Raw genomic sequence first — 144179 nt, 5'->3', positions numbered from 1 at the left:
CCAAAATAACCACACAGAAAACTGTATTAATTAAATCACTGCTTGGGCCATTAGCTCTAGTTTCTTATTGGTTAACTTAACTTGCATCTTAACTTAACCCATTTCTATTAATCTCTATATCGCCACATGGCAGTGGCTTACTGGATAAAACTTAGCACATCTCTGACAGCTGATCCATGACATATCTCTGACTCTGCTTTCTTCCTCCCAGAATGCAGTTCCATCTTTCCCTCCTACCTAAGTTCTGCCCTATCAGGCCAAGGCAGTTTCTTTATTCACTAACCAATACAAGCAACACATAGAAAGAAGAACCTCCTACACCAAGGATTCACATTCCAGACCCTAGCTCTGAAGGTGTTTGGGCAAGGAAAAAGGAACAGAAAGACCCAAGCCAAACAAGAGGTGACTGCTGCCCCTCAGAGTTCAGACAAATATCCAGATGGGAGAAAATACTAGGCTGAAGAGAGTAAAGTTGAATATGGAATTAAGGGTACTGTGGTGGTTTGAAAGAAAATGGCGCCCATAGGGAGTGGTACTATTAGGAGGTATGGCCTTGCTGAAAAAAGTGTGTCACTTTGGGAGTAGGGTTTGAGGTCTCCTATGTTCAAGCTACACCCAGTGAAACAGTTCACTTCCTGTTGCCTGCAGATAAAGATGTAGAACACTCAGCTCCTTCTCCAGTATCACGTCTGCCTGTATGCTACCATGTCCTGCCATGATGATAATGGACTAAGCCTCTGAAACTCTTAGACATCCCTAATTAAAGGTTTTCCTTTGTAAGAGTTGCCATGGTCATGGTGTCTCTTCACAGCAATAGAAACCCTAGCTAAGATAGAAATTGGTACCAGGGCCTAGGGTATTCCCATGATAGGCCTGGAGGAATCTGGACTTTGGGAGTTTGAATTAGATCAGTGGAATACTTTAAAGACTGCTTCATGGGCCATACTAGTAGAGGCATGGATGACAATGGTGCTGGGGGTGACTTGGCCTGTGGGGGCCTGGCTCAAGAGAATTCAGAGAAATTTTTAGTATGTTGCATAGAGATCATTTTTATGATAGTTTTGGTGAAGAATGTTGCTGCTTTTTGCCCTTGTCCAAAGAGTCTACCAGAGGCTAAAGTGAAGAGATTTGGATTAATTCTACTGGAAGAAGGAAATCTCAAGACAGACTAGTACAGATTCTGTCCTGTGGTTATTACTGTTAACTCTAATGGATGATTTATAACTGAAAAGGAGCAACCTGAGTAAACAAAAAAAAATGAAATGTACATTTTGAGGAAAGAAGGACTAAGAAGTAGAATGGAATGAAGTCCTGTATTTTTTTTGCAGTCAACTTTAAAGCTTTATTATGCAGGACAGAGGGCCACACTTCTGCATGCCCACCTAACTTTTAAATTGCTATTGCTCTGAGATCCTGGTGACCCCCTTCATGATCACCACTGGAGTCTGAAGAGAGTATAACCGAGAAAGCTCAAAGCTTCCTTCCTTAAACACAGGAAGTATATTATATTACAATTTGTCTTTACATTGAAGACAAAAAACCACATTGGAATTTATCATTAAGCTAAATTTATTTTTCCTTCTTAAATGTCTTTGCTATATATGTTTAGCTATTCTTGTGACTTCTTGTCCTTAATTTTGTGGTGTATACAATGTCTTCATCCTTTTTTGGAACTTTTGCATCTTTCTTGGCACCCCGAGTGACTTTTGGGTTAGATTCACTGACCAAAGTGGCTCCAGTTTTTCTGGATCTCAAAGACCTGGCATCTAAATCTCCAGAGACTCCTTTCTCTTTCTGAGTCTTCAAGATTTCTGCTCCAGTCTCACTTGTTTTCTCCTCTGCTGCACGAGGCTGGGGAACTCACTCTGTCCTCCAGACCTTAAGCTCGTTCTTTTCCCGCTTGCTTTGCCCCTAGATGTAGACTTCTTGGCACCCTCACCTGTGTTCTGCAGCTCTGCCTCCTGGGAGCTCTTCATGGTCTTCTCGTTTGTCTTCCTCCCATCCTTCTCTGCAGATGCACCAACCTTGGGTCTTGGATGCTTTTTTTTTTTTTTTTTTTTTTTTTTGGTATCTGGAGGGAGAGGTGTTTTCTGATCTGGAGGGGTTGAGTTTTCTACTTAAACAGATTAAGACATGGAATAAAAGGAATGATGGCTTCAGAAAAAAGATCCCATCCAGCTAAGTTTCCAAGTTGGGAAAAAGAATTAAGTTTAGAGCTGGGTGTGGTGGTACAAGCCTTTCCTCCCAGCACTCCAGAGGCAGAGGTACACAGCTTTCTGAGTTTGAGGCCAACTGATCTACAGAGCAAATTCCAGAACAGCCAAGCTTAGGTAGTGAAGGAAACTATCAAAACCAAAAAAAAACTGGTAAAGATGTAATTGAAAGATCTCTGAGTTCAAGGACACCCTGGTCTACAGAACCAGTTACGGAGCTGTTGTGAAATTTTGTTTGTGTTCTGACAAATAAATCTACCTGGAGATCAGAAGGCAGAGTTAACCCCTAGTTAACAATAGAGGCCAAATAGTGGAGGCACAGATCTTTAATCCTAGCACCTGGGAGGCTCAAGCCTTTGATCCCAGCACATGGGAAGTACACACCTTTAATCCCAGCACTAGGAAGGTGGAGACAGCCACGTAAGGTGAGTGGGGACAGGATTTGAATCCATTTAGTCTGAGTATTTGACCCTCCCCTTCAGACTGAGGATTTGTAGACAGAATCTCCCCCATTCAGTCTGAGAATTCATAAAGACAGGATCACCCACCATTTGGTCTGAGGTTTCACGGTGGTTGCTCTGTTTCTCTGATCTTTGAGCTTTACCCTAATATGTAATTCTGTGTTTTTATTGATTAAGACTAATTAGGTTAACACTTCACAGGACAGCCAAGCTAACACAATGAAGGACAGAAAGATGGTGAAGATGTAACTGAATGAGGGGGCCATATTTCAGTCCTAGTAAGCAGCAGAACTTGGCAGCTCCAACTACATGGTTCTGGCTCTAGAACCAAGGATAGAACAAAAGAAACATGGAATATTCCTCTACAACTGAGGAAAGCTGCTGAAGCCAGGCTTGTGTCAGGGGTGTCCCTGAATGGAGGCCTAGAGATGCCATTGCATGAAGCCATGAAGGTGAAGCCTGGGTAGCCTTGGAGATCCCAAGACGTTGGAGATGCAAGAGCTTTGGGAGACCTGCTGAGGACAGCTGCTAACAGGAAGTGGAACGGATCAAGAGAATCATGCTGCAATCGACAAAGCTGAAAGGAGTTGATCTGAAGAGCGCTTTGACATCACACATGGAGATGCAGAGTCTGGAATTCGCCCAGTTGTTCTTCAGTCTTGCTTTGGTCCAATATTTCCTTGCTACACTCTGTTTCCCACATTTTGGAACGGTATATCCTGTGACATTATATGTTGGAAGTCTGATCTTTTTTTATTTTTATTCTACAGGGGATTACAGCTAAGAGACTGAATCTCAGAAGAGGCTTTGAATTTTAGACTTTCAAATAAGTTTGGGACTGTTATAAACTATGAGGACTTTTGAAGTTGGACTGAATGCAGTTTTGCATTGTGAAATAGCTCTAACCTTATGAGGGCCAGGAAGTGGAAAGTGTTGGCTTAAAAGAAAATAGCTCCCACAGGTGTGGCAGCTTTGTGGAGTAGCTGTGGCCTTGTTGAAGGAAGTGTGTCACTACAGGGGTGGGCTTTGAGGCCTCCTATGCTCAAACTGCACCCAGAGAAACAGTTCACTTCCTGTTGCCTGCAGATCAAGATATTAAAATCTCAGCTCCTTCTCCAGCACCATTTCTGCCTGCTCGCCGCCATGTGTAGCCATGACGATGATGGACTAAAAAACCTCTGAAAATGTAAACCACCCCAATTTAATGCTTTCCTTTCTAAGAGCTGCCATGGTCATGGTGTCTCTTCGCAGCAATAGAAACCCTAACTAAGGCAGGTACTGATCAGTTTAGTGAGATGGGTGAGTGCCCTGGAAGAGGCAGGCGGATCGAGGAGGTCACATGAGCTGAGAAGGACAGAGTCTGACAAGCACAGCGAAGACCTGGCCACCTTGCTAGCTGTGCAGCTAGAAGCCGGTATCAGTTATCAATGCTGGACTGGCTCTTAGCTTATAGCCAACTGGAATCATCAGTACCTCTTGTTCTATACCTCATGGAAGAGCTGAAATGAATCTCCCTGGAGCTCAAGGAAGGGAGGTGGCAGCACCTCTCAGCCTGGGTTAGTTCTAAAGGACCAGGGTTCCAGGCATCTAGCACTGTTAGATCAAGGATGCCTCTCTTTTAAGCCACTGTACATGAAAGAACTTGTTATAACCACAAGGACAAACCAGGACAGCAGTTAGCATTCATTTCTCACACATTCCAAAACCTAATGTAAAGGTTAAAACTGTACCACTGCCAGGAGGGCAGACAAACATTCACATATAACCGGGAAGGATTTTCTAGCTGATGGTGGAGAATAACCCATCTCAGTGGCGGCAGGGCCAACCTTGCTTCCCCTCCCTTGACATGGAATCATCCAGATACCCCAGTCAGTTCCTGTCAGCTCCTCAGAATATTTCTAGACTTCTTTTCCATTCCTGCATCCTCCCTGTGTGCTGTTTAAGTAGGTCCCTTGTTGTGTCTGGTGACTGGACAGGCCCCCGTTCTTCCTTTTCCATTCCTGCATCCTCCCTGTGTGCTGTTTAAGTAGGTCCCTTGTTGTGTTTGGTGACTGGACAGGCCCCCATTCTTCTGCTTCAGGTTGGTTTTCAGTGCGAGTTTTATTGCCCCACAGATCACCTTCCATTCAGAGGAATCCACCTGGACCTTCCCTTGAAGCATATGAGAAGGCTGTGGTTCCTCTGAAGAGCAGGGCATCCTGGCAGCACAGGGCTCTTTCCATCATCCAAAACTTCGCAATGCAGCATGCATGACATTACATGTATAACAGACTTTATCTTTCCTGCTGCAGTTATCTGTAGCGGTGTGGAGTATGAGCAATGACTGTAGGTGTGTGTGTTGTGTGTTGTGCTGTTACAAGTATGTGAGTCTTCCTGGTCTCATGCAAAAGTTCCAATTGTATCTGAGTTAAGTAGCCGTTCCCCAAGAAGTGTCTTTTTTAAAATGCTGGCTGCCTTGGTTTCCTTGCTCTCTTCAGCCATGGACTCGAGTGGCCTTGCTTTAGCTCAGTGTGTGTCTCAGTGTGGGACCCTGGACTGGAGTCAGAGGAACATCCCCTGCCAAGATGGAAATCTGCCTCCGCTCTGACGTGCTAAGATCGTATTATTTGCTAACACTTCCTCGGCCACTGTCAAGGTGACCGCAGCTATGGTCAGCTGTTGTCCTGGACTTACTGATGCTGAATGCCCTTACCCACGGTGTGGTAATGCATGGCACCCTCTTCAGCGGGTCCTTCTGTAGTTTTTGCTGGAGTTCGCTCTTACCAGAATTTAAATGACTCACACCTGCTTCATAAAGCTAGTCACTGTGTTCTCCCACATTCCTGAGGCCCCAGACATGCATGAATTTATAACTATTTTCTATTTTTAAAAACCATTTTCGTCTAGACCCACAAAGCCGTCTGAGTCCAGTGTCATTTTTGTGGGATGCTCTGTTGCTACAGTTGTAGCTTTTATTGCCTTTATTTTTGGAAGCTCAAGATTTTCAAGATACTTTTTACTGATAGTGAATTGTGAGAATCCATGTTAATAACTCATATGTCTTGTTTTATAGTGATTTTAAAAAATGAAAAAAGCAAAACTGGTACTTTCCAATATGGACAAAAACAAAAACTCACACACATTATGCTTTTTGCTGGTCAGCTTGATGGTTTGCATTGACGTTGGGGGTTACTGCTGGGAGCCCTTCTATTCTGTAGCAGGAGACTGACAGTTCTCTAAAACCATCTGCCAGCACAAAACCTTACTGACGTTGTATGTCTAGACATTCTCATTCAGCGGTGGACCAACTAACACTGCATCTGTGTCAGTAGGGCTCATGTGGTCTTCTCAAGTCCCTATGCCTGGGCATCCCAGCTGACCAGTGGGAGAAGCTGAGCATCCCAGCTACACAGTGAGGGAGCTGGGCATTCCAGCCAGCCAGTGGGGGCAGCTGGGCATCCCAACTGGGCAGTGAGGGCAGCTGGGCATCCCGGTTGGGCCACTGGGAGCAATTGGGCAGTGGAGGCAGTTCTGGTATCAGGCTGTTCTTCTCAGCCATGTTACTCCTTTAACTTCAGGATTTATTAGAGCACTGAGGGGACAGAGGGATTTTTATAGTAGAACTGTTTTTAATTATGTTTGTTTTGGTCAGAATGTTGAAAATATTTTCTTTTTTATATAATTTTTGGTAGAATATATTTTATCTTAATAATTTTATCCATGAAGTTCCCTCTAGATCTAAGACCTCAAATATACATGCCTACAAATACACACAGACACACACACACACACACACACGCGCACACACACCAGGTCTTCTTTATGGTACTGTGGGTTGGCTCAACAATCACCATCCGCCCCATCTCCCACCAGACTGTCAAAGCCTTGCTACGTTGCCTTTCTGATTATAGAGACCCATTTGCATGTGCCCTCCATGTTACCAGTCGGCCTGCTAGACTCAGACTGGTGTGTATCACATTCTCACGGTCAACATCTGTTCTATTCCAATCCATCATTTTATGATTTACCTCTGTTTTCCTTTCAGGAAATAATTTCTTGCATATTGGAGAACACATGCCTTCTCCCTGTACACCTCATACATTTTAGTCAATTTAAACTTTTCATAATAGACCTTAAATAATACTGCTTTGCCTTTCTATGCATTTATCCCATTTATGTTCTCAATTTAGTGGTGGCAGTTTTTTATTTTATTTTATGGTTTGTTTCTTAGATATGGTCTTATGAATAGCAGGCTGGCCTCAAACATTGATCCTTCTGCCTTCCTCCCCCCCTTCCGTTTGCTAGGATTATAGGCATGTGCCACTATGCCCAGTTCAGGTGGTCCTAGGGATCAAACCCAGGGTATGGTGCCTACTAGGCAAGCGATGGAACTACATTCTGTTCCTCTACACACATTCATCAAAAGATAGCTTTGGCAAAAGTCATGTTGTCACTGCAAGACTGTGGGGTTTTCTCTTAGAAGCACCTTTCCCTCCTAGTGCGGTAGTTAGAACATCTTTTGACCATGACAGGAGAAAACCGAGACCCATAATCTGAACATAATCCAAGCCTTGGGCCAGATGTCTCCCAGGCGCTCAGCTCCTGGAACTTCATCTCCCAGAATATACTGGCTTCTCAGTGGATTTTTTACAATTAGTGTGACCTTACTCCCTAATACTAATAGTGATGTATCATTGAAGAAAAGAGAAAATCTCATCCACCCTTCAGAAATCTCCGTCACTGTAGCTTCAGAGAAACTCAGTATGTGTGTGACTACTGACTGTTGTGCGATTAAACTTAGCTTAAACCCAGAGAGGTTGAATGTCTCACAAGGTTTATGACAAAGAAAACGTGAGTTTCTCTGCTAGGCCTGTGGCTGAGGTGTTAAACTTCATGCTTTGGTTGTGGTCGCTCTTGAAACTGAACCAAAAACGTAAGTACTGGAAGCTCACTGAAGTGACTTTGGACTGGAGGCTCCAGTTACCCAGATTATTGGGATGAGAGCTTCCTTTCCTTAGGGACTTTGGGACTGAGTTGCTGCTCAGGACTCTATGGCTACCAGAGTGAGGACTGCAGACCCAAGGAGCTACTGGACTAAGGCCTTCAATTCCCTGTGGTTCATTGGCTGAGGGCCTCGGTCCACTGAGTATTGAGGTGAGGTCTTTAGACCCCTTATGGCTGCTAGACTAAGGTCTTCAATTCCCTATGGTTTGTTAGGGTGAGGGCCCTGTTCCTGTGTGGGCTGTTGGTGTGGGGGCTGAAGACCCTGTTCCTGTGTGGGCTGTTGGTGTGGGGGCTGAGGACCCCGTTCCTGTGTGGGCTGTTGGTGTGGGGGCTGAGGACCCCGTTCCTGTGTGGGCTGTTGGTGTGGGGGCTGAGGAACCCGTTCCTGTGTGGGCTGTTGGTGTGGGGGCTGAGGACCCCGTTCCTGTGTGGGCTGTTGGTGTGGGGGCTGAGGACCCCGTTCCTGTGTGGGCTGTTGGTGTGGAGGCTGAGGACCCCGTTCCTGTGTGGGCTGTTGGTGTGGGGGCTGAGGACCCCGTTCCTGTGTGGGCTGTTGGTGTGGGGGCTGAGGACCCCGTTCCTGTGTGGGCTGTTGGTGTGGGGGCTGAGGACCCCGTTCCTGTGTGGGCTGTTGGTGTGGAGGCTGAGGAACCTGTTCCTGTGTGGGCTGTTGGTGTGGGGGCTGAGGACCCCGTTCCTGTGTGGGCTGTCAATGTGGGGACTTCAGTCACATCTGTGCTGTGTGACTCTCCCCTCAGCAGCGCTATTATGATCTGAATCTGAAATGCCCACTAGCAAACTCTTGTTTCGGTTGCCTGCCTCAACCGAAAGCACTATTTTTAGACGTTCCAGAGACTTCAGGAAGTGGAGTTTAGCTAGCATAGTTACCTCGCTGTAGGTGATAACTAAAACTCCCTGGGTCTTTCCACTGCGCTCTGTTTCCTGGCTGCCATGATGTGAACAGCTGCCTGCTGCCACATACCGCTGCTGCCATGATGCCCCACTCAAGAGACTGGGGCCTGACACCTATGGACTGAACCCTGTGAACATGTAATCCTAAGTAAAGAATTCTTCCCTTAACTTGGTTCTGTCATGTATTTTGGCCATAGCAATGCACAAGCGACTGTTACTACCAACAGTAGCGAAGACATTCTGACTAAACCTGTCTCATTGTTATGCCTTCAGACTGTTTATAAAAGGAAGTCGGAGGAGGGTGGGGACATGAGATAGAGATGTCCTGAAGGCTCACGGGGATAGCTTAATGCGTGCTCAGAGGACCAGGGTGTGGATGCAAAGGACAATAAAGAACTAAGGTCCTGAAGCTTCAGACAGAACCAAGGACAGTGTTGCAAACTGTCCTAGAGACTGATCACATCACATTCTGGCAAAGAACTTGTCTACGTTTTACTCGCAGACAGCAAATTTTGTGAGGCTCAATTCAAAAGTCATGGGCTAATCAATTTGACACAGGAAATTCCACAACAGTGTTTAAGCATTCGGGCTGTGACATGGTTATTACTGGTTGTTTTAAGGCAAGTTTGTCTGTGAGAATCAGGAGCAAAATGCAGAGAAGCAAAATGTGTAAAGCAAGCAGTTTGACCAAAACAGAGAACAGGAGCACTTTAAAAGTTGTGAACAAATAATTGTTAAAGACATTAGTGCCTGGGGCTGGAGAGATGGCTCAGAGGTTAAGAGCACTGACTGCTCTTCCATGGGACCTGGGTTCAATTCCCAGCATCCACATGGCGGCTCATAACTGCCTGTAACTCCAGTTTCAGGGGATTCAACACCTTCACACAGAAGGCAAAACATAAGTGTACATGAAATAAAAACAAATAAATTATTTAAGAAGAGAGAGATTAGTGTGTAGCACCCTGAGTTTGATTCACGGTATATGAAACAAGAGAGCTGACACCAGCAAACTGTCCTCTGATTGGCATCTCCCCAAGCAAAAATGAAATTGTAAACTTAAACACATGTAAATTAAAAAGAGTAGCACATTGCACTAAGACCATAGAAAGAGGTATCTTGAGGGTACTTTAGGAATTGGTGAGACATCATGCATCATAGTCTCCACTGTGTAAAACGGCAAACTCATTTGACAAATTTCCCTTTAAGAAATCCATAATACAAGGCTCACATGGGGTTGTTTAAGGAAGTCATCACAGATTCAGCACTGAGTGGTACTAAGATGCCACCATTGCCACAAATGCCACCATTCATACCCAACACTGCTTGAGCAGGCAGAACTTGGTGTCACTCATATGGCATTTGGTTTAAAGGCATGCAGAATTCAAGAACCTCAGCATCATGCAAATTTCCCCCAGACTCTAAAGAAAGGTCTGTGAGGATGGCTGTGGATAGCAGGTTCAGATTCCCCAGGGGAGTCCCTGAAAAGGCAATGTGTGTGCTGTGTAGATGAACCCTAAGCTGTGCTAGAGATCCAGGCATGCTGTAAACACCAGAAACATGGAAAGCTGTAGGCAGTGAGTGGAGCCAGCCCAGAGGACAGACACCATGAGACTCACAGCAAAGCCATGGTGATACGGCTGCCCAAATATGTTGGAACTCAAGTTGGTTCCACACATCCCTCAGATGGCAAACATGAAGCTATGGGATGACTGTTTGGCCTCTTTTGTTTTGGTCTTGGCTCTGGGTGACTCTTTCCTTGATATCATTCCATTTGTCCCCATTTGGAATGAAAGTATTTCCTCTGTGACCTTTTATATTGGAAATATTAACTTCCCTGTTGATTTTATAGCTGCTGACAACTAGGATATCACCTTAATCCTCAGTAGAGAAACTTTGAGTTTAGACTTGTGGGTAATGCTGGAACTGTTATTATTATGTAGTCTCAAAATTGGGCTAAATGCATTTTGCATTGTAAGAAGGCTATAGGCTTTGGGGGACCAGGGATGAAACTATGGCTTGAATATCAAATGTCCCTCACAAGTTCATGTTTTGAATACTTGATTTCCAGGTATGGGCACTCCTTGGGGAAATTTTAGAAACTTTAGTAAATAAGACCTAGCTGGGAGTATATTGTCCCTGTTACTCTCTACTTCCTGTTTTGACCATGGTATGAATTACTGTTCTTGGCCACAAGATCCCACCTCCACAATGCTCTCCTCAAGCATGTAAGTAAGACAAAATAAGTAATTCTTCACTTATATTGTCTCCGTCGGGCATTTTGGTCACCAAGAATCAGAATTATTAACATCATGACCACAATGTTATAATTTGCTTATAAAACCTTGAAAGTCTGGAGAGAAAGAGAACGAGAGATAGCAAAGAAGACCCAAAGTTGAAAATCTTCCTGTCACAGGTCCGCGCATGAAGTCAGACATATGGAGCTGTAATCTAATGGCTGGCCAGTTCAGACTCAAGAAAGAAACCAGGTCCTTTCACAATCAAAGCCAGAGCTTGGTTTTACTTTTCTTCATGGCCATTAATGTCTATACCTGAAAGTTTGGGTTATTAGAGTGTTTACTAGTTTGATTTTCTAATGCTGGGAATTTCTCTGGCCTCATTTGCATTTGGTGGGGCGGTGTCTGTGGCGGTGTTACTTAAACTTGCTAGCCAGATATTATTTTAAGAGTTTTTCTCTCGAAGTAAGTGATCTTTCTACAGGGTAACTAGAATTGGAATTGCATGAATAAACCTACCACGCTTGTTCTGGGGTGAGCTGACATCTCAACACATAGCAATGCTGATGCCTACACTGACATCTCTGATGGCTGGTACACACATAGCAATGCTGATGCCTACGCTGACATCTCTGATGGCTGGTACACACAGCAATGCTGATGCCTATGCTGACATCTCTGATGGCTGGTACACACATAGCAATGCTGATGCCTACGCTGACATCTCTGATGGCTGGTACACACAGCAATGCTGATGCCTATGCTGACATCTCTGATGGCTGGTACACACATAGAAATGCTTATGCCTACCCATGGAGTGATGCCACCACCCACAGAGTGACACTATCACCCACATAGTGATGCCAACGTGTATGCACAGAGCAATACTGACTCCCACCCACACCGTGGCACCGTCTTACACCTACCTACCAATGCTGACCGGGAGACACATAATGAGCAGTGGTTTCCATATAGCTCCGCTCACACATGGTGACTTTGGTACTCACAGTAAGTTGCTGACTGGTACCCACTAGAGATGCTGACACTCCTGTTTGGGGTTTTATAAACTTGACACAAGGTGGAGTTGTCTGAGAAGAGGAAGATGCCCCCATCCACATTGCCTACAGGTAAGTCTGTATGGCATTTTCCTGATTAGTGATAGATGTGGAAGGGCTTGACCCACCATCGGAGGTGCCATCCCTAGGAAGGTGACCCTGGGGCGTACAAAGCAAACTGAACAAATCAGGCTGAGCAACCCAGTAAGCAGCATCCCTCCATGGTCTCTGCTTAAGTTCCTACCTCCAGATTCCTCCCTTGAGTTCCTGCCATGACTTCCCTCAGTGATGGACTCTGACCTAAGAGTTTAAGAAGAAATAAACGCCTCTCTCCCCAGGTTGCTTTTGGACATGGTGTTTTATCCTAGGAATAGAAACTAAGATGCTGACCAATATAATATTAAAGGTAAGTTTTCACTCACTTATATGCATAGAATCTCAAATGTGGGGGGAAAAGTCCCAAATGTTACTGATACCTATTTTATTTTACTCTGAGGTCAAATATGGTAATCTATGAACTCTCAAACATTTGCTATGATTAAACTATAAAACAGGTTTGTTCAAACTTTAAAAGCTATAGTAGATAGGAATGTAAAAAAAAATTCAAGACTCTTATAGAATAGAGCAAACCCCATTTGAATTAGTAATGACTCCAAGAAACAAGAGCCTTCAACACAACCTATCAGGGCCATACATAGCAACAAGTATCTTGTAAATGGTTGAGTTCCTGGTCCAGGAGTTCCCCCTAGCAGAGCAGGAAAAGACATTGGCAAAGTCCCCATGATGTTCAGAACAGGTGGAGTCAGAGAGAAGCAGAGAGGTTGTGTAGGCATGGCCCAGCTAGAAGCCTGTGGTGCTCAGACCAGAACTCAGGACTGTCCTCAGGAACCTATGCTCCTAGGTCACTATAACATACATGGCAGTGTCAGCATCGTGACTTCCTCAACAGGTCCACAGATATTTGAATAAACATATAAGCCAGATTCCTAATCAAAACTTGAACCAATTAAGCGGATCAATCACCCCTTCCCTTCCCAAAATTCTGGCCTGAAGAGAAAGCTGCTGTCTTACTTTTCTCACCAACCCAAAACATTCACATAGCAGCCTAAGCGGGGAATGGGAAAGACATACCATGCTGTAAATGGGTCTCTGTACAGAGAAGACCTCGTCCCTCATCCCTATGCAGTTTCAGGGGCTTGGCAAGCTGTTAGATGACCAGCCGCTCCTGAGACTGCTGAGGTTAGCAGCCAGCGTCCAGAGCCCAGCGCCCGCTGAGTTACTTCTGGAAAAATCTGGTCTCCGGATGCATTTTCCATGTGGTGAGCAGAGCCTCTCTGTTCCAGAGGAGCAGCCAGCACTTCTCCCCTAGCGGCCTTAAATATTTTACAAAGTGGAAAATATTTTGCTTCTTTGGACTATGCAGGCTGCAGAAAATGGAAGGCTCTGTCCTGTGTTTGGGCTGTACACTCATTTTTCCACATCTGGTGATCTCTTAAGTCCGAGTGAACCGAAAGGGTTTCAGATTTGCAGTCAAACCTTGCAAACCAGAAACGTGTATTGTTAACACTGTAAGTAGAATCTCTTCGTGTTGTTGTAATACTTTGAGTAGCATCTCTTTCCTTATCTTCTGGAAGTTACATTCATTTCTTTGCAGTAGAAGAAGAAAGCATTTAGATTAATGTTTATTCCTACTGAGAATAGAGGGACAGAAGCTTTGAGGCTAAGACAGAGGGTATCTGCCATTCGCAGTTCTTGGACGCAGTGTGAGCACAGAGAATACTTGACCTCAGCCAACACCAAAACCAAAGCTTGCCAGCCATGCCCTCTGAACACGGATGTTTCAGTCATTGTCTCAAGAAGACAAAAAACATACATTATAAGTTCTTAATAAAATGTTGGGTTACATACTCCTGAATAATGACCGGCTAAAAAGCTTAAGATTGAAATGGAACTCTTATCATTTTACTGTAACTTAAATTACTACAATTGTCTTTAAAGACTTCAATTTAGCATTTTAGATTTTTCTTTCTTTAAAAGTGTAACCTGTCTTCCCAGGAGCTACTCACACACTAGCTAAGCCCATCTGACGCAGGAGAGCGCAGTGATATATCCAGACGCTAAACAGAATGAAGATAGGCTATACTAACTCAGGCTTTGATTTACTTCTATTGGGACAAGTCAGCTTTGACTAGGGCAACTAACTTTTCAAAAGACCCGATTTGAGGAATGGCCCTCTGCAAGTGCTTTGCCAGATGACAGGATGCTGCCAGAGCTGGAACAGATGACAGGATGCTAAGAAGAGAAAGTCTACAAAACACAGTCCTTCAGGAGACAAGCCTCAGATGCAGAGTTTATTCTCTAAGAAGTTTTGAGCTAGGTTGAATAATGAGTAGCAAAGAAATGAGAAACTTACATTTCCATCCACCCAACTTTATGACATTTTTCATAAGGATTATTTCTCAAAATACCTTCTGGTAAGAACATTTGTACCCAGATCTTTATAACCAGAAGAATTAATAATTACCTTTTTATGAGAGGCGGGCAAATAACACTAGGGACAATGCAGCCCTAAAATTGAGGGCCTGGGCCTGAACTTGCCAACTTCACCTCTGTTTTCCATACTTGCTAATTAGGTCATTAGTGCCTTTGGACTCAAAAAGCTGATATTTCATTCGGGCAACAGATGGGAACTGGACCTTTAATAATTTGCTACTGAGTAAAATTCAGAAAAAAATATTTGCATTTTTACTTTTTAAATTACTTTAATTCTGAAAGTTAAAGTGAAATACATGAATCACATAAAGTTCTTAATTATAACCCTTAAGCCTATTACCACAACTCATGCCTGTCATCCTAGCCCTGGGAAGGCAGAGGTACAAAAATCACTCCAAATTCAAGGTCACCGTGGGCTACAGAGTGGCACTCTGTCTCAGTCCATTCGTTCACACAAACATCAAACAGTCCACTATAGAGCAGAGTTCATAATGCAGAATGTGTGATTGCTATCTAGGGCAGGGACTTTTTTCACACCCACAAAGGAAACTCCATGTCCTGTATCTTTAGCAACAATCCCCTGTAAGCCCTAACCTGAAATCCACTGTCCCCAGATCCACTTCTGAACATTCCCTACAAATCAAATGAGGCCGCACGTGTGTGTGTGTGTGTGTGTGTGTGTGTGTGTGTATCTGTGTTTAATGATGTGGTATCTGGTTTATTTTATAGTCTTGTTGAGGCTCTTAAATGTTGTAGCGTTTCTGTAATTTTTTCCATTTTTATTATGATTAAAATACAAATAAAATTTAATCCTTAAGTCCACAGTTCAGTGGTTTTAAATATACTTGTGCAATGTGCAGCTACTGCTGTTACACCTCAGGTTCCCTCCCCAACCACGCACTCCCTGTTCCTCTTCATCCCTGGCTCCAGGCACCCACCTTGCAACTTCTGTGCCTTGAAGCTGCTCTGGGGACCTTGGGTAGTGGTGTCTCTCAACACTAACACATTTCAGAGAATAGGCGGAAACCAGACCAGGCCCCTCTTTGCCCATCTATTTATCATTATGGGTACAGTTTACTGTGTATCAGTTTTGTCTGAAACTTCAGTTATTGAAAAACTGGTCACATCTTGGTTGTCCCTGCTGGGGAGAAACACACAGGTGCGCTAGCTGCTAGCCAGTGCTCAGATGAGGAAAGAGTCAAGTGGAGGCCCCGCCCCCGCCCCCGCCCCCACCCAGCCCCCACCCCAGCACCCCTCTGCGCAGGAGTGAGCAGCTCTCTGTCTTTCAAGGAATTGTGTGCTGGGCTAACGTGAAGGAGTTTCTAGCTCTTTCCTCCTGGACATCCAGTCCTCCTCTTCCTCCTTTTCGATATCAGTGGTATTAGACAAGGCCAGCTCACCAAAATGCAACAGACTTCACACGATCCTCTCCAGTTCTGTGCTTTCATGAGGAGTTTGGCTTCTGATGGTCTGTGACTTTCAATCCCAGCTTGTTTTTAAAGGGTGACATATTTAAAGGAACAAGCATGGCACATACTGGTTTGTGGACCATTTTCCTGTCATAATCTATTTTGAAAGGAAGGTAACATCTTGCCTTCCTGTAGGGCATCATCACCTCCACAGATGACTTTTCTGGTTCCAACAGGAAAACCCAGAGTCATTAGCTACCCTTGTACCCCAGAAATGTAATGTAAACAAACCCCAAATATTTAAGATCTGATTTTAATGATTGACTACGGGCTGCAGAGAACTTTCAAGTGTTGGTAGGACTCAGCTGTTCACTAGTGGCACAGGAGGAAGGCAAGGTTTACATTTAAGTAAATGAATCAGTTATTTGAAAAGGCATTAATTAAAACCCTAGGGGATATATATCTATCTATATCTATCTATAGATATAGAGATAGATAGATAGATAGATAGATAGATAGATAGATAGATAGATAGATAGAATTCATATATATCAACATAGTATGTCCATATAAAGTGGGCTATGGTTACTCTTTTCTTTAGTCTTAACTTACAAACTATTTTAGGAAAGGAAAAAGAAATGCAGGGTCTGGGGTCCTGACTCCCCCTACCACCATGAAAGTTTCTACAGGATACCTTTGAGCTCCTTCTGTCCCGACGGGAAGTACTGGCTCAGCTTCAGCCTCTGTGAGAACCACACGCGGGTCTCTGGTTATTTAACACACAGCCCCTTCCAAAGCTTTTACTGAGATCCCTTCCTCCTTCCTATGCTCACCAATACCAAGAGGGCCTCTTGGCTACATGTGGGAGCTGAGGGAAGAAGAGGGCCAGGGAGAAGGGGGTGTGGAAGGGGCCCAGATGTGACTGGACCGGGATGAACGGTTATTGACATACGCGGGATGATGGGTAGTGTTGGCGGTGTCCCTGTGAAATAGCTGAGGAGAGGGAGGACTGCTTCCTGACCTGTCCATCACAGGCAGTATTTCTGGAACCTGTGGCCCTTGTGTTCATGGACGAATTTCCACCCTCTCTCACATCTGGTACACACACTTCCCCAACAAGTCTCGAATGGCAGTTCCTGTCTGGAATACCTTTTGACCCAGACCTGGGTCTTATGGGATAAATGTTTAGAAAAGCAGCACTTAAAATATGTGTTATGACTGCAAAATATTCACAAACACCGCACAAGAGGAACACGTAGAATTAACCGGCCTCGTCCCCTTTGAATTTCTGATTTCACGAGTTTTAGGATTAAAATGTCTGGCAGACACACTGACATGTGGAATCCACATTCTTTCAGGCACACATGCTTTGAGTCATTGGGAAGAAGGCTAGACAGAGGTCCCAAGAATGGTTAACATGCCAGGGCACCCTGACCCTCGTGCAACAGTGCAAGAGTCACGTGGAGGGTGCAGGTCACGGCTCCCTGACCTTCTCTCCTGCTCCTTGGGATGACGGAGGGATCCTCTCACGCCAGGGATGCTTGCACGCTCCCTCAGTGGGCTTGGCAAGCTATGATGGCTCCATGACGCGGACATCCTACTTCTGACCCAGTGCTGGCTTTGAAAGAGTGGGGAGCGCAGGAGTGAGTTCTCATAGCCACATATTCTTGTGTGCACGTGGTCTCCTGACACGTGGTCTCCTGACACGTGCTGTGTAACCTCACCATGTTCTCGAGTTTCTTGTCACGTGTGTTCACATGTATGTGTGCGAGGACAGAGGGACAAGCCATTGGTGAAACCAAGTAGCAGGAAGCTGGAGAGAGTGGGGGGACTCCACAGGCCATGAGAAGGTCTGTAGAACAGTTCTGAAGCCAGCACTCTCTCTCACTTGCAGTCTGTGCAGCAATAGCATTTATACCCTGTCCGTTCAGCTGAGATTTCCCCATCCAAACTCAGCTGGCTCACCGTGGGAAGCAGACCTAAACTCGCTGTTGGTGATCAACACAAGTGAATCTCCTGATAGCACACCTGTGTGAATGCAGAAGCAATGGTTGTCAATCAGCAACAATGCAACACTATCAGCGCAATGAGAGAAAGCCAAAAGGGTGCCTTGGGTGCCCCATGCCACCCACTTATGGGAGCTTTTGTGATATTGCCTTGGGTTTCTTTTTATAAACAAACAAAAAAGCCAAAGATTCCAGGCATACCCCCAATTCTCTCACCTTCCAAAGAGGATCTGAGTGAGGTCCCATTATGAAGGCTGTGAACACACACACACACATTAGTCACAGAGGCACCTCTGTCGAAAGCCTGGAGAGGGACCTGAATCCTAAGGAAAGAACACCTAAAATATGTAGGTGCGAGACTGAGAGAGGTGAACAGGAAGAGACAGGTGTATCTGACTGGCACTGTGTTTAGAAAATAATTATTTTGTTCCCTCTGTTGCCAACTCTAATAAACATTCCCAGCTTGCAGCTTTAAATCACTAACACATCATTTTACCATCATCTGTAAAACGTGTACAGAAGAGTTGGTAAAGTCAATTACAAGGCATGCTTCTTGATATTATAGCCCGGATTATGACAGATCAAACACCATTCTGTCCCAGGAGAACTCTACTTGGACTGGAGCAGGTGCTACCTGAAAAAGGCATGTCACCTCATCATACATAAAATGTCCTGTGGACAATTTCTGAGGAGGAGATGATGAACTAAACCTCAGAATCTGTAAGTCATCACCTTAATTAAATGTTTTCTTGTATAAGAGTTGCTGTGGTCATGGGGACTCTTCACAGCACTAGAAACCTGCTATGGAATATTAGTTTAAGATGTGTTGTTAACAGAGGTTTCTGTCCTGCCCAGTTCTGCAACCCTTCAGTCCCAAAGAAACACACAGAGGTCTACATTAATCATAAACTAAAGAAAATTGAGAATTATGGTCAAGTCCTAACTGGAGTATCTTATGAGTCTTGATCATCTCAGGCAGCATCTTGAATCTGTTCTTGATGTAGAACTCAGACATCTGGGCCATCCGCTCCTATCGGAGATTTCTCAGGATTCTTCCTCGACCAAACCTGATTTTTCTTAACCCAGAATAAGCCCACAGCCTCTCATTTTCTGTGGAAACAAAAGCAAAACTTCTTCTCCAAAGTAACATATCTATTTACTTAAATTTTGAAGTCAAGGTATTTTCAAAATATATATGTTGGATTAATCCAGCAGCATTTATAATCAAATGTCTTTTAGCAGCTGTTGTTCCTTCCCCAGCATTCAAACAAGTCAAAGACAACACAATAACATACAGTATCCAGATTCTCTGTGTATTTTCCATCTTTACGTGGCTCTATTTTAAACTCTATTTCTTTTATTCTTATTTTTAATTTTTGATTTTTTAAGATAGGGTTTATCTGTGTATCCTTTGCTGTCCTGGAACTCCCTCTGCAGATCAGGCTGTCCTTGAACTCACAGAGATCCACCTGCCTCTGCCTCTGCTTCCCAAATGCTGAGATTAAAGCTGTGTACCACTACATCCAACTACTCTCCTTTCTCTTTTTTTAAAAGACTTCATCCTTTTTCTTTTTTCTCTGAAGCCTACATATATTTTTAAACACACTGTAAACAGTTTAGAGGTTTTCTTCGTCTGAATCTATCTTTACTGTATCTGGATATCTCTTTTTTTGACCACATGAGTCTTTACTTTGGTAAGTGATATGGCTAGAATTAATGCCGTGGCTTTGACGGCTGGATCCACTCCATTCCTTAGCTTTCTGAGAATCTAGCTTCATAGTGGAGGTACTGGTGGAAGCCATGTTTATTGTCCAACACTATAGAGTTTCAAGGTCCCTGCCACCACCAAGAAGCATGCTGTTGGTTATTCACAAACACCATTTTTGTTTTGTGGCAGAGCCTCTTAAATGAGCTACAAGGTTTTTTCAGCTAAAGGCAAGTTAGGAAGCCTCTATTTAATGAGATCCATTTGCCTTTAGCAAACAGAGTACACCTGAGAAAATGCTGCTTCCAAGAAGTCACGCTTAAGCGTGTTCTTCTTTATCTAGAATTATTTCCCAAGCTCTCTCACATTTTATGTGGATGTAGTTGTCCACATTGAAGTATTTGTTTAATGATGCAAAGTGTGTTGCATTCTTTTGTTTTGCATTTGTTTAACTCTGTGAAGCTGTGTTACTTTGCTTGTCTAAAACACCTGATTGTCTAATAAAGCGCTAAATGGCCGATAGCCAGGCAGGAGGGAGAGATAAGAGGGGCTGCCAGGTAGAGAGAAGAAATAGGAGGAGAAATCTAGGCACTAGGCTCAAGAGAACAGCAGAAAAAGGAAAAGGAGGATTGAAAAAGGTAAGAGAGGAGGATCCAGGGGCCAGTCAAACAGCCACACAGCCAGCCACGGAGTAATAAGTAAAGAAAGATAAATATTATAAAGAACTGGGTGGCAGCCCCCCCCCAGAGAAAAAAACTACAGAAATACAGAAACCCTAACTAAGACAGTAACCATCAGCTCTCTAATTCAACTAATGACCTAATCAACAAGAGAAAAATCATGCCTGGTACTGGAAACCTGGGACTAGTGAATTCATAGATCTTGGAATAGAGTCTATGACTGCCATTTTACTAAACCGTGGTGGTGGTGGTGGTGGTGGTGGTGGTGGTGGTGGTGGTGGTGGTGGTGGTGGTGGTGGTGGCGGTGGTGGTGGTAAGACTTTAAAAGCCAGAAGACTGGGGAGTTTACTGTGAGATTGTGTCTCCTAGTAATGTCAGAAGTGCACCCATAAAAATCTCACCAGCATGACTTCCTAAACATGAGCTGAAGAAGTACAACAGCAACAGACATGCTCACACGCATGCTCACACGGACAGATAAAACCCACGAGGTCTCAGCCCTACAGGCAAATAAGGAGTACTGAGAGAGAAGAAGACAATCTTCCTTGGGGAAGAGCACGCCAACTAGTTATCCAATACTGAATGATCAGTCCTGAAAACATACATGCAAATAACATTATACAGACCAAGCAGGCTGTACACCTATGTAGTGTGTGTGTGTGTGTGTGTGTGTGTGTGTGTGTGTGTGCGTGCGTGTGTGTGTGTGTGTGTAAGAGGCAAAAAAAAGCAAGGAGGAATATATGGGAGAAATTGGATGGAAGAAAGGGAATGGAAAAATGATGTAACTATATTATACTCTCAAAAAATAATTCAAAAATAAGGGGAAAATATGATAAGTTAAAAATGACAATTGTTTAGTTTTTATTTCTGCAAATGTGTAAACTAAACTAACCAGCTTTTCTGCTCAGTTTATCTTGAAATAAAACTCCCTCCTCAGAGAAAGAAGGAAGAAGCTCTTCCTCTTCCATAAGGAACACAGATTTTTCTGGGAAAATACAAAGGAGAAGATAAGTGTTGACCTTAATTCCCATTCTGTTCTGGTGACTGAGGCGGAAAGGCTGTTGTGAGCTTCCCACACCACCATCCTCGCACAAACTGAGACTTCTCAGTGTCTCAGGCCTTACACGGTGTGATTGTTGAAGCGTAGCTGCACCGTTCCCCGAGAGTCTTAGCAGGCAGGTATTGAAGAGTGTGATCAAGGTACAGAATCACCCCCATGCCCTCCAACACCCACATTTACAGAGTCCAACTGAGAAGCCCACACTGCCACATTCTGTCACAAGAATAAGACCATTGCTCTGGTGGCTGGACCTCCTTTGGCAGATGGCAGCAATGCACCCTCACTCAAGGGCTGGCTGACAGTGACCCTCTGGAATGAAAGGGGACTCTGCAGATGCTGCACAGCTGACAGAAGTTCCTAGGAAACACCACAGAGCCTGGCTGTGTCCAGCTGCGAGTCAGGGATAAGGGCTGGCTGCCTGGAACAACAGAGCTCTGAGATGACTCCAGCCAAGATTTGAATGGCAGATTCAGTCCAAGAAGTGACTGGCTGACACCATCCAGAGAGGAGGGGTAGGGGTCCGAGATTCGCTGAAGAAGACCCAGACTCAAATAGTATGTAAGCACAAACAGCGCCTATTCTGCAGAAATAGTCAGCATGCATGGGTCCATCATCCACACAAAATGGCGATGGCGAGCCTGGACAAAGGCGCCCAGGCTCCTTTAACAAGGAACTTGGGGAATTCTTAGCATGAAGAGCTAATCTTTGCTCTAATTGGTCAGTCAATGAACTGTTACAGGGAGCACATGCTGATTGGCCAGGGCTAGTAACAGCTTTACCCATTGCGGGCTTTTTAGTCATATACGGTTAGTAGCAGCCATATTTTGTAACATTGGGTCCCCCCACACCCGCACACCTAGCTTTATAAGGTCAGGTTTGAAACTGCTTAGCTGATTGGCTAAACTTGGCTGCGGGACTTGCTGGACCCAGGCTTAGGTCATTTTTCTACAATGGAGCTGTTCTGTGTCTAAGATGGAGTCACATTCAGGCCCCTTCAGAGCCTAGAGACAGTGCATTTATTAATCTGGAACCCCACTGAACATGCTTCTAAGTATCTCTTGACTGCACATCATAAACTACACAGTGGGGTCCTTATGAATACCCTCTCCCTGCCCTGTACCTATGAGGACCACTGTACTCCTACACACACACACACGCCCATGTACATGCATGCATGCACATGTGTATGCCCACACAATGCACACACGTGTGCACACATCTACACGCATGCACATGCATGTGCGCACATATGCACACACATGTGCACACATTTGCACATATGCACACATGTGCACACATCTACACACATGCACACGCATGTGCATACACTTACACACATGTACACATGTGCATACACATGCATGCACACCTATGCACACGCGCACATGTACACACATGCACACGCTCACACAATGCACACCCACACACGTGCACACATTTACACACATGCACACGTGCATGCACATGCACGCACGCACACACACACACACACACACACACACACACACACACACACACACACTGGTTCTGGTGACCTTCTGCATAGATGATCCAGCATACATACTCTCTTCCACATTATTGCCATTTCCCAGCTGTATTACACATGAATGAGCCATCGATACTTGGGTTCTCTGCCTGCTCCAGGCTGGATAACTACAGTTCAAACGGCCTCCTTATGTATATACCCATCTGCTTTCCCTCTTGGGTTTCTCCTGCATATCTTTACACCAATCTGCTTCCAATCCCTGTGACAAAAAAAAAAAAAAGACACCTGAAGAAATCAACTTAAAGGAGGAAAAGGAGGGCTGGAGAGATGGCTCAGTGGTTAAGAGCACTGACTGCTCTTCCAGAGGACCTGAGTTCAATTCCCAGCAACCACATGGTGGCTCACAACCATCTGTAATGAGATCTGGTGCCCTATTCTGGCCAGCAGGCACGCATGTAGACAGAACACTGTATACTAAATAAATAAATAAACTTTTTTTTAAAAAAAAAAAAGGAGGAAAGGGAACCCTGGCTCATGTTCTCAGAAGTTTTGGTCCACGGTCCATGGATTCCAGTGATTGGGGGCCTGAGGTCAGGTGGACATCATGGTGAGGAATGTGAAAGACTCATCTCGGAGGTGAGAAAGAAGAGACCTGAGGATGGGGCTGGATTTTGACCATTTGGGACACCTGTGAGGCTAATCCTTCTTAAATGTCACCAACCCATTTCTGCTACACTTGCCACAAGCTATATACATGGCTGTCAGCAGACACTAGCATACAACTTCATGCCAAAAGTTTCTTAACCTTATTCATCATGGTGAGCTTTCTGTGGGTCAATGGTTTTACCCTGTAAAGATTTGTTTCTTGTACTTGTTTAATAAAATGCAGATTGGCCAGTAGCCAGGCAGGAAGTATAGGTTGGGCAATGACAACAGGAGGATTCTGGGAAGAGGAAAGACTCAGTCTGAAGCCATCACCCAGACACGGAGGCAGCAAGACGTGACTGCCTCGCTGAAAAAGGTACCAAGCCACTTGGCTAACACAGACAAGAATTGTGGGCTAATATAAGTTATAAAAGTTAATAAGAAGCCTGAGCTAATAGGCCAATCAGTTTATAATTAATGTAGGCCTTTGTGTGTTTATTTGGGACTAAAAGGATGTGGGACTTGGTGGGACAGAAATCTCAGCCAAAAGTGAGCTGGCATATTACCCCAACTCATGTTATACACTTTCAGAATAATAGTTATAATAGTAAGAGTTCCCCCTGGTATTTAAGAGTATAGCTGTGCTACTGAGCCTATTGCCCTCAGACTTCAAGAGAGTTGGGTACTCTCCCCACCATCCAGCAGGTGCACACTGATTCAGAACATAACAAACATCCCAAGGACATGCACTAGAAGACAAGCCCTATAGCTTCAATGCTTCACAACAGAGAGGCAGCTGCCTCCCACAGAAACCTCCATGATGGCCCAGAATTTGTCCTTGGAGATACAGAGGGAGGTATGTTGTAGAACATTATTTTAAGATATGTTACATTTGTTTATGCTATGAAAATGTGTTTAATGATGCAAAGATGTGTTGCATTCTTTTATGTTGCATTTGTTTAACTCTGTGAAGCTGTGTTATTTTGCCTGTCTGAAACACCTGATTTATCTAGTAAAGAGCAGAACAGCCAATAGCAAGGCAGGAGAAAGGACAGGCAGGACTGGCAGGCAGAGAGAATAAATAGGAGGAGAAATCTGGGGCAAATATAGAGGAGCGAGAAACAGGAGGAGACCAGGACTCCAGGGACAGGCACCCAGCTACACTGCAAGTCACAGAGAAAGAAGTCCAGAAAAGTATACAGAAATAGAGAAAGATAAAAGTCCAGGTGCAAAAGGCAGACAGGATAATTTAAAGTTAAAAAATAAAAAAGCTGGCTAGAAATAAGCCATACTAAGGTCAGGCATTCGCAAGTAAGAATAAGGCTCCATGTGTATTTATTTTGGTAAATGGGTGGCGGGCCCCCAAGAGAGCCAAGAAAAGCAGAGAGTAAATACAACCAATAGCACAGGTGTCCTCAGAGTCTTCCGGCCTTGTAATGTCACATACGGGGTTACACAGGACTCCTGAGGCCTAGCTTCATTACCAGTAAGGATTGGTGATTGTGTGAAATGGGGATTCCTGCCATGGCCATATCCAGAACAGTGCACAGCAATGTGTGCATACACTGCTCCACCACTGGCCCTCCCTGGCTTCTGCCAGAGTTGGAGCTTCAGAGAGTGAGGCTCACAATGAAATGAATGTGTTGAACAAATGTTTAACTGTACAAGAACCTCATGGGCTGCCTTCCTGCTGCCACCTCAGCCTCGTGCATCAATTAATAAGAGTTCTGTGGTGGTTTGACTAAGAATGGTCCCCATAGGCTCAAATAGAATGCTTAATTGCCAGAGAATGCCAGTATTTGAAAGGATTAGAATGATTAGGAGGTATGCCCTTGTTGGAGGAGATGCGTCACTAGGAGTAAACTTTGAGGGTTTCAAAAGCTCACACCAAGCCCAGTGTGTCTGTCTATCTGTCTGTCTGTCTATCTGTGTGTAGGTGTATCAGGAATTAACATACTTAGCTACTGCTCCATCAAGCTTGCCAAAGAGGGTATTTGATAAGTTTGAGTTTGGGGAAAACCTAATGATAGCAAGTACGCAATGGCAGGCTTCACACTCAATATAAATCCTGGCAGCTGCTACCACCACAAATGAGAAATTAAACACAAGAGCAGTCAATGCCATGGGACACTCCCACCGGCCTCGTCTAGAACTCCAGGGTGACACAGACTTGCTAATGTGTGGAGGGGCTTTGTGTCAGTGGGAGTACCTGCCCTTTCTGGGTGTCTCCTCTGGCAGAGACAGACCTGCAGCTGCAGGTGGTCCCATGGAATCTGGCAGCTGAAGATGATGGCTGGAACCCAGATGACCAGAGCACCTTTGGGTGAAAGCGAGGGAGTACTGGACAGGTGAGCAGGAACCCAGCTTCACAGTGAGACTGGCTGTTACTAACAGGATCAAACAGACAAGAGCTCTGGCCTTTCCCTGTGCAAGCAGAGGCACTGTGGGAAGGAAGTTCAGCATGAGTTCCAGCCTAGCAGGGAGCTAGGGACACAGGGAGTCAGGGCCTTGACACCTTTCCAGAGTTCACAGGCTGATGGGAAGCTGGGAAAATCCAGTCACAGACTGACAGGGACCTGCTGCATGCCAGCAGCCTTTGCAGGTGTGTGGGGGTTGAGGTCCTTCTGGGAAGTGTAAGAAGATGAGCTATCAAGCTACAGAAGGGCTTGGGTGTCCAGGGAGTAGAAAGAAGTTCTGTCACTTAGGATTACCGGCAGGCACTAGGGAGAGTCCCATGGCTGAAGATCCCGAGCAGGAGGGAGAGGATCCTGCAGTTCAGGATCAGTTCTCCTGGGGACAGTGATATTTTGTAGGGGGACGGGGTCAAGGCTTGGGTGCACACAGATGCCTCCATATATCACCAGAGAATTAGCACTGTCCATAGGTGCAAGGGGGAAGTTTGTTCTTTTAATTGTTGTGTTCTATACTTGTGGAAGAAAGTAAACCACAAAGTACTGGGAAGATCTCGACATGCTAAACAAGGGTCTTTTTTGGTTTTAAAGGAAGCCTTTAGCCTGTCCATGCAGATAAAATTATTTGACCATGTGCTTCAGACATAATTCGCTGCCAAAATTTCTTAACTATGTATTTTTAGCAGACCCGCTGTTGACCCGCACTAATTACACAGCATTCTCTGTCTGAGAAATTACTACAGACTGCAGAGGAATTGCTAGGCTGACCTCCGACGTCCTGGTGCCATGTTCTACCATTAAAAACAACACTGCAGAAATGATATCCTTAAAAGAGGGGGAGTGATGCAGACCAATGAACCCAACTTCTTTCCTGTCATGGATATAGACAGTAAACATTTCTATAATGGTGCAAAAAGATCTTTATTAGAATTAACTATGGAAAAATCTGTATTTCAAAACTCCCAGAACAACAACTCCGATGGTCCTTTGCTCTTTTTTTTCACAAGGACTTGACTCACAGCACAAACTCTGTGTGCACAGGAAACCAAATGAGTGTTGTTGGAGGCCACTTGTTCATTTCCTGGCCACTCAGACTCCCAAAATAACCACACAGAAACTATATTATTTAAATCACTGCTTGAACTATTAGCTCTAGCTTCTTATTGGCTAACTCTTACATCCTAAACTAACCCATCTCCATTAATCTGTGTATCGCCACGTGGCTGTGGCTTAACAGATAAAGTTCCATCCCCAGCATCTGTCTCTGGCGGGGCTACATGGTGTCTCCTGACTCCACCTTCTTTCTCCCAGCATTCAGTTTAGTTTTCCCCACCTACCTCTACTCTGCCCTATCACTGGCCAAGGCAGATTCTTTATTCATTAACCAATAAAAACAACACATAGACAGAAGGACCTCCCACACCACATGAACTTTTCTGGAGTTGGAATTTACTTAAATTTGCTTCAAATTTACACATTTTGTCTTTACAAGTTAACATGATCCTTGTCATAGCTTGCTTCTCTGTTGCCATGATAAAATACTGGCCAAAAGCAAGAGGGAGGAAAGAGCTTATTCGCGTCATACGTTCTGACGCAATTCATCACTTAGCAGGCACCATGGAGGAACTAATACCTCACTTGCTGCTCAAGGCTTGCTCAGCTTCCTTTCTTACACAACTCAGCCCACCTGCCGAGGAGTAGCCATGGCCACAGTGGGCTGGTCCCTCCCACATCAATCATTCATGAAAATGTTCCTCAGACATGCCCTCACGACAATCTGAGAGAGGTATTCCTCAGTGGAGGTCCCCTTTCTAAGTTTCTGTTGACAAAAACAAACAAGCACAACCCTTAAATTTTACCAGTAAAATGGTATTTCTTGCTGGAGTGTGTTCACCGCTCAGCCTGCTGGATTGGAGGTGTCTTCTTTCATAGACTAGACAGTCTGCTCGGTTGGATGTGTCCTCTTCATGGACTGGACAATCTGCTTGGATGGTGCTATCCTCTGTCACAGACTGAACACTTTGAGGGCTGGATGTGTCTTGTTTTGTATGTGCATCTTTAACATGTCACACAAAGGACATGTTCTATATCCCTCTCTATCCTAACCCAAACATGGAAGTGAGTCCACAAATGTGTGAAGCCTCATAGCTTTGGCAATGAAATGTGTAACCTCAGGACTGGCATCTTAAATTCATCTGTTAGCTCTGTAATCTCCTGGGCCAGCTAGTGTGGTGTACAGAGTAGAAAAAACACCACAGAGACCCCATTTTCAACCAAGTATAAGGTAAGGACTGACACTCAAGGTTTTCATCTGATATTCACACTGTGGCATCTACACACCCAGATTCAAACACATGAATGCACACACACACACACACACACACACACACACACACACACCCCACACACACGTACAGCCATAAGCAAATTCTGATGAACTAGTTTTGATTATATAAGTTACTACAATACTTTTTAAATAAAATGCTTTATCTTTTTGTCCTCAGATATAAATATTGCTTTAAATTTCTTCAAAGACAATAGTTCAATATAAAATTCCACTAAAATTAGACAAGTGGCTAATTAAAAAAAGGCCAAGAAAAGGAAGTGGAGAGGGTAGATGGGAATACCACAGGGAAACTCTACTTTGGAGTACCTGATACAAAAATCAATATTAAATAAAGCCTTTGCTACTATGTTTCATAGTAAAAATTACAAAAATTTAATTCAAATATTAGTTACTTTTATATATTCACACTAAACAATATTTTCTGAATAAGAAATCATGGCTGAAGCTTTTGCCTGGCAGACAGTTCAGTGGGAAGAAGCAAGAGTGTCCAAGGATTGGTTTGATGGTAATGAACAAACAACTCTGGTGTTCAGGTCATATACAGACAGCACCATTTAGATAGTATCAATCATAATTATAACATGAAAGACTAAGAGTGGTTTTCAAAATGAAAAATGTTACTATTATAAATATTTGCAGGCATTAAAACCTACAGCACACCATAACCTCCTGAGTCACTGCAATGAAACTGTCATGTGTGCTTATGGCAGAGACTGGGTGGCATGTGCCACTGCAGGGACTGTGCTCTTAAAATGGGCGGTGCTGGCATACTACTTTAATCCCAGCATTCGGGAGGCAGAGGCAGGTGGATCTTTGTGAGTTCGAGGCCAGCCTGGTCTATAGAGTGAGTTCTAGGAAAGCCAGGGCTGTTAGACAGAGAAGCCCTGTCTTGAAAACCAAATAAATAAATACGTACACACACACACACACACACACACACACACACACACACACTTGTGAGCCAATCCGTATGAAATGGTTTAGGTGACAGACTGGGAATCCTGTAGAGGGTGACACAAACTAAAACGGGCTGCTCACCTCAGGAAGGTGAGGAGGAGCAGTGCCAAGTGCCCTGGAGGTTCTGCGCATAGCTTTGGTTGTGAGTGGGTAACAGATCTGGCTAGAGGGGACAGGTGATGTGCCTAGCATAGAGTATTCACCTGAACTGTCACAAGAGTCTGGCAGTGGGACACTGATGAACAGCCAGGCAAGAGGGGATGAACACCAATGTTGACCTTACTGGCACAGTGTCCTTGAGGGCATTCCTGGGTGCCTTTTACAAACAGCCCCACAGATTTTACTGTAGTCACTGGGGAGAGAGCAGTGTAAGCCTGGGCCAATACTAGCAGCTCAGTTGAACTCACAGCTTGCAAGGTAGTAGGAGAGAAGCCAGAACACAACTAGACATGAAAGATTTCCCCAGAAGCAAACCATGGAGAGCTTATCTAGAGTGGGCTGGGGTATAAGGTCCTCCTTCAGGGGGAATAGAACAACAAACAATCAGGTAAGCTCATGTCCATTTCCCCAAACATCTAGTGTTCCTATTTTCATATAATTTTATAACCCACACCAAAGACCACCTAAGCTTCAGAGGGCAGGAGTGAAGGCATAGGCTGTAGACTTCTGGTCAACCACTAGAGTAGTTTGCCTTTAAAACTTGTATCATATCAAAGCTTCAACTTGTAAGATAGTCGGTTTCATGGCAGTTTGTGCTGAGCGCTGGCAACCCCCATACAGTGCCACAGACACAAAAGACACATCCTGCACAGACCAGACAGATGGCGACCAGCTTCTACAGTTTACAACACTCTGAAGTTCACTCGTCCATTCTAGAGAAGCCTCTTGTTTTCTCTCCTGTTTCCAGTCACACTCGTTGCCTCACACGAAGAATAATATATACAAAGGTTCTGGACACACTCCAGGGAATTCCCGAGAAAGCTCACATTTGAGATTGATGGGGCAAAAGAAAAAGGCTGCAAAAAGCACTATTTTCTGAAATGCAGCCCAGTAAGTGGACATGCCTCCCGAGTAGTGCTTACACCTTGGAACAAGTATTCAAAACATTATCTTGTGGTACTACTTCAGAATCAAACCACAAGATTATCTACATAAAACTACACTGATATTTGAACAAAGTAGAGTGAGAAATAGGTGGCCATCACCTAATTCAAAGGTGAAATGGTGTTTGAGTATCTGGGGTAGAAACTGACTCAGTCATTTAAATTTGCATTTGCATCAATACATTTTATTTCCTCCTAACGCCTTTCTTCCAGACTTTACACTCACCGGCATCTCCTCTTCTGTACTCTTGGAGAAACACCAGAGCAGTAGTCCCTGACATCAGCCTGCAGCAGTGGTCCCTGCAAGAAACCCAGTCCTCACCAAGGCTGGGGAGGGCACAGTCCTAGGCACAGTGCTCTGTGGGAGGAGTGGAGTCCCAGTTGCTGCGGTGCTAGCATGGCATCTCAACCTTCAGTTCCTCTTGTAAACAGCTTCTGTCATAATTCAAAGGGAAACAGGCCTTGTGACTTCAACGGTCCAGATGTTGTAGGAATCACGGCTGCTCCCTGTGGGACACTACAGTCCCATGTGGAGACTCTTGGGTTGTGGCTTGTCATCTTTGACCCCACCTGACAGGCCATGTAAAGGGCAGAAGAGCTGCTTGCCTCTTCAGGAAGATGTTTTCATAAACTGTGGACTAACTGGTGCCTACTTGGGTGGGACTGTCTAGGGCACTCCACAGCTCCAGCACAGGGAATGTCAGACTCCTGCAGTTCATGTTTAGAAAGAGATAAGCTGATCCTCTTTTCCAAGATTCACAGGGAGAATATAACATTTCTATGAATGTAACTGTTATATAAATCAGTGTCAAGAGTCATAAAATAATCAGTGCAAGATGGCTCTCCCCCTCCTCAGACTCTCTGGTCGAGGCCCGGGTACAGCTGTCCTGTCCCTGCCTTCCTCATCAGATCACAGCCTTCTTGCTTTGCTTGTCCCCACGTGAGTGACCATCCTTTCTACCCATGTTCAGACACCCCCTTCGGCAGTTAGCCAAATTTGTATCACTTCTCTTCCGAGCTACCTGTGCTAGGTCCATTCAGCTCTTGTCTTTCTGAAATCTATGATGTCATGATGAAAGGAGAAAGAGGCACTCAACTCTCAATTTTTTTAAACACACTGTTTATGAATTCAAGTGCATGCAGTAAGTAGATTAGTAAGACTTGGGCATCAGTAAGTGGGAGATAACTTGAGGCCTCAGGCGTCAGAGGACTAAGAGCCCCAACAACTACCATAAATGGTCACCTACTCATCTGGGAAAATTTTTTACCAGAAAGAAAATTCCCCATGTATGTGGAGCGTTCTCAATCTCTTTGGTGCCAGCAAATGTCATGAACTCAGCATGCAAGGCACCATGGAGCTATGCCCCAGCAAACTCAGGAATAACAGGAGAACTTTCACAGAAGAAACAAATCAAAGTAAGTTGATCCTAATTAGAATATGAGCAAACTTTGATCGGCAATGAAAAAGGGGAATAAAAGTCATGAGAGAGAAAAGAACAGGGCAGTGAAGACAGTTTTACGCTCACTCTGTTAAGCGAGAGATTTCTGTGGTTAAAATGTGGTCAGACAACCAACATGCCAATGGTTCGGTTTTGCTGTAACACTGACAATGAGCTTCTGAAGGGCCTGTCTCCTGTGGCCTGCATGCTCCTTAGACCCACAGACACCTGTACCTGTATATACACTTCGTCTTTTCCCCACTAGTCCCCTGGTGTATGCACAGCACAGAGAACATTCACAGTAGACAGGAAAGGCCAACTTCCTCCCCAGACAGGCCTGGAATGCAGTGAAGTCTCTTTAAGCTGGAGACAAGAATGGGGCCCACATCTGCAAAGAAAGCCTTGCAAGGGAATGGGGGAAATGAACAAAAATTGCTTATTCCAGAAGGTTTGGGCCAAATCCCTCTGTGGCCAGGCTTGGGACCACGACCACATTCTTGCTTTGATGTCTTCAAACACATGGATGTGCCAATGTTGAGCAAACCCATGACATATTCCCCAGAACATGAATCATTTTATCTTTCAAATACCAAAGGGAATCATAAGAACCTCTCGTTAGAGACTGAGAAGACCAAACTGAGTGTGGTGTCCATCTTCTGTGCCCTAGGCCTTGCTCATCCTGAAGAAACCAAAGAGGGACATCAAGGTGGATAGTATCAGGCCGTGGCATCCTTGCCACCTTGCACCCTCAAGTGCAGCTGCCATGGTGGCATGCATGGACTGAGAAACTACAGAGTACAGAATAAGATGACCCAGTTTCTGTAGAGTCCAGTGCTGTTTCAGGCCCCCACCCTTTCTTCTCTCAAAGGTACCAACAGGAGACAGACACCGACTCATCTTTATTGAAGAATAACTGCACGGATGGACTATGGTTTCTAGGAGAAGGGAAGCTCAAAGGAGGGTGAGTCCTGCAGAAGGGGAATCCAGCAAGGGCCCCCTACAAAAACTGCCCCATCTGCCTCAGTGGCAAGTCATGAATTCTTTCATTTCTTCCTGTAGTCTTGCCATCAGGCCAGCAGTCACTCAGCCACAAATAGCTGAAGTTTCCCATCCAAGGTGGCAGTGGCAAGCTGTAACACAAAGTGGAGCACTACATTAAGACCAAACATTTTTCATTTACTGAGTAACCAGGGATAAAAGTGGCCACAAAGTTTACACATTAGTTGTAATGTTTCAGATCAAAGAGCAAAACTCATTAAATTAGTAAAATCTGTTGCAATAGTGTGATACTTATACTTCATTAGTCCAAGATACATTCCACTGATGCTTTAGAATCTGAAATGCTTTGACCTTAGAATTCTGAGTCTCAGAGCAGCCTGGGTGATAAGATCTTATTTCCACAAAAAGTTAAAATAAAAATGGAGACCACAGGATGCATGGGGCTTTGTCAAGAAGACCAACATGTGCCTGTAGAACTCTCAGGACAAGAAAAGAATCAGGGAGAATATTTAAAGAAATATGAAAAAAAGACATTCTAAAATTGATAAAAGAAATATAAACATCTGTGCTCAATAGGCTCCCAAGATGAGCTAAAATAGCCTCACTCATCCATGATGTAGTAAATCTCAAAAGCCAAAACCAGGCTGAATCCCAGAGGCAGCAGAAGAAAAGTGGCTCACAACCCAGGATACTCTCAGTGGCTGACAGACTAGAGAGTAAAAGAAAGGGTCTCTCTCTGTCAACAGAGAATCCTGTATCTAGTAAACACTCTTGAGTCTTGATGGGGAAAGTGAGGCTTCCCAGATAGGCCAAGGGTCATTACCTCTAGTCCTATCCTGTACGAAATGCTAGAGGGAGCCCACTTTCCGGTGACTGAAGGACTTTAAATATGGACTTAAAGTCACATGAGGATAAAGGTCTTAATAAAGGTAACATGAACAATTACACCAATAGAACTCTATAACTATTGAGACTTTATTTTTATGTGTATGTGTGTTTTCCCTGCATGCATGTCTGTGTACCCCATGCATGCAGTGCCATGGAGGCCAGAGGAGGTGTCAGGTTTTGGGGACTGGGGTTACGGATGGTTGTGCACCATCATGTAGGCGCTGGAAAGTGAATCTAAGTCCTCTGGAAGAGCCCTTTCTCCAGGCCCTTGGTAACTAATTTTAAGAGACAAATACATTATTAAAAAGTTATTAGTGTCAAAGAATTAATGTTGTAACTTGGATTTGCAACTCTACATTTTCCTAAATAATTTAAGAAGCCAGTGAATTTTAAAATTATTATCGGTTTATACTTTGATGAACACACTATATTCATAAAATTGTAACTTTCAATTTTAATAACTGAAAAAAGGTTAGTGAGCTGCCCAAGCTTGACAACCTGAGTTCAATCTCAGGAACCCACAGAAAGGTGGGAGGAGGGAACAAATTCCACAAAGCTGTCCTCTGATCTCTACATGTCTGCTGTGGCATGGATATTCTTCCTCAAAATAATAAAAATTTAAGCTGAAAAAGGCAGGGGTAGCAGTGATAAAAAAAAGGCATAGTTTTGTGTGTTATTGTAGTTAATCTAGTATAAATAAAATTCAAGTGTTTCAACTTTAAAAGGTTAAATGTAATCTCTACAAAGACAGTATCTATAAAATATACACAAAAGAAAAAGGAAATACTTTGAACCATTTTATTACAAGAATTGACTAACAACACAGGAAAAGCATTGCCAGAAAGGAAGGAAAATCTAAACCACACGTGGGGAAAGTACAGAAGTAAGCTCCTTCTTATCCAAAATAACCTTAAATGTAAGCAGATTAGCTCTGCAACAGCAAAAAGGTAAAGGTTGGAAGGATGTACTGAATGATCCACCTATATGCTGTCTACAAGAAACTCATTTTAGATACAGGACACGAATAAATTGAAATAAAAAGAAGATATTCCATGCAAATAACAAAAAAAAGTGAGTGGGGATGGCTCAGAAAACTAGACTTTAAATAAAAGGTTATGAGAAACGAGATAATTTTATTGATAGACATGTCAATGGCCCAAGACACAATGATACAAACATTCACATACATCATAGAGACCACCGAAACACATGAAACAGAAATAGGGGAAATTAAGAGTAAGCTCTTTGACAATAACAGGTTTCGGTGCTCCTGTCTTCTGCCATCTCCATTACCAGGCGACAAGTGTACAAAGAACGTAAACGGTGTAGTACACCAACTAGAGCTAGAAGACACAGAAAATGCCAAACAAGGGGATGTTACGTCTTTGATCCATTAGGAGTTAATTTTTACGCAAAGTGAGACATAGGAGTCTAATTTTATTATTCTGCGTGTAGACGTCCTATTTTCCCAGCAGCAATTGTTGAAAATGCTTTCTTTCTTCCTTTTTTTTTTTTTTTTTTTTTTTTTTTTTGGTTTTTCGAGACAGGGTTTCCCTGTAGTTTCTAGAGCCTGTCCTGGAACTAGCTCTTGTAGACCAGGCTGGCCTTGAACTCAGAGATCCGCCTGCCTCTGCCTCCCGAGTGCTGGGATTAAAGGCGTGCGCCACCACCGCCTGGCTGAAAATGCTTTCTTTTCTCTAGCTTATGTTTTTGTTTTTTCAATTTTTCTTGTTTGCATCCTTCTTAAACATAAAATGGATGACGTTCCATGTGCTCATGCTTGGGTTTTTGGTTTGATCCATTGGTCTAAGTGTATGTTTTTGTGCCGGTACCATTTGTTATTACTGTGACTCTATATCTAAAGAACTGGAATTGCATTCCTTCCTGCATTGTTCTTTGTGCTCAGGGCTGTTTTGGCTATCTGAGGTCTTTTGTGATTTTTTAAATCTGTGAAGAAGGAAATGGGGATTTTGATTGGGATTGCAATAAATCTGTAAATAGCTTTTAGTAAAATGATCATTTTTACAATATTAATTCAGCTAATCTCTGTGGATGGAGTGTTTTTCCATTTCGACTGTCTTTATCTCTTTCTTCAGAGGTTTACTGTTTCCATTGTAGAGGTCCTTTGCCTCCTTGGCTAAGTTCATTTCTTAGAAGCTTTCTTTTCTTTGAGGCTACTGTGAATGGAATTATGTCTTTAACTCTTTCTCTGTAGGTTTGTTGGTGGTGTGTGGAAAAGTTATTGATTTGTACAAGTTGATTCTGTATCCTGCCACATTGCTGAATTTGTTTATTGCTTCTAGAAGTTTTCTGGTAGAATGTTTCGAATCTCTAACGTATAGTATCATGCCATCTGAAAATACGATAGTTTGAGTTCTTCTTTCCCTATTTGTATCCTTTGAATTTTTCCTTGCCTTAGTGCCCCAACTAGTACTTACAAGATTGAAAAGGAGTGGGGATACTGAAAATCCTTGTCTTATTCCTGAATTCAGTGGAATTGCATCAAACTGTTTTAGGATGATGATGGCTAGGGGTTTCTCATATATAGCTTTTTTATGTTGAGGTATGTTTCCTCCAGCCCTACTCTGTCTACAACTTTTATCATGAAGGCATCTTGGATTTTTATCAAAGGTATTTTTTGAGATGATCATGTGATTTTTATCTTTAAGTCCATTTATGTGATATATTACCATTTATTAACTTATGCTGAATCATCCCTACATATAAGTACACAGCCAACCTGTTCATGGTTACATAATCCTTTTGATATATATTCTTTTTGTAAATATTTTATTGAACACTTTTGAGTCTACACTCATAAGGAATATTGCTCTGTAGTTTTCTGTTGTTGTGTCTTTACGTGATTTGGGTATTACTGTGATACTGGCTATGTAAAAGGAGTGTGGGAGAGTCCTTTTGTTTCTAACTTTTTAAAAATGAATTTAAAATGACTGATTGTGGATCTGTGAATGTCTGGTACAATTCTGCTGTGAACCCTTTGACCCTATTCTCAGAGCTTTTTACCACTGCTTCAGTCTCCTCGTTTGTTATGTGTTTGTTTAGGTTCTTTATTTCTTCTTGATTGAATTTTGGTGGTTTGACTGAATCTAGAAATTCATCCATTCCTTTTTGGTTTTCCAGCTTAATGGAATACCTGTTTCTAAAGTATTATCTTACTATATTCTGAATTTCTTTAGTGTCTGTTGTGAAGTTTCCCTATAAGTTTCTGGGTCTGTTAATTTGGATCCTTTCCTTTCTTTTGGATAGTTGGACAAATAGTCTGTTAATCTTGCTCATCTTCTCAAAGAACTAGCACTGAACTCATTGGTTTTATGCACTGCTTTCTTTGTTTCTATCTCATTGATTTCTGCTCTGGCTTTTATTATTTCTTGCCATTGACTGGGTTTGTCCTTATTTTTCCAACTTTTTGAGCTGCATCATTAAGTCATTTATTTGTGCTCTTTATGATTTAGAGCCATAAATTCCCCTCATAGGACTGCTTTCTACATGTCCCAGAAGTTTTGTTGTGTTATATTTTCATTTTTATTTAGTTCCAAGAATTTTTTTTATTTCTTTTTTGATTTTTTCTCTGACTCATCTATCATTCAGTAATGAACTGTTTAATCTCCATGAGTTTTGTATTTACTAAAGATTTGTTTGCTGTCAATTTTATGTTTTATTGCCTTGTGGTCAGATAGGATACAAGGAATTATTTAAATATTTTTGAATTTGTAAATATTTGGTTTTGCCCCAGTATGTGGCCTATTTTAGAAGAGCTTTCACATGCTGATGAGTATAATGTGTATTCTTTGTTGTGTTCATGTTTGGCTGGAATATTCTGTAGATAAATGTTAAGTCCATTTGATGTGTGATATCAATTGATTCTGATATTTCTCTATTCTTGTTCATATGGCCTGTCTATTGAAGGAAGTGGGGGAATGGACTAGCATACTATTAATTGATTGTTAATCTGTGTCTTTCAGTAGTAGACATTTTTTACGAATTTGAGTACCCAGAGTTTGGTGCAAGTATTTTTAGGGTAGTAGTATCTTCTTAATTGACTATTCCCTTGAGTAGAATGAAGTGTCCTTCTTTTTCTCTTCTGGTTGGTTCTATTTTGAAGTCCACTTTGCTGGGTGTTAGAACAGTGACAACTGCTCGCTTCCTGGTCCCATAGGACTGGAGTGTTTCTGCCCATCCTTTACTCTGACACCGTGCCTGTGTGGAAAGATGTGTTTCTTACAGACAACAGATACGTGTGTTCTATTCAGTTAGTCTATCTTTGATTGGAGAATCAAGGCCACTGGTATTTAAAGTTATTATTGAAATATGTGTGTTAATTGTGGCCACCGTGTGGCTAATTTTGGCATTGTTGTATTCTCAGTGTATTTGTGTCTTAATCATTATGGCATCATACTTATTTTCATTCCTCTCTTCAACCTGAAATAATGTTCCTGTATTTTCCTTAGGTTTTGTGTATTGTGTATTTATTGTATTTGTATATATATATATATATATATATATATATATATATATATATATATATATATATGCTGTTTATGTTGTAAATTTTTCTCCTTTAATCATGGCAGATAGTTTTTCTGGGTATACTATTTTAGGTTGGCCATAATAGTCTTTCAGTACTTGGAATGCATTGCTTCATGTTCTGTTATGCAAAGTTTTATTGAGAAATCAGCCATTATTCTGATGTGGTTTTCTTTATTTGTAACTTGAATTTTTCTCTTATGACTTTCAAAATACTTTCTTTGTTACATATACTTAGTGTTTTAACTGTGATATGGATTTTCTTTTCTGGTCTTGTCAGAGAGAGAGAGGGAGGGAGATTGATGGGCACAGAAGCAGAAGTGCACCTGAAAGGAGTTGGGAAAGAAGAGTAAATGCAATCAAAGTGCATTATACAAAATTCTCGAAGAACTAATAATATGCAGAAGAAAGATAACAAAGGGAATAACGGTACAAGGAAGGCCATCAGCGCGGCTAGGTCTCTAGCCTCCCAACATCAGACAGGAGGAAGGGCTGCCTTCCTGTAATGAGCTAATGCAAGTCTAGGAACCACTTCCCAAACTTCATCACCACCACTCACTGCGGACCCTGCTCTGAAAACGTTAGTGTTAGCTTAGACTGCACAGGGATCATGCTGTCGGGAATATGCATGCTCTGAAAACGTTAGTGTTAGCTTAGACTGCACAGGGATCATGTTGTCGGGAATATGTTTCTTGGAATTGAAAATTAACAATAAAATTATCTTTGAGTCATTGTTCTATGGGCATCTTGGGCAAGTTTCCCCACTTTCCGAATCCCTGGCTTGGTTCAGCTCTGGCTATTGTCCCATTTCCACAGCATTACGGGAGCAGAGAAGAGTGTGATTGTGCTGGTAAGTGTGAGCTCCAAGTGACTGCCCTGCTGGCTGAAAAGGAATAAAATAGCAGCAGGGGCCAACTCAACAGGGAGCAGCACAGACAGGTAGGGCTAGTAACACACATAACATGTGTACAGTCGCCAAGACTGCCCTTCGCTGTGTCTGAGTTTTTCACCTAGGGAACATGAAATAAACAAGTGGACTCAGAATACAAGCAGCTATGGGACTCACTGCCTGTCCAGGGAGAGAGATGAACACAGCCCAACTTTTGAAGATGACATCTTGATACAATGTAAAACAATGGACATCCTTGAAGGACCACGCAGTGACCAAGCCATGCTTACCAGGAGTGTGAAGCTAGTGGAGCATCACACTAGCTACTCTCCTGCTACTGTGGTAAAGTGTGAAGCTGGTGGAGCATCACACCAGCTACTTAAGCTGGTGGAGCATCACACCAGCTACTCTCCTGCTGCTGTGGTAAAGTGTGAAGCTGGTGGAGCATCACACCAGCTACTCTCCTGCTGCTGTGGTAAAGTGTGAAGCTGGTGGAGCGTCACACTAGCTACTCTCCTGCTGCTGTGGTAAAGCACCAAGGCCAAAGGAACTCACAAAAGAAAACGTTTAATTAGTGTTCGGTTTTCAGAGGGTTCACGTCCATGATAGAGGAGCAAAGGCATAGCTGAGAACTCATTTCTCAGACTTCAAAAGCAGGAGGCAGAGAAAATCACAATGGGAATGGCATCGCTCCCTTGAAACCTCAAAGCGTGACAGAGACACACCTCCTCTAGCAAACCTACGAGTCTTTCCCAAACAGTTCCACCCACTGGAGACCAAGTATTCAAACACACATGGAGTTGTTCTCCAATCAACACAAATTAGGAAGGAAGGAAGGAAGGAAGGAAGGAAGGAAGGAAGGAAGGAAGGAAGGAAGGAAAAAAGAAGAAAGAAAAGAAGTTCATTTGATGTACTATAAAATTGAGTAAAGCCTGGACCATATGATCATCTCAACAGACAAAAATATTACACAGAAATTAAACACCAAACAGACTAGCAATAATGGGGGCTTCCTGCACGCTACTGCGCCAGGCATGCAAAGCCCACAACTTAATGGCAAAGTCCTGGAAACGTTCACTAAAATTGGGAACACAACAAAGACAGCTGCTCTTATAATTAGAGAGATCAGGAAAAAGAAATGCAACTCATCTGGAGTGGGAAGACTTGAAACTGACGTTTTGGGTGATAGAATCATATGTACACAAAGTAAGAAACGATTAAAAACTGTCACACACAATAAACAAGTCCAGTCAGATCGCAAAGATCATTATATAAAAATTAACTTCACTTTTATATGGTTATACCCCATGCCTATTCTAAAATTAAATTTAAAGATATTGGGTGGAAAGCGAGAGTAATAAATGGTACTGGCAGTTGGATCTCATTTTCTCTCCTGTGGACATGTGTAGGTATAAACACACACACACCTACGCATACTCAGGAAGAAGAAATACCTGAGAGTGTCCACAGTGGCCCCTGGGGGAAGGCTCAGGGCCTCAGAGATGTCATGGTTTCTCCTCCTGTTTGCTCACCCCCTCCCCCTTCCCTTTCTCTCCCATCCATCTGTCTCTCTGTGCACACCCCTCCCCCTTCCCTTTCTCTCCCTTCTGTCTGTCTCTCTGTGCACACCCCTCCCCCTTCCCTTTCTCTCCCTTCTGTCTGTCTCTCTGTGCACACCCCTCCCCCTTCCCTTTCTCTCCCATCGTCTGTCTCTGTGCACACCCCTCCCCCTTCCCTTTCTCTCCTGTCTGTCTCTCTGTGCACACCCCTCCCCCTTCCCTTTCTCTCCCTTCTGTCTGTCTCTCTGTGCACACCCCTCCCCCTTCCCTTTCTCTCCCTTCTGTCTGTCTCTCTGTGCACACCCCTCCCCCTTCCCTTTCTCTCCCTTCTGTCTCTCTGTGCACACCCCTCCCCCTTCCCTTTCTCTCCCTTCTGTCTGTCTCTCTGTGCACACCCCTCCCCCTTCCCTTTCTCTCCCATCGTCTGTCTCTGTGCACACCCCTCCCCCTTCCCTTTCTCTCCTGTCTGTCTCTCTGTGCACACCCCTCCCCCTTCCCTTTCTCTCCCTTCTGTCTGTCTCTCTGTGCACACCCCTCCCCCTTCCCTTTCTCTCCCTTCTGCCTGTCTTTCTGTGCACAACCCTCCCCCTTCCCTTTCTCTCCCTTCTGTCTGTCTCTCTGTGCACACCCCACTCCATGTATTTCTTTCACTGTGATGGGGGTTGAACTCAGACCTTTTCTGCCTCTAAGATACAGCCCTCACTGTCTGGAATTTGCTAACTTGAACTGGCTTCAGTTCCTGCCTCAGCCACCGAGCAGCTGGAATTACGGACTTAATGGCCACACCTGTCGTGCTTACTCTGTTTCCCAAAATAACATGTACTATTTCTTTTTAAAAGGTGGAAAAAATGAAAAAAAATCCAGTAATAGATGTCTCTAGAATTATAAAAATAGTAACCCCACTAATTTTTTTGTATCAGGTAAGAGTTCCATAAAATACCGCATAGTGTGTAATTTCTAAAGATAGATTGTTTCGTCACAGCCAAACTATATCGATTAAGTTGCAGCTCTGATCCTTTTTTTAACCTGTCCTTGACCACAGTCAGCACAAAGGTACCCACACCTGCACAAGTCTGTGCAATGAGTGGTTTATCTGTGGGACACGGTTTCTGCATCTTCTCCCTTCTGAGTCTATTGCTCTCTTGAACCTGCTTGCCATTCTTATCATTCACAAACTTCATTAGCACAGTTCGATGACAGAACTAGATGTGTGACTGGAACCCTATGTGCTGAGAGTAACAGAAACGCTGCGACTCACTTGAGATAAATTTTCAAGCTGGGTTTATAAATCACTTACAAAGAAATTGAGCAGAACTAGAATCCTGGCCCCACTGTCACATTCCTACAGTGTGACCACAGTGTGCTCAGGGCCGGAGGCCACAGCAATGAGTGTTTGCAGACCTGGAAGCTGTGCCAGACCATCAGGGACAAATATCCTCGCCAGCCAGATATTAGATCAACAACCATTAAACATAATCTGAACCATCTTCCGTGGCCAGGGCTCAAGAGCTGAAATCCAAACAGTCGCCCTGCTGCTGACTGTGTCCATGCGCTGCACAGGCCCCTAGAGACCCCTGGGAGAACCCCAGGGCCATGCAGAGGACAGCAGCAGCGCCCAGACCTGCCTGGCATTTATCCCTCTTTCCCACATAACTTGCAAAGCTGTTTGTTCAGGAGGTGCCTCTCCGGGTCCCCCTACTGCTCTGCACCCACATGTGCCACATGCTGCGGGTTTGCAGAGGACCGCGCAGGACCTCGGCTGTACACAGATCTGACTCATGGATCCCTGGATCACTCACGCTGCATAGTTGGCTCCATTGTGTGCAAAAACTGCTAGGGTTTGCTGCTCATCCAGCAGGCTGTTCTAAGATGGGCGATCAGAGGCCTGGGAACTGTGATTGTTCCCTCCCTCCTTCCTTCCCTTTCTCCCTCCCAAGATGTTCCATCTCTCTACCCTGTGGATCAAAGGAAGCAAATTCAAGAGAAGAAATGCTCTGTCACTAAATTTTTCATGTCATAGAAGTGAATTCTATGATTTAAAAATTACATCTCTAAACAGTATTACAGGTTTTCTTGAGCACCACGCCCGCTCACTTACACACACACACATGCTTGTGCACGCAGACACATACCCTCTGCATTGCTGAGGTCAGCAGTGTTTCTGTACCCACAGAGTCTGCATCAGCTTATAGCTCCTGCCCCCCCAGCAGTCACCTCTGCCACAGCACTCAACAGGTCCCTTACTGTTTCTGCTCACACGTCCATGGCTTGTTTCACACTGAGCCTCAGGGAAGCACAGATCCTCCTGTCTTGTTAGTTCCGATTTTCTGCACAGCTAAGTGAGCCCTCTCCACTTTGAACCTTAAGTGGCTTTCTCCTTCGTGACCTTCCTTCTCCTGTACGGTTGTGGAATTCCTGTTTTCTTGGCTTGCTCCCACTGTTAGACTACACTTTTGCATGTAGGTAAAAGCTGGGTAGCAATACAACTCTGTGGAATACAGCTCTGTGGAATACAGCTCTGTGGAATACAGCAAGAGCAACATTCAAGCTTCGTCTTTTTCCTCCTGGAGTCCACCCATAATGGTTCTTTCTGTACACCTTGTCTTGCACAAAAGATCCCTGTGGTGTACACCTGATGTGAAACAGGTTACCAAGCACGCCCTTCCAGAGGGCAGGAACTCATGGACTGAAGAGCAATGCTCACACACTGGGTTTTGCTCTTCTGCTATGGTCTAGAGTTGACATCAAATGAGCTGACAGAAAATCACAACAGGTCTACGTGACATCAGAGACTGTTTTGCACATAACTATCAGTTATGTCTCTCTCTGTGCAGCTGTGTGTCTAGACAGAGCACACATGACCTGTAAAGATTGATCTTAACATTGGTATGCAGATCCCGGACACTGGATTGCAAACTGTTTTTCTTTCCTGTAAAAATATTTAATAAGATGTCTTTAGTCTTAAGAAAACTAAACTATGCCATCTTTATTCAAAGTCAGAACACAATGAAGTAGAAATCATATGCTTTTAATTTTAATAAAAGTGAAAAATTCTAAATAAATGTTTAAAGCATATAAACTTCATTTTTAAATAATATGACCTCTTGAAATTTTGTTTTAATAAAAAATGTTTTCTGTGTTTTCTGTTTTATATAATTATCCTTTATCTGTTAGGGCTTTGGGTAACAGAGAACAGAGATAAGCTGTGCAGAGGGCCCTGGGAGTGCACAGCAGTGACCACTAGTGTCTAACAAGTCAGCCCACCAGATACATGATTCCCTGATGGGGACCCCACCAGCTCTTCCCTGAGAACAGCTTTGGGTGTCTTCCCACTGCCTGTGTGTTTATCTCATGAAAATATTCCATCTCCTGGGCACACACACAGCTGTGGATGGTCAGGAGGAAGACTTCTACTATCTGTATAATTCTGATGAATAGAAATAACACTAGGATATTTTACATTTCTCAGACTGACAGAGGAGTCTCAGACATAAGGACAGCCTGTTGCACAGACAGCTACTTTGGACTCCAGAGCAAATTCAAAGCAGGCTGGTTCCCCATGAGACAAATACCTGGCTGTCCCTAGAGACAAATATGTGAGGTCATTTTTTTCAGGTGTTGTTTTACTGACTCAAGGCTGGAGCCTGAAGTGACTTTAGACATAACCCCCTGCAGCAATGATCCTTTCTGCACGTACTCCCCAGCCTCAAGGTTCAGCCTGTTGTTTTCTGTCTGGGAGCCCTCACCAAATTAGAGCTATGTGCATGGGTCAGTGTGATATTCCTAGCCTAGGAGAAACTACGTGACTTATCTTGGGTTCTGAAAATCTAACATCATTGTCTGGAGTTTGGCCATGAGAGGGGGCAGAGCTAGAGAGCAGAGGGCAGTGATATAGGGAGGCAGAGAACAAAGGGCAGAGTCAGCAGAGCAGCGGTAGGGGTGGAGCGTGAAGGGCAAAGTCAGCAGAGAAGTAGTAGGGGTGGAGCATGAAGGGCAGAGCAGCAGGGCAGCAGTAGGGGTGGAGCATGAAGGGCAGAGGCAGAAGAGCAGCAGCAGGGGTGGAGCATGAAAGGCGGAGTCAGCAGGGCAGCAGTAGGGGTGGAGCGTGAGGGAGCAGATGAAAGGTCAGCAGCAGTGGGGCAGAGAAAAGGAGGGAAAGCAAGAGAGATTTTAGACAGCACTTTTTTTAAGATGAAGGAAAGAAAAGTTACCATCAGAAAGTGTCTGTGCTTCTTTTTCCCCTCAGTTAGAAAATATATAACCTTTAGACGGGTAAGAACTTTTTCTAGCTATCACCTCATTCGTGGACTTTCTTCTTTACCCTGGTTCTGATGGGGGGCTGGCACCCCAAGGTCAGCAACAAAGACAAAACCTGACAGGGAGAAAAACCCACGAATGGGTGATGTAGGCTCCACAGGGACACACACCGGCCAGGAAGCAGCACGCATGGGAGCCCTACCCGAGACCACATGGACACAGCTTTATCAGGGCCGCCATGTGGCCTCCTTCCTCAGTTCACTGCTGCACAGGACGTGCTGTTACAGCTGAGTGGACAGAAGAGGCCTGCGTCACACCTGCGCTTTAGAGGAGACTCGCTGAAGAGTCGGTCCATCCATCCACACGCCGAGCACACAACAGTCACACGAAAGAGTTGGTCCATCCACACACAGGACAGTCACACAGAAGAGTCGGTCCATCCACACACCCCACACATGAAGGTCACTCCATCAGGACACATTCGCTCACCTCAGATAAAGCTCAGTTGTGTGGTTTTACTCTAGACAGGTGCATTCAGTGTGTTTTCTGATACAAGTCTTTCATAACATGTTAGCTGGTGGGTGAATTCCAGTCCTTACTCTGACGAGACCTCAGACTCGGCCACCAATGGTAGACAGACACACCCCAGAGCTGCAGAGGAGTCTGCACAGGAGGGGTGCAGGATTCTGACAGAACTTCTCAGCTAAGGTCTCCATCACATAACACCTATACCTGGGAAGTTTGGAGGAGACAGGAGGAAAAGAAGTGGATGAAGAAGCTGGTCCAGGTCCACTACAAAACTGTCAAGAAGATGGACCCTGCCTAGAGGATAAGCGTAGACATGGGAACTGAAGACTCGGGGGTCATCACAAGCCGGGGGAAGTGTGGGACACAGACACGGCCGAGCAGGTGACTTGTCATAACATCTGGAGTAAGGCATTTTCTTACTCAGTGATTGATGACGGAGGGCCCAGGCCACTATAGATGATGCCATCCCTGGGCTGGTGACCCTGGGCTCTATAAGAAAGCAGGACTAAGAAAGCCATGAGGAGAAAGCCAGTAAGCAGCACCCCTTCATGGCCTCTGCATCAGGTCCTGCCTCCAGGCTCCTGCCCCACTGAGTTCCTCTCCTGACTTTCATTGACAGTGAACTACAATCGGGAAGTGTAGTCCACATAAACCCGTTCCCCCCTCAACTTGCTTTTTGGTCATGGTGTTTCACTGCAGCTATAGAAACCCTAATTAAAACAATGCATTTACCCCAAATCATAGAGACCATGATGACTCCCCAAAGAACCACAAATCTCCTTCTGATAATAATTCTCAGAGGCAAAAGTGTGTGTGCGTGCATGCATGAGTGCACTGCCTAAGTGCCCTGAGTGCACACTCTATAGTACACGGGCGGCAGGAGGAGAACAGGGAAGACCAAACATCCTTGTCTTTGCTCTCATCTGCTTCTCACTGTCTACTATGATGCCAGGTGTGTATTTTGCACAGATCAATTTAATGGGGTTAAGGTCTGCTCCAATTTGTTGATGCTGCTGAAGGTATCAGGGGTAAGTTTTAAATTTTTATCAAATAACTTCTCTGTGTCTACTGAGACATTTTTGTTTTATTGGACTTATATAATGTATTAATTTCCCTTGTTAAAACAGCCCTGCATTCCTATGATAAATCAATTAGCTCAGAGCAATACATAGCAATAATCCTTTACATATATTGCTGAATCTGATGTATTTTAATTGCTTGAGGAGTTTTGTATCCATAGTCATAAAAGATACATTGGTATTGGATTTCTGTTCTTTGGGAGTCCTCTGGTCTGCGATTAGAGTAGCCCCAGTCTCACAGAGTAATACAGCATGCTCTTCCTCTTTGGTAGGCTGGGTGAGTATGGGAATGTAGAAGGAGCTGCGGGCGCTTCCCACCACCCGGCTCCTGGCCACCGGCAAGCTTTACACAAAATAATTACATGGAAACTGTATTCATTTAAACACTGCTTGGCCCATTAGCTCTAGCCTCTTACTGGCTAATTCTCACATCTTGATTAACCCATTTCTAATAATGTGTGTAACACCACGAGGTGGTGGCTTATGGGGAAAGATTCAGCATGTCTGACCTGGCGGCTGGCTTCATGGCATCTGTCTCAGGTCAGAGAATCATGGTGACTGCCTCACTTCCCTTCTTCCCAGCATTCTGTTCTGTCTACTCCACCCACCTATGTTCTGACCTATCAGGCCAAACAGTTTCTTTATTAATTAACCAATGAAATCATCAGATAGATAGAAACACTCCTACATCATGAGAAAAACAAACGTTTATCTCCAGAGCTACGTATTACAACAATCCGAGAAGTTACTCTAGCTAAATGTTTTGTGAGGGAAGATTCTAAATTCCTAATATGACTTCTTTACTTATTGGAAATCTATTAAAATTTCTATTTATTCTTGAGCTGATTCTGGTGACTTGATACTTTTGAGGAATATATCTATCTAAGTTATTTAATTCACTATCACATGCAGCACATACACTCACCGATAATTTCCTTATTTCTGTAGGGTTAGTAGTGATGTCACCTACTTGTTTATAACCTTGGAAACTCTCAGTCTGCTCTCTCTCTCTCATTGTGAGCACTCTATTTTATCTTTCAATTTTCTACTTTGATACTTTCATATCTCCTAACATCTGGATACACAAATTTGTCAAGCAGGTAATATAAGAATTATTTATATTATAATGACATTTTAGCTTAAATATCTTTCCATCTCTCCTCTGGACTATTTAAAGTATCATTTTCTTTAAGAAATGGCTTATCCAGAAGTGACGTAAGGACATTTTCATGGGTACAACAGCAAGCTGAGCTATAGGCTGCTGTGACTGATAAGGCAGGGGCAGTGCCAGCTTAGGCCTGCAAGGGCCTCTGTGGTCTCAGTTCTGAAACGAACAATCTCCAAATGCAATGCGATGATTCAAAGATGTCATATGACCTCCAGGAACTCAAGTGTGAGGTACTAACTGACCATTTCAGGGCTCGCCTTCCCTTGTCACAATTTTCTATAAAACTCGAAAGGTCTATTGCTACATTTTCTTTGGTCTCACAATTAAAAAGCATTGGGTTCATATAAGAACACCAAGAAGTATTTCAAATCCTTAAGGTCAGCAATGGAGGTGGGGAATAGGCTCATCTACCATAAACTCTCCTCCCCCTTCTTCTTTTATGATCTATTATAATCATGGAAAACAAAAGAGAAATGAAAAAGCAATAAAGAATGTGAAGTGGTTCACCTTGTCCAGGGAAACAAGGCTGCACCGCTGCCCAGACGGACTTGACAAGGCTCAGCCCAGCTGCAGCTCAGCCCTAAAGTTCAGTTCAACGACTCTAGCATGTGCTGTTTGCTGGGCTCATGACCACCCACATTTCAGAACTGTCCGGCATTCTCTCAAGTGAGCCTCCTGCAAAGCCTGGAAGGTTAGGGAAGAGCCACAGGGGAGAACAAAGGTAGCTTTGGAAGCGTCTGCGCCAATACACAGATTTATGTTCGTAAATATGAAAGAAATATCTGGTACACTGCTGTGGGAAATGCCAGCATGGAGCCACTGCCCAGATCTTGTCCCCATCATGCCCAAGTAAGCCTTTCCCACGTTCTTTAATTTAGAGGAATTGAGAGCAGTAACTACACACACGACAGGGATCACGTCACAGCAGCATACACAGGAGCTGCAGCATGCCCGTCAGATGTCAGCCCTGGAATATGTTAAGTTCTCTTTGCCAATACAAAAACAATCCTCAAAGGCAGTGAAACCTGACGTTCTGGGATAATCGCTCACATAAAGGGAAACCTTTTGTGGTTTCTAATTATAAAACTTGCTTTCTGAGCAAGGGGGATTTTTAGGAAGGCAGCTGCAGCCTTGCACCAGGGCCAGTATCTCCCATGCAAACTGTACAACACCACTGCGTTTAAAAAACCACTTTTCTTGCCATTTAAATTCCTCTTGATCCAGATTTCCATTTTCACTCTAAGGGATGGAAAGTATCAGTCATTAAATATCTGCAAGAAGATATTTTCCAACTACGTCAATTGCTTTTTATAAATTGATTCTAACTGTGGCCACAATAAATCTATTTGAACATATCTGATGTCTCTGTAGACACATGAGAAATGAATAATGACACTGGCCTTGTTCTGAAACAACTACTTAAAACATTAATATGTTAGAAAACATGGACCTCATGACCCATAAAGATCCCATAAAGATCAAGCACATTCACGCAGAAAGTATACATTGGAATGTTTTTAAGATAAGCAATGTTCTAGGCTCTGAGAGTTTGCAGTTGGGCCATGAAGAGTGGTCATGAGCAAATCAAACACAATCTGAAGTCCCACTGAAGATCAAGGATGCAGCAATACAGATTCTTCATTTCCTTTTATATCTTTGGATAAATGAAGCCAGTGTACATGGCTTAGTTTACATGCTAGGTACCTTAGGTCATGAAACATCCCCACTGAATATGTTATGCGAACACACAACAACAGACTGTGGCTTGTAGATTGGTGAATACAGACTTATTCACCACGTAATCCTAGTCCAGAGACATGATGCTAAACCTAACATACAGATATGAATTCTTGTCACAGAAAACTCCAGCTGCTGGGAAGGAAAAAAGAGGAAGGAAAGCAACAGAGAGAACAGGCAGAGGAATTAGCCCAAAGAATGGCCAACTTGGGTAATGGTGACCTAGAAACGGTATCTATGTACTAACACTAAGCCTGGAGTAGATAAACTGTGTCTTAGTAAAGGTACTGTAACATGGGCCCTCATCTTCTGTCAGCTGTCAATGTTGCTCAATTATTTATAAACAGAATGATGTAATCAGTATTTCTTCAAAATATATAGGGTTTGTAGTTAGAAAAAGATAAACATAAAGCAAGATATGAATTGACACAGTTGAATGCAGGTCTAGTCTCAGGATGCTGAGACAGACAAACTCCATGTCAAACCAACAGATTCATGTCCACAATGTCTCCCAGTAACCGTTCAGTGATCACATAAAGGAAGAAATTTCTGGCGACAGATTGCACTTCTCTCAATTCACTTCCATCACAGAAAGTCCACACTCCAATCCACAGTCCCAGAACTTGTTCAGCATCAAGCTTGGCCACACCCCCTCTACACTGTACCACTCAGAATCACCAGGCTTGGATTGTGCTAATTCATTTGCAGGAAGAGCATATATTTATTTGATATTTCTACTACTTTCTTTCTTCTTTTTTTATTAATTAAATATTTTCTTTGACAATTTCAGATTTCTATAAGATGGATACAGCTCTCCCTTCCCCCTCTCAACTCTGCCCATCCCTATCTACCCAACCCTTTCCTACAAATCTCTTTCACATATTCTTGCCTGTTGTGTTTCATTTTGTGACCCACACCTTTAACCCCAGCACTCAGGAGGCAAAGGCTGGTGGATCTCTGAGTCAATGTCAGCCTGGTCTACAGAGGAATTCCAGTACAACCAAGGTTACATTCTACCTTGAAAAACAAAAAGACAAGGGTTTCAAAAATAGCAATTATTAATATGTTCCAGGACCTTAAAGAGGATATGAATAAACTACTTAATGAGGTCTGTGTAGACACAAAGAGTGGAATGAAATAATGGGAACAGTTTAATACATGGAAGCAGGAACAGAATCACTGAAGGAAAGCCAAACTGAGAAAAAAATGGAAATGAAAGTTTTAAGAAGTCAAGCAGAAACCTTAGAGGTGAGCCTCACCAAGAGATAGACATGAAAGAGAGAGTCTCAGGTATTAAAGACAAGGTAGGTGTAATGGACATCTCAAAGAAAATGTTAAATCTAAGAAAAAGAAAGAAAGAAAGAAAGAAAGGAAGGAAGGAAGGAAGGAAGGAAGGAAGGAAGGAAGGAAGGAAGAAAATACAGGCACAAAACATCCAAGAAATCTTTGACATTAGGAAAAGACTAAATCTATGAATAACAGGAAAAGAAAAAAACTAAATCTATGAATAACAGGAAAAGAAGAAGAAACCCAAGTCAAAGGCAGAGGAAAAAAATATTATTAACAAAATTATGTAAAAACATTTCCCCAGCCTAAAGAAAGGAGTAGTCTATCAAGGTAATTAGAAACATACAGAATACTAAGTAGACAGGAACATAAAAGAAATTCCTCACAACACATAATAATAAAAATACTAAATATACAAACAAGGAAAGAATATTAAATGCTGTGAAGGAAAAAGACCAAGTAACGTTAAGAGCAGGTCATTTAGAATAATACCTGTCTTCTCAGTGAAGATTCCAGAAGCCATAAGGGCCTGGCTGGATGTTCTACAAACTCTGAGACACCACAGATTCCAGGCTAAACTATTATACCCAGCAAAATTATCAATACAATAGCTGTAAAAAGAAAAAAGATTCCACTATAAAACTGGAATTAAGCAATATCTACCTACCAATCCAACTCTATAGAAGGTACAAGAAGGAAAACTTCAGTCTGAAGAGGTTAAAGACACCAAAAAAGACACAAGAAATAAATAACCTGAGAATAGCAAATCAAAAGTGGGAGAAGCACTCATACCTTAACAACAAAATAACAGGATGCTTATTGATAACACTTGATATTAATGATCCAAAAATAGTGATTCTGCCTCCAGGAAACCTCAGAATGAAACTGGGAGTGAGAGCTGTCTGTTTTATAATCCTCTCTAGTGTTGGGATTAAAGGTGTGCACCACTACTGCCTGGTTTCTATGGAAAACAAGTGGGGGCTGGAGAAATGGCTCAGAGGTTAAGAACACTGCCTGCTCTTCCAAAGGTCCTGAGTTCAATTCCCAGCAACCACATGGTGGCTCACAACCATCTGTAATGGGCTCTGGTGCCCTCTTCTGGCCTGCAGGAACACATGTAGACAGAACACTGTATACTAAATAAATTAATATTAAAAAAGAAAGAAAACTAGTGTGGCTGCTGGGATTAAGGGTGAGTGTCACCACTGCCTGTTGCGGGAGCTCCTTCCGCTCCTTCAGCCAATAGCCGCTGAGATGCCAGCCCATTGGGGTGTGGTCTCTCTCTTTAAAAAAATGCGGCCACTTCCCTCTACTCTGGCTTCGGGCTCTGCTTCTGGCGACTAGGCTCCCTTCCTGATTGCGCAGAGGGATGTTGTCTGGAAAGGTGATCTGTAAGTTTTCTCCCCTTATAAACAACCATTCTATTAATCATAATTCCAAACTGGTGTGGGACTGTTTGTGATTTACACCTTCAACTGCCTGGTCTTGTAAGACTGAACAATGAGGCTGTTTTACTCTCTGAGCTTCAGGCAAACTGTATTTATTAAAATACAAATGAAATATCACTACAAACAATAGCCTGAGATGTTTGGGGTTTCCATAGTTTCCCTTCAGCTAATGACTCAACTAGATGTAATCCATTCCTGGCCCCGAATGTTTCAAATGGTGAAAGACATCCATCTGGGGCTCTGTCTTCCCCATTACTAGGTGACTCCATGTAGAGTTCTTTCATAATGTATGTATTTTAGGATGCTCACTGAGTTATACATATATATAAAACATCACACTATTTTATTAAATATCAAAATATCACAGCCAGTAACATCAACAAGGAAAAAAATTATAGCTATCAATTGATGCAGAAAGAGCATTTAGCAAAAACCAAGAAGTATTTGTGATTAACAGTTCCAGTAATTTCAGAAGAATAAACAGTTACTTCAACTTTAGAAAAAGCTTCAACAAAATATTCACACATAGTATCATGCTGGCTGGTATAAGTTCTTGAGAGAAATAAACAAATGTTTATTTCATTTCATAAGAAGTATAGCAGATTAGAAAGGAAAGACACCAGACATACATGGAAATGAGTATACAGGAATCCCTAAGAAGGCTTAAGGAACTAAGGCAAGAAGGGAAAAAAGCTTATAAGTCTAATAAATAAGTCATCAAGTCTGAAACTGTCACCATCACAGGAGGGTCACTCTTGCTTCTGAACACTAGCAAGGATTCTGCCATCACTCTTGAGGAAAGGATAGACTCTGTTACAACTTTTCACAAACCATAGAAGCACATGGCTCCCCAGGCAGACATCTCTCTGCTTCTCTCAGATCACTAAGGAAGAGGGCTGAAATATCCATCCTTCACCTAGACCAGGGCCACAGCCCTTTAATACAGTTCCTCATGCTATGGTGACCCTCAACTGTACAATTATTTTGCTGCTACTTCATACTGTAATTTTGCTACTGCTATGAACTGTAATGTAAATATCTGATATGCAAGATATATGATATGCAACCCTAAAAGAGGCTGCAACCCGCAGGCTGAGAATCGCTGATCTAGACTCTCTAAATGAGAGTTTCACATCAAGCATGGGAAGCAAGGCATATATTTTTCTGCACTCAGACCCTTGATCTTATTAAGAAGGTTCCATACCAAAAGTAAAGCTTACCATGTACCCAACAGGAATCTAAAAAAGAAATTCTGGTAAAACTCTCCATCTCTCTTGCCACGTGTCCAATAACAGCTGTAGAGCCACCAAGCAAGATATGTGCTTTGTTAAATAGGCCTCTGGATCTTCTGAGGTTGTGAAAGGAATCATTGGTTCCCTCAGTGCAAACACTTTGCATAGCTCCAATGACTGAAAGCAACGAGCTCCCAGGACAGCAGCCCTGACCTGAGCCTCAGTCTACAGTGGGCTCCTCAGTCACTGCGCTGGTTTGTGTTTGGATTCTGCACAGAGAGAAAGCTACAGCAGTGCAGAGACCATGTTTTTCCTGGGATGAAGGTCTGGGTGCCAGTTATTCCTGATTACATGCTGGCTTCAATACCAAGGCCACTGTCTACAGAGGGACCTTCTCAAGGTACAGGGCATTTAGCGAATACCAGACACACAGAGTCCTAGTCTGTGATACAGGCCTACAGGGGTTGGCTAGAAGGCAGGCTCAGGGCCTGTGATTCACTGAAACAATCGATTCCAAAAGAAGAAGACAGAGAACCCTTCCCTGCAGTGCACGTATTTCCTAGAGCTGGAGAAAGCAGGTCTCACTGTGGTGTGTGCAGCACACTGTCCTCCACCCCTGCACACTTCCAGGATCCCACCCAAAGTCAACCGAGTTAAACATCAATTGGAAATTAGAAGCTAAATTACCAAAAAGGAAAAAGGAAAAAAGAATGAGCAGGTAGTTGCTCCAAGGTTCAAAAACCCCACTCTTTACATTCAGGGCAACAGAAGTGCCTGCATGGTGCTTTCTAAAGCAACTTTACATATGAAGAAATTAACATGTCATTTCCTTCCAGGCGCTATAAAAACAGCGGCTGGGGGGCTGGCTCCACACCGTCTGTCCCCAGCCTGTTTTCCTTACTATCTCCACAAAGCTGCTGCTAGCCAAGATCTCTGGAAACCGCGGACCAGAGCCCCCATCCACACGGACTCTGTTCCAAGACCTCTAGGGGCTGCCTAAAGCCACAGCTAGCACAAAGCCTTGTAATTCGGGGCACACTTTCCATCTTAACTAAGCTTTTGGCCAGAGTTCTACAGTCTGAGGTACAGCAACAAAACCAGCACAAATTTCTTTTTCCTTCTTCCCAGTCTGATGGAGAGAAAAATCTGTTCTTATATAGATTTTAGCAATGTCAGCAGAAGCTTCGCCTTTGTCCTGTCAAGTCAAGGACTTACCCCACCTTCTCATGGAAAGGGAAATCTCTCTGGTCAGCTGGACTCCCACCATCAGTACTCTGGTACTTTGGGGCCACTATAAAGTCAAACAAGGGTCTCTTGAAACCAAGCACTGTGGAACCTCCACAAACTATATAACCGAAGTATCCAGTGAGTGGGTGGTGAACACAGAGCAGGCTCACTGGACAAAGGGTTGGCTAAGGTCCTGGGTAAAACAGAGTAAGGTGGCAAAGAATATTCAAAATGACAAAGAATTTAAACCTTGTAAATTATTCACTCCCGTAGTTTCCTATCTAATATTTTTGGATCACCAATGGGTAATTGAAGCTATAAATAATGGGTATATAAACTATAACTATGGGTAATAGGACCACACATTATCTACATAGCAGAGAGTGTGTGTGAACTCTGTGATAAATGCTAAATACAGCACATGAGAGCATGCCTCTTGACTCGCTGGGCTCCGAACCTTTCTGAAGCCTGCACACGCCACATGCTGAGGTGCCCAGGTCCTTAGACACAGCAGGGACACCAGTGTCAAGGTGAAGATTAAATACAAAAAGGGCTGTCTTCATCATCTATTAATTCAAAACGAAACCAGAGTTTTGGTGTGTGTCTCTTGGATAATGAACGATTTTTGCACTCTCTCTCTGAGGTACTCCAATATTAGCGGCTAACAAAGAATGTAAGGGAAAGATACAGACGTGAAAAAAGAAAATAATAGATGGTGGGCTTGTACACACGGGGACTTTGCTGGAGAAGGTGGGCGTGGTTGGGGGAGGGGATTGGTAAGCTATGGCGTGTGCCCCAGAACCTGAAGCAGGAGAGTTCGTGTCTGACAGGAGAGAGTGGATCTGGAGCAGAGTGAGGGCAGAGGAGCATAGGTGTCTGAAGACCACAGTGAGAAAGCAAGACGGCAGTGCCAGGAAGCCAAGAGGGCCTCCTAGGGAAGACATGGAAACAGTGTCTGCTACTGCAGGAAGCTTTACTTGGAGACAGAAGGGACACATCTCATGAAGCCATCAGGCAGAGGAATCCCAGTGACTTCACCTGTGCTCTGACACTTTCTTTAACCATGCATCTCCCCGTATGATGCTCTGTCATGAGCCTCAGAGCCAAATTGTACAGCTTTCTTGATTTCTCTTAAGTACCAACAGAGCCACGGCCATCTTTGGGGAAGGACTGTATAATAGCCCCCCACCCAGTTCATATGACCCCCGAGTTCAAACGCAACCTCTTAAGATAAGAAAGACTTAATATGAACTTGAGGTCTCTTCTGCTCCCTCCCCATCCTAATGGTCCTCAGAGCCAGAACAACTGACCTGCTGCATTGGAACTCATGACACTCTCCATGACTCTGTGTGGATCCATGTTATCTGTACTGACAATCTGGAAACCGTGTCCAAGACTGCATCTCAAGAAAAAAGTTTTGCCTCCCTTCTTACTGGAGTGAACCTCTAAATATTAGCCATACTTGGATCAGAAAGACTAGGAACATTTTCTAAAACCAGGGAGGGAATGGTTTTCATCAGGTTGGCAGCTTTCTGAGCAGAGATGTATAGAGATGTATAACAGAGACATTAGAGAGATGTCTATGTATGTCTCTATAACAATGCACCTTAGACTTATGGCTTCTGGGAACCCCAATCTCGTTCTATAAGTAGGAATGTGGGAGTTCTACTCTGTCCTAATAAACAGCTGAACAGACTCAACCCTGGTCCCTTTCTCTGCTCCCTGAGAGAAGACCCAGGACAAAGCAGTAACCCTGCTAGAGAAAGGAGGAAAGCAAGGAAACCCCCGCCTCCCAGATAGAGTGACTAAAACCAGTACCTTCAGGGACACCTGCACTGCCCTTCACAAAGGCCAAGCAGGACAAGTCAGAGACTGAAACCTCCAGGGGAGAAGCCCCACTGTGAGAGCCTCCATCTCCATGGGAACCACTGGGGTTGGGGGAGTTCTTTGTTCCTAAAACACCTAAGAGCATTTGTCCTCAGCAGGCCTGCCGTCAGGGAACAACCACCCACAGCCCCCCTCCTGCTGGGAACCTGTTAGAGCTTAAATAACCTGGAAAGGAAAATTGTACCTTCAATTAGCTAGCCTGTCCCATCTAGATGTAGGGTGTGAGAAGGCTGAGCCCAGGGACCAGGTTCATAAGATAAAAACCTCATCACAGGGATAGAGGAGCTTTCAGTGGTTCCTTCAACTTAAACATTATACATCTAAATTTTAACAAAAAAAATACAAATCATACAAAAGTCAAAAAGGAATTTCAACAAACGTATCAACAACAGAAGCAGATTCTACATGGTAGGGATATTGGAATGGAAACAAATTGAATTTTGAAAACTAAGATTAACATGCTAAGGGAGAGTCCAAGGAGTAAGGCAGCCAGCATGCCAGAATGCGTGGGCAGTTCAAGTAGAGCAATAGAATCAAGGAATATCCAAAAATAAATGCTGGAAAGCAAGACACTTAGGACAAAAGATCCAAAGAGTGTGGGAGAACATGAGCTGTGTGAACCCAGAAACAAGAGCCAGTGGGGTAAAAGGTATAAAAGGATGAACTGAATTTCTCTAAAGCAATGTCAGGAAGCTCAGAGAACTCATGCAGGATAAACACCAACAAAACTACAGCTAGGAGCAGCATTTACAAAATGAAGAAAAGTCAGAAAAAGAAAAATTCTCCAGAGAAACCGGAAAGAAACGTACCTGCAAAGAAAAAAGTAAGAATTCGAGCCAGTTCTCAGAAACTTTGCAAACATGGGGACCGTGACATGGAGAATTTCAGGTACTCAAGGGGAGAGGGAATCTCTCGTTTAGTACCTTGGGAAATTCTCTAAGAAAAAGTAAAACATCCTCAGCCCCCTAAAAAGAGAGAAAGAGGGGGATTTTGTTCCCGACAAAGCTTCTTCTCTAAAGCCTTCCCTGAAATCAGTTCTTTCAGCAGAAAGACAATTGGTTTAGAAATTCGGATTCATGTCAAGATGGGCATCCAGGAGAAGAAACTGGAGGCAAAACAAAAGTTCCAATAATTGACAGAACTAACCCCTCTCCCCACAAACAAAAAACCCACTTGATTTAAAAGAAGAGCAACTGTGCATTTGAAGGTGTCGGTGCAGATGCAACTGTGCATTTGAAGGTGTCGATGCAATGCAACTGTGCATTTGAAGGTGTCGGTGCAGATGCAACTGTGCATTTGAAGGTGTTGGTGCAATGCAACTGTCAGTGAAATAACGGGAAATGGGAGGGATGGAGTAGAATGTGGATGTTGCTATTGTGCACTCACAGGATCCATACATCAGCTTGCTAGTGTGCAAAACTCATTATAAATGTAAAATGAAAACTTTAGGATGAGCATCACAAGGCCAAAAGGAGTGAGAACTGAAAAGTTACAAGTTAAAGCTGATACACTAAGAAAGGAGAGAGGTGGAATCATGCTCAATCATCGCCACAAAAGTCAGAAAAAGAGGGAAAAAACACAAAAACTGGAACAAATAACAAACCATGACAAAAAGCTAAATGCATACTTTTTACAAGAAACCATATTTAAAGTACATACACATAGGTATTAAAAATCAATGGACTAAGAAATAGATGTGATGCCAGCACTAACCAAAACAACTCGGGAGCAGCTAATATGCTTCTCAGACACAAAGCATTTCAAAGCAAGAAAGTTCTCAGAGATGATATGAAGGGGAAGCCCAGCCAATCACCTTGTTTGTAAGGCGTGTCCCCCTTAGGCTAATATTTACTTATAAAATCTTGTGGGTGTGTGTCCGCCCTCTCTTTGTTTTCCTGCGCTCCTTGCTGGAACCTTGGATTTGTAAGTTCCCTTTTCTTTCCTTTATTAAAGCTAAATATTATATATTAAAGCTAGTCTGGTTAATCATAACTGCCCATCAATGGTCAAGGGATGCCTGACAGAGCCTCACACCATACGACACGACAGAAGACGGCTGGTGCCCCAGAGGACACAGACCGCCCGCCGGCTCAGCTGGAGCTGTGTCATTACACCACCAGAAACGGGCACGTGTAGCAGGCAGAACATCATAGACTCGGCTGAACTCAATAATACCATTAACCAACTGGATACAATTGACATTTATAGATTGCTTTATGCAACCACAAAATAACACACATTCTTCTCAAAGCTGCATGGGACACTGACCAAGACAGACAACATTCAGAACTATAAAACATTCCTTATTCAGTTTAAAAGGATAAAAGTCATACAATGCCTACTCATATACAATGAGGTTAAACTGGAGATCAGTAACAGAAATATAACCCAGAATAAATAACACACTTTACAGGGGAAAAAAAAAGCTCCTAAGAAAATTTAAAATATCTTGAATTACATAAATTAAATTATTTATTAAAAGTTGTAGAATGCCATGAAAGCAATGCACAAAGGGAAATTAATAGTACTGAATGCAAATATAAGAAAAGAATAAAGACCTACTCAATCCCAGATTCCACCTTAGAAATTTGACAAAGGACATAAAATTAAATCCAGTATGAGTAGACAAAAAGAAATAAAACCACAACAGAATCAACACATGCAAAGGCAGAAAGTCAATGAAGAAAACCAGTAAAACCATTTTGAAATGATAAATAAAATTGACAAGCCACTGACTAAATTATGAAAAATCAACACAAAAAGAGAGAACACATGATTATTATAAGAAACCAAGAGGTGGCATTACTACAGATCCTGTGGATATTGAGAATAATGAAAGAATGCTACAAACAACTTTACGATCATAGTCCTACTACCCTTCTTTCACACAGAAAGAAGAAGGAAATGCAACTAAGCTTATGATTCTTTTAAAAAATTGAATCAATAATTAATCATCTAAAACACAGAGGACCAGATTTCTACGGACACTAGAAAGTTCTAGCAAACACCCAAGGAAGCACTTATGTTAATTCTCTATGATTTCTCTGGTGGACTAGCAACAAAAAGAATGATCAGGAACTCATTCTGTGGGACCAGGATTTACAAAGCCAAAGATCAGCATAAACAGCAACGTCACAGGGAAGAGAATCCAGACCGATCACTACCGGTCATAAACAGGCATAAAGGTCTGCAGCAAACATTAAGTCCAATGTAACACTGTACGAAAAGGATGATACATTTCAAACAAGCAGGATTTTGTAGTTATGCAGCTAGTTTAACATTCGAAAATCAACATAATCCATCATGCCAACGGTTTTTTTAAAAAGAAAAGAAAAATTGTAAGATTACATCAGTGATTGAAAAAAATCATTTGAGGAAATCTGACACCCACTAATTAAAAAAAAAAAAACTTAGCAAACAGGAATAAAGGGAACCTTCCTTAACTCCATAAATAGCATCAAAAAACAGACACTGTGGGACCTTTCCCATCAAGATCAGGAGAAACCAGGGCATCTCTTCTCACTGTTCTTCGCTGTATGAAGATAGGTTTACCAGGTAATACATGAAATAGAGGCCTAGACTGGGCAGAACACAGTACTCAGGGAGAGGCGCTTTGCTGTAGTCTCTCTGTGCCGTGAGAATTTCAGTGGCCCTCAGCCACAGCCAGCAAGCAGCTGGGCCTTCAATCCTATAAACACAAACAATTAAAATGCACCAACAGCTTGGTGAACATGAAGGCAGACAGAATTAAAGCTACGGGAGTCCACAGCCCTGCTGATACCTTGCTCGTGCTTAGTGAGTCCAGAGTTGATGAGCAGAGTCTCATCCAGATTCTCCCTAAGCCATGATGGAGGGAGAGCAGAGGTGTCGCTGGGTGTCATAAGCAATTAGGTTCCTATAATGTCATTATACAGGAAGAGATACCAGTACATTTGATCATTTCACAGATCAAAATATAAGTTAAAAATCTAATTTTCCTGGAAGAAGATAGGAGGTGATCTTTGCAGCCTTTGGGTCAGCAAAGACTTCTTAGACAATCTGTAGAAAATACTAGCCATGAATGTAAAATTTTGATTTTCCTCAAAATTAAAAACTTCTACTCACTAAAGGATACAATTATATTCTTAAAAAGTAAGCCAGAGATTTTGTGAAATTATTTATACTATACAAGTATATGTACACACACACACACACATCGCACATGGCCAGGATATATAAGACATTTTTCAAAGTTCTACAACTCAATAACAAAAAGTTAAAAGTAAGTCTATGAATATATGAAAAAAAGTGGTTTAGTATCACTGTAAAATAAAAGCAAATTAAACAGTGCTATGCATCTACTTCATTGGCTAAAGTTTAAAAGACTAACAAAATTAAAAACAGCCAAGAGTATGGAGATTGGAACCTCACTCAGACCTGTTGGGTATCACCTTGTATGACCATTTCCTTGAAAGTGGCTACATAATACCCTGAGATTGAACAAGCATGCAATTCAGGCAAGGAAGAGAAGGCATGCATCCACACCAATGTTATACAAGAACGTTCATGATAGCTTTTACGTAATCACCAAAATGGAGAATGAATGTTAAAAACATGAAGAATATCAAATAGCTCATGTCACCATGTTTCCCACATGGTCTGGAATTTCTAGGGTCAAGCAGGGAAGTAAACCTGCACACACACTCAACACTTATAGGAGAAGCTGCCTCCTTTTGCAGTCAATGGTCATGAGCAGAGAGCCACAATTGGACCATGTGAAGAAAGTGGAAGACTTGGGAGCACACAGCCCTAAATAGGATCTGGGTAGAAGAGGAGGCAGAAAGGTAACAGGCAAAGGTGGTGGATGACCAAGGAGACAGCATCTTCCAGACACATAGGACTGATGCACAAACTCACAGATGGTGTCAGTAGGCACAAGACCCTAACAGAAATCAGTACAGATGCCTTATGAATGTCTATCATGGCAAAGAAGAACATACTTCTTAACAAAGCCTCAACTCATAAATAGGACATAGCAACTGTAAGTCCAATAGAGTAGTGTCGCTTCTAAATACAAGAAACTAGCAAAGTCATAGAAAAAGGGAAGAGAGGGCCATCTACACACACATCAAAAAGTGACAATTGCTCAAGTAGATGCAACTGCAGAAAGCAAAGGAATTGGCCAAACCAACCCTAACTCCAATGCACAGGATCAGTCAGGGCCCAGAAAGGAACTGTGAGTAACCAGCAGCACCAGCAGGTTAGTGTTGCAGAGTTCCGGCAACCACATGGTAAGCGGCACTGATTTATGTCACATGACAGGACGTCTAGAGTCAAAGCCAAACATGTGCCAGGAACACCAGCAGGCCCTGAACCACAGCAATTCAGTGTCAAAGACCAGCATGGGTTAACAGAACGCTGCTGCACACAGGCCAGGCTGAAGCACATGTAACGCGATTCCTTCTCGGAATCAAAGCTTGGGTTATAAAAAGACAGGATAAAGCTGACGATCCTGAAGACTCAGTCAGCAGACACAGAACACCCTTAAGTCTTCCACATTGTCCATTGCATCCATGTGTCTACACAGCTGGTTTGAAACTTTATTCCCTCCTGGCCTTCGGTCATTAAGACAGTGTCTTTACAAACTCTGTGGCTCCCTTCGTGCACCCAAATTCTTTCCACACCTGTCTCCTGCTTGCTTTCTGAGTTCTGTCTACAGTGTCTGTGTTTGGCTTACACAGAACTGTATCTGCCTTTGGGTGCATGTGACTTTCTATAATGCAGTAAGGGTAAACATACTGAATGATAAAGACCTTAAGAAATCTTTATTTCTCTTTCTCTCAATAAGTTTACTACCAAGTTTCCTCTCCTGGTACCCAAAACTATCATATAATCTTTTCCTCATTTTGATTTTTTTTTTTTTGAGACAGGATCACATAAAGCCCAGGCTGACCCCGAAATGGATATGTAGCTCAGGATGATCCTTCTGCATCGATCTCTGGAGCACTGGGACCACAGGTACCGGGAGAGCTGCATGCACTCTTTAATACCATATTCATCAAAATACCATCAGACAGTGTGAACTGTAGAGGCCCTGGTCACACTGGGAGACTGTACCTGAGGAGCTGCTGGGTTGAAGGCCACCTCGGTGACTGTGTCTGTGTGTCCTGCGAGACGGTAGAGGAAGCCGCTGGAGCCCATTTCATACACGTAGGCCTAGCAGACAAGACAAGCAGACGTCGGGGCTGACGGGACTGGAGGTCACTAACTGTTAAAATCTCAGCTCCTTCACACTATGTGTGTAGCTCTCAAACCATATTATACTACGTGTTCCCACTTCTTAGTCTCCCACTTTAGAAGTCTTTCTAGGCAGGAGTAATTTCTTATATGAAACTCAGAGCCTGATGTACACCAGGTGCTCGGTATATCTGTATACGGGTCAGACCTGAGGCCCAAACCCATTTCTACAGTGAAGGAGGAGAGACAAAACCTACACTTGTTAGATATGTATATTTACTAAGCATCTGCTATATACCAGGCAAAGGGAATAGATTACTTTTCACTTTGACAAATGTCCAAGTCCTTATTATATTAAAAAGAAAAGAAAAAAGGAAAGAAAAATGGAAGGAAGGAGGGAGGGAGGAGGGAGAGAGAGAGGGAAGGAGGGAGGGAGGGAGGAAGGGACAGAGAGAGAGAGAGAGAGAGAGAGAGAGAGGAGAGGAGAGGAGAGGAGAGGAGAGGAGAGGAGAGGAGAGGAGAGGAGAGGAGAGGAGAGGAGAGAAGAGAAGAGAAGCCCGCTTTGCTGACTCAGCCTCCAGAGACCCCTTGCACACTTTTCAGGCAGTTTGCGGATGTTCTTTCATACACCATAGTAGTATTTTCCATGAAATATTCTAAAACAACGGCTCTCAACCTTTCTAATGCTGTGACCTTCATGCTGGTTGATCCCCAACCATAAAATTATTTTTGTGGCTACTCATAGCTATAATTTTGCTTACTGTTTGAAACCCTAATTGTAAATACTGCTATGCAGGATATCTGCCGAGCAGCCCCCAAAGGAGTCATGAGCAGTGGCTGAATAAAACCCCCACTGCTCTGAATACTGTTGAACGAGGAGCCGATGGCTATGGCTTTCATTCCAGTTGACAAAGGAATTACCAAAGCACTCCTCCCTCGTGTTGGCAGTGAAAACGGTTATGATGCTTTAAGTGCCAAACACTCATTTTTGTAAAAAGCTGAAGGCTGTGATCTATAATACCACATGCAAGCCAACCAGTGAGCTCTCAGAACACACTTTCCTTAGGTTGTTACCTGAATGCAAAGTGTCAGTTACAGGAGCCGGTGGGTAATGATGGCAGACAAATCGGAAGTGGAGTCAATGGTGTTCAAGTCTTCAGAGCTTTGTAAACCTTGCAACTGCTTCTAAAAATGAAGTTTATCAGCATTCCCCGAAGAAACCAAGCAGTTGTGTTCACCATGAATAAGGCCACACATCATTTAAAGTCTTGTCTTTTCGAAGCTATTTCGTCATTCTAGGATTTTGTTGACTTGCCAGTCTTCTTAATTTTGCTCCTCTAGAGAAGGATCAGCTGACCGTGTGAGCATCTTGCTATCCTGATGCCCTGCTTGTTAAGAGGGGTCTTATCTTCTCCCATGGACCCTGAGCCTCCTTTCCAGACACTATGCTTGCAAGGACTGGGGCAGAACAAGGAGCGCTGGGGCTCTTCTCTGTCCTCCAGCAGCACCAATATGAATCCCTCAGTCAGACCCAGGCCCTTGCTTGGGCACCACCATTTTTGTGGCCTCGTGTGACTCTCAAAATGGATTTTATGAAGACAGTTTATAAAAGACAAGCACTCAATTCTTTCAGTGAACTTTTCAGATGGACAGAGGGATTTGAGACCACACGGTGGAGGAAGGGAGAAGGAGCCAGCACAGTTTCCAGCCGGGGAGCACAGGACTCACAAGAGGCTGGTCTCCCTCTCAGGGCTTAGCCCCAGCTATGTGGCAGTGTGTTCCACAGTGCTGGGACTCTCCGGGACCTCTGTGGCCCCGTCTGCAGGTGGTGTGGATTGCTGGCATGGAGCGGAAATGTGGCGAGGAGGAGAAGCACCGCAATGGAGATTACGGGGCCTTACCACACATGAGCTGCAGTGTGTGGATTAGTGCCATTACCCTGTCATGCCCACACCACACATTACGGGCATTCGGGAGAGCGTGCCTAGTGCCTGGATGGCTAATAAGTGAAGAAATCAGTGATGGACGGAAGTGTGACTGTGTTCAGTAAAACAGAAGCCTCTTGTGGCCACCTGTGGAGTTCTAGGAGTTCTAATGCTGGGTAAGTCTCTTAAAATACTGTCAGGCTTGAAATAGATCTTATTTTATCAACAAGGTCTATTTGATAACACCACGTAGAAATCCTATACTTAGAGAACGCACACATACATACATGTCTGTCCTCTGCACCACAGCCCACGAGCCTTCCGCAAGGACTGAACGCAACTCCGCAAGGGTAGCAGCGGTGTGGATGCCCTTCAAAGCAGCGCACACACCTGCGAGGCAGAAAATGACTGTGACATCTTAAGACACATCAGAAGACATCAACATGTTTTCCTTCACAAAATGAACAAGCTAATAGCAAAAAAAAAAAAAAAAAAAAAAAAAAAAAAAAAACCTTTCTTTGATGTCTGTGTGTACTGTTGAGACTCAAACCCATGGCTTTTTTTCAGGCTAGACAAAAATTCTACCACTGAACTACATTCTTGAAAAAAAAAATCTCCGTATTGAGAATTATTAAATGGTAGGTAATTAAGGAGACCTTTAAAATAATTCAAACTCTTTTCAAAATCATAAATTCCCAAAGATAACAAAACTAAGAGCAGATGAACCTTTACATATGAGAAATATTAAATAAGCACTTTCTATTGGTTATTATACATTCTTTAAACAAATCTTCTAAAATCATAAATTATGGAAGGAGATAGCCCATAGCCTTGGGGGGTGTAGCAATCTAGTAAGAGGGTTGAGTTTCATAATCACTTATCAAGTGCTACATAAAACTTGCCCATGGGAAAAAAAGACAATGATTTATGCAATTTTATTAAGCAGGAATCTTCAGCACCTTTTCGAAGTAGTCAGGATCTTCCTTAAAAAGGCATTGAAAAGCATGACCTGCACCTAGTGGGTACCCTGGGGCATGTCAAGACCAAACAGGTCCCTGAATTGTAGGCGAGATCTCATCTCACTTAACCCACACGATGCAGAGTGGGGCTTTTCTGTTTCTTCTACAGGCAAAGAACAAGGCACAGCGCTAGTTGTTTCTCTGCGAATATCTGACACTATGAAAATATGTTAACACTGGGCTCTCATGACTATATATGTAATTACCAGAAGATAAAGGTTAATGCTTAAATAGAAATGCCTTTATAAGAGGCAGATCAAACAGCCTAAGGAAAAGTACCATCAGTGTGGCTCCAAGGGGCTATGTGAGCCCAGTGCTAGTGTCCAGTATAAGCAAGACACATGTGACAGGAAAGAGAAAAACCCTTCTCTGGGTAGCTGCACTATGGTGCACATACCATTTCTCACAGCTCTGACCCTCGGGAGCCACGTGTGACTGGCCCTTGGAGAACAGAGGAGAACCTGTGGTCTCACCATCCCCAAGTGTCTGCACTGATTCTGTGCACAAGCCAGTCCGCTCCAGAGCATGGCTACACTATTCATGGCCTTGTATTATCTGCGACCAGGATCAGGCTGCGTTCCCAGCACAGCTCCAGCTTCCTTTGGGGCAGTGCTCTGATGCAGGCTGGCCTTACCTCAGAGTCCTCAAGTCCCACAGCCGAACCCCATCGCCGGTAGCTGTGGTCAGGAAAAGGTTATACGCCAGGGACTGCTGGGCGGCAAATGATGATCCCTGTTCAGTGGGGAAGCAAAGTCAGCAAGAGCTTTCAAAAACATTTAACTGTCGAGTGGTAGCACACGCCTTTAATCCCAGCACTCGGGAGGCAAGGCAGGCGGATCTCTGTGAGTTCAAGGCCAGCCTGGTCTATGGTCTACAAGCTCTAAAGCTACAGAGAAACCCTGTTTCAAAAACATGTGTGTGTGTGTGTGTGTGTGTGTGTGTGTGTGTGTACATATGTAATTATTACATAACTTACTTAATTTGTTAGGGGATACACGCCACAGCATAAACTTGCAGGAGCTGCTTCTCCCTCTCTGCCATGAGGGACCTGGGGCTCAGACTCATATCAGCCTCGGCTTAGCCATCTCGCAGACCCCAGGATGAATCTGTAAAGGCTGACAGCAGCTAACAATGCTGGAATCTAGAGCCAGAAGCCAACACAACCTTTCTTAAATGTATGGCTGTAGAGTGGGACTCTAAGCCTCCATGAATAGCATAGCAACCTATGTAGATAACAGACTGCACATTACACAGGGCCTCTGAAGACGGCCTGATGATGTCATAGCATATTAACCTAGGTAAGTGCACTCTGTGGCCAATGATGTAACTCTCAGAACACAACCTCAGGTTAAACAACATCAGCGAGCATTATAACTAGGCAAATACACTCTAAGCTTAACAGTTAATGTCTGTTTGCTCCGCACTCAATGCCGTTGAGAGCCACAGAACTGGAAAGTAGCAACATATAAAAAGACTAGCACATTTACACACCAGTGTTTGTGTCTCAGTAGTGACCATAATTCAACAAATGATCTGGAATGGGAAGCACGCCTTAATGACACAGAGTTATTTTCCAGTTATCACCCTCTAAGACACCGAGTGGGGAGCCTTGGTGATAAATCACATAAGGTCCTATGGGCCTCAGGACCCCGCATGTCACCGGGAGCAAATGCTCTGCAAGCCTCGGCTGTGACATCCAAGGACTCTGATGGTCCCCCCCCCCCCCCCGGAGAAGAACGGCTGTGTAAAACAGCTGAATACCATCGGAGGGACCATTTGGCTCAAATCGTTCCTTAAACACACTATAATTCATAAGAATTCCAATCTCTTGCTATGTCAAGATTACCTGAAATGTTATGACAAACTTGATATAAGATGGGCCTAGAAGCCATTCTTCATTTACAAGCAGGAAATAAAGACTCAGTTTAATTCCAGTGATAATAAGCCACACTCTAAGGATTAGCTGCCAGACAGCATGCTACACACTTCTTTAGCTCTTTGTCCTTTTAGCAAACAAACTATTCAGTCCCCATCTATCGTTAAGAAAGCCGATACTTGGTGGTCTATTCACTGCCTCGCAGCTGTGAAACTCAAGCTGGATGAACCCTGAGTTATCTGGCAGGAGAGTCTCAACTGCAGGATTGCCCAGGACAGGGACATCAGACTGTGGACAAGCTGGTGGAACCGGTCAGCAGACTGTAGTTCTATGGGCAAAGCTAGTGCTGGCGCAGGCAGGCAGCAGACTCCTGATGCAGTCAGTGTGTCCTCAGACAACGCATAAGACCTGAAGACGACACTCCCTCCCAAGCACACTCAGACAGAAGCAGGCTCTCTAATATAAATAGTATTGTGTCTGCATCAACATAAAGTAGTTCTGAGATTTGCTATTCTGTTCCATTTTACAAGGCAGGTCTGCAGGGCATCAAGGGTGCGAGGAGACAGGGCCTGGTTTGTTCTCTTCCTGGGTGGCAGCCCAGCATTCCTTTCTCTTACGAGTCTTCCCATCAAATATGTTCACCAGAAGCTTTAAGCTCTACTGCACGGCCTCTGTGCAGTGACCACAGTGTGCACATGTGTCTGCACAGGGCCCTGTGGACTGACCAGAGGCTTTAAGTTCTACTGCATGGCCTCTCTGCAGTGACGGCAGTGTGCACATGTGTCTGCACAGGGCCTTGTGGGCTGACCAGAGGCTTTAAGCTCTATTGCATGGCCTCTGTGCAGTGACGGCAGTGTGCATGTGTGTCTGCACTGGGCCTTGTGGGCTGACCATCTTTTGAGAGTCACTGCACTGTGGGAGGTGTTACGTTAGAAAAGATGGTTCTGCTTTGGGGTTTTTGTTGTAAATGGGGAAATACCTTGTTTAAATTCCCGAAAGTAAACATGAAGGGGTGTGGTGGAATGTGAGGAAGGGCATGAGGCCGCAGAGGCTCGCAGCGTGTTTGGTGGCTTGTACTCTGACATTTTTGTACACTGATGCGGAGCACGTCAGAGTGGCTGTGTGGGTGCTGTGGTCTGTGCTGGCCTTCCAGTCCGAGCACAGGAGCACTTAGGTCCTACTTGGCCCAAACACCAGATGTCAGTAAGAATGAAGTAGGCCAGTGCTCACTCTGTGAAGCTTAGGAGCCAATGTGGCCACTCCGGTCAGTGCCAGTGAGGCTTCTTTTGAGTGTCCCTATGCACCACCTAGAGCAGGGTCGTGAGAAAAGCCTCCAGTGGCTAATCTGGACAGGCAGGGTTTGATTCACTGTTCTTCTGTATTAACAAGAATGCCTCTGAACTGGGTTGATGGTCAGTCTTTTCTATTGCTATGTATTATTAGAAGATTAAATGCTAAATATTTATTAAATATTACTAAATCATTAAATGATTTATTTTTAGATTGAAAATATTGAGTCTTATGATCTATTGCTATCTTTAAAATCATACCAGATCTTTCTTCTTTAGTTAAAAAACTTCGCAGGTGTTCTAGTTTCTTCATGTGGCTATGGATAAAACACTGACTGACGATGGCAGCTTAGAGGAAGGAGAGACTGATTTAACAGCTCAGGAACTCGTGTGAACCTGAAGGCAAACCTGCTTGTTATTACACACAGTCTTACCTTTGACCAGGGAACTCACTCACTCAGCCAAGAAAGTCAGTAGAAACCATGGTGGAGTGTTTCTTGATGGATTGCAGTCTCATGCTTAGACAGCTTTCTTATATACCCAAGGAACACATGCCCAGTGAATGGTACTATCCATAGCAAGCTGGGCTCTCTTTGCCAATTAACAATCAAAAAACCCTCCCACAGACATGTCTCCGTCTGCCTGGGCCAGCGCTGGCTTTGCCTGTTGAGCACAACAGTCTGCTGGCAGTGCTGACCTGTGCACCACCCACAGTCTGTTGTCCCTATCTCAGCCCTGTTACAAGAATAATGACAGACTTGTGATCAGAGGCTGCATCTTCAGGAGAGGCTACACAACGTGCTTAGTTGCTAAAGGGAGGAAAACTACCAGAAAACCAGGTACACCCGACTGAGTGTGGCCTGGGGAACTTGAGGAAGGGTCTCCTCAGTTCCTGCTGCACTGGACCCTCTTAGCTTGGGGTAGGGTAGAAAAGGGTGAGCTTGTGGCACTACCAAGGGAAGAGAGCCAGGCCAGTTGGCACATCCGGAGATCAAAATGATGCTAATTCTATCCATGGGATATGAAACACTGGGTTCCACTATTGTTGGAGGAATGAGCTGTTTCTGCCAGGGTGGAAAGCACTCATCTTTGTGGAACAGTGGGGAAGCAGAAGTAGGATTCCTCACATCACAGCATGTTCACAGGTTAGAAATTAGCAGGGTGGGATCTTGCTCTGAGGTCACCACTCCCTTTACTCCAGTTCTTAATCAGTTTATCTCCGTGAACACAGGACTTAGCTCCATCCCACTTCCTGGCACCCCTTTTCTCCTCAAATTATACATTTTATGTTTTTCCTTGCTCAGCTTGCTCCTCATTATAAATCTTATGAGTGCTAATAACCACACGACAGAGTCTATGCTAGGCTGTTTTGAGATTTCCTCTGCCAATGGAATTAACCCAAATCTCTTCACTTTAGCCTCAGGTAGAATCTTTGGTCAAGGGCAAAAAACAGCCACATTCTTCACGAAACTATCACATAAATGATCTCTGTGCCACGTATTATTCTTCTCGTGAACTCTCTGGAGCCAGGCCCTCGCAGTTCATCAGACCACACTCAGCACGGCAGTCATCCATGCTCCTGCTAGGATGGCCCATTAAGCAGCACTTCAAGCATTCCACTGCTTTTCTAATCCACAGTCCCAAGGTCCACCCCTTCAAACAAGTGCATGGTCAGGTCTATCACAGCAACACCCCAGGCCCTAGTACCAACTTGTCTTAGTTAGGGTTTCTATTTCTGTGAAAAGACACCATGACCATGGCAACTTCTATAATGGAAAAGCATTTAACTGGAATGGTCTACGTTTTCATGATTTAGTCCATTATCATTAAGGTGTGACTTGGTGGTATGCAGGCAGACATGGTGCTGGAGAAGGAGCTGAGGATCCTACATCTTGACCCACAGGCCACAGGGTCTGAGTGGTACACTGAGTGGATCTTGAGAAAAGGAGACCTCAAAGCCCACCCCCACAGTGATACACTTCCTCCAACAAGGCCACACCTATTCCAACAAAGCCAAGTCTCCTAATAGTGCCACTCCTTATGAGCTTATGGGGGCCAATTACATCCAAACTATCACAGCAACCAGTCTCCACTTCCTGCACTCTGTTCCTATGAATGTGCTCCTGGTACCTCCCTACTTTCTTTACCCTTTGTCCACATGCATAAGAAGATAAAGATTGCCGGGCAGTGGTGGCGCACGCCTTTAATCCCAGCACTCGGGAGGCAGAGGCAGGCGGATCTCTGTGAGTTCGAGACCAGCCTGGTCTACAAGAGCTAGTTCCAGGATAGGCTTCAAAGCTACAGAGAAACCCTGTCTCGAAAAACCAAAAAAAAAAAAAAAAAAAAAAAAAAAAAAAAAAAAAAAAAGAAGATAAAGATTGGGACTGTGATTACACATTCTTCTGGTGAGAGCAAGAGTTCCTCAGGCACAGAGACCTTGCTTTGTACCTATATATTCAGGAATACTATCAATCTGAATACCTACTTACAGATATTTTAAGTTAATAAAGAGTGTACAAATGTACATGTTCACAAACATGTATGGATACATGTGTACACACATGCATACCAACATTAAGGTGAGGAAGATAATATAAGTACTCACAAATTTAACCAAGATACTAGAAATGAGTACTAAATTAAGAGTTTGTCATAAAGACATGGAACTGCCTTCCCACCCCATGGCTATTTCATTCCAAGTTTAGAGAGAGAAAGACCACTTTAAACACAATATTAACAATAAAATCTACTCTCATCAAAGAAATGAACTACTGAAAATCTTTATGTTAAATCAGCTAGCTCGTGAAGAAAACAGATCAATTTTAAGAATATTTCATATTCATTCCTTTTTCATACATGCATACTATCCAACCCAAATCCTCTCTCCTACTTCCTCCTGTTCTCAATTCTTCCCCCTCCACCTTCATGGCTACTGGTTCTTCACATCCCACCAAGTCTAATTGGTGCTGCCTGTGTGTACATGGTTATGGGGTCACTGTTTGGAGCATGGGCAATGTATCATCAGCTATAGCCCCACAGAAACATTACTCCCCACTTCAGGCAGTCATTGATTATCAATAACCACCCCGAGCAGAGCCTTACATGTCCCTCTCCCATTCACGCTGGGATTCACCTGGCTGGATCTTGTTCAGGTTAGCACAGTGCTATGAGCAATGGCCATGCCATGTCTAGAACACAGCTATGAGCAATGGCCATGCCATGTCTAGAACACAGCTATGAGCAATGGCCATGCCATGTCTAGAACACAGCTATGAGCAATGGCCATGCCATGTCTAGAACACAGCATTTCACAGCACAACTTCCCATCCCCTGGCTCTTACATCCCTTCTATTCCCTTTTCCAAAATGCTCCTGGGTCTTTGGGGCAGGAGGGGAAGATTTGATACAGACGTCCTTCTTAGGGGTGAGCCCTCTTGTTCTTAGCACTTTGACCAACCCTGAGTCTGCGCTGACTGTAGCCCATTGCCAAAAGAAGCTTCTCTGACCAAGGTTTGGACCAGTAATCTATGGGTACAAACATAAATATTTAGAAGACAGTTCAGCAATGTATCCATTTAAGAAAATAATCTTAGTAGTTTCCCCCTCCCCCCAGGGCCTATGGCATTCTGGGCCACGGGCCTTTGTGACCAGGTTTATAGTACCAGGCCTGAGTTCCTCCCAGAAAGTAGGTGGTCACACCCATAGCAGTCACGCCACCATTGCACAGGAAGTGCATCTTACCCAGTGGGTCAGCATTATAACATGCAGGGTCCACTACTACACAGGTGGTCTACATAGCACCTTACTATGATAGATGGCTAGCAGGAAGTGAGCGTTCAGGATAGTTCCAGCTTGTTTATCAATGTCCTACAACCAGTGTGTAGGCAATGAGTCACCATCTAGCTATGGAAGGAAGACAAAAGCAATGGCAACAGCCTGGGTTATTTGTGGGCCTCGGAAGCCTTTTGACCAGAAACTCATGGAGAAGTCTCCCAACCCTAGCACTGAAAGACTGCAAGTCCCAGGTGAGCCTGAGCTATGTAATGAAAGACTGTCTTAAAGTAAAATCACACTGGGTGATGGTGGTGCATGCCTTTAATCCCAGCACTCAGGAAGCAGACACAGGCAGATCTCTGTGAGTTCAAAGCCAGCCTGGTCTGGTCTACAGAGTGAATTCCAGGAAAGCCAGGGCTATATAGAGAAACCCTGCCTCATAGATAAATTAATTAATTAATTAATCAATTAATTAAATATCACATCTTTAGTTTAAAAAAATAAACAAACAAAAATAGGAGCCAGGAAAATACCTCAGAGGGTAAAACTGTTTGCCTTGCAAGCCTGACTATCTGAGTTCAGCGCTCTAGAGCCCATGAACTGCCTGTGGTCACAGCTGCCTATAATCTCAGCACTCCTACAGGGAAATGGGCGTCAGAGCTCCTGGAAGCTTGCAGGCCAGGGACAAACAACAGAGAGACCCTGCACTGAGTAAGGTTCAAGGCAAGGACTGCCACTCAAAGTCTTTCTCTGACCTTATGTGTGTCATGGTACATGTACACACTCACACACAAACACATACATATATATCACACACATACACAGATCTTTTTAAAGTCAGCTTTTCTTATAAGTCTTAGATGGCCTCTAGGTAATGAGTTACTTTGGGACTGCCCTGGTTGGTTGTTCTCATTGTTGTTTTGTTTTGTTTCATCAAATTCGGCACAAACTAGAATTACCTGAGAAGAGGAACCTCCATTAAAAAATACCTCCATCAGATTGTCTGTGTGGCATTTTCTTGATTAACAATTAATGTGGGAGGGCCCAGCCACTGTGGGTGGTGCCACCCCTCGTCAGGGGTTGCCTAAGTTGTTTAAGAAACTAAGCTGACCAAAGGGAAGCAAGCCAGTAAGCAGCACTCCTCCATGGCTTATGCATCAATTTCTGCCTCCAGGTTCCTCTCTTGAGCTCCTGCCCTGGCTCCCCTGCAGGATGTGACTACAAACTGCAAGCTGAAATAAATGCTTTTCTCTCCAAGTTGCTTTTGGTCAGGATATGTTATGACAGCAATAGAGTCCTATCTAAGAGAGGACTTGGTCCGTTAAACTATCAATTAGCCTTGCCTTCCAACACACTGAGGACAGCTTTAAAACCCACTATATCTCAAAGAGGACAATTGTATCCAACAGTGCAAGGAGAATCTGTGATGCAGAGACCACCACAGCCTGCAACAGCTGTGACTGCCACTCATCCCCATCACACACACACCAGACCTAACCCAGCTTTAGTGAGAATGCATGCCAGTCACACACTTAGACGGATCCACAACCAATAAAAGACAAAGAACAAACAGTCCCATGCATGGGCTAGAAATGTGGCCCATGCACTGCTCCGGAGAGGACCTGAGTGGCTCCAATCACCCACACTGGATAGCCTACAAGCCCCTCGAACTCCAGCTTCACGACAATCTAACATCTCTGCACCCAAGAACATGGGCACCCACACACACATACACACATAATTTAAAAATACTATAAAATAAATAAATAAATCTTTAAGAAATCTGTAGCAAAGGAAGAAAGTATAATATAATATGATGATCCAAAAAAGCAAATATTGGACCTGGCAGTAGTTATAAATTTGTATCATAACATATGTGTAACTGTTAAATACATTAAGCTTAGAATTAAAATTCTAATAGTTCTACTATCTACAAACTTACTTTATTCTGACAAATTTGATGGGCAGGCCGTGAATGGACTTCAGCTATCACCGCAGCACTGCGGCCAACATTGAGGTCAAAAACTTCCACAGCCCGGTCCCGGCCGGCTGTGAGTACGATGTCTGCAGGATTTCAGTCAAGGGATCACCTCGGCAATCTCACCTAGGGGCACACAGTTCTACCCACTTCAATAAAAAAAAAAATGGGGACCTCACAAGGCTCAGAACTGAATCATTAGTAAGGAATTTCTGAAGGTGGAGAGAAAACAATGAGAGCAACTCTACCAGTTAGAGCTCCCAGCGAGGGCCAGAGCAGAAGGGCAGCAGTGAGGGGGACAGCACATGGCACAAGACACAGTGGGGACATCCACCAGGGACTGGAATGCATAGTGTGAGCGGAGGATGAAGAGACAGAGCACAGCCCTCTATGTGGCTAGTCACCAACACAAGTTGTGAACTCACACCATGCCCTGTCAAAAGCCATCTGCTGAGTTTTGCCAGCCCAGTGCCTGTAATCCAAGCATGACTACACCAGGGACAGTGTACAAGGATGCCTACAGCAGGGACAGTGTATAAGGATGCCTACAGCAGGGACAGTTTACAAGGACATCCACAGCAGGTGACAGTGTACAAGGACGTCCACAGCAGGTGACAGTGTACAAGGACATCCACAGCAGGTGACAGTGTACAAGGACATCCACAGCAGGTGACAGTGTACAAGGACATCCACAGCAGGTGACAGTGTACAAGGATGTCCACAGCAGGTGACAGTGTACAAGGATGTCCACAGCAGGTGACAGTGTACAAGGACATCCACAGCAGGTGACAGTGTACAAGGATGTCCACAGCAGGTGACAGTGTACAAGGACATCCACAGCAGGTGACAGTGTACAAGGATGTCCACAGCAGGTGACAGTGTACAAAGACGTCCACAGCAGGTGACAGTGTACAAGGACATCCACAGCAGGTGACAGTGTACAAGGATGTCCACAGCAGGTGACAGTGTACAAGGACATCCACAGCAGGTGACAGTGTACAAGGACATCCATCCACAGCAGGTGACAGTGTACAAGGACATCCACAGCAGGTGACAGTGTACAAAGACGTCCACAGCAGGTGACAGTGTACAAGGATGTCCACAGCAGGTGACAGTGTACAAGGACGTCCACAGCAGGTGACAGTGTACAAGGACATCCATCCACAGCAGGTGACAGTGTACAAGGACGTCCACAGCATGTGGGTCAGTTTACTAAGAAAATGCACTAGATGACTGTGTATTACTCACCCTGCTGTGTCATAACCCTGACTGTTTTCCCTTGGAGGTTCCTCCTATTATTAAGATAAGGTTACTTCACCTACAATTGCTGCACAAGATCCCACACTTCTCAAGGAGAAACATCCGTCTGTCCTTTTTGCCTAGCAGAATGCCTGCAGCTTTTCAAATGCCCCAGAAAGGGCTTTGCCAGAAAGTGATGCTTAGTGCAAGGCACAGCCACTGAGTAGGAGGAAGGATACGGGAATAAAAGTCGTTCACTGCAGACAGGGTGGTCATGTCCGCCCCACTGGTTAAAGGGAGCCTGAAAACAGGTTTATACCTGCTTTTGGGTTTATACCTGGAAAAAAGTGGGGAGATTACCAGTGTTTTTACTTCTGACTACAACTAAACATTCTACATTTAAAAGGATAAAAATGAAAATAAAGCGTTGTTATTGCTTAGTCATATGTTTTAATAGTAAGGGAATGAGTGAATAAGACACACCAATATTCCTTTGGGAAATTAATTCAATTTTCTATCTGAAATTCTGGGTGGTTTTTTTCTCTAGAATACCTCATGAAAATAACAGCCCAAAATAACTCATTCCTAACTACGGGAAAGCAAGTTTGTCTCTTAATTCTAAAATAATTATATATTCCCTTATAAGTACTCACCCAGTTACACAGTGCTTGATATCTTATCCTAACTATTAGTCCTTACTCCTTTCAGAAGGGTAACATGAGCATCAGGTGTTGCTTTAATAGGCACATGATCTGCCGGGCGGTGGTGGCGCACGCCTTTAATCCCAGCACTCGGGAGGCAGAGGCAGGCGGATCTCTGAGTTCGAGACCAGCCTGGTCTACAAGAGCTAGTTCCAGGACAGGCTCTAGAAACTACAGGGAAACCCTGTCTCGAAAAACAAAAAAACAAAAAAACAACAAAAAAAAAATAGGCACATGATCTTAACCATGGAAATAATTTCCTCAGGGGAAATAACTGGTAGGCCAGCCCAGCAAGGATTCTCAACCCAGCCCAAGCACAGTTTGGCAAGGACAAGACATAAAGAATGTCAACAGGGTCAGACCAGTGGCACAGAGGAGCTAGGCCAGGCCTGGGCAGACGCTGCGCTGTCCAGGGTGAGGAACACACGGTGTTATCCAACGGGTGGTGGAGGGCACTGCCTGGAGGAGCACTGTGTCTGGGGCTGAGAAACTCCGGAATGGGTCTCAGAGCAACAGACTCCAGGAGCAGGCCCAGGCGACCATACAGAAGCAGAAACAGAGTGCAGTCAAGTCTCGAGGGAAGCTTGAGAATAAATGTTTCAGTACAGAATGGGGGTCACACAGATGCCACGATGAAGCACAGCTTCAGTTACACAGAAGGATGGCTGAGGAAGAAGTCACCTTGTCTGGGAAAACGTGTTAAAACTAGGAAACGTTAGGGTGAGGGAAGGCTCTCCTGAAAGGTAGCCAGGCAGAGGTATGCAGAAGAACAAAGAACCCGGCACTGCACATTCAGCCCACCACACGAGTTCTAGGTACAGCAAACAGCAGCTCCTCACTCTGGCTTGAGTCATTTATACCTGCTGTGATGAGACGATGTGTCCTGCTATAATGACAAAGACGTTAAGAAAAATTACAGTGGCCGACATCCGAGAAATTGTACGGATTCTAACAGGCATCTGCAAGTCACTCGCCAGGATGTATTGTTGCCTGTGCTCCTATCAATTCCCCTGATTAGGAAAGTCAAATATGTAAGTGAGCATTGTGATGAATATTCTGTCAGACATTTTAGTATAAACCCATATTTATGCAAAAATAATTTACTTTAAATATCAAAAATTCTCATTATTATTAGATATTCCCCTATGTAATATATCACTGTTTGTACTGACTTACAGAATATGTGTACCACTGTTCCACTATGCACTAAGTTTCCCAGCATTTCCACGTTATAGCGAATGCACACACTCCTTTCATCCATCTCTCCATTCGTCCACAGCTATCTTCTTAAGATAATTAAAGAACAGGGATACAGAGGCAGAGGCAGAGATGCCCTCAGAGCACCACCTACGATGACCCAGCTCCTGCTCCTGTGGAGCGGCAAAGTGACGTCTGGGAGCAAAGTGAGCGACCAAAGGGTTCGAGCAAAGCCGGATGCGATGTGAGACCGCAGAAACAACCAAGGAGCAAGTAACTGAAACTTCTGCCTTCCTTCTTTTATAAAATTTTAAGGTGTGTATCTCTAGAAATAAAGAGGTGGGACGGGATCAGAAGGGCTGCAGGCAGGGAGGAGGCCACCTACCTCCGCATGTCATCCCTGCAGAGGTCAATGTGGTACTTTAGGAGCCAAAGTTCAGGACCAGAAGACAGCAGTAGGAAAGCATCCATGTAGTAGAACTGTGCAGACGTTATTGGCTTGGGGAGAGACTCTGGACCCTGTGAAGTGGACAGCTGTGAGCACTGCTGTATGCTGTAGTGGTCTCCCCACCCCTCCTCACACTCCCGTCCTCACCCTGAACACACGTCTCGTCACAGCAGCTCAGAAAATGGGGAAACGGGGGTAAATGAAACATGGAGTATCAAGGATGAAATTGAGAACAAGATTTGGAACATGGTTCTAGATGTCTACTACCAACTTTGTGTCTAATGGCCAGGCAGGCCCAGCTCTGGTAGAGCCCACCCCTTCCTCTGGGGCTGCTGAGAACTCCCTAAAGGGTGCTGACTCTGAGCTCCCCACAGGAGTGACTTGTGAGGCGAGGAATCTGACTATGGCAGCTGACGAGCAGTGCAGCCCAGCATTACCAGGGAGCACTGCATCCTTGGGTCAGCAGTCCTGGAGAAGGGCAAGCTTCAGAGCACAGTTTCCACCACTTTCACCTACTGTTAAGTTTAAACACTATAGTCAAATACCAGTTTAAAAATCACAGTCGAAAAGTCAGCTCTCTGACTGTTCTAAATGCTCACCACTCCTGGGTTAGGTCCTGATTTGTGAGCAGAAGCAGCATTTCTTAGCACCCCTCCTCTTTCCATCTCAGTAGTGAGATTTTGTGCTGTCTCTTTTTCCCCATGCTATTTCCAAATAACCTTACATAATTCATTTAAACAAGTCCTCTTGTCCATCATTATTGCCTCTACGATATAATGGTGAACTAACATAAAACTGTCCATGTTAACTCACCTTTGGGGATGTGTGAACAAGACCCCCAAGGCCATTGTAACCCATACGTTTTAAGAGAATTTATCTTAACTGGGAGATTTTTAACTTTCAGATATTGTCAATTAAAAAATTAATAGTTTTAAAAAAAACTATCCATGTTTTGCTATGGGTATTGTTGGCATTTTCATACCATTACAAATGCAAATATATATATGAAATGTATTTGTCAATGTACATATCACACACCAGGAGTATGTTCCCATGTGTTATATATGCATACATTTCATATGTGAATGAATATAAGAAACTGTCCCACCATCGTGCTTCTATGGTAGTGAAACAGCTTCTCATTCTACCTATTGCTGGTCTTCCCTACAGGGAGGCAGACAGTTGTGACTGTGCATGGCTTGGGATCACTAAGCAGTTTGTCTGACATCACTACCCGCCATGACATATGTGCTCATGGACACATTACCAAAAGCAGCATGAGTTCTGTCCTGTGAACTGACCACACCCTCAGTGTCCGGTCCCGGCCTGTAGACAGCAGCCATCTCTTGTCGTGGCTCCAGCAGACGGTGCTCACAGCTCCATCATGACCTAAGTATTGGGGATAAAGGGAGAACCAGAACAGGCCAGAACTCCCTCTTCTCAAGGAGGAAGGGAGGCAGTTTCTCGCTGTGAGGCAGGTGGACCAGGCCCAGTGTCAGACGACTTTGCACTGAAGGCCTATTGGTGGGGCTTGTAGAGGAAGCCTTTCTAAAATCTCATGTTTCTTAAAGATGAAGTTCTGACTGTGTGTGTCCAGGCATGCCTTTAATTCCAGCACTTGGGAGGCAGAGGCAGAGGCAGGCAGATCTCTGTGAGTTTCAGCCCCCTCCACACACACACACAAAAAGAGAGCATTTTCTTTTGGTTTCAAAGGGAGAAAATAGAAGACTTCACTGAAGATTGGAAATACTCTCATCATTTGCTCTGGCCAATGGCTGCTTTGGCTGCTGGTTTACACAGGCGCTAGCACACCTGTAGATAGCACTTGCTAGGAAACCCACAGGTGCTAGCACACCTGTAGATAGCACCTGCTAGGAAACCCACAGGTGCTAGCACACCTGTAGACAATACCTGCTAGGGAACCCACAGGCGCTAGCACACCTGTGGACAGCACCTCCTAGGGAACCCACAGGCAGATGAAACTGCCCTTCAGTCCCCATAATCTTTCAGTGATGCAGTCCCTACTCCAGTCTTTTTCTGACAAGGAACATGCTGCCTCCTAACCCCATCTTTGCCTTCCTCATCTCTATGAGGCAAACTTGAGACCATGGCTACCTGAGTGATCTGAGAAACCTAACAGCCTGACGATTCGTAGAGCCAGATACTTAGAGACAACATCATGAGTTCTTCCCTGGGAGAACCAGTGGAAACAGGCAGACAGGGATCTGGAGGCTGCGGTGTCAGGCGTGCACCAGGGTATCAGTAACCCAAGACTTGCTGAACCATCACATTTCGTCCCAGAGTGCTATGCGGTGAAAACTGCAGAGTAAGGAACCGCAACGCTGACAAGAATCTAGCTAACAGGATCCCCCACTCAGGCTCGTCTCAGCACAAGAACTGCCGTCAGTAAATTAGTATCACCGGAGCATGCTAGCCAGAAAACCACCAAAATAAAAATGGAAAGCCAGAAGAGAATTGTAAGTAGGATGACGCTCTGAACAGGCTTCAAAACAGCAAAAAAAGTTACCACGCAGAAAAATTATGTCAAATGGCTTTGCTGCCCTCTAGTGTCGAGTTCTGGCATTTTCACAAACGTGCAAAGGACCTGTCCAATGCCCAAAGAACACTTACCACTGCTCATTGGGAGTGTAAAGTGGGCACTATGGAAATCTGTGTGGAAGTTCTCAGAGAGCTAGAAATGAATCTACCACATGATCTAGCTATAGCATTCTATACCCAAAGGACTCTGTATCCTACTACAGATATACTTCCTCATCCAGTTCTCCACGGCTTAATCATAAAAGCCTCGGTGTCTATGTATAATGCAGTATGATTATACAATAGAATATTATTCGGCTGTTAATAAAAATGAGATTATGAAGTTCTCAGGTAAATGGATGAGGATGGGAGCAATCATCCTGAGTGAGGTAACCCAGACCCCAAAACATGATGTGCCATGTTTTCTCTAATTCTTTAGATACGTGTGTGTCATCTGGAATATCTACAGAGGCCAGGAAATTAGTAAGGAGCCATGGGTGGAGTTCTCAAGGGAGCAGGTATAGAATGAAGTGTTAAAGAGGTAAAAGGTGGTGATAGAAATGGGAGGTTCAACTGGGTGGGGTTGGGAAGAAGAGCAGAGGAGGAAACACAGAGGAAATGACACTTAGAGACCTTTGAAAGAATCACATGGAAGCCTACTACTGTAGAAGCTTCTTAAAATATATACTTACACATATAAGAAGACTCACATATGGAGCGACTCAAAAGGAGGTGACAAGCCCGTACCATAGGCCAACAAATGAAAGGCCCAATGTCCAGAATGGTCACCACTTCAGGAGCTGGTGACCACTGGGATCCCACAGACCCTCAGACATCCCAGGCCATTGCCAATGTTATTAGTTACCATACAGAAATTGATGGTAAGTCTTACTGAAAAGACACCACCTACTTAAGTCACATAATGTAAAGAAACTGGTCTGGAAAAGCATCTGGAAGTTTCTTCTAGACTGGCTAGCTTTCATGGTCCTGTGAGGTGCTATGTATGTTAGCAAAGAAAGGAGAAGTAATCATAAATCTTATCTGACTGTAAACTATGAAAGCTACAATCATGGTGGGCCTGACAGGACATGTCCACTGATACAACAGGGTATCAATGTCATGGGGATAAACCAACTACTTTCTGATTGCATCTAAGGCCCATCCATCAATTGAAAGCCAAACAAATCAGACCTAAGAATCTATGGCTAGACAGGTCATAGGCCCTGGGGGAGAACATAATACCATTGTTCTGATAAATGGCCACAGTGTTACACTGACTCCTAGTGACCTTTTTTTCTTATATCCTTAGATTAGTGTACCTCTCAACCTTCACCAAATTCACTTCTTTCTTCAAGAGGAGGTGATTGCCACAGAGACCCATAACTGGTAAGGGTGCAGAGACAATAAGAGACTGGGAAATGCTCACCCTGAATGGGACAACTGTTTCACCCACTTCCTCCCAAGGCTCAGGAGTCCTTTCAGAAGGAACATAAAAGCTATAGAGCCAGGGTGGCATATGACACAAGGACACTGTTTCCAGGCACAGCAGGGCACTTGACCTACGAACTCACAGCAGGTGTGACAGCATTCATAAGACCTTCTGTATATGTGCTGCTTTTATTGGTTAATGAATGAAGCTGTTTTGGCCTATGGCAGGACAGAATATAGCCAGACTGAAAGAAAGAGAGAGAGAGAGAGAGAGAGAGAGAGAGAGAGAGAGAGAGAGAGAGGGAGGGAGGGAGGGAGGGAGGGAGGGAGGGAGGGAGGGAGGGAGGGAGGGAGAGAGAGAGAGAGAGAGAAAGAGAGAGAGAGAGAGAGAGAGAGAGAGAGAGAGAGTAGTTAGAGTCAAAGAGACACCATGTAGCTGTTGAAGGAGAAAGATGTCTACCAGTAGGCCACAGTCTTGTGGTGATATGCAGAATGATAGAAATGGGTTAATTTGAGATGGAAGAGCTAGCTAAATATATGCCTGAGACACAGATCAAATAGTATTGTAATTAATATAGTTTCTGTGTGATTATTCGGGTCTGGGTGGCTGGAAAACAAACGAGCAGCCTCTGTTTACAAACTGGTGTCTAACATCCAATCTGTACTATGTAATATGCAACTACATCCACATAAAACATGAGAGAGCTTGAAATAAATTCTAGACACAAAAGAACAGAGTCGAGCATGACTTCTGGTAGCAGCATTTTCTCAGGTGGACTCTATTTGCTAGAAGTAAGCAGATTCCTTTAAGAGAAGGTTTCCTGACTGTTTTAGCAGCAAAAACTGTGCAGTTCCTTTAAGAGCTGGCTTCCTGGTTCATGCTGGTCCTGTTATGAAGCACTTAAATGAACTCTGTGAGTTGTTTGTTACATGTTGCTTAATAGCAACATACATCCACTGCATCCCTGGAGCTGGAGTGGTGATCATAGCTCACAGAGGTAGTGAACATGCCTCCACCATGTTAGACTGGGCAGAGTAAACAGGCAGGGCCACGGAGTTGGTCTTGGCCATTCTTGCTTAGCAGTTTTTAAAAAAGGCGTTCCTGGTCAGAAAATGATAACAGCTACACAATAAAGACAGATTCAAACAAAAATAAGCCTCTAAATGGGTCATAGTGTGTTTTCTTTTCTGTCCAGGGCTGCTCCTTAAAGTGTTAAGCAGCTAAGCGTCATTACTAAGACTAAGGCTGCTTTGCTTTTTGGCCCAGCCCAGTCCAACATGGTGGGGCAGAGGTCTGTTTAGTGCGAGCCATACTCACTGCCCCATGTCCAGGCACACAGCGGGTCTGTGCTGCCATACTCACTGCCCCATGTCCAGGCACACAGGGGTCTGTGTTGCCATGCTCACTGCCCCATGTCCAGGCACACAGCGGGTCTGTGCTGCCATACTCACTGCCCCATGTCCAGGCACACAGCGGGTCTGTGTTGCCATGCTCACTGCCCCATGTCCAGGCACACAGCGGGTCTGTGTTGCCATGCTCAATGCCCCATGTCCAGGCACACAGCGGGTCTGTGCTGCCATACTCACTGCCCCATGTTCAGGCACACAGCGGGTCTGTGCTGCCATTAAGCAAGTTGTAGCACTCTACTCACAAACCCCACTTAAATGCTCTGTAGCCAGACCTTCCAAAGGAGTCAGAGCTGTTTGTTGGTGAAATATGATACTTCCATTTTGAAACTCTGCGGCTTTTGTTTTTGTTTTTTTTGTTTGTTTGTTTTGTTTTCTGATAATGCTGAATCGGGAAAATCTCTCTTAAAGGAGACACAGCATCAAGCTGAGCTTAACTCTATCCTTTTGCATCTAGAATTCCTTTTTAAGCTCTCTCAGGTTTTAAGTGGATTTAGTTGGCCACGTCAGCATACCAATTTGTTGTAAAGAGGCTGTTTGTTTGTTCCCAGCTGCTCAGCCTTGAAATAACCACACAGAAACTGTATTAATTAAATCACTGCTTAGCCAATCACTTAAGCATATTGCTAGCTAGCTCTTACATCTTAATTTAATCCATTTCTATTAATCTGTGTATTGACACGTGGCTGTGTCTTACCGTCAAGGTTCAGTATGTCTGTCCCCAGCGGTGGCTTCATGGCTTCTCCTTGACTCTGCCTACTCTATTAATATAAATAAATATGTATATATATATATATATATACATATATATAGCCTGGCTATATTCTGCTAAGCCATTTGCTGAAAGCAGCTTCTTTATTCATTAACCAATAAAAGCAACACATATACAGAAGGACTTTCCACACCAATCCATTATAAATCCTACCAAATTTCAAACTACACTTTGTGAAAATGTTTTATTAAAATTAAACATATCTCTGTAAAAGTGGACTTCCTTTACTACCCCAAACCATTCACATGCTGACTTTTACCCACAAGGGCCCTAGCTATAGCTGCTTTGTCTTACAGAACATATGCACTGGCAAGGACACAGGCTCCACCTGGTTTAGTAGCTGGCTCTGATCTGTTCCAGAAGCCGAAGCCCACTAAGAGCCACTGTGTACTAAACTGGAGCTCAGTCTGCTGCTGGCAAGTATAGCCCACAACACCCACCCTCCTTCACCTCCCATTCCTCAAGATTTAGGATACCTGAAAAAGCAGCAGGTGTTCCAGAAAGGCTAGCATCAAAGACCAGGGAAAGATGGTTAGCTAAGCCACAGGCCAACCGTTGTCCATCCCCTGTTTAAAAAATAAAAAATAAATAGCTCAATAAAATCGTAACAGGGGAATCCCACTGATAACCGATTGTTAACATGGAGAACATTCAGATAATCAGTCATTTCTCAGGTAGTGAAGCATCTGAAAGAACACATAACAAGACTCCCAAGGTCTATCCGGCCTTGAGCCAGCCCTCACCAGAACCCTCACAGAGCAGCTGTCTCTGGGACCATTGCAGCCTTCTGCTCACAGAAGATACGCAAAGGGACACGGCTGAGCCCCAGGCTGCAGGGCTGTTGTATTGCAAGAGCACAACACTGAAAGTGGGGATCTTCACCAAATATGCAGCTTCATAAAGTGAGCACAACAAACATCAGAGACGCCCACTGACAGCAGTGCACACTCAGTTGTCAAAAGGTATTTGTCTAGAATTATCTGGAGAGTTCCTTTATCCAGAGTGATAACCTGTGATGACTTCTAGATGACCCACTAAAAACACTCTGAGGTCACAGAGCCACAGATACTCACAAACTGCCACTTCACCCCCTTCAAACACTATCAAGAAAAATGTGAGGGCCCATAAAGCTTTGGGAGGAAGGCAGCTGGGGTACGTTTGAGAACACAGCAGCATCTGGGAGGTCGAGCGCTGCTCTTCCCTGTGAGACAGGGTCCACCTGAGGGACAGACACAACTCACAGTGTCAAGACCACCTTGTGATCCCTCTGTGGTCACATATCTATCTTCTGTCTATGAAAAGCCATCTTACCAGGCTCCTGTGTGGAGGGGTCATCATGAAAAACATATGTGTATCATCGTGGCAGTACTGAAGGGCAGAAGTGTCCTGTGATGGCCCTTGTCAAGTACAATTGAAGCCTCACCTCACTCTAGAGCCAACCACTGCTTTTGAAAATCAGTACCAATGTGATGACTTATCTTCACTGTCAACTTGACTACATCTGAAATCAACTAAAACCCAAGCTGGGCACACTTGTGGGGGATTTCTTGATTGCATCATTTGAGGTGGGAAGACCCACCCTAAGTCTGGATCAGCTGAGGTGGGAAGGCCTATCCTAAGTCCAGATAAGTTGAGACAGGAAGACCCACCCTATGTCTGAATCAGTTGAGATAGGAAGACCCACCCTAAGTCTGGATCAGTTGAGGTAAGAAGACCCACCCTAAGTCTGGGTCAGTTGAGGTAGGAAGACCCATGTAGATGGAGCTGTGGGCTGCTTCCCGCCACCCGGCTAGCTTTACCCAAAATAATTACACGGAAACTGTATTCATTTAAACACTGCCTGACCCATTAGTTCTAGTCTCTTATTGGCTAATTCTCATATCTTGCTTAACCCATATTTAGTAATCTATGTAGCACCACAAGGGGTGGCTTACCAGGAGAGATCTTAACCTGCTTCCGTCTTGGAGAGGAGAGGCATGGCGTCTGCCTATGACTGCCTAAAGCGTCTGCCTTTTCTCTCCCAGAATTCTGTTCTGTCTACTCTGCCTACCTAATTTTCTGTCCTATTAAAGGGCCAAGGCAGTTTCTTTATTAACCAATAAAAGTAACACATAGACAGATGACTCTCCTTCATCAGACCCACCCTAAGTCTGGATCAGTTGAGGTAGGAAGGCCCACCCTAAGTCTGGATCAGTTGAGATAGGACAAGGCACCCTAAGTCTGGATCAGTTGAGGTGGGAAGACCCACCCTAAGTCTGGGTCACACCTGGTGGCAACCTGCACAAAATGATATGAAAGAAGGGAGCTCTTGCTTTTTGCCTACTTGCTCTTCACTGTTGCTGAGTTCATCTATCCTGCTGCTGAGGCATTCCTTCACTGCTGTTAGAACCTACTTCTCCAGGATTCCAACACAGCCTGAAGACCAGCTGAGACATCCAGATTCAAGGACTGAACAACTACTGAATTCTTGGCATTTCAATCAGGAAACAGACATTGTTGGACTAGCTGGACTACAGTCTGCAGGTCACTCAAATCCCATTTCTATTTTTATTCTTATGTGGTGTGTTCCTCTAAAGAATCCTGACCAATACAACCAAGATCTTCAAACACAAATTTACCCCACAACAGTGGGCAGAATACAGCTGCAGGTACAAAGGGCAAATGGTTCCAAGGCTTACCTGAGTACTGCAGACAGCTCACAGCAACAGGCTCCTGGGCCACCGCAACCTGCCTGCTGAGATTTCTGGGTAGGAAATTCTCCAAAGAGTATTCCTTACTTTAAGGAAGGTCATAGTAAAAACCAAGAGATAAGTTCAAGGGAGATTAAAAATAAACTAGAAATTAAGTATATTTCGCTCTACTTAGATATATCATTTTATATGATTAAAGCTGAAAATTTATATACAATCTTATAGTCACAATCATGAACAACTCTTTGAAACTGATTTATATTGTATATTGTCAAAAACATATCTTTGTGGGTTTATGTGTAGTATGAACATGTGCAGGTACACAGGTGTGAGTGCAAGAACACATGTGTGCAGGTGCATAAGGAGACCAGAGGTCAACCGCAGATGTCATTCTTCAAGCTTTAATGTGGGTGCTAAGGATTCAAATACAGACCCTTCTTTTTGCATAGCAAGCACTTGTAGCCATGAAGCTGTCTTCCAAGCCCCTAGTTTCATACATCTATGGGTTGGTATTATAATACTAACTACAGTCGTGGCTTGATAAATCCATAAGTGGAAAATACCCTAAGCCAGAAATGCACTTTGCAACCCTAACTAGAGACATGCAGGGCTCCGCGGAGCAGAACTCACAAGGCTCTCAGCAGTCTGTGAAGTAAGGACTCACTGAACCATGAAGGCCCATTTTCCTCAACCAGCATGTTGATCCGGGCATCCTCTCCCTTCTAGGTTCCCACACTGTGAAGGGGACATGAGCTTGCCTGTCTACATGGTTATGGCAGAATCAGTCACCTCAGAGGGGTCTATCTGGTTGCCTGGATGCTATTCTGAAGGCCGGGCTATTGGTTTATACATTCATGTTGAGTAGGAGCTGGTGATGCTGGCTTTCCTCCAGGAAATGAGCATTGCTCTTCCTTCTCCACACCTATCGGCATCTGGAAACTGCTTCATGGGGAGATTCCATTCTTAAACCTCAGGGCCCTTCCAGAGCCATGCCTTCTTGCTTCCTCTCCCCACAAGAGTCAAAACTGTACAAGAAGTGGCTTGCTCAGTGTATAAAAGAAGAAGAAAACAGCCCAGTGGGTGAGCAGGGCTCCTTATAGGAGAAAAATGCCATGAAGAGCACGGGGTTCAGGTCACTCTCGGGGTTCAGGTCACTCCATGGGATCAGACACCTCTGCTATGGCGTCTGGTCACCTACTGATGAGGAAACTAGTGGAAATTGACAGGAAAAGTAAAAGGACAAATAATGTTTAAGAAAAATGCCAATAAAAGCATGGCTCAAATCACACCCTGAATATTAAACACCCTGAAGAAGGCTCCCCAAAGGAATTCAATGACCAGTAAGTAAGTGCATAGAGACCCAGTGTCCCGACGACTTGATGAGAGTTAGAGTGTCACCACACCCAAGACCACTATCCAAAAACACAAAAAATAAATAACAAATACTGGCCAGGATGTGAAGGCAGAGAAGCCCTTGACCCAATGTTGAGGAGATGTGAATTACAACAGCTGCCACGGAACACACTAAGGGAGATGCCTCATAAAACTAAAATGAAAACTATCATATGATCCATCTTACTCCTGAGCGTAGACTCAAAGGAAATAAAATCACTACCAAGGAGACTTCTGCTTGTCAGTGTTCTCTGAGGCACTGTTCATGCAGCTAAGATACCTAGGTTGATCAATATGGGAATGAAAAGAAATGTAGTATATATGCACCGTGAAAAAGTATTCAGACATGGGCTCGGCAGTTGACAACACTTGCCGTCCTTTCAGGACCAGTCTCATCTCTGACACCCACATGAGGTCTCTCACATTGGCCTGTGACTTCAATGGCATGGGTGTGACGCCCTCTGCTGGCCTCTGTGGACACACACATGCATTCACAGACATATACACTAAAAATAAAATAAACCTTATAAAAGGAAATCAGCCATTAAGAAATAACATTCTGGGGGCTGGAGAGATGGCTCAGAGGTTAGGAGCATTGCCTGCTCTTCCAAAGGTCCTGAGTTCAATTCCCGGCAACCACATGGTGGCTCACAACCATCTGTAATGGGGTCTGGTGCCCTCTTCTGGCCTGCAGGCATACACACAGACAGAATATTATATACATAATAAATAAATAAATAAATAAATAAATAAATAAATATTTTTTTAAGAAAAAGAAATAACATTCTGCCATTTGTAGCAAACTGCATGGGAAGTATAAGGTATTAAGATACACCAAATGCAGAACCTCAAATATCATACGTTCTCGCTCATATTTGTAAGCTTTAAATTTTTTTTAAAGTTGACCTGGACATAGACTAGTGATGATTCTAGAGATGGGGAAAGTGATACAGTGAGAGTCATAGATGAAAGGAGGCCGGTCTCGTCAAGAAGCACCACATGTGTGTTAAAGCATCACGCTAAGCCCCAGCTTAGCATGATCCAAGTCAATCACAAGCACTCATGTTCCAGTAAGCATTTCTGTAAAAACAGTCACTGTTCAAACATAGGTGTGGGATATGTGAAGATGAGCCTTACATCAAAATATAGCATATGTTCATCATATGTCATATAAGTTCTGCCCAAGGCCCCAACTCTCTTTGTGCATTCAGGCTGTGTTTGCAGCGTGTCCAGGTCAATGGACCAGCCATGAACACTAAGAAGCAACATTGGCTCTGCAACTGCCCCTCTATCACTACGGAGACCTGAAATGCATCTCAGGCGTGGTCAGCCAAAGGACACAATACTCTCCTACAATTACATTTTAGCAAAAACTCACTTTTTCAAAACTAGCACCATAATAAAAAAAAAGCAGAATACCCAAAGGTTTACTAAAATGAGACAACCATATTTTGTTTGAAGGATACATGTCAGTGATATATTTGTACTCATTTTATGCATATATAGTCATATTTCTGTTTAAAAATCAAGAGCATTTTAAGAGTGTTTCTAAGTTGTTCAGATTTATTTAACACACACACTCAATTACGTACCACTTGCGATTGCTCTTGCATTTGGAAGTTCTTTTGTTATTACGCTTGATGTTGGTCTTAGGGGAAAACATAGTCCCACTGGAAGGAAACCACATACACATATGCATATATCACTCTCAAAAATTAGCATTCTAAATTTCTTAAGATATTTACATTTATAAGGAAAAATTAAACATGTACAAACTTACATAATTTTTCTCAGCTGCCTTATGTTCTTGAATCCAAGAACAATCACTTATCCTGACTCCGAGATGCCACCAATACTACACCTCCTCTTCAGGAACCCTATCTAATGCTTCTCAGCTCAAAGTTCCAGGGCAGCATCAGGACCACCACAGCCTCCACGTCATCCAGTGTGGAGCCTCTGAATCCACTCTTAACCTCACAGATTAAAATGCTGCTTTGTTCTTCTACTGTATGAATTTCCAATCCACCCAATCCATCCATCTGCCATCATTTATCCAAAGGTATCTTCTCTGGGCCACATTGTCATCTGTGAAGTTCATGTTCAAAACTACACTTATACAAACAAATTTTAAAACTTAACACACAAAAATCTCATATTGTTTTCTGCTGGCTGCAGTCGTAGCTATCCTGGAGCTTATGTGGCCAGTGGGCCACAGCTGGGACACATCTGTGACTAACTCACCCTTCTCTATTCGCCTTTCCCTCCGTCTACCCATCTCTCGACCCATTCATCCCTCCTTTTAACTGCCTGCCATCTGCTCATCGGTGTCACAACTGAGAGTTTAAGGAGCCACGTGCTGCCCCAAGCACAGGTCTACACAACAGACAGGTAAACAGCACCACAGTTCTTGCCATTGGGGATAGAAAAGGCATGCATGGTACAATACTGAGGGCTGAGGGCACTAGAGCTGCAGTCACACAGGATGGCCGAGGTCAGAGCCATTGGGGATAGAAAAGGCATGCATGGTACGATACTGAGGGCTGAGGGCGCTAGAGCTGCAGTCACACAGGATGGCCGAGGTCAGAGGCCTTGGAGAGGCCTGAGTGGGGTCTCAAGGCTGAGGTGAGTGGGTGGGCAAGGTTGAAGGTAAGAACACAAACTGGGAGATGGCAGAGACCAAGACTCTGTCATGTGCTCTAAGTGCATGGGGGGGGGGGAGAGAAAGAGAGAGAGAGAGAGAGAGAGAGAGAGAGAGAGAGAGAGAGAGAGAGAGAGAGAGGAGGCCATAAATTTCAGAGAGAAGGTGGGCTGTTTAGTCAGGTTATGATGAGGTCATGCATCACCTTTATCCACTTTTCCACCCTCCCAGCTTCTCACTCACTACAACCAACTTTATGATTTGACAGTAGCACAAGAAGCTGAGCTGAGATCAACAGCCAGTGGGCATTTAACAAAAGTTGGCTATTCGGCTGCTACCCTTATGGTGACTGTGTACTCTGGGGTCTAGCTCACATTTTCATCCTGCTTAGGTCCCTGTGCGCCCTGTCCACAGTGGAAACCTCCGAGACACTGAACCCCATCTCAATGGTGTTCTTGCAGTCAGTTCTGCCACTGACACAAGAGACAGGATGGTTGGTACTTACTGCGGTGCCGATGTATAACCAGATGACCTGATTTTATTGTGGAAAACCAGGGGCCGGTCCTCTATGACACTCCTCACAGCTATATGACAGGATACAAAAGCAGCAGCAAACATTTAACATCACAATTTCGCTGTCCCAGAAGAAAGAACCCAGACTCCCAAAACCAGGAAGATTCTAAAAAATGACCTTCTGACCTAAAGAAATGCAGGGGTTCCATACAGAAGCCAAAGAGAAAACAGGCAAAAATTCATCAGAGAGACGAAATGTACAAGAAAACAATGGAAACCGTACTACACCGTACTACGAGTAACACCGTACATTTATTTTCTTTATCGTTTCTGTTTGTTTGCTTGTTTTTGAGATAGAAATTCTCTGTGTTACAGTCCTGGCTGTCCTGGAAGTCGCTTTGTACACTAGGCTGGCCTTGAACTCACAAGAGATTCAAATGCCTCTACTTCCCAAGTGCTAGAATTAAAGGCATGTGCCACCATGCCCAGCTAACAGCATATATTTCAAGTGTATTTGGACTACAGGCCAGTACAGGGTCCCTGCTCGAAGAACACACAGAAATGGACAACACACAGACTCAGCCTGACAGGAATTCCACTGAGGGGACTACCAGGTAGAACCACAGTGCAAACAGGGGCAGGCTGTCTGCCTCGCAAATCAAATTCAAGGGTTTAACGGCTTACTCCTCAGAATGGGGTGCATGCTCCAGACGATAGGGGCCCTAGAAACACAAGGGAGGTTTAGTGACTCATCTAATCCGGTCTGGAAATCTGGAAGAGGTCAAGCCAGTAGCCTGGGGGTAAAAGGCAAGAAACATATAGATGTGGCGTATATACAGAATGAATCAATGGATCTGACTGGGAGGGGCCTAATCTTCTTAACTAAGTCAATCAAGAGACTTTAAGGGACTGTGAGTTTACATTGGAAAATGAAGGAAAACAAGGGAGCATCAGTCAGCAATGATTCCTACCATATAGAAAACTGGGACACAATGAATTCTGCCTTCTTAACATGGAAGCTAATTTTAAACTATATTTTGAAAAAAAAATCAACATTAGGACTATTTGGCTATAGCTTACAACGAACCAATCAAAACCTATTTTTTTCAACAGTCAATAATGTTTTATTATGGCCTTGCTAATACAAGAAACTATTTCTAGTTGTGACAAGATGCGATTCTGGCTGGATGTCTCAGAAACACACACTGAAGTGTGCATGGTATGATAACATCCTGTACAACTACTCAGGGTCCAGCACAGGCGCCACCGCAAGTCCCCCAAGGAACCACATCAGAATTGAGACAGACCCTTGAGTTCCTGTGAATTATGCCCAACTCAGGGGGAAGGTGTGGAATCGAAGACAATGTGCAATAAATCTGAGAGACATAGAAGCCGCAGTGGATTTAATGTAAGTGAAGACTGCTCATTTGTGTTCCGGCCACCCAGACCTGAACAGTCACAGAGAAACTCTATTAACAACACTGCTTGATCAATGACTCAGGCATATTTCTAGCTAACTCTTACATCTTAAATTAACCCATTTCTATTCATCTATGTATCACCACAAGGCTATGGCTTACCGGTAAGAATCCAGCATCTTTCTCCTTCAGCAGCTACATGGCGTCTCCTGGACTCTGCTTTCTCTCTCTCTCTATCTCTGTCTCTGTTCTGATTTCCCACCTGGCTTTACTCTGCTCAGCCATTAGCCCAAACCGCTTCATTAATCAACCAATAAAAGCAACACATATACAGAAGGACATCCCACATTGATTTATCTTTCAGCAAATTCAAGTCCCAAAGTGCTGCAGCAATGCTGACTGCGAGGGGGGATGGCTACAACGCACGTGAGTCTCAGACTGTGCTGTACTAACCATGTCGTTTGCTATTAGCAGGCTTAGGAAGGCTTTTCTTAACAACTCCAAAATACAGTGGAGAGGTTGGTTGGGCACAGGAGCTAGAATAAGAGCAGTCACGGGTGAGAGCAAACAGTGAGATGATGGAACTGTTTCAATGCAACATACATTTTTAAGAACAATGTAAGATTAGTTCATTCAAATGTAGATTTACAATATTTGGAAATTAAAACTACCAAGGCTCTTATCGTTATGAGAAAAATATTGATGTGCTTTAATGAAAGTGCTATTTTATAATTTATATTCTACTTTAAAATAAACTGGCATTTTATGTTAAACTATGAGTCATTTTGGTTTGAGTAAAATAAAAGCCATGGCATAAAACATTAGTCCTTTCAGAGAGCACTGGTCTGCTGGGAGTCTCCAGTGTTCACCAGTATTTCTTCACATGGGAGAAAGACAGTACCTTGGCAGCACGGAAAGCGTTCCCCCAGCACCGGGGCACCGCTGGGAGCGCAGCAGAGCAGCCAGGCTGACTTCCAACACGGCAATCTTGTTTCCGAACATGGATGAAAGCATGCACAATGCCTGTGGGACACGTAGGAGGTGAGCAGCATGGCTGGGCCGGGGCCTGCGGGTGCACCCCAACTCTTTCACAGTGAGATCTGCTTCCCATTCACAAACAGGGGATCCACGCGCGGTAAGTCATAATCTCACATAGGAGACACCACCAAGACTGTGGCTACGATAAGGAGGTGCACGCCCGAGCGCAGGACAGAACTGCCCACCACACAAGCCCCACCACTCACCTTGGGGCTCATGGCCTTACTCGCCACTGCACAGGACCCAGCGACTTGGACACTCAGGCTCTGAAATTCTTGATTTTCATCAAAATAAACATTTGAGAGGTTGATAAATGAAGATAAATAGCTGACTCATTTGTTCAGCCTAGCGACAACTACCACAATTAGTGTTCATGTACTGTAAGGTGTGTGCCTGGACAGAGGCCCACAGTTGGGGATACAAGGTGGAAGGAATCCAGACACAGGCCAGAGCACAGCGTGCATGGAGTGAGGCTTTGAATGACAGGGACACTGAACCTCGGGGACCAGAAGCAAAGACAGCCCGGGGGGGGGGGGGGGAATTTTGTGCTGAACATACATTTACCCAGCGAGGTATGGAGAAGCAGGAGATCAGAGTACCTAACGAGAGCGGGGTATTATGGAAAACAGAACTGTGGGAAAGGACCAAGCAGCAACCCTGCTCACCACCAACAGCAGGCAAGCCCCAGAATCTAAAGAACAGACACAACAGAGCTGAGGCACACAGGAGCCTAGGGCTTCTGGGCAGGAGGAAGTGTGGGTGCACATGGGGAAGTCTTTGTCCCAGGGCTAGAGAGGACATCTCCTCCTGTAGTTGTCTAGACCAACGCCAGTGTCCAGAGTGAACTGCCAGTACTGACAGAAGAACCCGTAGGAGCCTGTGGTCCATGCCTGATGCATGCAGGTGTCTAGGAGCCTGTGGTCCATGCCTGATGCATGCAGGTGTCTAGGAGCCTGTGGTCCATGCCTGATGCATGCAGGTATCTAGGAGCCTGTGGTCCATGCCTGATGCATGCAGGTATCTAGGAGCCTGTGGTCCATGCCTGATGCATGCATCCATCTATGAGCCTGATACACTGGGGTGGGGGGAGAGCCTCATGGTTCCCAACACAAAGATGGGGGGAGAGTGAATGAAGGGGGGCCCCACACAGCCCTGACATACCAGGACAGAAGCCTGAGAGGCATGCTTGAGAGATGGAATTGCTGAACTGAAGCTCTGTCCTTCAGATTCTGCAGCATGGAACTTAGTGACAGTCTGAGCAGGTAGCCATGTGTGGTCACTGATAAACTTATCCTCAAATTCAAATGCTCAGACTTTCTACCCTAAATTTTTACTCCCCGTCAATCTTTTTTAAGAAAATGAAGTTATAAGAGACTAACATCAAAGATTACTGAGTTCAAGATCTCACCCTTAAAATGTAAAGCAGCTTCTAATTCAACGCTTGCCGGGTTAAATACGAATAAAGCTGTTGAGCTTCCAATCCACAGACATTTGGTGCACTCAGAGGAAAAACTAATCTTAGAAACAAACAGACTTCCTTCAGGTTAGTGCCACAGCATCCCCCAGCATCCCTGTTCCTCCATACGGTGAGGACAGACACACATCTGTGTGACAAACACAAACACTGTCTCCAGCTAGTCACACTCGGGCAAGGGTGCTTAGTCTCAAAGCAGCCACCCCTGTCTATTGGACACAAGTATCCCCAAGAGTGAGAGCATGGCCATGGCTCAGTTCTGACAACCGTGGTTTATACCTTCTCCTGAGTTGTCAACAGCAGTTGGTGGCAAAGTTACCCAAAAGCCTGCCGATGTGAGACTAGGCAAGTACTTAGATCCGCGCTGCCAGTGGCCATGTCTGAGGAGCTGCGGGCAGCAATGGAGCTTATGGAACGCAGCCCAGAGGATAACAAGGCTGCTCTGGGTACATCCTGAAGAGGCAAAGCCTGGGAGGACTGTTTCCAGAATGCCCTCTACTTCTGCAGCGCTCCCTCCTGCTTGCTGCTGCCGTGTTCCTGGTGTATTTGGCATGGTGTGATTGCTATATGAAGGAATCCTACTGTATCTTGTGTAGTGTGATTGTTTCCTGGGAAAATCCCACCCCTCACTGGACAGTTTACTTGAAAATCATAATGAAGATGATTTTTCTAAGAGCAATAATGATTAGTTAGACTATGATTTAACTGGATTTTCTAAGTTAGCCTAACAGATTCAGGTGGTTAAGATGGTTGGTAAAGATAATTAGGGAAATGGCTTAGGAATTCTGTAAATTGCTCCAATAAGAGATACGAGAAACATAAAAATAGGCTAGAAGTTAGTTACCCTTTGTTGGAAGTGATATTTGCAGAAGATGGAAAATAAGAACAAGAAAGTTTCATGCATTTAATAGACCCATGAATTCTGCCTGTAGAAAATCAGGCTGATAATCAAATAAATCAGCTATGTCCCCACACTCAAGGAAAGGCCTGAGTTCCTTGGTCATGTACCTTACAGAATTAATCACAGGCCCTGGTATGCACCTTGAAAAAACAAAGTTGTGAAAGGAAATTAAATGACTTATTGTGTGTAGATAAAAATAGATGGTTAGCTGAGCACTCTAAAGTTTCTCTAGAGTAGAACTAAGAAGAGGAATCTGCGATGCTGAAACCGCAAACAGCTGTCCGCCAGAACAAAGGAACTGCTGACATGTACCTGGCCTGCTTAAAACTTTGTTAACCAACTATAAAAGAAGTACTGATTTGGGGTGAAGATGTTATAGTGGGAAAATTAAAACAAAGAAAAATGTTTAATTACTTGTGGGTTTCTAAGAAAGACATGTAACTTGTGATCATAATATAATTTCTTCCTGTGTAAAGATTTTAATTTGTTTTTGGAAAATATATAACTTGTGGTTGTGAGGTTATCTTTTCTTGCATGAAAATTGTTGTCTTAGGAGGAATAAAAGGGATAGAAAAAGTAAGAGAGGTAGAAGAAAAATGTAGAAATGAAATCAGGGAGGATATTAGGAAGAGAACTTCAAGGAAGATGGAGAAGGACAACATAGGGAGGATGGGGGAGGAGAACACAGGGAGGATGAAGAGCATAGGGAGGATGGAGGAGGAGAACGTAGGGAGGATGGAGGAGAACGTAGGGAGGATGGAGGAGAACGTAGGGAGGATGGAGGAGAACGTAGGGAGGATGGAGGAGAACGTAGGGAGGATGGAGGAGAACGTAGGGAAGAGAAAGGAAAACAACAAGGAAGAAGAACAGAAAAGAAAAAGAGCAGAGTAGGAACAGGAAGGAGACAGAAATATAAAATGGCCCTCAGAAAAGTCCCCTGTATGTGTGCAGCTCCACTGACACCACACCTCCTTTCCAGACTCTCTGACCTGCTGAGTGTTGGCCCTTCAGCAGCACAATGTCACCAAGATGCTGCCAGCTCCGTTTGTGAAAATAAAAATAAGCTCAGAGAGGAGCTCTGGTCCACAGTGGCAGAGCTCATGAGAAAGCAAACACGTGTGTTTTTTATCAATAAGCCTCATTCAAACTTGGTCTGCACTAACTGTCCTCTCCCATCTGCACTGTCTGCCCCTTCATCCTACCCCTCCCAACACTCATCAGCTAGAGCCCTCTCACAGAACAGGCAGCAGGCACCCCTCCTCAGACCCACAGGACACAATCCAGCACTTCCCACATCTCCTGACAAATCAAGGTGGACAGGGTTCAGTAGTGTGGCCCTGGCTTTGACTGCAGGAGCTCTCAGTACTCTGAGGGATGACACAACAAGTCCTGTGACTCAGGGCAGGAACCAGCCCTCCTCCAGCCTCTGTTTTGCCAGCATAGCATGGACTAGGAAGGGCCAGGCAGTGAAATAAGCTCTCCTCACTTGCGAGCAATCTCTGCCATCTAGAGCTAAATTTGCAGATGCTAAAGCTGCTGAGCTCTCGCAGGGGAAGAGGCAGGCTCTGAGACAATGCTTCCTTGTGTTCCCAAGAATCTATATTTCTACCATGCTCAGAAATAACTGAGTCAAACTCACTTGGGATCAGTTTTAGCATGGAACACCTGGGAGGAAAGAGAGTGAGCGAAAACTGGTGTGTCACACCCAAGAAAAAGTCCTGCTACAGGGGCTCTATCTGCCTACATCTGCTTAGAAAAGTTATCTCTCAAATAAAACTGGCAAAGTTTACTAAATCTAAGACAAAACATGCAATTTTTGGAACACTTACAATCAGTAACAATAAGAGAGACACAACACTTGTTTCCGTTAGCCATTCATAAATCTGAACTTAGGCCCACTTAAGAAAGTTAGTGACCTTCGGCTTTGGCCCCGTTCATCATACGCACGCTCCATTCTGCGAGTCCGGCAGGCAGAGGTCACAGTGTGCCAGGCTCAGGACAGGGAATGTGGCTTCAGCTTCTTCCCTTTTATCCACTTCATGTGTGGAGTGGTATCGACTGTCTTCTAGGGAACAGAGTTATTATTGATTACCTAACAAAGTTGCTTAGCGGTCAGTTAACAGAAAAGAACAGACGCAAGGATCCTTCAGAAGTACATGTTAACAGGATGAATCATGAATCAAAAAAGCATTTAGACTTTGAGTACTAAGAAAAATAAAGCTAAAAATCTAAAGGGAACCCTATATTGATTCTATAAGAGATGGGAATGGGGAAAGAGACGGCCATTGCAGAGGTTAATGCCACCATTCCTAAAATGGATCTGGGCTGTAGTAAAGAATGAGCAACTGCTTATAAAAAAAAGTGACAAAAATCACGGCTTGATATTTTAAGAGAAAAAGAGGGATAGGACAGTAATTTCTGGCCTAATTTTAAAAATCATCTAAAGCCATACACAAAATATAAACTAAGGGAGGAATGAATGACTATGTGTAGGAACAAATATATAGAGCAGGAGAGTGGCAAGGGAACTAGTACACACACCATAACAGCTCTCAGCCTCGCTGAGAAAAGATGCTGTCACTCCTCCAGTCAGTGCCAGCTCCAACAGGGACCTAGAGCAGCACGAGAGGCATGGAGGAGACAGGTGTGGGCAAACTGGTGCAAGTTTGAACGACAGAGCTGGTGAGGAGCTTAGGGGAGTGGGCAAGGATGTAGAGGCAGAGTCTGAGACCTGGAGGAGGAGATGGGTCAGCATTTGACACAGGAACAATGAAGCAGCAACCTGGGGACAATGCACCAGTTTGCCCAGATGCACCATTCAGATGCTGCAGGGCCTGCCCTCTTGAGTCCCTGCTGTGATGACTACCCAAGGGTTTGTGTTCTCCCATTCTCCACACAATACTCTGTGAGACAGCCTCCAGCCCAGGGCACAGAACCTATGGGGCTCGGTGGTGTCAGAAGTCAGGACCGCCCAGCCTGTCCAACGGAGATCCCAGTGACTCTGAACCCTGCCTCCATGCAGGAGGCCTACAGGGCACAAGGCGCACACCTGGAAGGCTGGACTGCCTGGCCATCACTCTTCGAGTGGACAAAGTCTCACTCTTCTTCCTCAGGTCCACATGTGCCACACAGTGATAGTGGTGTCTCTCCATCAAACTAAATATCCACAGCTACAAAAGCAAAATATGCTCTTTCAAGAATTGATACTTATTGTAAAATCCAGAGGAAAGTGGGGCAGAGCAGATGAGCTGCAGCAGATATGCTCCTGGGTTCTCCTGGACACTTGGGATGCCCTGAATATTGCTTGTAGCCCCTCTCTGAAAGATGTACAGCTTCCAAGCAGGTGCTTACAGAGGGAAGATTGTCCAGAACCTTAGGTCAGACATGGCTGTGATTCACAGAGTCACCTATGGGGTCCCAAGATCACTAACATCTACACAGCACATGCTACAGTCTTTGAGCCATGAGTACTTCTACCATGTTACTGGGCCCTAGCACACACAATAATGGCAGCCGAGCTTATGAAGAAGAAAACAAACTAATAAACTATCTTAGCTTCCGAATGTACAATTTTATCATATTTATATCGAGTGTCTTTATAAAATAAACTTAAAGTGTTTACATTAAATTTTTAAAATAAATATCTTCAGTTTTAAAATCATCTGATGCTAATGGCTGAGCAAGTCATTCTAACTTTTGCTACATTCAGATACTGCATAGCATGGTTAAAACGTGCAGATCAAGGTCAGTGCTGCAGACCCAAGGCCTCCCGACCCCACCCCGGTGCTGAGGTGCACAGGAGGACAAAGTCCGAACACTGCAGGAGACAACACAAAGCAGAGACCTGGCACACGTCTCACCTGGCTATCCGCACTGCCAGTGACCAGCTGTCTGTTTTCTTCACAGATAAGCAAACTCAGGAGAGGGTAAGCTGAGAGGGAACACAGGACATTCAGTAAGGACAGTGCATCTTCTAGTTGACTTAGCACTATTATAAATCTTCATGCCAGGAGGTAAAATTATAAATGAATAGAAATTTGGAAACATTCATGAGCAAGAAAGAAAAAAGGAATGCTGTCCCAAATAAGAATGGTGGGGTATATTGCAGCCAGGATGTAAAATTAAAAAACAAATAAATAGATTCACTTAAAAAAAAAAAAAAAAGAATGGTGGGTATGAGCTCCAGCTGACTGCTGGTGGATCCTGGTTACCCCTTCTCATCTGCCCACACTGAGCAGGTCTAGAGCAACTGTTGGTAGCCGGAAAGAAGGAAGTACAGCTCAGCCAGCATTTTAAACAGGGCAGAGCAGTTCCTGTAGGCTAAAAACAATGAAATCATAGACTTGGCAATAAAAACAGTTAAACAGATACCATACAAAAACAAATAAATAAAAGAACTCCCTAAGATTTAACTGTATTTGGAATGTAGTCTAAAGTATCAAGAATTTGGAACAACTAGATAAACAGAGGTTGGGAAACACTGTATGTCCTAATTAAGCTATAAATGGCATTCGTGGTGAGTCTATAGTACAGTCTGCAATTGTGTTCCTCAATCAAAGTGTTCTACAAGATTATTTTCAGGAAAATACAACAAACTTACAGAAAATGCACTTCATGCCCAAGCTTGACAGAAAACTCCAGGCTGTCAGAACACAATATTCTTTGTGTGGGTAATTGACCTAAAAATGCTCGATCCTGGAAAACTACAACAGTAACTTCAGCAGGACACCAAGCCATCTGTTTTCCTAAGTGGCATTCTCATGAGCCATCTCAAAGGAAGGAAAGGTCCCAACATCGGTCATCCTGCTCTCCCACAACACTGCTGCATACATGGAAGGACATTGGAAGAACCCCAGAATCAACCCATGAGATGCAGGGAGGAAACACGGGGACCCAAGTGGAACATTCCCCTGGCTCACACACAACGCCCCAGGTCCCCGGAGAGGCCACAGAAATTGGTCACTCCTCTGTATAAGGTGTTAGTTCCATTGCCCACAAAAAAGACAGTTTGATGAAAGAAACAATTATCCTAGAATTCATAGGATGGACGAAAGCATCCAAGCTAACCAATGACTTGCATGCTGCCCAGTCCTCTAGTCACTGGTGAGAGAGGTGTGCCTCCAAACTCTGCCAGCTCTGGGCCTCTCCACAGGACATCAGGGACCCTATCTTAGAGCCAACCTACTCCACACACTTACCTGAGACAGAAGCCCAGACACCAAGTGTGTGTGTGTGTCTGTGTGTGTGTGTGTGTCTGTGTGTGTGTCTGTGTGTGTGTGTCTGTGTGTGTGAAGCTCACCCACTCTGTAAACATGAGTCAGAATTGACGGCTACATACAGACGAGGCTGGTGATTTCAGCTGTCATACCTCTACTCTGGGGTGACAGTCACACTAGGACAGTTTGTTCACACAGCCTACTTGGCTAGAACTTAAGAGTCTTTGATTTACCTGTTAAAATGGATGAGTTGTATATCGAGGATCCCACACAATAGTCCCAGACCTTTAAATGAAAGACACTTTTTAAGAGACATAAAACGATGTTAATATTGCTAAACCATAGACTAAATTTTAAACAATTAAAAATTAATCTGTATAAATAATAATTAAAGAATTAAAATTCACATAGTGGATGAATCACTGCACTATTAAAACCCAAGACTTCAGAAAACATCCTAACTCCAAAGACGACCACCTATGGATTTGGGAGGACTGAAGACACACCTAAGAAACAGCAAACATCACATGTACTCACTCATAAGTGGCTTTTAGACATAAAGCAAAGAAAACCAGCCTACGATTCACAACCCCAGAGAACCTAGACAACAAAGAGGACACTAAGAGAGACATACATGGATCTAATCTACATGGGAAGTAGAAAAAGACAAGATCTCCTGAGTAAACTGGGAGCATGGGGATCTTGGGAAAGGGTTGAAGGGAGGAGAGAGGAAGGGAGGGGACCAGAGAAAAATTTATTGCTCAATAAAATCAATTTTAAAAAGAAGAAAAATACAGAGAGAGCAAGCCCTGGGCACATAATCAGTACTTCATTAGAAGCTCAGTGAAGAAGAGCCAGCGTGTCCCTGGGTCTATGCCCCACATGTAGAGGGTGCTCACCCACAGGATTACGTTCTAACCATGACAGTCACATGTGTTTGCTATCCCTTCCATGGTGGCCACACCTCCAAGGACATTCCAAAATACCAACTCTCTTCATTCTCATGACAACCAGTGAAGCGAGAGGCCCCATTGTATCTGAAATATGAAATTGAGTGCAGCATAGTTTACCCAAGTATGGCTTTCTGCCCCAACTGTTGCTGACTCCCAGAGGAAGTCGGGACCCACTGGGTCTTATCAGATGGGTAATTTTAAATGACAATAGTATGAAATTTCATAACTTCTGTGGTATGATACACATGTGTGACTTTCAGCTTTTAGGACAGTGATAAATGTCCACCCTTTGTCAGTAAAACCATAGTTACAATAGCTAACTTGGGGCTGCTCAGAAGTGAACTGGCATTTTGCTTTTTTTTTTTTTTTTCCTGAAAGTCAGTTTAGTTCTTACTGAATCCTCATTGGGAACACTGGGTCCTCAGCTGTTGGTCATTTGGAAACACTGCAGATACACATTGCCCCCTCTATATATAAATGTGAGAAAGTCCCCACAGTTGTCCAGTGTCTAATTGCTGGAGGCCTAGGAAGTGCATGAAGGGTACCCAGCCCAACCAGAGCATCAAAACTGCGCTTTCGTGTGGGTGAGAAAACAGGCTCTAACTGCAGTTGTTTCTTTTTTTTTTTTTTTTTTTTTTTTTTTTTTTTTGGTTTTTTTTTTGGTTTTTCGAGACAGGGTTTCCCTGTAGTTTCTAGAGCCTGTCCTGGAACTAGCTCTTGTAGACCAGGCTGGCCTCGAACTCAGAGATCCGCCTGCCTCTGCCTCCCGAGTGCTGGGATTAAAGGCGTGCGCCACCACCGCCCGGCTATTCTATGTGTATGAGAGCTTGGCTTGCACACTAGTATGTGTACCACAGGTGGGCAGTGTCCATGGAGGCCAGATAAAACAATGGTTCCCCCGGAATTAGAATCCCAGACAGTTATGCACCACTGTGTGGGTGCTGGGAGCAGAGTCCTGAGCATCTGCAGGAACAGTGGGGCCTTAAACCACTGGGCCATCTTGTCTTCAACTGTGTTGTGCTTGTGTTACAAGAAAAAACTTGTACAGCAGTATCAATCCAACAGCAGTGTCCATATGTGTCCACAGCATCCCCGTGTCCACAGCGTCCCCTTGTCCACAGCATCCCCGCGTCCACAGCGTCCCCGCCTCCACAGCGTCCCCGCGTCCACAGCGTCCCCGCGTCCACAGCGTCCACAGCGTCCCCGTGTCCACAGCGTCCCCGCGTCCACAGCATCCCCGCGTCCACAGCGTCCCCGCGTCCACAGCGTCCCCGCGTCCACAGCGTCCCCGCGTCCACAGCGTCCACAGCGTCCCCGCGTCCACAGCGTCCCCGCGTCCACAGCGTCCACAGCGTCCCCGCGTCCACAGCGTCCCCGCGTCCACAGCGTCCCCGCGTCCACAGCGTCCCCGCGTCCACAGCGTCCCCGCGTCCACAGCGTCCCCGCGTCCACAGCGTCCACAGCGTCCCCGCGTCCACAGCGTCCCCGCGTCCACAGCGTCCACAGCGTCCCCGTGTCCACAGCGTCCCCGCGTCCACAGCGTCCACAGCGTCCCCGTGTCCACAGCGTCCCCGCGTCCACAGCGTCCCCGCGTCCACAGCGTCCACAGCGTCCCCGCGTCCACAGCGTCCCCGCGTCCACAGCGTCCCCGCGTCCACAGCGTCCCTACATCCAGAGCCCCTGCTGCCCACCTTAAAAGTTCTGTCTTCAGACACTGAGATGAGGATGTGTGCTTGCCAGGGACAGAACTCCACAGCTGTCACTGAGCCTTGATGTCCCTGCAGCTCCACCAGCACAGACTGCTTCTAGGAGGATTTGTCAAAGGTTATTCAAGGAATTTCCTAGAATTATCAACATCAAGAAATCACAGTCCACCACAGAAAAGAGAGTTGCTGAAGTAAATTCTACAAGGCCAGACAAAGGGCTCAGCAGGTAAAGGCACTTTCCTCCGGGTCTGAAGACTTAAGTTCTGTCCCTGGAATGCACATGGTAGAAGAAGAGAACCAATTCTATAGGTGTCTTCTGGCCTCTACACACATGCTATGGCATGCGTTCCTGCATGCACATGCATGCATGTACACACACACACACACACACACACACACACACACAATGTTTTTTAATTTAAAGGATAAACTCCATTTTATACACCACTCCTTCCAAATCTGGGCCTACCCTACCCATATCACAATTAAAACCTGATACCCAAGATCTAGGGCAGGGGCATCGTCAGAAAGGGAAAGGTGAGAACCAGCCGAATTTGACCTTGTGGGAAACAGGGAGCTGGCGTCTCCTGGACTTCCTGTTCTCTGTGGCTTTCTCCTGTCAGCCTCTCCTCAACAGCCCATACGGTTCAGGGTGAAGGTAACACTTACCATCTACTGTTCCTTTATGTCTCTGTTTCTGTCATCTGTCTTCTCTGTCTCTGTCTGCCTACTCCCCACACATCTGAATGTGCCTGTCCTAGCTTCTCCCTTTGAAGCTGATCTCCAGTAGAAAGTAACTAAAATATAACAAGACAGCGTGGTAACAGCTACTAGGGAGTGAGCTATCCCTTTCTTCAGTTCTTAGCGTCACACAGCCCAGGCTTGGCCTACTGGTAAATGGACTGTCTCACTTTCTAACAAGCCCTAAGCAACATGCTGTGAGAACAGCAGGGCCTCCTGAGAGTCACAGCTGCCTCTCAGCTCTGGTCCCAGTGGGCTCTCTGTCCAGCGGCAGGAAGATGCTTGAATGTTACGATGCTTTATGCAGACTGTCAGGACAACTCAGACATACAAAGATATATAATGACAGGTCATAGGTCTATAGATGATCCATAGACAGAAGATACTACCCCGATAAATGAGGTTTAGAGTTGCATGCTCCAGTGCCATGCATGCCGCCACGTTCCCTGCCGGGATGACAGTGGACTAAGCCTCTGAAACTGTAGAGCAAGCTCCTGATCAAATGCTTTCTCCATAAGAGCTGCCCTGGCCGTGGTGTCTCTTCACAGAAGTAGATGGTGACTAGGACATTTCGTATCCCCAAATGTCTCACACATCCTAGGGCTGAGGATAAGCGCCTCATGATTCTTGCCTAAGAGTTTTGAAGTAGATCACAAGGGAAGCTGTAGCAGGCAAAGCACTTCCACAGCTATATTAACCCAACAATGGGTACGATGGCGACTCCAGGCATTGGGCACTCTCCATGGACTCGGGCGCAGAGGCTCCTTCCCTCTCTCCAGGGAGGTCTTCTAACACCTGGCACTGCGTTCCCATGCTCAAGCCCAGTGCCCAACAAATGCTGGACTAGAATCCCCAATCTAGGAGATATACACTTTTATATAAACTGTCTCAAGTAAGAAACAAGTGAGAAGTCTGAGCCACCGTGGGAAGTGGGTTTTGACAAGTACACAGCTGAAGCACTGTGCTACACATATTCTGCGGGACTCCTAAGGCAGGAGACTCATCAAGAAAGAACTGCTTTGGTAAATGTGCCAATGAAAAACATCCCTGACACAAATTCATGTTAATACAATTCTAGTGTCTTATCAATTACAAGATCAAGATGTTTTCCTTGGATTACACACACACACACACACACACACACACACACACACACCTTTACAAAATACATCAAACCAAATTGCCACTATAAAAGGGAAGCCGGGGTGAAATACTCACGGACAGGAACCCAGCCTGGAAGGTGCCGCCCTGTGTGTGCTCGGCACCTCCGCGTGTGTCATCCTCACCTCCACATCTATGACGGATATGTTGTTTCCAGCACACACTGCAGCAGCACGGTCGTCTGGACTAAGTCTCAAACACAGCACTGTTTGTGAGAGGGAGCCCAGGACAGTCCCTCGAGGAGTCACCCCTAGAGCAAATCCCAGATACGAGCGTCATGACGGTCATCAGATGTCACAAGAATGTGTCCTGGACGGTTCTCTGCTGCAGGGCTACAAGCAGAGGAACAACTGGCTGGGAGGCGCTAGTGGGACACAGTCTTTGTTCTGAGGCAGCTCAGTGCAGGACCAAGGTGATAAAGAAACTGGTCTTCAGATGGCCATGGGCACCCAGAAGAGCTGCACAGACCACCCAGCACTTTTCCCTGTGTCCCTTGCCATCCAGGCTCTGGCAGTGACCAACTCTGACCAGTGTTGCAGACAGTGTGCCATGAGAACTCTGACCTCTGAGGCGCTTACCACCAAGCAACATCTCCACGGCAGCCTGCAGAGCCCTGGGTAACAAGGCAAACGTGCAGAGAAGACTGAAATGGACCTAAGCAGAAAAGACGGTGCTTGCCATCTGCCCTGAGCCTCAGAAACCACTGCTAATCACCACAGATGTGTCACCAGGCAAACAAAAGACCCTGTGTCACCAGGCAAACAGAAGACCCTGTATGTGGTGGCTCAGCTTAGTTGTCAATCTGACTACATCTGAGATCAACTAAAACCCAAGCAGCGGGGCACATCTGTGAAGGACTTTCTTGATTGGACCATTTGAGGTGGGAAGACCCACCCTAAATCTGATCGCTTGATGTTGGAGGACTTACCCTAAGTCTAGAACAACCTTCAGTGACAGTCCACATAGAGAACACAGAAAGGGGAGCTTTCACTCTCTGCCTGCTTGCCCTCACTCCTGCATGGGAATTCATATACCTTGTTCCTGGGGCATTCCTTTGCTCTTAGAGCCTACTGTGAGGGGATTCTAAGATAGACGCCTGATGTTAGCACAAATTAATCACCATCTTCCTGTCCACTTACTCACCTGTTTGTAACTGCCTCTCGGGCTCCAGCCCTGTTCTGCCCTTTCCCCGTGCAGCTAAGCATAACTCTCCATCTTCCTCTTAGTCCAACTCTTCCAGCAGTCTGAGCAACAGCTTCTTCCCTGAGGCTGCTTAGGTTCCTTATCTTAGCAGTACACGCTCTCCTTACATTTCTATCCTCCAACTCCAAAACCTCTTGAACTCTGCTACAGCCTCTTTAACTGCAACATGGATGGATGGATGGACGGATGGATGGATGGATGGATGGATGGATGGATGGATGGATGGATGGACTCACTGGCTGCTGTGTGATATGAAAGTTAATACTAGTTGCTAAGATTGGAATAAAAGAGCACACATTTCAGGCAAATGGATGGAACTAGAAAAAATCATCCTGAGTATGGTAACCAAGACCCAGAATGACAAACACGGTATGTACTCACTTATAAGTGGATATTAGATGTAAAGCAAAGGATGACCAGGCCACAGTCCACAGCCCCAGAGAAGCTAAGGAACAAGAAGGACCCTAAGAGGGACATGCATGGATTGTCCTAGGAAGGGGAGACAAGATTTCCTGGGTAAATTGGGAGTGGAAGAGGAGGAATGGGATGGTCAAGTAGAGGGAGGGACAGAGAGGGAGAGCAATGAAAGGGACATCTTGATAGAGGGAGCCGTTATGGAGTTAGGGAGAAACCTGGTGCTAGGGAAATTCCTAGGAATTCACAAGGATGACCCAGGTAAGACTCCTAGCAGTAGTGGAGTGGGTGCCTGAACCAGGCTTCTCTAATCAGACTGGTGATGACCCTAATTGTCATCACAGAACCTTCACCCAGTACCTGGTGGAAGCAGATACAGAGACCCACAGCCAAGCACTGGGCTGAGCTCCTGGTCCAGTCAGAGAGAGGGAAGATAGGTTATATGAGCAGGGGGATCAAGATCATGATGGGGAAACCCACAGAGACAGCTGACCCCGAGCTAGTGGGAGCTTGTGGACTCTGGACTGACAGCTGTGGAGCCTGCATGGGACCAAATGAGGCCCTCTGAATGTGGACGACAGTTCTGTGTGGCTTGGTCTATTTGTGGGATCCCTGGCAGTGGGACCAGAACTTATCCCTGGTGCATGAATTGGCTTTTTGGAGACCATTCCCTATGGTGGGATACCTTGCTCAGCCTTGATATGGGGTGGGAGGGGAGGGACTTGATCCTGCCTCAACTGTATATGCCAAGCTTAGTTGACTCCCCATGGGAGGTCTTACCTTCTATGAGAAACAGATGGGGGGAAATAGGAGGGGGGGGAAGAGGGAACTGTAGTTGGTATGTAAAATTAATAGAAAATTTAAAATAAAAAAGAGCATAGATTTCTCTCAGATTACAGGGTGGAAGGGATTGTCTGGAAATTGCTGCCATTGAAGCTGCCATGACTTGTGAATTCGTTATTATTAAAAAAAATTGTTAAATTGTGCAAAGACACAAAGATGTCTGGCTATGTTTCTGGCACACTTCACTCACAGCACTGAGGCACAAACTGTTACACAATTCCGTGGTTACTTGGCATCTCTAAACACAATCCTATAAACACACATGTGGGATGTGGGACCACCTGAGCCATCAGCCTCAGCTGGGAAAGCTCTTATCACACACACTTCCTCAGTTCCTGCAGCCACGTCCTTCTGTGTCTACCTCAGGCCCAGCTGAGTCTCCCCTCTTCAGCTGCAGTCACAATTCTGCAGAAGTCACCTGTGTGAAAGCATGCTGTCCTCTGTCCAGTCTAAGTGGGAAACGTCCCCACAGAGAGCAAGCCTTGCCCCTCTGCCACTGTGTTTGCAACATGAAACACAGCAAGCACCAAGGTTATCTACACAGGAATGAGATAAGAGACACCCCAAACTGCCCATGGATCCTTGGAGGTCTAAATATCAATGCATTTGTATATCACACAGCAAAGGTCAGCGGGGTTGGTGTCAAGGTACATTTATTTAGACAAGTGAAGCACTCAAGGGACTTTAAAAGGCCCTACTTCCTGACATTACAAGTGTACTTATAGAAACGATTCACTCCCTGCGTGGTGCTAGGATTAAACCATGGTCTCCTCCATGGTAGGTGTCTTAATTAGGACTTCTGTTGCTGTGATAAAATGTGATGGCCAAAAGAACAGGGATGAAAGGTTTATTTCATCTTACACCTTACAGGTCATTGTCCAGGAAAATCAGGGCAGGAACTCAAGATAGGAACTGATGCAGAATCCATGATAGAACACTCATTACTGACTTGTTTCTCATGGCTTGATCAATTTTTTTAATACCCCCGGACCACCTGCCTGGGATCACACCACCAACTATGGTCTGGGCCCTTCTATACCAATCACCCATCAAGAACATGCCCTCATGTCTGTCTAGAGGCCAATCTTACTGAGGCCTTTTCCTCACCTGAGGTTCCCTCAGATGACTCTAGACCATGTCGAGCTGAAGATAGACTGACTAGGACAGCGGTGAGCACTCTCCAGCTGAATGTTGTTAGACTGTGCTTCACATCTCTGCTTACCTTTGCGTGTCTTCTCTCTGCATTCGTCCACATTCCACATTATAATACAATCCTGGGAGGCAGAGCAGAGTTGAAGTGGATCTATTTGATTCCCAAAAACCACAGCAGTAATCAGCTGATGGTGTCCTTGTAAGGTAAGAAGCTTAAAAAAAAATAGGATGCTTATAACATCGAAAATATATAGAGAAACAATATAATTTCAAACCTAGGCTTTTAAATGTATTTACTACACATGTTGGCTTTTAATTCATTAAAACTCCCCGCATGCAATGCTGATTCTTCCATCAAGTGACCACATCACTACTGGCTGTTATCATGCATTGTTACAAGAAGGCAGAGACTCATGCTTCTCTTCCTTACTATGCGTTAACCAATGTGTACTGAGTACTCAATGGATGCAGAAGAGGTGCTGGCTATACTGACAGCTAAGAAGAGAGGAACTAGCAGAGGATGAGCACATTTGGGCCATTAGACAGCAGGGATACAGCGGCTCTGCTGGCTCCAACAATAAGTAAGGATGTAGGGTGTGTGGCTTGAGACTGCTGCTGACTCTATACAAGGAGACTGGACAGCAAACGTGCCAAGACACTGAAACCAGTACTCAAGTACAAGCAGAGAGATACTGGGATGTATTTGTGTGTGAGTGTGGAAGAGACACTAGCAAGGAGAACTTGTAGGCTAGGGAATTAGCAATCCTGTTGTAGACAGAGAGGGGACAAACAAACTCCCCATAGTCAAAAGGGAAAGACACGCAAATGGAAGATGGGGTGAGGGGCCAGGAGGTCAGGGGTGCTTCAGTCCTTTGGAAGTTCAAGTGCACAGAAGTTGACAATCAGCAATTTGGGATAAGGGGTATTATTGGACAGGACAAGAAACACTCCACGTCTGGTAACACAGGCTTGTCTACTGCACATGATTCTAGGTGAGAAAGACAAGAAAACTGGAAGACATGCAAGACTTAGTGGCTTTTTAAAAAATTTATTTATTAAGCATACAATGTACGGCTGGCAAGGAAAGCACCAGGTCTCATTACAGATGGTTGTGAGCCACCATGTGGTTGCTGGGAATTGAACTCGGGACCTCTGGAAGAGCAGCCCATGCTCTTACCCTCTGAGCCATCTCTCCAGCCCTGGCTTTTCTTGAAGACATAAAAATGCTGAAAAACTATGATATCATGAGAAAATGATCACAGGACCTGTAGGCACCTGTCTCATAATAACATCATCCCCAAAGGCTGGGGTTGTTATCCAGGTAGAGCATTTGCCTACCATCCATAAGGTCCTGGGTCTGATTCCTAGTACTCCCAGAAAGAAAGAAAATCTCCCTCAAAAGTAATGGTCAGACATTCTATAAAACACAGTTGAGAAGCTTAGGCATTAAACAATAAAAGACCTAAGAACTGAGACACAATATAAACAAATGCATCCTTTTCAAGAACATATCAACAATACCATTTAAGAGGAGGGAAAGACTGTTCATTCTGTCATGCTGTTCTTATATAGCAATCCCAAAATCAAGCTAAGTGCCTTAATGTAGGAGATTAAAAAAAAGTATAAATGGATAAACATATTTCTGCTAGAATTCAACACATTAGGACAGGAGCGTCATGCTGCCAACACCCAGCCTTAGAATAAGAATCCATAAAAGACCAAGTACAAAAAGCAAAGAAACTCCGGCCGTTATCATGGCAAGCTACCAGAAGTAAACATAAATCTATCTGGAAGAAGAAAGTTCATCCTGAACAATCTATAAAGACCTTCACACCAACATGAATAATACAGATAACCTAACAAGAAAAAATAAACAAACAAACAAAAGGGGAAGGCCCTGGACATGCACTCCAGCAACTGCGTATCTAAGTGGCCAATCATCATGCAATAAGACTCTGACGTGTAGTCATCATAATGCATGGAAGAATTATGTAATAGGAGACTGCTACATCCATCAGGGCTAACATGAAAGGGTCAAGTGTGATCAGCTGTGGCTCTGATCATCAGCAAGGACACAACTTTATAGTCACTTGAAAAACTCCCGAGTACTATCTACTAAGTCTGTGCATCTCCTGTAGCTCAATCACTTGAGAAACTCCCGAGTACTGTCTATTAAGTCTGTGCATCTCCTGTAGCTCAATCACTTGAGAAACTCCCGAGTACTATCTACTAAGTCTGTGCATCTCCTGTAGCTCAATCACTTGAGAAACTCCCGAGTACTATCTACTAAGTCTGTGCATCTCCTGTAGCTCAATCACTTGAGAAACTCCCGAGTACTATCTACTAAGTCTGTGCATCTCCTGTAGCTCAATCACTTGAGAAACTCCCGAGTACTATCTACTAAGTCTGTGCATCTCCTGTAGCTCAATCACTTGAGAAACTCCCGAGTACTATCTACTAAGTCTGTGCATCTCCTGTAGCTCAATCATTTCCATCTGTGCCCCCAGAAAACAGCAAGAAACAAGTAAACAAACAGATCAAAGAAATCAAAATCCCACCAACAGTACTGGATAAAATGGTCTATTTGGTATACTGTAAAGCCATGAACATGAAGAGGTATAGGACTCTTCCAAATACATGTGAATGAAAGAGATGCTACAGAAGAATGTACAACGTGAAATTCTGTTCCCATCAAGTTAAAACATGGGGGAAATGTGCCTCAATGCCAGAAGTCAAGTTGGCGTTGCATTGGCTAGGAGAGGAGGCCTGGCCTGGCCATGGTTTCTGGGGTGAGCATGTACATGTGACATTTTTCTCCTAAACATTTTATTCATCACTGCAAAGCAGGAAAGCTCAAGTTGGAGTATGAATGGAGGAGGCTTCCTTGAGTTACGATGAGCTTTTTCTTGTTCATGTTCTTTAAAGACTTTAAAGAAAGACAATTCCATCAGGCAGTGGTGACATGTGAGTTTAATCCTAGCACTCAGGAGGCAGAGGCAGGCAGATCTCTGTGAGTTCAAGGCCAACCTGGTCTACAGAATGAGTTCTAGGACAGCTACACAGAGAAATCCTGTCTCAAGAAAATCAAAAAAGAAAGTAAGCTAATTCCAGACCATTTGTATTGTAAAAATAAGAACTTAGCAAAATGATTTTGCTTCTCAATATCACTCTGCCATAGTTCACAGAGGACTCCATGGTTGCTAACATTTCCAAAATATGGGAGAAATTAAGAGACAAGGCAAAATCTCTGTGACCCTGGATCTCACAAGAACACCCTTGGTTTGTGACCTACCTGGTGAGAAGGGTCCCTGGGGCTCCACACACAGAGATGGTTCCCATCTAAAGGAAAAGCACAGTACTGTGTGCTGCAAGCAAGTGGAACGTGAGCTGTGGACTTCTTAGACTCGACCAGGTATCTTTCTGCAACTATATCACCAGAGTGGGCATCAGTGGAGGGCATCTCTGGAACTGTGCCCATTATCAGTCTGAAAATACAAAGCAAGTGTAAGGTGGGGGCAGGTACAACATGAAAGTCTAGTTAATTCATCACTATTAGCATGAGTACACATATCACGCTTACCCACTCATCCCTACCTCCCCCCTAAAATGGAAAAGGAACCAGTGAACACGGAATGACCTCTACGGCTTTCCCATGGTCTCAACTTCACAGGCCTTCCTCCACCTTCTGGGTCTCTTTTAGGACCATGAAGGTGAACAGCCACCTCCCAGTGGCCTGGCCTGAAGGAGGACCCCTGCATAAGTGGTGTGGTAATTCGAATGTAATTGGTCCCCATAAGATCACAGGGAGTGGCACTATTAGGAGGTGTGGTTTTGTGGAGTGGGTATGACCTTGTTGGAAGAAGTGTGTAGCTGTGGAGGTGGGCTTTGAGGTCTCATATATGCTCAAGCCATGCATAGACTACTTCCTGGTGCCTGCCAGTCAAGATTTAAGACTCTCAGGTCCTTCTCCAGCACCATATCTGCCTGCATGCCACCATGTCAAGCCATGATGATAATGGACTAAACCTCTGAGACTGTAAACCACCCCAATTAAATGTTTTTCCTTTATAAGAACTGCCATGGTCATGGTGTCTCTTCACAGCAATAGAAACTATATTTGAGACAAGTGGAGTTGGTGATGAACTCCAGAAGAACCAGGAACCCTCAGAGCAGCCTTGGGATGCATTTAAATATCTCAGTACTCTGAAAAGAGTTAGTTTACTGTGGATTACATCATCTGTGGCTCGTGGCTAAGTATCACCAACCATATTTTAACAAAAATGCTTCAGATATTTTATTTACTTTATTGGATAGTTTAGTGAACATGACCGCCTTAGACCCATGTGGCAGTAGGATAGAAGATTCCTTGATGCCACTCATCCCCACATCCCACGGTGAGCACAGATGTACTTGACGACACACCCAACAGATTTTGAAGCAGATGGCTTCTGGTCATCACGATGCCCACATCTTGCTATAAACAGAGCTGATTATGTCCTAGTCCAGTCTTTAAAACCTTGTCATTGGAAGGGAAAGTATCTCTAAGAACAAACATTCTTGCCGAGAACTACAAACAATGGGATTTAAATAAAATACAGAGTAACTGATTTCTGGGCCTTTACAGTAAACCTTGTAAAACTGGGCATTAGATGTTCTGTCAAGTGTGCTGGCTGAGTGTCCGTGTTTGATGAAATCACATGACCATTCCTGCAGTGCCCATTACAGGTAATTCTAATTTATGCTCACATTTATTTTAAAATATAACACATTGCAGCCCAAGACTATAGGAACTGATGCTGCTGTTTTGTTTATATGGGCATGCTGTGCCTGGGGAACCGCCTTCTAAGTATCTGTTTATGCTCACAGGTTAATGCTGCTCTCAGCTGTGATCAGGGAAGCTTCCTTTTAAAGTGGGCAGCAGTTACTGCAGAGACTAAATACAAGTAATTGTCAAATGACTAGTCACTAAGAGACATCTGTATTACTCCCTCCATGGCTCAGAAACATCACTAAAGAAGGAGAGAAAAGAAGGTAAGAGCCAGAGAAAGAGGTGGAATGTTGTGGAACAGTCTTCTGTGCAGGACATGGCCAATGCCCTCTTGTGAATCCACAGCATCTGTGATTATCTATGTGAAACTGAGCCTGTCAAGGATGGCGGTGTTCATGAGTCCCCACCTCTTCCTCAGGATTTATAGGTAATTTATAGCTCATAGCTGCTGGGGAAAAGAGAGACGCTTCCTTCAGTGGCTACATTACTGGTAAGGTGCCCATGTTTCTGTAAATAGCCTTTCACCCATGCTCCTGTAAACACTCACTGGGTCACAGAAAAAAAATGATATAAAAAATAGAAGAACTAATTGGGAAGAGGGTGCAATTAGTCGGGGTGGGAGATGTGAATATGATCAAAACATACATGTATGTAAAATGTCATAAGGAAAATCATCACTGTCTAGTTATGATGGAGGAGTGTCTATGTGTTGCTTTCATTGGTTAATAAAGAAACTGCCTTGGCCCCTTTAATAGGACAGAAAATTGGGTAGGCGGAGTGGACAGAACAGAATTCTGGGAGAGAGAAGGCAGACGCTTCAGACAGTCACCATAGACAGTCACCATGCCTCTCCTCTCTGAGATGGACGCAGGTTAAGATCTCTCCTGGTAAGCGACCACCTCGTGGTGCTACACAGATTACTAAATATGGGTTAAAGCAAGATGTGAGAAATTAGCCAATAAGAGGCTGAAACTAATGGGCCAGGCAATGTTTAAATGAATACAGTTTCTGTGTAATTATTTCGGGTGTAAAGCTAGCCGGGTGGCAGGACGCAGCCCCGCCACTCCATCAACATAGTTAATGCATGCAGATAAAAAACTTAAACTGGGGCCTGAGCATCAGAAATTTGTCAGCTTCCTAGGAATGCAGTATGACCAGCCACCGCACACTCCAGGCATCCCTAGGAGTCCCTCCATTTCAGATCACACATGTTCTGCCATCCCCACCTCCCATGATGCCTCTTCTCCCATCCACGTGGCCCATTCTAGTCCAAGTCTCTACCAACATTCCAGGTTAAACTAACAAATCTCAGAAATCAAAGTGGTACTCCATATCAGAGGACACGCAGTATTTGACCTCCAGGGCCTCAGTTATCTTAATGCATTTTCCAGTTCCATCCACTACTCTGCAAAGTTCATGTTTTTGTTTTTCTTTACAGCTGAGTAAAATTCTGTTGTGCATATGCACCACATCTTTATTATCCATTCGTTGGTAAATGGGCATCTGGGCTGATTCCATTCGCTATTGTGAGCGGAACGGCAATGAACACAGACGTGCCAGTGTCTCTGCAGTAGGGTGCACAGTCCTTTTGATATGTATCCATTCTGGTACAGCTGGGTCACATGCAGTCTTGTTTTTGTTTGGGAACTGCCAGGCTGATTTCTGCAGCAGCTGCACAAGCTCACCCTCCTACCAACAGCAGCTAAGCATTCCCAGTCTCCACATCCATACCAGCATTTGCTGTCATTTGTGCTCGTGATGGTGGCCACCATGACTGGAACGAGGTGGAATCTCAATGTAGTTTTAATCTGCACTTCCCAGGTAGCTAAGGATGTTAACACATTTTTAGTGTTCACTAGACATCTATAAACAGGCGAACTTCTTCCATTAACTCTGTTCCATTCCATAGGCCATTTTTAATTGGGTAGTTTGTTTAGGTTTGTTTTGTTTTGTATATCCCACATGATAATCCCATCAAACACATAGCTAGCAATGATTTTCACCCACCACACTGTCAGAGTTATGCAGTCTTCCCTGCGCCCTTCAGTGAAGTCTATGCTCCACCATTTCCTTTAGCAGTTTGTTTCAAAGACCTCAGTTTTACACCCAGCTCAAACTATCACCAGTCTACTACAGAACACCTGTCTATGAAACTGTAACACAAGATGACCACAGACCAGACCTGGCACACAGCAGGCACCCATGCACACTCACGAGGGACCAACACAGGGCAGACTTGACACATGGCAGGCACTTGTGCATATCTGTGAGGGCCCTGCATGGCCACCATGCACTAAGGGCCCTGTACTATCCCTCGTCTTCAGGCAACCTGCCTCTTCCTCCAACTCAAAACAGTTGCCTTGTGGATTAGCAGTGTGAACTAAATTAGAATATAAACTCTCCAATCTCCGCAAACCCCAGCTACCACGGCTTGGAATGCCCTATATAGCTGGAGTTTTTGTTTCTTGGACTGGTGGTGGTGTCTTCCGTCGGCCACAGATTTGCTTCTAAAGAACAACTCTTGTCTGACAGTGAGGACAGGAATCTGCAAGGCTGCCCTGGCTATGGAAACAGATTATCCTCTTAGAGACACTGAAAGATGGATCCACAGACGCTAGCGTTTCTAACAGTGAACAGACTCGGCAACACTGTGGGGACTGCTGAGGCTCCGGTAGAGGCAGCTCCTAGCATACCCAAGCTTAGAACCACAGCAGGTGAGACAGGAACAATGCCCTGCAACACGGATGAGCCTGTGTGTGCTAGGGGCTAATTGGGGGAATCTAACATGCTTCCTAGGTTGTTGGCCTAAGCAACTAGGCTGCTGTTTCTAAGACAGAACAGTGTGTAGTGTCATAACTTAACTTGGGAATGTGTGATTAGAGGCAAAGCTTCCACTGTGGCATTCTCTAGGCTCTGAGTCCAACTTTCTAGCAATCACTTGGGAAGAAACAGGAGCCAGTTTCCTACCCCATGGGGTGTAAATTCAGAGAGTAGCAATTTGAGTGCCTCGTGTTGCTCTTAGCATCCAGGGGCTGGCAGGATGGGTGAGTCTAAACACACGGGAATATGAAAGGAGGCATGACAGTAACACTATACAAGATCCCACATCTCAGGTGGAGCAGGGAAGCCTCTGAGGAAGACAGTAAGTGCAGGAAATTCTACGGTAAGAGCCCAAACACATATGCAAACACACATGGTCACGGGCACACACATACATACCAACTCATACTCAACCACACTTGAGCATATACCATACACACATAAATAGGACTGGTAGAGAAGGAATATGGTAAAAAATAAAAACCTTAAGGACACTGTGTTGGTCAGGATTCTCTAGAGCAACAGAACTGAGGGAACCAATCAATATAGACAGGGGTTTTATTGAAGTGGTTTAAAGGCTGTAGTCTAACTAATCCAACACTGGAAGTCCAAACATCCAGGAGTGTTCAGTTCACAAGGCTGAATGTATCAGATGGTCTTCAGTATATTCCAGGATGGATGCCAAAGTCGGCACTTCGTGCCCATGATGGGACGAAGTCGAGTCAGAGTGAGGGCAAGCAGAAGACAAAGAACTTCCTTCTTCCATGTCGTTTCTATAGGCTGCCATGAGGAAGTGGGGCCCAGGTTACAAGCGTGTCTTCTCACTTCAGATGACTAAGAATAAAAACCTCTCACAGGTGTGCCCAGCCACTTGGGCTTTAGTAAAGTCCAGATGTGGTCAAAGTTGATAACCAAGAATGTCAGGGCTGGAGAGATGGCTCAGTGATTGAGAGCCCTGGCTGTTCTTCCAGAGCTCCCAGCACCCACATGGTGGCTCACAGCCATCTGTAATGTGATCTGGCGCCCTCTTCTGGTCTGTAGGTATATATGTAGACAGAACACTATACATAATAAATAAATAAATCTTTAAAAAATAACCTTTCAAAAAAAAAAGAATAAATGTCACAGAAAGTGCCACATCTTTTTTAATATAGTATGATTAATTTATTCCTTGGGAATTCCATACAGTTATACAATGTATTTTGATCATATCCAGTCTTTCTCCTTTCTCCTTCAACTCCTCCTGGACTCTCCTACCATCACATGCTCCTCCCATCTTCCTGTCCTCTTCCTTTTTGTTCTTTGAAATAACCCACGAGCATGGGTCTGTGGCTATTCAGCAGGGCATGAGCAACCTCCCAGGGGCCACACCACCAAAGAAAATTGACTCTCCCCTAGAAGCTATCAGTTGCCAATAGTTCTTCATGTAGGGATGAGGTCTCATGTTGGAATTTTGATGAGTCTGACCTTGTAGAAGTCTTGTATTGTCACAAATCTTAGAAGTAAAAACAGAAAGCAAACAAAAATGCTGATTCTGGCATTCAGCATCTGGCATTCCTGAAACTGTTTCCAAGCAGGAGTAAGTATAAATACACCTTAGTACGCTGAGATCTCACAAGAGGGAAAGTGGCTGTCCAGTGTGAAACAGTCATAAGAGACAGCCTTGAATATTAAGGGAAGGGAAGCCCAACTGTGCAGACACATGGCTGTCTTCAAGAGCTGAGTCCAGGTCCGAAGCCCTGTCGTCAATCTGGTACAGCTCACACTGCTGCTGCAACCTCTCTGTGCTGCTGACGCTTGACCTTCTCAGCTGTAGTGCTCTCCTCCCCCTGGGAACCAAGGACCTAACAGCTACACATGCGTGTACTGAAATGTTGGGAACTTTCCATTTCCCTGAGTCTTTGTGAATGTTCTCCAGAAACTGGGGCAAGATAACCCTTAGTTGTTGACTCAGTGACTGACATTCTGACTTAGGCCCTGGGAATGGGGCAAAGTGACCCTCAGATGTTTTCTCTTACCTCATCTGATCTGGCAACCACTCTCCAGCCAATTATTGGTAATAGCCTTTTGAATAAGCCAATCATAATAGTCAAAGAACAACCCCCCACACACACCCTTGCTTCTGTGGCTTTTTCCTTTAAAAATAGACTTACCAGCTATTCAAGGTCTTTCTGGCCTCTCTAATGCTGAAAGACCCTGTCATGACAGAATTAATAAAATCCTCATGCTTTTACATCAGCTGTGGTGTGAGAGATGGTCTCTTGGGGAGACTCCTCCTCCTCTGTGGTTGGACTTTAGGGTCCAACAAACTGATTGGTCTATTAGCTCAGGCTTCTCATTAATAAATTCTTATATCTTACATTAACCCATTATTCTCATCTGTGTTAGCCACATGGCTTGGTATCTTTTCCTGCGAGGAAGTCACATTTTGCTATCTTGCTTCCTCTGCAGCTGGGTCACGACTGACAACTGAGACTTTCTCTTCCCATAACTCTCGTTAAGCCTGAGCTAATATGCCAATCAACTTATGATTAATGTAGGCCTCTGTATGTTTCTTTGGGACTGAATGACAGTGGGACCTGGTGGGACAGAAACTTCTGTCAACAAATGGTGCCCAATGTGGACATCTACCTCCACATAAAGCCTAAGGGAACTTCGGAAGTTATTCTAGACAGAAAAGAATAGTTAGACACAGCTTCTTGATAGCAGCACTTTCTTGGCTGAGCTCTGCTTGCTAGAGGCAAGCGCTCTCATTTAAGAGAGGCTTCCTGACTCAGCTTTAGCTGCAAAACCTTGCAGCTCTTTTAAGAGGTCCTGCCACAAAAAAAAAAAATGATGTTGATGAAAACCTGACTGCATACTTTTTGGTGATGGCAGGGACCTTGAAACACCATAGAGCTGTGGCAATAAACAAGTCTCTGGCAGTACCTCAACCATGAGGCTAGACTCTCAGAAAAATAGCTAAGAAATAGGCTGAATCCAGCTGTCAAAGCCATGACTTTAATCCTAGCCATATTGCTTAGAAAAACTAAAGACTCAAAAAACAGAGTCAAAAAAACTTCTGTCAACAAATGGTGCCCAATGTGGACATTTGTGGTCAAAAAAAGAGAGATATACAGTAAAGATATATCCAAAGATGAAGAAAACCTACTGTATATTTAAAAATATATGAGGGCTTAGGGGGGAAAAGTATAAATTCCTTAAAAGAAAGAGTAGTTTGGTGTGATGGCACACACCTTTAATTCCAACACTTGGGAGGCAGAGGCAGGAGAATCTCTGTGAGTTCAAGGACAACCTGGTATACAGAGTGAATTCCAGGACAGCCAAAGATACACAGAGAAGCCCTGTCTCAAAAAGCCAAAAATTAAAAATAAAAATAAAAGAGTTTATTAAAATAAAGCCAGATAAAGATGAAAATACACAGAGAGTCTGGACACCGTATGTTGTGTTGTCTTTAAATTGTTTGATGACTGAGAAAGGAGAAAAAGCTGTTAAAAGATATCTGATTATAAATGCTGCTGGATTAAGTTTTGACTTTAAAATTTAAGTCAAAAGATATGTTACTTTGGATAAAACCTTCCCCTGTCGTCAGGTACAACCGCATGGCTGTGTGCTAGCCAGGGCCGCAGGGACAAACATGTAGGCATGAGTAACACATTGCACTTCGTAAGCCTCATCTACGTGAGGGTGGTGAAAGTCGGGGGAGGCGTTGGGGCATCAGACAAGGAAGGCTAAGAAAGACCACGTTTATTTTTCTACTGAGATTACAGTGTATGTAAGACCTGGGAAGCAATTCAAGAAATGTGATGATGAGAGACAGACAGAGACAACTTGACTTTAAGGCTAAATCCGTAAACAAGAACAGTCATCTCAGATCTACTAGGAGCTGTCCATAACACAGAAATAAAAACATGTGATGATCCTCTATTGCCCAAGGACCATCACTGTTGAAACTGGTTCGTTCTATCTGCATGTTCTTGAGAAAAAAAATGTTTCCTTCTGATTATATAATATTAGAAATGTTTCTCAGTAGCTACAGTGGTAGAATCATGTCACTTCATTTGTGAGCTCTGAAAACATAATCGGGCAATTCAACAGCAAATGGGCTCCCAGAGAAAACGGCAGCATCACCAAACACCAGAAGCTTTACTCACAACGAAAGACGAAGCTTCTCCACATTAGCTAGAAAAAGAGTTGGTTTCCAACACAGGTTCTCGGCAGACCTAGGTCTTGAGGATGACACTATACCTATTAATTACAGTTAACAGAGGTACAAGAATGTATCAAAATGACACCCGGATATTACTAAGGCTTCAGTTCTTTTATAAATTATTAAATGTGCCCGAAGTTCCTATCTTTATACTTAAGAGTGTTTTGTTTTCTTAATCTAAAAAATAACTAGTACCCTGCTTTTGTTGGCCTACGATCCAAAGTACCATTTTCAAGCCTACAAACTTTTGTGCCACCATAGAATGTTACATAATGTTCTTGTTTGAATGTGCCCCCTACAAAATTTCTATGTTGAACCCTCTCGTCCAAGGTAATGGTCTTAAGGCTCAGAGGGGCGATAGGCGATCTGGTGGTGAGGGTGGTGCCTCCTGGAGCAGCTTTGGTGCACTTGTAAAAGTGTCCCAAGAACTACTTGCCTTTCCAGTACTGAAGCCAACCATTTATAAACTAGGGAGACTCTCCAAACAGTAAATATGGTCTGAAGAAGGGGTGGGGGATGACAAGCAATTGTTTCTGACACTCGGTTAAGTCTCTGGTGTGGGGCTGAAGAGATGGCTCAGAGGTCGAGAGCACTGGCTGCTTTTCCAGAGGTCCTGAGATCAATTCCCAGCAAACACGGTGGCTCACAACCATCTGTGATGAGATCTGGCGCCCTCTTCTGGTGTGTAGGTATACATGTTGACAGAACTATGTATACATAATAAACACACAAAGTCTACAGTGTGTTGTTATATAAACTGGAGCGGACTCAGAAAAAAATCACTTCTTACTAATAGTTATCACGCGGAAATACGAATTTTTCCTTCTGCCATGGTTTAAGACAAATCCAAAAGTACATCTCCGGGTGCTGCCTGCACCCCGTGGGCTACAGGACCCCGGGCTCAGAGCGCGCCCTCTGGCGGCTGCGCAGACTGACCGACGGCTTGGCGCGTGCGCAGTCCGGGCTGGAGCGCATTCCCGCCCCATCCCCGCCCCCACGCGCGGCCCGTCGGAGAGGAGGCTGGGCGGCGCCATTAGGGACGCCCGCCCGCGCGCGTCTCCGTCCTCGGTCGTACCGGAGTGGGCCGTCCCCTCGCAGGAGCCTGTCGCCGGAAGACGTCGCGGACACAGGCGCCAACGCCACACCGCGGCCTCTGGCCGCCTCCCGCGCCGTCTCCGCAGCTGGCCGCTAGCGTCTTCGCATCACTATGGTTACGAAAAAGCGGACCCTTGACGCTAAGCGCCTTTTCTCTACTCTCGCGAGAGCATGGCGTTGCTTCACTTCCGGTCCGTAGGCCTAAGTCCGTTCCCGAAAGTCCTCGCTTCCGGCGTACCACACTTCCGGGCACGGCTTCTCTTCTTCCTGCTGGGGCGAGTTCCAGGTTGAGGCCGGATGCTGCGGGTGCTGCGTGGCCTGCGGGGCGTGGCGGTGAGTCCGGGGTCGGCAACCCCGCTCCTCTCCAGACACCTGTGCTCCCAGGGCCCTGTCCTACCGCCCCTCTCTTCCCGCCCCGCCTCCTCCTCTCCTTTCTGCCGCTCCCTACTCTTTACCCCTTCTCTCCACCTCCTTCCCCACTCTCGGTGCCCGGGACCCAGCTGCACGCATCTTGGTCGCCTGGACGAGCACCCCTGGCCAAGCCTGTCACCCGCGCCTTCCCAGCGCAGCGGCTGCAGATGAGGGAGTCCCCGAGTTGAGTGTCTCGGCAATGGCTACTCCCTGGAGGTGCGCCCTGTTGATGATCCTGGCGTCCCAGGTGGTGACCCTGGTAAAATGCTTGGAAGAGGACGACGTCCCGGAGGAGTGGCTCCTTCTGCACGTGGTCCAAGGCCAGATAGGAGCCGGGAATTACAGCTACTTGCGGTTGAACCACGAGGGTAAAATTATTCTCAAGATGCAGAGCCTCAGAGGGGATGCGGACCTGTACGTGTCCGACACCACTCTGCACCCAAGCTTTGACGACTATGAGCTGCAGTCGGTCACTTGCGGCCAGGATGTGGTCTCTATACCGGCGCACTTCCAGCGCCCGGTGGGGATAGGAATTTATGGACACCCCTCACACCATGAAAGCGACTTTGAGATGAGGGTGTACTCTGACAGAACTGTGGATCAGTACCCATTTGGAGAGGCTGCCTATTCTGCTGACCCCACAGGAGCCAGTCAGAACCAAGCTTATGCTCCAGAGGAGGCAGCCCAAGAGGAGGAATCGGTCCTCTGGACGATATTGATTAGCATTTTGAAATTGGTGCTGGAAATTCTCTTCTGAACCTTTATTTGCACGGAACGATTTGTTTGCCGCGGACCTTGTTACTTGACCTGGTGAAATTCTGGTTACCTTTTCTAGACTAGGATGGAAAAATAAAGCCATACAGATTTGTTACCTCAGTTTACTCCCCAAGCAGGAAAAGCAGCAAGCACAATATTTTATAGATTAAAATTCCTACAAAAGGAGTCTGCTCAATAAAATGTTTAAATACATTTTGGTTAGTCAGGTGAGTAAAAAGATCCCTGCAGTAACAGGCTGTATAAATCAGATTAAACTTTTGTGCTAGTGCAGATGAAATTAAAAGGCTGTAGAATTTATTCTATAGACATTCTAAAGTAAGTCCAGCACTTGGAGCTTTAATGAGGTCCTAAAGCCAGGTCGGGAATGCGATGACAGCCTCTGTGCACAGGAGGGACAGGGTACCTGGTACTCAAGGCATCTGCAAACTGTTGCTGTACCAGCGATGACCGTCCCGGATCCAGTTGGACCAGGTTTTGGGCTGACAGGAGTAACCTTGATACTACCTACGCAGGCCAGGACAGTCATAGCAGACGGTAACTTTGACTCAATAAGTATTTCAAATTAAGTTGATACATTTTTCTGCTGCTCTCCGGAAAAAGACAGCACAAAAGAGATTAAAATCTGGGGAAATGAGCCATTTCTCTTGACTTTCTTTCAAGGGTAGGAGTTGCTAATGATGAAATAAATCAACTTGAAGATGTTTAAGGTCATAGTTAATTTCAAAAAAAGTTCTTTATTGGCATAAAAATGAAAGTGTAAATAAATTGGCACCAAATATCCCAAACATGAGGGTCAAAAACCTATTTTTAGCCCTCTTTGCTGTTTTTTCCCCTTCTGCCCACTTTCCTGGGTGTTGGGGGAGCTCGCTGACAACAGTCACAAATCCAGCGACCTAGGAGAAAAATTGTTAGTTAATATGGAGTGGAATTTTATTTTTATAGGACTGAGTACAAACCGCCTAAACTCATTCCTGAGCTATCTATCCACAGTGATAACTCTCTGGGACTTTTCAGTGGGGGAGGGGGTGCTGAGCTCCTTAAACCAAGGAAGAAAACAAAAACAGCCGCAATCAGTGTAACCAATGCAGTGTAGGATTTTAGTGCATGGAGGGCACAAAACAGTCATCTGTACCTTTAAGATGATACATTGTAATCCTTCCTAAAATTCAGATACCATCATGCTCTTAAACCCTCAGCAGCACATGTCCTAATGTAGAACCGTCAATGAGTCTGCCTTCTATGACCTCTTCTCCACCATCCTCCCTGCTCTCTCCACGGCACTTTAAAGCCAGCACCCCTACCGCACACTTGAGCTGAATCACTACAGAACCTTAAGTGATGATACTCAAGTTGCTTACTTCTAAAGGAATTCCAGGAAACTTACAGAGTACTTACTATACAGTGTTAACTATGCAACTAAGTTCTTAAAATTGCACAATTATCTGTATAATATTTCAATAGAATTACTGTGATTTACTATTTGATTCTGTGTCCATCCTAAAATTATCTGTAATTGTCATGCTGCCTCCTTTAAAGATGTCTTAGTATATAAAGGCATAACAGCCACTTTGTTAAATTTCTAAATAGATGACCTTTAAAAATAAAGCATTGGAACAAACTGGGTGTTACTTTAGCAATTTTAGTAGGAAACACCAGCTCATTCTATCCCCAGACAATACTTCCAGACATAACCCAAGCACTCTATTTCATTTCTTCTTTGTTGCACTAAGGATGGAAGTCAGGCAGCTGTGACATGGACAATAACGACTTGATCATAATTGGAACATTTATGCAGCCTTTAAAAAGTGCTGGGAGATCTTCAACACACAAGATAATGGGCTTTTTTTTTTTTCATCTTTACCTGATGGAATAGCACCAAGTCCCACACAAAAAGTATGATAACCTCTGTCACACACATCACAGAACATCATTTCTTCTTCGTGGTGGGGCTGTCCACATATAATGCATGTCTTACATTCCATACACTGCCATGGGTAGGTCTTAATCATAGAAACAAGCTCCATGGTCATATCCAAGCAAGAAGGGTGGCCTAAATCAAAACCAACATTAATAGCATTTCACAATAAAACTTTTAACTTAATGCATATAAAATATTAGATCCCAAGAATGGCTGTCATGATTACTATCACCATAAACATCAAAGTCAAGGCACAGGACACGCTGGTCCATTTGTTGGTCTTCGGTGGATGCCTGGCTGACAACTATGAACCCTAGTTTCTGAGGCGACACGCAGGGGGAGGTTAGAATCTTAAGGAGACATCTCTACTTACCACTGTTATCACACTGGGAGCAGTGTATAAGTGATTCAGCCTTTCCTTTCTTGTTGGACTCCTTACCCTTCAGACAAATTCCACATAGAGCATTTGGAATGACCTTTGGCTGGAAGGGTAGAAGAGGGCTATAAATTCATGCCAGAAGAACTCACTATGGTTTTAAAAGGGATTCTGTTATTACCTTTACTTTTAGTAATTTGATAATGAGAACCTTATAGCTGGAAATAAGATGGATCAGAACATAAAACCCCCTACCTATGGAAGCCTAGGCTGCACTCCATAAGACAACATAAACGTGTTGTCTGGATATAGCTCTGTGCTCCATATATACAAAGCATCAGCTATATAAAGACCAGGAGGGAAAAATGAAATAGGATGTCAAATGCCACTAATAATTGGTAAAGAAAATCCATGTGCCAAATGACTACATATAAAAGCTATGCCTAAGTTTTAAGCAACTTATATATTCACTTTATTTCAAAGTCTGGTATTTTTCCAGAGATATAAAGCTGAACCTAAAAAAATCTAAATTAAAAAAAAAATATTTTAACATTTTAATTGAAAGATTTCTCATTCATACACTGTTATGCATAAATGTCTTTAGAAATCTGAGTTGTATGCAAACCCTTCTTCCATGTCTAAAAAGTTAGGAGAGCAGCATTCACTGTGACACGTAAGCATAAAAAGTGCTTTCAGACAAGGCAAGTTAGGGTCAAGGAAATATACAAAACATATATGAAAGACATACACATTCTTAGGGCTTTAAACGTGTAGGATAAAGTATAAGGGGTTTCCTAAACCTAAAATGCCAAGGCAAGTTCGGGCTATCTGAGCATCATAAGCCTGACCTCCACATGGTGCTCACTGTACTACATTACAGGTGTGCATCAGTAAATGGTAAAAAGGGAGGGACAAGAATGATAACAGGATAATAGTCTAACAGTCAAATACATTGTTTCTTTTCTAAATTACTGTACCACAGACATCTAAACTCAAATTTTCATAAAGCAGTATCACTTTAAATGCTTCACTGCCACTTGTATATCTTGTCAGACCTAAATAATTTGTTTTTACTTTTATTATTTTCTTGGCAAAAGATGACAGAGGCATTCAAAAACAATTTTTGGCTTATTTATTTTTTAAAAAGTCAACCTTATACATAAATATGATAAAACAATAACTAAACAATCACAAATGTCTCTACAAAATAATAAATACCATGGAGTTAAACACACACATAAAGCGTCCCCGTGGCTGCGCTCCATCTCCTCTGTGTCCTACACCCTGCTCTCCAGCACTGATGTCCCCGTGACTGCGCTCCATCTCCTCTGTGTCTCCCCTACCCCTGCTCTCCCAGCACCGGCAGCAGTCAGTCACGCTGCTTTTCCTGTTCATCCTAAGTACCTGGTTTCACTGCGTCCAGGAGTTCAGTTCTAATACTGCATCTTAACTGCCATCATATGCAGCAGAACTTTCAACAACCCGTACTAAATGTAAAAGATAAACTTACTGAGTACTGAGTTCAGTTAGACACTGACGTAGTTAAGTATTCTGATTTCTTTCACTAAAGTCAGGGAAGAAACTACACAATATTCAATTGTGAAAAAAGAATTCCTCATAGGAGACTCTTTACAAAGCAACTCAAAAAGAATAAAACACAAATCTAGTTATTCACATTCTAGAGCAATTCAAGTTCTACAGTCACTAAAATACATGTAATGCCTACAACAAGAGAGACACTAAGAAAATTCAGGGTTTACCTTTAAAATTATACATAATGTTTTGTTAAACCATTTAAAAAAAATTTTCTTACCCAATAATCTTCATCTTGTTGAAAAGAAAAATATGGGAAAAGACAAAGAATGGGAGCGGGGAAGAAGGATGAAGAAAGAAGGTGACGACGGAGGGAGGAGGGACAGCAGCCGAAGAGGGAGAGGACAGCACTGCAGGGTTGTCTAAGATGGCAGAGAGCCTGCGTCCAGGCCTCTCCGACAGTCTAAGGAGAGCACTGGGGGGAGAGGGAAGACCATGGGGGAGACCCTCTGCCTCGTATGAGACCCTCTGATCTCTTTCAACAACTGCAACAACCTTTTAGTTTTCTTCAGCCGACAGCCCTCAGCATCTCAAATAAAAGGCTCATGTATACTTACTTCTCTTGTTGAAAATAACAAAATAAGTTGAAACTTTCATGGTAGCACTAACATAGTATAGATTTTAATTATGTGTGTGTAGGCCTGAAGCCTAACAATTACACTTTAATTTCAGGTTAATGTAACCTAAGTAATACTGTCCTACAAGTTAAGGGCAAGCACTAGTCCATCTTAGTAAATCACATACATGATCATGTGTGTTTGTGTGTATCTATGTCTGAGTGTCAGCTTGAAGTACCCTAATATTTAGGCACATCTTGGCTCATTAATACTTTTCATAGAGAGGTTAACTTTTAATAATCATGTTCACATTAATATATAATATCTATATATTGACTGTTCCTATCTTTGAAATACCTGAAACATTTTTAGTTACTAAAAATGTTTACAGATTATAAAATGTTTATTTTGCATATGCAGCTCCCTTGAGTACTATTAACTAAGATTAATCTATATGATTCATTCACTAGATCAGTGATGATATGGATAGTTCTTCATTGGTAGCCTGTATTATATGTCTATTTCAATATTGTCTATTTTATAATGCATGATGAAACAGCTTCCTCAGCCCTGGGCAGCTGCCACTCCCACTGGCATCTGTAAGACAGTGACACATACTGGCTCCTGCAGGCTGTTTCTAAAATGTAATGTAATCTTTGGAGTTTGTTTGGTTTCAATTATTAAGCAGTAACTGAAATCTTTAGTTTACAAAGCGTAGATAAGCTATACATGTATAAAAAAAAAACAATCTGCTGGCCATACACAATAGCATGTGGCTTTAAGTGGATCATACATGGGCATTTCTAATAGCTTATGGAACATTATACTTAACTAATGTACTGTCAGAAAGTGTTCCAGTGAGGCTGAGGAAAATGGCTCACTTCTGCTTTTTTTCCGTGCCACATGCTATGGTTACAATGCTGACACACGTACAGTCCAGCACACCCAGGACCAGAACTGTATGCTGTGCATCACCATCCACATCACACAGCTGACCGACCACTAAGTCCATCCCTCCTACACTCACACCCTCTGCACCACTACAGCTGCTCCCCTCACCCAACCTTCTGAAGGAGAGGTAGACAGAAAAGAAACACTAAAAACACTAGAGCTTCTGATCCTCCAGGACCTTACTCAGAATAATCAGATCCACAAACTAGACTTTAGTCCTTGTCGACCACGGTACCCCAGCTATCTGCCAGAGGTTCCACAAAAGCATGATGTAAGTAACAGGCTTCACGGTTGTCTATACCAAACTTGGCAGAATTTGGCAACTGGACCAACAGTCCTTAGAGAAAGCCCAGGTCTTCTCGGTGAAGGCACTACAGACACACCACTTGAGGGGGTGGCTCCACTCCTACGTCACAGCTCACAGCTTAGCTTCACCAACTGCTCAGATATTTAACATTCTAGACACTTATGTCCTGTTCTCAAAAAAAAAAAAAAATCAAGTTCTACCTTGAAACAATGTTTTAAAAACTCCTATTCACCTGGCTATTACTTAAAAGGGGATGAAGACCTATAATTTGTTTATATACAGGAAACAGAAGCCATACCATGACCGAAAGTGACAAGAAAGCCACCAGGGAAGGAAAGCAGTGGGCAGGTGCACAGCACAGGAACGGAGTGAGCTCAGCGAGCTCAGCTCCTCAGTCAGAGCTAACGCAAGAGGCTGAGTCAGGGGCTTTTTTCTTCTACCTTGTACCCAGGAACTGACTTGGACAGTACAGAGCGTTTGGAGCCATCTTTTCTTGGCGTGGCCACTTTGTCTTTTGATTTCGGTCTTCCCTGGAAGGTGTCCTCCTGGCTGTCAGGGGGGCTGTCCCCTTCAGACACATTGCCTGAGGAGCTGTCCTGTAGCAAAACAAGTAAAAGCAAAGGTTCCTTGGAATTAAGACCAAGTTGAGTCTCAGGTTTTGTTTTGTTTGTTTCAAAACAGGGTTTCACTGTGTAGTCCTGGCTGTCCTGGTACTCACTCTGAAGACCAGGCTGGCCTCGAATCCCATCTCGCCTCCTGTGCCGGATGGGATTAAAGGCGTGGGCCACCATCACCCACCAAGTCTCAATTGTTTAAATGACAGAAAACATTTTTGGAAGTTTTAAAAAGTTTTATCCAATGAAAAATATAAAGATAGTTCTAAGAAATTTATTTCTAATAGAGTTTTTAAAAGGCCACGTTATTTCTATTAGCAAGTATCCTAGTCAACTATGTTTTCTGATTTAAGTCAACAAAAATGGAATTACTGACTTCAACTACTATATTATACAGCTTCAATATTTTTCATGCCACAGGATGCACTGTGTATTTATATTTATAAAATACTTATTTCTCCTCTGAGTGACAGAAGTCACTATGAAAGTCCTTCAAATACATAACCATGTTCACCCTGTAAAGATGCAAGGCCATGTCCCTACCTACAATAGTATAACATATTTTATTTGTTCAAAGGATAAGACCTCAGTATCAGTTCATTTAGTTCATTTTACAATTTAAAGTTTTATACCAACTTTATATTCACATATAAATGTGAAAACTGAAGGGAAAAATGAAGCTGCCGTAACCACCTGATAAACGCCCGCCATGACTGAGCACATGTGCACTTACGTCTTGCAGAAGCCCGGGCTCTCATGCATACCCTGTGGATCATACTGCATGCGTGTGCACATGACCAATGTGTACACACAATCACAGACTGTATGCACGTGGATCACGTATGTGCTAATGTGCTTTGTCTTGTTGGTAAAGTACTACATGCATTTTCTCATATTCTTTGAACTGCATTTCTTTTGTGTAAATGTATCACCACTGTAGATTAAAAATTTATTTCTAATTTCTATAACACTAAAATCAACTCTTACATTCCTCAGAACGGTGTGATAAAACTGGGTTTGTCATTCCTAACTTCCACAGTTCCTTTCCGGTACAGGACTTGGATAAGACCTTGTTTCACGTAATACAGAGTATTAAGTATGTGTCAGAAGCTGTTGTAGACAAAGAAACACAATGCTGGTTGGAGAGATGGCTCAGAGGTTAAGAGCATTGCCTGCTCTTTTGGCTCACAACCATCTGTAATGGAGTCTGGTGCCCTCTTCTGGTCTAAAGGCATACACACAGACAGAATATTGTATACATAATAGATAGATAGATAGATAGATAGATAGATAGATAGATAGATAGATGATAGGCAGATAAATAGATAAATAGATAAATAAATAAATAGAAACACAATGCTCAATGATGGCACATATTGTGTTGGTTACTATGTGGATAGAGTCACAGCCCTAACCTGCCTCAGAGCAAATTTCTGCTTTTCTCCTGTTAAGTATTTTGCATTAAAAAGGCATGAAGAAAAACAAAATACTCAATACAACATATCAGTAAGCTAACGTTTTCCTAGGAAGCTTCAGTAAGCAAAGGAGCAATGTGCTGGCCCAGCCCAAGAAACACACATTTCTCTACAGTAGAAGATCAGAATATTTTGTTCAGTATTTTAATCTACATAAGCAGCAAGATGGATATAAGAAAATTAACGTTCTATAAAACTGCCTACCTTGCTCAAAATAGGTTTTCAATACAAAACATGCCTAAAAGAGCAATGCACAACCTGCTTACGTCAGCAGAGAGTAAAAACTCATGGTGAAAATGTAGAAATGCACGCACTTGTCCTGCTCAAACAGTATGGTAAGAGTTCACCTAACACTCAGGGGCACAGTCTCCTGCCAAGGTGCACAGTCCTACCGAGGTGCCTTTATTTTTCCGCTTCTCATCCCCTCGACCATCTTCACCATCATCTGAATCACCGTCACTATCGAGTGCCGGGAGCTCTGGGTCCAGGGGCGGCTCATACAGGGCTGTGTTTAATGGCAAGTACCGGAGCTCATCTGGTGAGTACCTAAATTCAGAAAGATCGCTTTCATTCTTCCTTTAATGTTAAATAAGAAAAAAAACAAAAATAAAAAAACAAAACACCACCCTTTAAGCTGTGAAATTATCCTTAAGCTTCTCACTTACAAATACCTGACAAAAGTGCAGAGGGAGAATTTTTTTCATTTTGGTTATCAGGTGGGGATAAGTAATAAATTGTAGAAATCTACACATTTTTTTTCCCGACCAATCATGCAGTTGATCCTATCTAAACGTACTGTCTTTCCCTTTACCCTCAAAACAAGAAAAAGTAATAAATAAATGAATAATGTCTAACATGTCAACAGAAAGGAGTGACCCAGGCAGCCCCGTCAGCACATGAAGGCCTGGGCCGGGCCACCTCATGGTCGTGGTCACACACCCTGCCCGAGCTGTGCCAGTGTCTGCTCTGCACACTCAGGAGCATCTCCCTCACGAGACTGACGGGATGACCAAACAATTCCATCAAGTGCACAGCATTTACAGGTCTCCTAGTCTAGTAGCACACAGCCCTCCTGGCCTCAAGAGAGCTAGCTATTTCACCACGACAGAACCAAGAGAGTTGCAGAATACCACCAGATTTTTATTAACTTCCAGATTAAAAAGGAAAAAAAATTCAGTTAAAATTTTGCAGTTTAGACTATGGAATGGCAAGTGCAGTCCATGCTCTGCTGGAACAAAGCAGAGGTCTTTAAACTCTGTTATGTTTAGGATGGAAACAGGAAACCAGTGTGCTTAGAGGAGGCGTGCCGGAAACAGGAAACCAGTGTGCTTAGAGGAGGCGTGCCCATGTCTGCCCTGCCCTCGCTCAGCTCCTCCTATGTCGTCTTGTTCTGTGCAGTCACAACACCCAACTCTGCCCCGCATTTTGTGAGCACCACTTAAGAGAAGACTGGAGAGGAATCTGAAGCTGAACCTACCTGAAACTCTGATTTCAAAAGCTTCCTAATAATACCAAACTACGGGGCTACATGCCATACTCTGAGCACCAAGGAGCTACAGGACCTCAGGTCCTTTTGTCTGTGACAGATCCAGTCAGGGCAGGAAGAGCCATGGGCACTCCAGACTTCATCCGCGGGCCTTCCATTTCAGACAGAATGGTGTTCTTCACACAGAACCCAAGATAAATGCAGACACAAATCCTACACATTTTGGTGCCACTGATAATTAGGAGGCTCTGAAACCAAATGTAATTGAAAGTACTGAATACCTCTTATAATACTCCTGGAACTGTCCGGGGATGAGCGCCACTGGGTAAGAGCTGACCTTTGTTCGGTCTGTGGGCAGCACTTTGTACTTTCCTTGAGGCACTTGAATAACCTGTGTTAACATCAAGAAACATGAAAACTGATCCCAACCTGGGAGCCATGTGTTCACTACATCTATGTCCCCATCCCACATTCGAGCTAGCATTTAAGTGACACCTAACAGCCACCTCAGGGACGGCTGGGCTTTCTGGCTGTCAAGCACCAGGCACAGACTCTGAGGGACAGTGCTATGCCTGGCTCATCACACTCTTTCACAGAGTTGGAAACCTCTCTGTAACTCAACTGCTCATTCCATGAATTGTGGGGATACTGATCTAACGTCACAGGGCTCCCATCAAAATCAGAGACAAGCACAGCACGCTGCTCTTACCACTCTTAGGACACAGGAATTATAATACATATAGCTACTGTTAGTCTTGCTCAGAAAATTCTCAATCTTAAAGCAAAGAGATTTAAGGAAAGAGGGCAAACAGCATTACTAAATGCATCATTAAAAATGGTGTCTTAACTTCTGTGAGAAAAGAAACACAGCTAGCACCATAATAATAAATGATAATAATCATAAAGAAGCGAAGACCACTCTACAGTAACAACCAAAGAGCCCCAGGTGCGACTGAACTGGGTCACCCTACATGCGTCTGTAAGTCAAAATACGCTCTTCTCTCTTCCATGCGTTCCCGGTTTAAGTTGCTGTTGAATTCAGCTGCTTTCTTGGCAGCTTTCTTAATGTACTCAGGCACTTTGCTGGCTTCGACTTTCTGAGTATTCTGTTGCTGCATTTGCTGAAAGAAAAACAGTTAGAATCATAATTTTATAAAAATATTGTTTCCCCACCCCCTAAAACAGATGTCAGTGACTTGAATCACTTACAGAATACTCTTTATAATGGTCTGTAATTCTCTGACGCTCCTTTTCTTGTAGAATAACAGAATACTCAGCATGCTTAGCTGGATATTCTTTAATCATTAAATCAATCACTTCATCACTGCGCAATGCTGTTAAACCTATTTTAGAACACCCCCCAAAAAGTAAAGAAAACCTTTTAAGGACAAGTCGACACAGGTACTGTTTCAAAACTAGTTTCTCTTTCAAACTATTCTACATTAAAAAAAAAATACAATAATCAGAGAAAAATTACTCTATATAAAGTCAAGCAATCAAAACTAAAGGTTACCTTGTAAAGACAAAGAAATCAATTGGGTTTCTTTTAAATTTTATGTAAATTATAAGAATATACTTAGAAATAATTTTGAAATAATGATATATTATAATGTGTAAAAATGGTATAACTCACTAATACAAGAATATATAAAATAATTACTTCTCAATATATACTTCCTAGTGTCCAGATCTGTATCAGAAACACAATCAATCACCCTCGCCAGCCCACACAGCTGTGCGACTTTCACAACGTGCAGCGCCAGTTTCTGCCCACTGCTGTGATGAATTTAATACTGAAAATTTAACAAGATTCATCTTTTAAAAAGTAAGGATCTACGGGTTCAACCCCCAGCTCTACTGAAAGATAAAGATCTACACTTAGATACACACGTAAGTTTTATCCATGTCCTTTACATTTTAACAATAATTTAAAATGAACTCAACAACTTAGCATTTAAATCATCTATTTTGTTAACTTTGCAAACACTTTAGGTCACGTGACAGTTATTCAGCGTCAGCTTCGATGCCCAGCACAAAGGACACACCAGCTGATTACCTAGTGTACACTGTGTCTCCGTAATGACGTTTAACTCTCTCAGGTAGAGTTTCTCCTTGTGAGATAAATCTCGTCGCTCTAAATCTCCAAAATCAGAACAAAAGGAGTGTTAAACTAAAACTATACATCTGAAAACTTTTAAAAATTTAAAAAACTATTTTAAAATACATTTCTTACTGCATATTCTAAGTATCATTAATATTGAGGTAACCACACCAAAAAATTCTTATAAATTTTTTGTTTATAAATAAATTTTTTGTTTATAAATTTGTTTAGAAATAAACATTGGAAAACTAAAGCTAGAATAATCCCAAGTAAAGTATGCGAGACTGCATTAGGGCATTTAATCATGCATGTCTCCCTACACTCCAGGTTTGGCTTAGTGCTAACTATCCTTGAGGTCACAACAGTAACAATCAAAAACCTTGGCTATAAAGTGATTTTTTTTTTTCCAAAATTAACCTCAAGTATTTAGGTATGGTGGCACATACCCCTAATCTCAGTACTTATTCTGCCCTTAACTTGGTGGTACTAAATACATACTAACTATAGAGTCTGAGCTGCTGAGTGGTATGTAAATACTTGCTTTTTAAGTATATAAAATAGAAATCATACTCAAGACTGGAATGAACGCCCTGTCTTGTCAGAAGTCAGATGTCCCCGTCATACACAGCAAGCCTGAAGTACCTGGATATTTCCGCTTGAAGGAGGTCACACCCAGATATTCGCTGACTTGCTCCTGAAGCATATAGTACTCTCCTGTCTCATCGGGTGGCCATTTGTACTCTATTAGGTTCTCTGCTGGGTAGTAACTAAAGCTGAGACATAAACACATATTATGCCTTACGTGTGGCATTTACTATATTTTAATCATATTTATAATTCAAATTATTTTCAAAACAATTTGAAAAATTGAAATTTATTTTTATTACTGCTATATTTATCAAGAAAATTACAAAATTATTAAAAATGATACAAAACTTCACATAAAAAAGTTCACTGAAAGTGGCAATTGCAGAAGACGAGGTCCAGTTCCCAGTTGCACGTCAGGCAGCTCACAGTCACCTAGGACTCCAACTCCAGGAGATCTATGTGATCTTCTGGTCTCTGCAGGTACACACACATGCATGCACACATAAAGACACATCAATAAGAACACAGACTCCTAACACACGTGCATGCACACATCAAGAATGACACAAGACTCCTAACACATGTGCATGCACACATCAATAAGAACACAAGACTCCTAACACATGTGCATGCACACATAAAGGCACAACAATAAGAACACAAGATCCCTAACACATGTGCATGTACACATAAAGGTACATCAATAAGGACACAAAACTCCTAACACGTATGCATGCACACATAAAGGCACATCAATAAGAACACAAGACTCCTAAAACATATGCATGCACACATCAATAAGAACACAAGACCCCTAACACATGTGCATGCACACATAAAGGCACATCAATAAGGACACAAGACTCCTAACACATGTGCATGCACACATAAAGGCACATCAATAAGGACACAAGACCCCTAACACATGTGCATGCACACATCAATAAGAACACAAGACTCCTAACACATGTGCATGCACACATAAAGGCGCATCAATAAGGACACAAAACTCCTAACACATGTCCATGCACACATCAATAAGAACACAAGACTCTTAACACATGTGCATGCACACATAAACGCACATCATTAAGGACACAAAACTCCTAACACATGTGCATGCACACATGAATAAGGACACAAGACTCCTAACCTCCAGGCTTCTTCTAGAGACCAAAGCATGGCAGCAACACCTCTCCAGTCTTTTTAATATTCACCACAATTACTTCATGCATATCAGGTACAACTTAGAAACTTCTGATCCCTGTCTATTGCTGAATAAGTCACAAACAACTGAGAAAACAGAATCCCAAGGACCTCTTTCTCAGTGAACTGAACAATAAGCTATAATTCCTTTCTTATGCTCTACAAACCCAGAAGCAAAAACTAGACCTCTTTTGGAAGTTCCAGTTCACTGAATAAAACTGCGATCCTGAATCTCGAAGGGCACAGTGACTGCCCTCCATCTGGATCCCCAACTTCTATACTAGAGTCAGGAGTGCAATAGTGCAACAGTGTTTTGTTGCGTTTGTTCTTGTTTCTAAGATTTGTTTATTATATAAAGTCTTCTGTCTCCATTTATGCCTGCAGGCCAGAAGAGGTCACCATATCTCCTTACAGATGGTTGTGAGCCACCATGTGGGTGCTGGGAATGGAACTCGGGTCCTCTGGAAGAGGAGCCAGTGCTCTTGACCACTGAGCCATCTCTCCAGCTCCTGCATTTATTCTTTTAAAAAAACAGCTTTCCATTTCTTTTTTGCTGTTATGGAACTTCTCTATGTACTCTGCTTTTATCAGCTATATGGCTTGTAAGTTTTCTAGCATTCTATGCCTCTTTTCCCCCTACAGTTGACAATGTCTATTTCCCTTTTTAGATTTTGATGCTAAGTTGTCTGTTATGTAACTTTTGTTTTTATCATTATCTCTAATATCTATTGCTAACTCAGAGTTTTCTAGGCAGTTTTTATATTTAGGAATTTGATTCATTCTGAGCTACTTTTTGCATGTGAATATGACAGGAGATGAGGTTCCTTTCTATAACTATTTAGTGTTTATATTGTTTCCTAGCACCAGGTTTGGGAACAGTGTCTCATGGTGCATGCATGCCTTTAATCTCCGCATTCTGAGTTTGAGGCCAGCCTCATCTACATAGTGAGTTCCAGGACAGCCAGAGCTACCTAGTAAGACACTGTCTTGAAAAAAAAAAAAAAAAGAAAAGAAAAGAAAAAAAAAGGAAATGGACAAAGAAGGAAAACAGATGTTTCTCCAAAAATACAAATCAAATAATCAAAAAGCACCTAAGAAGATATCCAACAAATATCCTAGCCATAACATAGATATAACATCAAACAAGCAGAAACCACAAATAATGTTGCAAGGTTCTGAAGAAATCAGAAGATTTGTGTATTAGTGGGAATACAGAATGGAGCAGCTGCTGTGGGAATGTTTGGTGGATCCTCAAAAATACAGAATTACCACATGATACAACTTCCTACTACTAGCTAGACACCAAGGTGTTGAAAACAGATTCTGAATGCCACTGTGCACACTGATTACCCCAGCCTATGGTGAATAAACAAAATGTGGTGATAAACATAAGGGAATATCGTTCAGACTTAAGGACTCTCTGACATCAACTCCAACACTGATGACCCGTGAAGACATCATGCTAAAGATAAGCCAGATACCACAGGGCAAGTACTGTATGGCTCACTCTTGGGAGCAGGAAGCTAGAGGGGAGAACAGGAGGTACAGAGGGTGGCGCTGTCTGAATTCCTGGAGTCTTAGAGAGGGATGACCATGCGTGCGGCTGCACAATGTTGTGAATAAAATCAACACCACTGAGCTATGCACCTGAACAATGCTACAATGCTGAGTGTCAGGGACGAATTTACCCTAACTTTTTAAACAGCTCTCAGAAACAAGATCCACTTCGGTGTTATATGACCGAATCTTTTCCTTAAGATTTGGAGCTTCTTATTTTTTGCTTTGTGTGTATGTATGTGTGTGTATGTATGTGTATGTGTGTGTGAGTGTGTGTGTATATGTGTATATGACTGTGTGTGTGTGCGCGCGCGCACGCGTGCACACACATGCACATTCATCTGTTCAGGCCAGAATGAGATATCAGATCCTCTGGAGCCCACAGGCCACTGTGAGCAGCCATGTGGGCACCAGTAAACAAACTCTAGCCCTCTGAAAGGGCATCGAGCACCCCTAACTGCTGAACCATCTCTGCTCCTGCTGCCGGGGTGGCGAGGGCAGTACCTGAGATCCTGACTGGAAGTCTCACAGCTTCTGGAGCTGTCTCCTGAGCCCATTCGCCTCCTTTTAGATGGATGGGTCCCATCATTTGAATTATCTTCATTATCATCCTGTACATTGAAACAAGTTAAAAAATAATTAATAGAAAATAAAAGAACTAGTTAAAAAACAAATGATTATGTATCTTTTCAGTTCTCCTAAGACTCAATAAGAGAAAGCATATTTCTAACTAGTGTCTTTAGAAAACTTAATTTCCTACAATAATTAAAAGGACAAAGACTTTGTTGTAAGCAAGAAATGGAATAAAACTAAAAGCTGACCTTCAATTCAAACAAAATAAAAATTTCAACTACAATTTTCAAAATATATTCTGCTTTCACTTTCTTACCAACTAGGTGGGTGTACACTGCTCTAAAATGAAAGCAAGCCTTCCTATTTGAGCTGGGAAAAAACATGTATCAACAAATTCTACAGCATCCTCCGACTTACAACTGATCCACAGGAGGATATTCTAACTAGCTACTTTGGATACACAGGACTGAACACGGGCTACCAAGTCTAACTCCCATCCATCTAAAAGGAGGCCAATGGGCTCCAGAGACGGCTGGAGAGGTTATGAGACATCAAGATCTCAGGTACAGCTACCGAGGTTCGGCCTGCCTGTGCTGGAATTCTCTTTCTTACACTGTGGAAATTCAGCACATTGTGATACACTCATCCATGATATATCTTGTTCGGCAATTTCATTAAGGAGATGAGTAATCAAATGGTTTTAAAACAATTTATTTACATATTACTTGAGGCTTAAAGTCCTATTTTTCTTAAGGTAATGTAGCTCATAACATTGCTACTCTTACTATATATTAAATAAAAACCCGTGAGAGAGAATAAAGAAGCAGCACAGGTCACCATGCCACGGTGGGCTGTCTAGAGTCTTACTGGTAACTGCCCTTCACCAGCTGTGTGGTCATGCTTGCTGCGAGCTTCTCCTTGTCTGCAAAGTTAGGTGGCTGATGCAAGGATCAAGATTAGGTACAACGTGGACAGCGCCATGAGCAGGGTCAGCACATAGCTGTCTGATATATAGTAGCGTTATGATTACTGGTCAGTCTTTACATTTCGTCTTAGAACCTAGGAACTTACTAAAATTATTTTCCAAATAGAGGAACATAGAAATAATTTTCCTTTTCAGTCATCAAAACTGAAGTCAATAAAAAAAAAAACTGACTATTCCCCTTAGGACTAACAATCAAGTAGAGTTGGGAAAGAATATTTTTTCTTAAAATTTGTCTTTTTATAATATTCGTATTTCATACTTTAGACAGTTCATTTTAAGCAGTGGAGTACCTATTTTATGTGTGACCATTTTAAGCACACTTTTTATGTGCCAACAATTTCCTTTAGTTAAAAACAACGATTCGTTTCAAAAGAACCCAAAACGGAAGTTGACACTGAGAAGTTTAGAAGCAAAAGGTGGGAACTGCGAGGTCTACTTTCGTTACGGGTCCTCTCAGCTGCACGACCGAGGCTCGGGCCGGGCTACCTAAGAGGGGCACCGACAAGCAGCCGGGGGCCCCGCGGGAAGGGACGGGGCACGTGGCTCCGGCCCCGGACGCAGGTCCACGCCACCGCGGCTGGCAAGATCCGCCACCTCGGGACACCGAGCACGGATCCCGCTCCGCGTCGTCGGGACCCAGCTCCGCGAAGGCCGCAACTTTTCGGAGTGTCCCAGGCTGCGGGCGGGCGAGCCGCCCGGGCGCCCCGGCTTCGCCACAATCCCCGTCTTCTCCGGCCCCCGCTATTCCCGGACAACTTCCCACCCCGCCGGCCGCCCGTAGGTCCGCCGCACTTGTTGCTCCCCGACCCTCCGCTCCCCAGCCAGGCCCGGCCCAGCCCGGCCCACCGCCGCCGTTGGGCAGCGCGCTCCGCTCACCTTCGGGGACTGCGTTCCGGGGGAGGCCGGGTCGCTGTCGCACCGCCGCGGGGACAGCGCCGCCCCGGGCCCGGCCGCTGCCATCAGCCCCAGCGCCCCGCGCCGCCGCCGGCGCCGCCGCCGTCGCTTAGTCCCGGCCGCCGCCGCTGCCGCCGCCGCCGCCGCCGCCGTCGCGCGGGCCGCCCGGCGCCCCGGCCCCGCCCCCTCCGCCCGCCCGCCCGGGGGCCGGCCCCTGCCGCCGCGCGCCCCGCGGCCCGCCAGCGCCACCGCCATGGCCGCCAGCGCGCCGCCCGCCGAGCCCCGCACGCCGCTCACGTCAGCCGGCCGCAGCTGCGTGTCCGCCGGGCTCCGTCGGCCTCCGCCGAGCCCGCCGCCCGGCCGCCCTCGCCCGGCGCGCCGCGCCCGGCCCGAGCCCCGCTGGCCCGCCGCTGCCCCGGCCCCGGCCCCGCCCGGCTTCCCGGCAGCCCGGCGAGCTCACGGCCGCCCCTGCCCTGCGCCCCCGGCCCGGCCCTCCGCGTCAGCCGCGGCTCCGCGCCGCCCCGCCCCGCCGCGGTCCCGCCCCCTCCCCTCCTCCGCCGCGCGTCAGCCGGGGGTCCCCAACCCGCGGCGCCTTCCCCTTCTCCTCCTGGGTCCCCAGCTCCTCCCCTCCAAGAGGAGCCCCCGCCACGTGGAGTCCTCCTAACCCCGCCGCCCCCCTCCCCTCAGTCGGGGGTCCGCGTACCCTGGGGGCTCTTCCCTCCTCCACCAGGGTCCACGCTCCATCCTATAAAGGCAGCATGGGTCTCCCCACTCGGCTTCCCCATCTCCGCAGCCAGGAGGGTCAGCCCCGCCTCCTCCCCCGTTGGGACCCTCTCTCGTGCAGCGCCTTTCCCCACCCATCTATATCCTTCCCACCCCTCCACCCCCACCTCTCCACCACTCTGCACGTCCCAGGGTCCCCAAGCGCCCCTGGCTCCTTTGTTTTACATCTGCCTCGGCTGCGACCTTGGCACGGTGGCCGTCCTGGCCTCCGGAAAAGTCAGAGTGGCTCTCTAGCTGAGCGGGACCCACACAGCCCAGAACATGGTAGAGGTCCCCAAGACCATAGGATGAGACTGTCAGGGCCCGTAAGCACCTGAAGGACACAGGACTGGGAGGGCCTGGAAATGGGAGCCCTGGTTTTTTGGATAGGATTTCTAATTTAGCTCTTGGACTTCGCCATAACATCTGAAAGTCGGACTCTGCCATTGAAAGGAGCACAGGAGGCCAAATCCAGAGACAAAGGAGGGGCAGAGATCCCCGTCCCCATCCCCTCCACTCCCCAACCGCCTCCAAAACAGTACAGGACCAGGTGAATACCTGCAAGGTGATGGTGATCTAGCAGAAGGAGTTCCCTTTCACCACCAGGGCGGTTCACAGCACTCCAGAGTCTGCCAGACCTCATGGGTGGCTCCTAGCTCCTGATAACACCGACACCTTTCTCCCCACCTGAATTATGCACAGTGTGTCCAGACGAAAGATGAAGTCCACACATCCAGACTCGGCCTGCACTTGCAAAGTGAAGGGCCTACTGTAGATCAGGATGTCTGTCCTACAGATCAGCAGCTTCAAGCTGAAGCAACAACACACAAGCACACTGAACCTAAGGGCAGCTTAGGTGGGACAGGGCTTACTTGCAACTAAAAACACGATTTTAATGTTATAAAACTTGAAAGACAGACAAATACAGGTAGATGAAACATGGAGATTGGATTTGTTGTGATAAATACTCTGACAAAGCAATCATGGGAGAAAGGGTTTCTCTGGCTCAGCTCAGCAGGCACATCACACCCAATCTGGTGCAGAGAGAGAGACATGACCACACTCAGCTCTCTTTTGCTTTCTGTGCCGGCCAGGATCCTACCCCAGGATGTGGTGCTGCCCACAGTGGTGCTGTTTTCCCAGCGCAATCCATCAAGCTTGTCTTCCCCAAAGTATATCCAGAGACTAGCCTAACCAAGATAAAGTCCAATCTAGATGATTCTAGAGTCTCAAGACAACTGAGATAAAGTACCATATGTTTCAAATGGGAAAGGGATAACAATTTGGAAACAGGAAGTATGTTCAGGTTCATCCTTTAATTTGGCTTGAGAACAGGACAAATGAAACGGGAGTTAGGAGACAATATGACCTATAGAAAGACACGGATTTAGAATTAAGACTTTGGTTTAGATCTCAGCACTGTTTTTAACTGTGTGGCCCTCCATTTCCTCCTCTGAAAGTGAATAATAATGGTGCCCAACTGCCTGCATCCATGAACCAAGAGCTGTATCAAGTGATGAGAATCTAAGGAATCATTCATTCACCCAATAAAGCTGCCTTGCTGTTCACCATACTCAGTCCCCAGACAGTGGCAGTACAGCAGAAAGGATGTGGTAGAAACCTTATGAGGCCCAGTAAAATATGTAACTATATGTAATATGTAACTATAGGTTAGAAAAAGGCCCAATCTAGAGGCACCTGACTTTTGGCAATAAGATGAAGGGGGGGGGAGGACACTTTCAAGTATTTGAAGCCTTGAGAAGCATTTCAGAAAGAGTGGTCAGTTTAGCAGTTGGGGAATAATCAGCTATCTTGAATTTTTGATGAAATTCTGGTAGAGTGGTGGTTCAGAGGCCAGGTTGAAGTGAATGAAAGAAAATTATAGGAAGACTAGGAATTGGAGGGGAAAAAAGACAACCCAGAGAAATTCTGTTGAAGAAGTGAAGCACAAAACCAGAGTTGCAGGAGATGTGGTGGTTTGGGGGGCAGTTACTTTAGGTCCCAAGTGGGACATTCTCACTTGGCTTCATAGAATTTTTCCTTCCTACTCTCTGGAACGCTGTCCTTTCTTCAGCTTACTATAGACGGACCTTTCCCTTTGTTTTCAGCTGCTGATCTGAGGAGAAACTGGGTTTGCTCCACACTGTCTCCTGTGATGGAGATTGTTCTGGGCCCTATCCTTTTACCTTCTTAACAGGTGCATTCCAATTACATTCCTTTCTCCATTGTCATGACGTCCCCCACACAAATGTGCGTGTGTGCCTCTGTCCCCAAAACCTAAATCCATGTATGGATTTGACTAAGAATTCCATAAAGTAAGTTTCGGTTTATTGGAAGGAGGAGGAATTTAGATAAGAGAGCACTAATACTTAAACGTCTTTCCTTTAAGCTTAGGGATGCCTTTCAAAAAAACAAATACAAAATATTAAAACACCACCCGAAATGCATCTGTCCTAAGTTTTCCAAAATGTATCTTCCACTTACATTATCTCAGACTTCAGCTTAGCTCAGAATGGGGTATAAGGAAGGGTTCTTTTTTTAGGGGAAGACTCACAGATCAACAGTTC

General features: G+C 44.2%; 3 protein-coding genes across 4 annotated transcripts; 1 reads left to right on the top strand and 2 right to left on the bottom strand.

Annotated features, from left to right (window-relative positions):
• Nucleotides 1-32581: 32581 nt before the first annotated feature.
• Wdr27 (WD repeat domain 27) lies at nt 32582-123562 on the bottom strand. Its single transcript, XM_038338438.1, has 26 exons — nt 122462-123562; nt 112881-113073; nt 109659-109800; nt 106102-106226; nt 104060-104173; nt 101649-101700; nt 100060-100130; nt 99249-99369; nt 98143-98264; nt 97609-97613; nt 95233-95336; nt 94031-94098; nt 93688-93809; nt 93240-93322; nt 91361-91439; nt 89810-89887; nt 86814-86911; nt 84612-84701; nt 79258-79379; nt 77928-78061; nt 75884-75981; nt 74370-74491; nt 66124-66221; nt 64758-64860; nt 62426-62524; nt 32582-32729 (listed from the first exon to the last, which is right to left on the bottom strand). The coding sequence occupies exons 2-26, from the start codon at nt 113064-113066 to the stop codon at nt 32679-32681; spliced, it is 2487 nt and encodes an 828-aa protein (XP_038194366.1). The 5' UTR covers nt 113067-113073; nt 122462-123562; the 3' UTR covers nt 32582-32678.
• C8H6orf120 (chromosome 8 C6orf120 homolog) lies at nt 122421-125287 on the top strand. The gene is made up of 2 exons (XM_038338436.2): nt 122421-122814; nt 122982-125287. Exon 2 carries the CDS (start codon nt 123092-123094, stop codon nt 123647-123649), a length of 558 nt encoding a protein of 185 aa, XP_038194364.1. The 5' UTR covers nt 122421-122814; nt 122982-123091; the 3' UTR covers nt 123650-125287.
• Nucleotides 124384-140963, bottom strand: Phf10 (PHD finger protein 10). Of its 2 annotated transcripts, none has more exons than XM_038338434.2 (12): nt 140833-140963; nt 138903-139009; nt 135690-135820; nt 135003-135086; nt 134156-134289; nt 133918-134067; nt 133228-133337; nt 131853-132006; nt 129812-129967; nt 125961-126069; nt 125531-125719; nt 124384-124562 (listed from the first exon to the last, which is right to left on the bottom strand). In XM_038338434.2, exons 1-12 carry the CDS (start codon nt 140914-140916, stop codon nt 124477-124479), a joined length of 1494 nt encoding a protein of 497 aa, XP_038194362.1. In that variant the 5' UTR covers nt 140917-140963; the 3' UTR covers nt 124384-124476. The 2 variants fall into 2 exon arrangements, with proteins under 2 accessions (XP_038194362.1, XP_038194363.1); XM_038338435.2 differs by having other exon boundaries at nt 135003-135080.
• Nucleotides 140964-144179: the final 3216 nt, after the last annotated feature.

This window comes from Arvicola amphibius, chromosome 8 (genome assembly GCF_903992535.2).
Source record: "Arvicola amphibius chromosome 8, mArvAmp1.2, whole genome shotgun sequence".
Lineage (NCBI taxonomy): Eukaryota > Metazoa > Chordata > Mammalia > Rodentia > Cricetidae > Arvicola > Arvicola amphibius.
This window is presented reverse-complemented; position numbering and strand designations above follow the sequence as displayed.

What these genes read in the sequence shown, in the direction of transcription:
- Wdr27 (XM_038338438.1), bottom strand. Translation starts at nt 113,066, where the DNA reads ATGGGCACAGTTCCAGAGATGCCCTCCACTGATGCCCACTCTGGTGAT. An exon ending in CCAGGGACCCTTCTCACCAG is followed by an intron (nt 109,801 to 112,880) that starts GTAGGTCACAAA and finishes TTTTTTTTTAAG; the next exon opens with CTTCTTACCTTACAAGGACA. An exon ending in CTGGCAGTGCGGATAGCCAG is followed by an intron (nt 99,370 to 100,059) that starts GTGAGACGTGTG and finishes TTGCTTTTGTAG; the next exon opens with CTGTGGATATTTAGTTTGAT.
- C8H6orf120 (XM_038338436.2), top strand. Translation starts at nt 123,092, where the DNA reads ATGGCTACTCCCTGGAGGTGCGCCCTGTTGATGATCCTGGCGTCCCAG.
- Phf10 (XM_038338434.2), bottom strand. Translation starts at nt 140,916, where the DNA reads ATGGCAGCGGCCGGGCCCGGGGCGGCGCTGTCCCCGCGGCGGTGCGAC. An exon ending in ACTTCCAGTCAGGATCTCAG is followed by an intron (nt 135,821 to 138,902) that starts GTACTGCCCTCG and finishes TTTATGTCTCAG; the next exon opens with CTTTAGTTACTACCCAGCAG. An exon ending in CTCCCAGTGTGATAACAGTG is followed by an intron (nt 125,720 to 125,960) that starts GTAAGTAGAGAT and finishes GTTTTGATTTAG; the next exon opens with GCCACCCTTCTTGCTTGGAT.